The sequence below is a fragment of the Schistocerca americana genome, chromosome 3, assembly GCF_021461395.2.
Source record: "Schistocerca americana isolate TAMUIC-IGC-003095 chromosome 3, iqSchAmer2.1, whole genome shotgun sequence".
NCBI classification, from domain to species: domain Eukaryota; kingdom Metazoa; phylum Arthropoda; class Insecta; order Orthoptera; family Acrididae; genus Schistocerca; species Schistocerca americana.
In genome coordinates, this window is record NC_060121.1 from 957,396,702 (window position 1) to 957,540,880 (window position 144,179).

Below are 144,179 nucleotides of genomic sequence, written 5' to 3' on the forward strand. Positions count from 1 at the left end.
TAAAGCTGATAATGAGGTCGTTTTGCCAGAAGAGGATATTGAGTTAAAATCAAAGCCTGACGAAAATGCAGAGGAAGAACTTAGTGCCTGTCTCAGAAAAGCTTTTATGTTAGAACCTGAAAGCGATCCAGAATGGCCGGATTCTGACGATAGTTCAGATGATGGGTATTTTGGTATTAGTGAAAATAATGGGAATACAGCTAATTGCGATATTGTACCTACTGATGACGAAGTTTCAAAACAAAACCCAGATATTGAGACTGAACACAGAAAAAAGAAGCCACCAGACGACTCAGTGTCCATTTTGCAAAGAGTTCAAGTAAGCAAAGACTTTGAACTCGAGAAACCTAGAAAGCAACCAGATATAAATGGTTCACAGGTCAGGAACGTATCTTGGGACAATGTCACAGTCAACCAAGGTGCGTTGTGGAAAAAACAGGAAGGGGCATGATTTAGAGCCTGGGGAAGATATATATCGGACTTTGAGAATGTCATGAACACCTTACATCATGAACCTACTGGGTTTCCACAGGAAGAAATTTTGTTAGGCAGCAGAAGTAAAAGTTTAATTGAGGAAAAACTAGAGTTTCCACCTTGTACAAGCTTGAGGTTGAGTCAGAAAAAAGAATTAGTCAGAAAAAGGGCAAAGCAAAAAGTTGAATCTAGATCTAAAAGACATGATAAAGACCTGAAAGTTTCAAAATTTAAAATTGGGGATTATGTTCTTTTAAAAACCCACGAAAAATCTAGTGAACTGAACCATGAAATTTCCAAATTTAAATATATTTATAATGGACCATATATAATACAGAAAATTCCACACGATAATGCTTACTACCTGATCTAACCAAAACCCAAGAGACCTTTAGGTGTAAGAAACGTTGTGGACCTGAAACTGTATGTTCCTAGGAGTGAGTAACCTAAGTACAATCAGAAAGCAATCTGCAGTAAATGTGCTGTATCTTATGCTGAAATTCTTTTATTCTAAATGTAACAAGTATTTGTAAATGTTTGTATACCGTTGTCAGTGTGCTAACGTACTTATGTAAGTTTCAGATTACCAAATGTACTACAAATGTAAAGGTGTACGGAAAAAAGGGCTGGAAAGAAAAGCAAATGCTGCAAGCCAAATAAATGAAGGGACTGCCAAAAATCAAAGTGGGCAGTACGTGAGTCGTGATATAAAAAGGACTGCCAAACACCAAAGAAAGCAGATAAATAGTCAAAGGAGAATTGTAAGTGTGGTGCAGGTGATATGATAAAATGATGCGAAATGGACTGCCCAAATCTGAATAATAGGCAGCAAATATATGTAGTGATTTTTCTAAATAGTATTGTGTGCTTATTAGTAAATAAGGAAATGGACTGCCATTCAATGCAAGCAGCAACAAATTGTTTTATAGTGTATATAGGTATTTGTATATGCTTTGTAGTTAAGTGTTAGTGCTTCAAATTTTGATTTATCCGAGAAATTTAATAATGAGAAGTAATTTGCTATTTAAGACATGTTGTGATAGGAGGTTGGACTGTGCCAAAGGCACTTAAGTAAATGATCGGTAAATCTTCTCGATATATTGAAAAGTATAGACCTATATAATGTGAGTGAAAGGAAGTTTTGTGATATAAAATTTTATGATGGCACATTCACACGAAGATTCAGAACCCCTGTATAAATATAAAGTTTTGTTTTACCATCAAACTTGCACTTAGTGAAATTTACTGGAAACAGGGGCATGTGTAACAACAACGACGCTGTGCTATTGTACATATAAGTAACTTTTTCCTTCTGAATTTTCGATAAACTTGTGTAATTGATGTTATGATCTCATTTCTTTTTTTGTTTCATATCATTACGTTAAGAAACCAGTAAATAAGTTTCAATGTGAATATTAATGTTGATGTCAAATGTCAAGCAATATTGTAATAGAATTAAAATGTAACAAACGTTGAGAATGTTGTAAGATGCTTAAAATTGTAACTGTGAGTCTGGTCCATACGTAGGCAATGTGTCAGGATATGTAGAATGCAAAACCTTGGATGAATACCCGGTCTGTCAGGGAGCGGTAAAAGGTGGATGGCAGGCGAGCGCGGGAAAATGCACGCGGGCAGTGCACGGCACAACGGGCTCAGTAGTTGATTGGAGTTTGGCACTGGTTTGAGCAACACCTTCTGGAGCGAGCAGGCTCTCCTGGAAGACGTAGCTTCACTGAGCCTCGGGTATACCGTTCCAACGCCCACACAGCATGGCAAAATTCCATAGGCACTAAATGGAAAAGTATTGCGGCGTTAAGAAGAATTAAAGTGCTGATACGTCAAGAGCCATAGCTGTGGTTGTATGTGTGCTGTGTGTCTCGCCATCTCGCCGCCCGCCAACCGCCGCATCGATACTAGCAGGTTGAAACTTTTAGTATTGTATTCGTATGGATCAGAGAGTGAACTGTGCAATAATAACCTAAATTTTACCAGAACTTTCCCATCATTTAATTATCCTCACAACTAACCTAGACAGGGTCCTTTCCAAATGTTGTGCAATTCGAGTGTCCCGAAATGAAAATTTATAATTTTTGTTAATAATAATTATTTGCAGACCTAGCTATGTTAGAATGGTGTTTAAAGAAAGGTTTTGTTAATGAACCAGTAAATGAATAAAGAAGGTCTAACGAAGCTGAAAGATAACTTTAATATTGATATTGTAGTAGTGAAGTTTATTATTTCGAGACAGATATAAAGGTATTTAAATGAGCAGTAAATAAGATGAACAGAGTAGTAACTTATATACTGGAGCCGGCCGGATTGGCCGTGCGGTTCTAGGCGCTGCAGTCTGGAGCCGAGCGACCGCTACAGTCGCAGGTTCGAATCCTGCCTCGGACATGGATGTGTGTGATGTCCTTAGGTTAGCTAGGTTGAATTAGTTCTAGGCGACTGATGACCTCAGAAGTTAAGTCGCATAGTGCTCAGAGCCATTTGAACCATTATATACTGGAAATCTTGAACGCATAATAAATCCAGTAATCATTTTTTTAACACAGTGATCATAACAGTTTCAGGGTCCCCCCCCCCCCCCCCGCCACCCTTTTTATTCATTTGAATTCTGAAGTGTTCTAAATTGGTTTGACCAGCAAAAGTTAAAGTCAATATCAAAGTCAAAATTTATCAGTGTTTTATCTTTATCAAAATTGACATTTTGTGTGTGTCTCGAAAGTGCTATTTCTAGGGTAACTTAGGCCCGATTTTAATCAGATTAATAGACAGTATAAAGTGTTGTAGTATAAATTATAGTGTAGTGTTATGTATTTATGGTTTTTCCATATCAGTACTGAACACAAAACTATCAGTTCAATTGATTTTTTCTTCAAAAATTCTACTCTATTATGCAGTGTTACTACTTGTTGTTTTGCTTGAATATATATCAACTTGTACAGGAAGAAACTCAGTTAATGCCTAATTAAGCTGGCGACTGTATTATCAACAAATTGGTAGCATCTTCAGAGTTGTTTTTGGTCCATCCTGACGTGTAATTGCATTTCGAACTTTCTTGGCGTATCATTGTTATTACAGAGTGGATGTAAGTCTGATTTGCCACCATTCAGGTACGCGCGGTCGATATCTATACGAAAATCCTTTCTCATAAGGTGAACCCCGCTCACTTACCATAGTACAGGCTTTAACGAGTACTGTGTGTGTCGCAGAGGTTACAAGCATTGTTTCCCAACAGCTGAAGATTATGTGGGGCGGCGAATAATTTGATTGTTTAACTGTTGCATACATGTTTGTTTAAATGTAGAATGTGGAAACACTGCATTTCCCGGCCGATGCACCATATGTGGGGCGGCGAATAAGTTTGTAAAAATAAATCTATTAAATCTGATTGCTGGATAAATTGCTTGCATGTTGAATCAGTTTCTGGCTTTTAGAATGTTGTTAATGCTGTCCTTCGCTGTTCTCAACACTGGCTCTCTATTTACTTTTTGGCACCCAGAAAGTGATTTAATAAAACATGGAACCAGTAATTAGAGATCCTAGTGCCCACTTTATCTGAGAATGTTATTATAGCTGCAGCTTATAGCTCTGAGGAATTAGGAGATTGTCCAGGATTTCTAATCAAAAACGGTTTTCCAAAATAGTTGAGTATATTCTGAAATTCACTGATAAAAAACACAAGTATCCCTACAACCTAACTAACAGAGCAGTTCAGAGTCTAATGCGCTGATGCAACTGTAAATGTCCGAATTAAATGTTAAAAAGAATGCTCGCCATAATTTGATGAAAATATTTCATCAAACGCCACGCTAAATATTTGGTAGAATGTCTGTCCCGCGACGGCACATGAAAACACAACAATACGCAAACTGAAGCTAGATAATGAAAATCATCCCAGAATTAACACTTCACATGAAATGTTTTCATGGTTCCGCGTATCTCTAGTAACTTAATACGGCACCCGAGGCTGTTTGTAGCAGTGACACTGATGCGACGCGGCTCCCGACACAGATGGCGTGTCATTCAGCCTCTGGAGAGAACTGGGGCCTTGCTTCCTCGCGCAGCGTTCTTATATATAAAGCCGCGGTGCGGACGGCTAAGGGAACGCCTGATCAAATCGGCTGTCCCGACTAGCCGCTGGGCTAGTAACGCATCACTTCAAGTTACATAATAATTTATAGCTTCTTTTGCTGATGGCCGAAGAAGCTCTTAATTTAAACGTGCATTCAGCACGCAGGTAAGTATTGATAATAAAATTTTAACGTGGCTAAGTTAAATATTTTGGGCGAGAGAATTAATTAAATTACACTGCACGCAGTATATGAGCTCTGAACTGGCCCTTTTGAGATCCGCTATCGCTATAATTTTATAGGTATTCAAAAGAAACTTTACACATCTTCATAATCATAACGGACCTCCAACCTATTTAAATCTAAACATCCTAGCCTTATTTACTAGCCTACTTAATCTATCTTGCTTCCTTCAGTTTTGAGACGAAAACCACAAAATCATGAATTTCCACTAAAATCTTAATATGTGAAATCCAAAGTACTGTTTTTATTGAATCATTATGAAAGATGAATCTAAATATAAATTTTGAAGTCTCTAGCTCTTTTCTGTTGCGCCAATGATTTTTCCAGAAAAACGTCCAAATTTCGAAAATGGCTGAAGTTATCGAACTGATATTTAACACACATTAATTTAGTATTATTCCTGACATGCTAGAAAAGTTTTAGGTCATTTGCTTGATTTTTAAGGTATTGCGCAACATTTATGACGTCAGAGCTAGTTACAGAGTTACAGCAGACTGGCTGGCACACAATGGAAACTGATGTGAATTTACTACAGCGTGAGTAGGCTGCTTCCCTACAATTAGAAGCTGCAGAAATATGTGGGTGGTCAACCCATTCACTGTATCCAAAAAGCCGAACATTCTATCATAAAATGAATATGTGTTGTTGATAGAAATTGCCACAGACCCTACTTTGAAATCAAGTTTTGACGTTGACGGTTACTCACACTTTTGGATCTATTTGGATAACAAGAAGTACTACCCGTTTGTTGAAAAGGCAAAATGTGTACTTCTTCCGTTTGCCACAACATACATGTGTGAATCTGGATTCTGAATCTATGCTGCCCACAAAACTAAGCTGTCTCTATACGGAAGCAGAGATCCGTCTCCAGTTGTCAAGAATTGAACCCAACTTTTCAAAATTACGTCAGCAGAAGCACCCTCAACCAACACATTAGGATTCCATCATTATTCCTACAGACTCATCTATAGTAAAGAAGAAAGCATTTTTCTTCGTAGATGCTCAGTGAACGTACCTGAACTATAACTCTATAGGAATTTTATTTCCTGTCTTCTGTCATTTACAAAATAATTATTAATTGAATTTTGTTGGCATTGATACTTTTGTTACGAAAATTAAAATGATCTCTAAAGCTAATTTCTTTTCTTTATAATATATTCTGTCCTCTAAGTTAAAAATATGGCCTGCCTATACTTCAGTTACAATTACTTGCTACTACTCTGACACTATATTGTGGCAACTGGCTGCGAGCGTAAACAAATGAGGGCTTTTCACGTGCCACCTTCTAAAAGGTACACCTCCTCTGCCAGAATCGTTTCCTTTGAGAAAAAAAGTCTTACGTTCTGTGAAATGCTTTGTCTTCTTAGATAGAAATAAGAGAGTCTGTTTGTTTGTTTTCCTTATTTGTGTGCAATTGAGGCTGACTGCCACTCGACTATGGACTGACAGCTGCCGTTCAGTAGATAAGCAAAGACGTAAAAGTAACTAGACTTTCCGAGCTGTTTACATGGGCACGAAAATTGATTATGGAACTGGAAAACGGCTTTATAAAAGCAGATTTCCAGAATCGATTCTGAAGTGTTTACCTGACCAACCAAAAGCGGAAATGGGACATCGGCTTACGGAATCCAGTTTTGGAAATGCATATAAACTGGGTGAATGTATTCTCACACATTGCACAACAGATGTCACAATAGTCCTTTAAAGGCAATTCCTTGATGTGTTTGTATCCCTAATCATGGGTCTGCCTCTTTTCTTCACAGCCGCGCGGAATGGCCGCGCAGTGTTAGGCGCCATGTCGTCGTGGATTGCGCGGCCGCTCCCACCGGAGGTTCGAGTCCTCCCTTGGGCGTGTGTGTGTGTGTGTGTGTGTGTGTGTGTGTGTGTGTGTGTGTGTGTGTGTGTTTTGTCCTTAGCGGAAGTTAAAGTTAGGTTAATAGTGTGTAAGACTAGGGACTGATGACCTCAGCAGTTAAGTCCCATAACCTTTACATATATTTGAACGTTGTTCTTCAGATTTCATGAAAAACCACACACACACACACACACACACACACACACACACATACACACGACTGTTACGAAATATGCATGCTCCTTACACAACAGTAGCCAAGCAGTCGAAGTGAACAGACCACAAGTGGCAGCTTGTCAACAGCGAACAGTTTGCACGTGACGTTGATTGCCATTGGAGGAAAGCAGCTCCAACGTGTGAAATGTCAATTACCAAGTAATTTTAATCAAGCTATAGTGTGTTGAAAAAAGGGAGTAAATCCACTAGTAAGTGTCTGGATACAGTGGGAATTCAAATTGGATCGTTAATTTCAAGTTGTTTTCATTCATCTCTAAACCAAACACTCTTGATACTTCGGGGGGGGGGGGAGGGCGGGGGGGGGGGGGGGGGTGAAGAAGGAGACCGCCAGCAGAAAAGGTTGGGAAGCCCTGGTCTAGAGCCATTTTGTTACATAATGCTCTAGCAATTTCTTCTCTTAATGGATACTGTGGGATCCTGCTCACTCGTCTAATATAGGCTGCATAGGAAGCTGTTTTCTCGGATAGCGAGACAACAATTCAAGCAAATCATATTAATGGAATTTATTACAGTAAATTAAATTGACAATACTTAAATTTCCCTTTCTACAAAGAGCTGTCGCAAGCAGTTGGCGACATGTAAATAATCAATGTTCTTCGAAGTATACAGTTTCCATGCAAGCGGTTAATATAGATCACAAGTCACGGCTAAGTCGTTTGGATCACGGTTCGTCTTCTAGTGCGGCTCTTCCAGTGCGACCGCGGCTCTGCGGAGCGGCGCTTATATTCTCTTCGTATAGAAGCCACTCATGTCGTGGTGTCGTCCAAGTCAGCGTTCCATTGCCTGATGTCGTCTCACAGCCTTCTCTGCTATTACGTTCCAGGCCGACACGTCGATGCTTGATGTTAAGCCGGTACAGATATAGTTTTATAAATATAGAAAAAACTCCAACACATCATGTAGTTTAAAAATCTACATTGGACCTCTTTTTGTGGCATTCATCACTTTAGCTTTTTGAGAGATATGGCAGGATGTAACTCTCTGAGCTACCTTCCTTATCAGACAATTAAAAGTGATACACACTAACAATTTTTCTACACACATTTTGACTCCGCAATGGACATATGATAATTGAAAAAAAAATCTGTTACTTCATTCACAAATTGTAAAGGCCAACATACCCACCAGATTCCTGGGTTAACTGTATTTTGTACACACAATACTCCCTTACATATATCTTGTGTGACATTCTAACATTTACAACATCGGCATCGTCAAATTTTATTTACGCTGACTTTATTTCATTCTCTGGGTTCTGACAGTGACTCATATTTTTGCAAGTATCTTATGACATCTTTGCATTCCACATTTTTAGAATAGCTAATCAGGAACATACCATCATTTTCCTCCATATTACCTGCGATATCCGCATTTTCAGGTAATCTAGATAAAGCATCAGGAACATAATTCTCTGTAATCTTAATATATCTGATTTCTATGTCATGCTGTTGCCAAACCAGTGCCCATCTTATTAATCTGTTATGTAGCAGATGAAAATATTTCAAAAAAGTCAATGCCCAGTGATGAGCGTATATTATTGTTTCGTTTTCCCACAAGTACGTCTTAAACTTTTGAAACCGCGAACAATGCCCAATGCTTCCTTTACAAACACGGTGTAATTTCGCTCAAACTTACTGAAGGTTTGGCTGGCAAATACGACTGATTCTTGTTCTACCTTACAATCTATTTTCTCTTCATGAATAAAGTACACTCCCAATCCGTGATTGAAACTGTCCGCTGTCATGTGAAAAGATTTCCTTTAATTTGGGTGACATAATTTAATGTCTGCAGCCAAACTCTCTTTATATTGTTGAAGGCTATGTCACATTCATTAGTCCAAATGAACGCACTATTCCTTTTAAGTAGCCGATTTAAATTTGGATCTAAAAATGCTTGCTCATTTACGTGAACACATACCTAGAAAAGCCTTTGGTTGTTTTCTTGACCTTGGTCTTCAAAAATCTCAGATAGCTTTTACTTTATCAGCATCCTTTTCAATGCCGTTCTCTTTAACAATTCATCCCATAAAATTTATTCGTTTCCTCACAAAATCACACGTTTTAGTTTCAGCGCCATGTTTCAGAGCCATGCTCCTTTTATCAAATCTTTAAACACCTTATACTATTAAGAACTGTAGAACTGTACTCCTGCCAGGTTTTAGTGTCAACAATTAGATTATTAATGCACACTGATATCTCTGAATTTAACTCATTGCCCATTACACTATCTAGTGCTATTATAAACACCGAAACAAAAGTGATCAACATAAAGAGTACAAATTTGTTATGGTAGCCCTTACCAGCAAACAGAAACTCGGTATACCTCCTCGATTTTTTATCTAAGGCTGTCTGCCAATACCCACCTGTCCAATCGAGACTGTTCGTGTAACGTATATCATGAAAGTCCTGGAGCAATTCCTGAAAATCTTCAGGACGATCTGACTCAAGTTTCAGTATTTTGTTTAGTGTTCTTGCATCAATAACTTTTCTTAGACGATCGTCTCTTTTACTCACCAGCACTATGGCGTTGTTGTATTGACTAGTCCCGATTTCTGTTACTCCCCACTCGATCATAATATCTAATCCCTTTTGGACTTCAGGTTTCTTTGATACTTATATAGCATTAGGTGGTATGAAAAAAGGTTCGTGTTCTATTAGACTCAAATGATGTTCGTAATTTACTACCTTTCCTGGTGTATTCGAGAATACGTTTTCATTCTTCGGCAGTATCTTGATTAACTCCTCTTTTTTTCCCAATGATATTTCGACAGCTGATTCCAATATCATCCTAAACTCATTTTCTTTGTGTTCATTTTCGACCACATGACGTACATAATAATTCTCAAAACTATCTCCTAGCCCGTCAGTTACCCCTAATTGATTTACTTACATTCCAGTTAAGTGACTTTCCTCCAATGAGTTGGCAGCTTCGAAATGAGTTCGTAAGGATTTCCCCTCCGCCTGACGGATAATCACTCTCTGTGCACAATCAACTAAAATTCGCTGTTTTATTAGCCTATCTCCACCCAAAATGATTTCCCTAGTCAAGTCATTTACCACTAAGAAAGTGTGAGTAATCCTACCTCAAAATGAAACAATATCTGATATTTAACCAGTTTTCTCAGTTTACCTATGGCTCCTATGAATTTAACTCCTTGCATAGGCGTGTTGCTTTTTGATCATTTCAAAGAAAGCATTGGAAATGGCACTGACCTGTTTCCAGTATCTAACAGTACATACAAACCTTCGCTGCAAATCTCAACTGGTGTGACTTTTTGGGTCCTTGGGTCCTCTTGTCTGTTGTTCTCGCTTTCCCACAACAAATCCTTTTCGATAACCAGGTTTAGTCAAGATACCTGTTCTATGCTTACTTATTGTTGTTCGTGTGTAGGTTTTCTCCTCCTTTTCTATGTTGTTGGCTACTTTTCCCCCTTGATACTTATCTTCTTCCCCTTGATAGTCTTCTTCACTATCCTTGTTCAGTATTAGTTTCGTATCATATGGCGTTTCAGCAACTTCATTAGCAGCTTTTTTCATTAACGCTATCTTTTTCATTTCATCTGGGAGAAAGCTAAAATCATCATCGGTATGACATTTTGGTGCATCTCTTTCTTGAGGATAAACTGTGCTATCTTCTTTGGCTCGACATGCTGCTGGGAATTCTGCAGTTAATCGGTAAATCTCTTTATCATCTTCATCTTCTTCGAACAGTTTCCCATCGGAATCATATATGTAATTTTCTTCTTCATCCTCTACTGGGTGAATCCTCCGAATATTCTAAGATTTCAGAAAAAATACTGTCAGCTTCCCGTTCTTTTTCTTCATCGGTTATGCATCTCATGATCTTACTATCTTCAGACTCGCTTCCGTCATGATGAACATCTGCCTCTATTGAATATACATCAGAATCGATGTGGGTTATTACTAATTTTATTGTAGGTGTCTCTTCACTTTCCTTTTGTGAAGTTATCTTCCTTTTGAATGTCTGCTCTAAACATTGGTCATGTTCGGAGAATGGGTTTATGTCATCAGAATCTAAAAACTTTTGCATCTTTGTGCAAAGCTTTTTCCTTTTCTTCTTCTCTATCCTTGATTTAGAGCCTCTCGTAAATTTCCTGACTTTCCCATTTTTCAGCCTGTCCTATGTCAGAGAAAGTTCCCCAAACCAAAACAACAGTGTCCGAACTGTCTTCTAGGGGTACACCTATGCCTGATTTCTGTACTTCAGATACTCCTTCTCCGTGGTCCACGATCTCTGTCCCTCTTCCTCTCACTACCCCCTATTCCGCTTCATGATTTTCAATACCGTTGAACTCCCTAGTAAATCGTTTATTCTTTATCGCTATGCGTCTGTATACTGACAAACTTGTGTAGCAAGCGAGACAATAAAATGACTCTCTGACAGTCTCTCGACGACAAACTCACGCCACACCTTACCGTGTTCTTTAATGGACCGATACTATTCTAAAAACTTCAGTATGAACTCAGGCAATGTCATATTTGTCGTGTCTTAGCACTATCGGCAGTAGCATCAATTGTAAATTAATTTTTTCCTTTTCTCTCATTTAGCTTGGCAGCACTCGTTCGCACTTCTTTATGAAATCCACAGAGTGCCCCCTTACTCAGAAACTCCGTTTTATGCAGAAACAAAGGACTATTACTAGCTTTGTTTTGCAGTTGTAAGCAAATGACTCCACTTCACTACGAAATTGTGTAGTCACATCTGTTGCGTCACCTAGACTGATTTGTACTTGGGAAAAATAACTTTGTACTTTAGTGAAATTATCTTCGCCTGCCACAACGTCAACCTTCATTTATTCTGCAGTTTCAGTCTTTACCAACGAAAGGAGTGTGTGTAATTTGTTCGCTACCATCGCTTCTGCACCAACTTCTATCCTTTGTAACTCGGTCCTTTCAGTAATACCTACTACTTCCCATTCTACTTCTATTAATTCTCTTCTTACTGAAGAAATCGATGTATTAAATTCACTGCTCAAATAGCTCTGAGCACTGTGGGACTTAACTTATGAGGTCATCAGTCCCCTAGAACTTAGAACTACTTAAACCTAACTAACCTAAGGACATCACACACATTCATGCCCGAGGCAGGATTCGAACCTGCGACCGTAGCGGTCGCGCGTTTCCTGACTGTAGCGCCTAGAACCGCTCTGCAACTCCGGCAGGCTTCAGTAATCCGTTTGCTCTGTAAACTCAGTGTAGCTAAGTTGGCATCAATCTTTTTCGTTAAGTTCGTATCTAGATCAGAGATATTATTGACCAGATCAGAGATATCCTTATCTAGGTCAGAGATTTTTGTATCCAGCTTTTGGGTTCCTGTTTTCATCTGCGCTTCCAAATTCTAGTTACCAGTTTTAATGTCGGTTTGAAGCACGCCTACATTAGGATTCATTGCAGTCATGTTAATCTCACGTTTTTCAAGATTTGCAGGATTTGGGAAGTGGAATATTCCCATCCTTCTTCCATAGTTCGATTCTATTCAGCTTCTCACTGACCGAAAATTGTTGTCTCATTCTCTACGTTGATCACAATTGACGTGGATTCATTTAAAGGTCGCGTAATCTGGAGCACACTGTCCCTTGTTACTGGTGTTACCAACTGTTGGCTAACATATCCACCATCTCCGTTCACGCCAACGCCATTAGCAATTGCTTCACTTTTTCTAACGCTATCTGGCTTTATCTGACTTTTTCGGGCCCCTGATTAATGTTAGGACTCGCCATGTTTCTCAAATTGTTGTAGATGCCTCAATAATAAGTTTATATTATCAAATACGAACTGCGATGTGGTCTTAAACTGCTTTTGACTCAGTACTTTGGAAGTTGTCGCCATTTACTTTTAACAATATTCTGGTGTTTTCCGCTAACAGTACTTAAGTTCTCACCAGAAAAGTCTTAAAAGTCCTGTTACGATCGCCATGTGTAACTGAATCTTCAACTGTAGTGTGTGACAAATTTCCCATAAGTTATTAAAGTACACAAATCCATGTGTAATCGAGCTCCTTGAAATTTTTTGTAGCAGGGAAAGTGTTTCGTTTAAACTACGAAAACCGCAATTTCAGCTGAAAGGGAAGGTGTGCTTGCTCTTGAAATGTTTGATACATGCAGAATAATTGTTTACGTCACTGGATGAAATTTGTCTCGCCGAACTCGGCGTTCCGAGCGTTTCTGGCGCAGGCCGCTCCCTTTCCCAGTGTAAGCGAAAGATTTTACCGCTCAATTGAGCTTCGGCATTTACTCTGCACTACAAAACTGAATTTTTATGCTGCGTAAAAGGATGTTTAACTATTTGAGACCATTCGCAACCTAACAGAATGTAGATTTAAATTTTAGGCTGTTAATCAATTATGGACCTATCTGCAACAAGGCTCGATTTGCACTTACTTAGACACACAGCGAAAGGAGACGCAATGTTCAATCACTTCCCTGCCCAACTTACACTACTGGCCACAAAAATTGCTACACCACGAAGATGACGTGCTACAGATGTGAAATTTAATCGACGGGAAGAAGATGCTGTGATATGCAAATGATTAGCTTTTCAGAGCATTCACTCAAGGTTGGCGCCGATGGCGACACCTACAACGTGCTGAATTGAGGAAAGTCTCGTACCGATTTCTCATACACAAACAGCAGTTGACCGGCGTTGTCTGGTGAAACGTTGTTGTGATGCCTCGTGTAAGGAGGATAAATGCGTGCCATCACGTTTCCGACTTTGATAAAGATCGGATTGTAGCCTATCGCGATTGCGGTTTATCGTATCGTGACATTTCTGCTCGCGTTGGTCGAGATCCAATGACTGTTAGCAGAATATGGAATCGATGGTTTCAGAAGCGTAATACGGAACGCCGTACTGGATCCCAATGGCCTCGTATCACTAGCAGTCGAGATGACAGGTATCTTATCCGCATGGCTGTAAAGGATCGTGCAGCCACGTCTCGATCCCTGAGTCAACAGATGGGGACGTTTGCAAGACAACAACCATCTGCACGAACAATTCGACGACGTTTGCAGCACCATGAACTATCAGCTCGGAGACCATGGCTGTGGTTACCCTTGACGCTGCATCACAAACAGGAGCGCCTGCGATGGTGTACTCAACGACGAACCTGGGTGCACGAATGGCAAAACGTCACTTTTTCGGATGAATCCAGGTTCTGTTTACAGCATCATGATGGCCACATCCGTGTTTGGCGACATCGCGGTGAAAGCACATTGGAAGCGTGTATTCGTCATCGCCATACTGGCGTACCACCCGGCGTGATGGTATGGGGTGCCATTGGTTACACGTCTCGGTCACCTCTTGTTCACATTGACGGCACTTCGAACATTTCAGTAGGATAATGCACGACCGCATGTTGCAGGTCCTGTACGGGCCTTTCTGGATACAGAAAATGTTCGACTGCTGCCCTGACCAGCACATTCTCCAGATCTCTCACCAATGGAAAACGTCTGGTCAATGGTGGCCGAGCAAATGGCTTGTCACTATACGCCAGTCACAACTCTTGATGAACTGTGGTATAGTGTTGAAGCTGCATGGGCAGCTGTACCTGTACACGCAATCCAAGCTCTGTTTGACTCAATGTCCAGGCGTATGTAGACCGTTATTACGGCCAGAGGTGGTTGTTCTGGGTACTGATTTCTCAGGATCTATGCACCCAAATTGCGTGAAAATGTAATCACATGTCAGTTCTAGTATAATATATATATCCAATGAATACCCGTTTATCATCTGCATTTCTTCTTGGAGTAGAAGTTTTAATGGTCAGTACTGTTGTTTTATCAACAACTTAGCGTTGGGTTGTAGAGTGGTTCTTATCTTACCTCATCAGATTTCCACCATAGAGGATGTTATTTCTATGAAGATTCGCGGTCGCCAGCTCTGAAAGAGAATTTAATTTAATGTGATTGAATTTTCTTATTTGGAAGCAAGACTTATCTTGAAATATGACTCTTATTAAGAAATAAGAATTTTATAAATTGAAATATATAATCTAAATCTCAAGAAATGTCTAGTAAATTTTTTTGCAAAGCAACCTTTGTTTTTTTGATTAATATTGATATAACTTTGAAACGGTTTTTACTGGCTTCGCTAACATTCACTAAAATTACGACATCTCAGTATTGTCGTGATTCTGAAACGTTTTCTAACGATTGTTTGATCTTTTTAATTTACACAAAATCAGTTAAAACCATTGACAGAGAAATGAAGATATAGTTTTTGGGAAATGTCACTGTAATGACTTTGAACAGAATTTTTATTGACAGTTTCTATCCACAAAATGAACACGTGAGAAATTGACTGTAATACCCATTTATAATCGTCTCCACTTAGATATAACGAAAACATTCTTCTTTTGTGAATGTAGCGGTGGTGGTGCTGTAGTTGTAGTTTGCAATATGAATACTGGTTGGGCCCTTCTTGTCTCCAGTAAGGCGGAATTATTATATTGCTGTCATGCCACTTGCAGAAGCGATTTTCTCATGTACCAAAATTCCATCATAGATTAACCTTGGGTAATCCTACCTTCCAAGAGTGTGAATTTCCAGAGACGACTTCAGTACACAAATGCCGCTGCCATGCCAACTTTCACACCATGACGACAGTTTTAGAACTTTTTACCACTTAACATCGCCCGACAGCACCACGCCATGGACGCGAGCCAGACTTCCCCACCTGTGGCTTCACCGCATCTCTCTTCCACCTTTCTCTTTTCGGTCTGCGTGCGTGTCGTGTGTGCGCCAAGGCCATCCACTCAACCATGGGATGAAAACTCGCAGTGCATCCTCTTGCTATCTATTTACATTGGCAAATACTTTTACATTATTAAATTTAATCGTGAATACTACACTCTTTACATTCATACAAAATACTCACTGTTTTACACTTAGTTTCATAAACAAATATTCGTTCGGGATTCTTATAACTGTTAGGTACATACTTGTAACATCTCCATACAACTCATACCTGACGAGTCGGTTTTCAAAGCTTTAAAAAAGTATATAAATATTTTATCAAAATTACGTTGTATCATTGCAGTCTCCCAGTAGAAAAACAACCATTTCCAGTCAAAGGCCGTTTCAGCTGGACCAGAAAACCGAATCCACTCCACGCAAACACAGCCCACACAATAACGGAACCTCCACCAGCTCGCAGGGTGCCGGGTAGATAACATGGGTTCTTGGTTTCGTGGGGTGTTCAAATGGCTCTGAGCACTATGGGACTCAACTGCTGAGGTCATTAGTCCCCTAGAATTTAGAACTAGTTAAACCTAACTAACCTAAGGACATCACAAACATCCATGCCCGAGGCAGGATTCGAACCTGCGACCGTAGCGGTCCTGCGGGTCCAGACTGCAGCGCCTTTAACCGCACGGCCACTTCGGCCGGCTTCGTGGGGTGTGCGCCACACTCAAACACTACATCTCTTACCAACTGATATTGAGACTCATCTGGCCAGGTGACGTCGTGTAATTAGCAAAGGCGCTCGCATCGGTCTTCTGATGTCATAGACCACTGATGACAATTTTTGCCGTACTGCTCTAACGGATACTTCGTCATACGTCCTATGTTGATATCTGCGGTTACTTCATGCAGTGTTCCAGAATGAGATTTTCACTCTGCAGTGGAGTGTGCGCTGATATGAAACTTCCTGGCAGATTAAAACTGTGTGCTGGACCGAGACTCGAACTCGGGACTTTTGCCTTTCGCGGGAAAGTGCTCTACCATCTGAGCTATCCAAGCACGACTCACGACCCGTCCTCACAGCTTCAATTCTGCCACTACCTCGTCTCCTACCTTCCAAACTTCGCAGAAGCTGTTCTGCGAACCTAGCAGAACTAGCACTCCTGGAAGAAAGGATACTGCGGAGACATGGCTTAGCGAAATTTGGAAGGCAGGAGACGAGGTACTGGCAGAATTGAGGCTGTGAGGACGGGTCGTGAGTCGTGCTTGGATGGCTCAGATGGTAGAGCACTTGCTCGCGAAAGGCAAAGATACCGAGTTCGAGTCCGGCGCACAGTATTAATCTGCCAGGAAGTTTCATGCAGTGTTGCTTGTCTGTTAGCACTGACAACTCTGCACAAACGCCGCTGCTCTCGGTCGTTAAGGCTGACGGTCATTGCGTTGTCCTTGTTGAGAGATAATGCCTTAAAGCTGGTATCCTTTGCACACTCTTGACCCTGTAGACCTCGGAATATTGAATTCCTTAAAGATCTCCGAAATGGATGGTCTCCTGGGTCTAACTCGAAGCACCATTCCGATTTCAGAGTCTGTTAATTTTCGTCGTGCGACCATAATCAAATCGGAAATCTTTTCACATGAATCATCTGACAGCTTCACCAATGCATTGCCCTTTTATATACCCTGTGTACGCGATACTACCGCTGTCTGCTATGTCAGGGCCGACCAAATGCTGCAGACTACTCAAGAGTGCGGAAGTACAGAACGGGTGCATACATTTCAGCTAGTGGGCTAAGCGAAACAGCGACATCTATGACTAGACATGTATACCAAATGAGTGGGGATGGTTCCGCTTCCTTGTCTGCACCGAATTAGGAGGACCGAAGCAGACCGAGTCTTGCTTCGCTTTGGCGACTGTAGCCTTATGTCGGACGTACTGAGAAATGGCATATGTGGCTCCGAATAATAGACGGCATGTACAAATTCACGACTGAAAGACACTACAAAGACGAGCATAGTGTACTGAAAAGTGAGGAACAGCAAGCAAATTAAGTGCGCTTAGGAAAATTGGTAATGCACATGTACAGGTTTTTAATGTATGTCATAATAATGATATCTCTTTCACGCTTCGTTTGTTGTGTTACATTCGTATCTACACTGAAGACCCAAATAAACTGATATACATGTCTAGTATCGTGTAGAGCCCGCGCGAGCAAGCAGAAGTACGTCTGAAGTAGTGCTGGAGCGAACTGCCACCATGAATCCTGCAGGGCTGTCCATAAATCCGTTAGAGTACGAGGGTGCAGAGATCTCTTCTGAACAACACGTTGCAAGACATTCAAGATATGCTCAATAATGTTCATGACAGGGAGGTTTGGTGGCCAGCGGAGGGGTTTAAACTCAGAAGAGTGTTCCTGGAGCCATTCTGTAGCAATTCTGGACTGGTGGGGTGTCACATCGTCCTGCTGGAATTGCCCAAGTCCGTTGGAATGCACAGACATGGATGGGTGCAGGTGATCAGACAGGATGCGTACGTACGTATCACCTTTCAGAGTCGTATTTAGACCTATCAAGGGTCCCATACCACTCCAACTGGACACGCCCCACATCATTACAGAGCCTCCACCAGCTTGAACAGTCCCCTGCTGACATGCAAGTTCCATGGATTTCTGAGGTTGTCTTCATACCCGTACACGTCCATCGCTCGATACCATTTGAAACGAGACTCCTCTGACCAGGCAATATGTTTCCAGTCATCAATAGTCCAATGTTGGTGGTGACGGGACCAAGCGAGGCGTAAAGCTTTCTGTCGTGCAGTAATCAAGGTTACACGAGTGGGCCTTCGGCTCCGAAAGGTCATATCGATGTTTCGTTGAATGGTTCGCCAACTGACACTTGTTGATGACCCGGTATTAAGATCGGCAGCAATCTGAGGAATGGTTGCACTTCTGTCACCGTGGAACAATTCTCTTCAGTCGTCGTTGGATACGTTCTTCCAGGATTTTTTTCCGCTGTAGCGATGTCGAAGATTTGATGTTTCACCAGATTGCTGACATTCGCGGTCCACTTGTGAAATGGTCGTTCGAGGAGATCCCCACTTCAATGCTACCTCATAGATGCTGTGCCCCATCGTTCGTGCGCCGTGTGTAACACCACGTTCAAACCAACTAAAATCTTGATAACCTGCCATCGTGTAACCACTCTAACAACTGTGCCAGACACTTGTCTCATACAGGCGTTGCCGATCGCATTGCCGTATTCTGCTTGTATACATATCTCTGCATTTGAATACACATGGCTATACCAGTTTCTTTACCGCTTCAGTGTATTTTACTGTACAACGCAATGTTTTCAATTTTCCAGAAGGACGATCCAGCACATCTGCACTGCGAACGAGTTTCAAAACTGCATTAAGAACAACAAGATCCAGAAAACCGTTCTCCGAAGGGGACTTTGTAAAAAACTGTCCCACTGATGCTGCAAAACTTTTGTGTCCTATGAACGTTAGCATGTTTCAAGAAATCAGCATTTCCAAACAACAGTGACACGGCTTATAAGGTTTATAGACGTCGATGTCCACAAGCAGTTAATAAATAAACCTGAGAACTTTGTTGTTTTCTCTGTTGCATTGGATGAAGCAATAAATCTTACAGATGCAGCTCAGGTAGTGATAGATACGAGGTGTCGATAACGGTCTGCCTGTAACAGAAAATGTTTGCTACTAAGAGCCCTTGAAAGGTACTAAGATAAGGCCTTCAGGGAGGACTCAGAGCGCTGATAGGCAAAAAGCTAGGCCGCACAGAAGAAGCGTTCTATGGAATTCGCTGCATTCTACATCGAAAGGTGTTTTGTGTAAAATCAGCAACGTTAGAAGACGCCGAACAGATTTCTGTGCATACTGCAACCTGTCTGAAAACACATGGGCTTACGCATCGGCCGCTCTGATAGTTCTTGGTGGAATTAGAAAAACAGTACGGCGATGTACCTTACTATACCGAAGTAAGCTGGCTCAGTCGAGATTACGTTTCATTTACGTTTGGCCTTAGAACATGTCTAATATAAGAACGGAAAGAGTGAGCTGAAATTAGAAGATCCTTGCTGAATATCAAAGCTTGCACTTCTCGTGGATATTACGTCTCACCTGAACAGCCTGAATGTCAGTTTGCAAGGTGAAAATAATTTAACTTTCGGCATGTTGAAAAAAGTAAATGTTTTGAAACGAAGCTTGCTCTTTGGGAGAGCCACCTATTGTCTGAAAACACTGCACGTTTCCTTACCCTTCATTTGCTCCACGAATGTGCTAGATTTCAAGAATACGTGCCAAACATTGTAAAAATTAAGTGCATGATTTGTAGATGTGACGATTGTGTCTCCTTGCAAGGCCGTTTCCAGCATCAGTTGAAGAGGGTCGGAATACTCTTCAAATGGAACTGACCGACTTGCAATGCAAACACGGCTGAAGGACCAGTTCTTTGAAGTACGAGGTACCAAATAACTTTACGAAAACTCTCCTCAGAAAGAATTTCCACGCCTGCACCACGAAGCTGTAAGAGTTATGTTCAAGTTCGGATCTACTTATGTGTGTGAAAGATCTGAAAATGAACAAACTAGGATTTCGATCGAGTATAAGTGACGAAAATCTTCGCAACTGCTTACGTTTATCTATGAGCCGTGCTTTTGTGCCTGACTTTGTCGTTTCTGGTCAGCTGTGATAAACATGTTTCGGATTTCTTTCTTTTCTAATTCAAAATTGCTATTTAGTAACTGTGCCTCATCCTGCTCCATGTTACATAGGCGAACATTGTTATCTGAAAAATCTAGCGTTAAACCGGTTGCTGAAGTTTTACTTACATGCTTAAAATTATGCTTTAATTATTGAGAGATATATTTCATACCCTTGCCATGAAGGGATGTAGATACCTACCGTGGGCATAAAACCAATCCGGAATATTTATGCACCATTTGTTCTTATATTTTCTTTCATAACCGCGAAGTTCGATAATCTGGCTATGGAATAACACGATATTTTCACATGATTGCGTTGCATGCGATAAAGGGAGCACAAGACCACCCCAGGTACAGTGTATGCCAGCTAGTGGGTGAAGCTCAGCCACAAGCTCTGTGCTCAGAGACATATACTTAATGAGCTGTGACGGTTCCATTTCCCCATTTACACGCGTGCATGCTGTGACCAGGAAGTTGTCAATGTGTAACAGTTCGCACGTTCACAGAATCACTGTCCAGCCATGGTATATGGGCATATTGCTATCCCAAGACCCACAAGGGAAACTTTCCATCGCACCCCCTCACATTTGGTGGTGAAATAGGTTAGTAGATAGCCCGTCAAGAACTGAACACATGTCAAGTGTTGAAAGAGGGGTACTGAACTGTGGAAAAAGAAGCAATATAGAAACAGTTAACGGTCCAAGCTCAAGACATGCAACATAATGAAAATGGCAAGGACAATGGCGTCGTGGTTGTGTGGTCACATTTTTGGACTGTAAAGTGGAAGATCCTTGTTCTAATCGCCCACGCGACCATTTTTCCCATAAAATTACGAACTTTCCGTCCGGTCATTGACGTGTCTGTTCTCCTTCACTAATGTTGGCAATTGTCATGCTGTACGGTGGCTACAGAATATTATTCATGTGATAACAATCTGTTACCGTCGCAAGTAAATGTGATGAACAGCGAGACGAGATGCCACGTAGAACTCTCACAGAAATGAAAACAACAAATAAACAGTTGGAAAGAGCCCCTAAAGGCGGAAGAATCAGCAATGATTAACGGCATGATGATGCAGAAGGCAATGGAAACCACAGCATTAAAGACACGCAACGTGTATCCACAGGACATGTGACCTGTAATTGATGAAGTGTCATGATTATCTCCCCATTGGCAAAAGATTCCGCAGTAGTCCGCCATTCGGATCTGCCAAGGCGGAAGGTACCATGAGAGAAAGATTCAATAATCAACGGAAGTTTAACGTTCTACGAGTCGGGGCGTGGAATGTCAGAAGCGTGAACGTTGTAGGCAAAATAGAAAATCTGAAAAGGGACACGCAAGGGCTCAATCTACATTTAGCAGGGGTTAGTGAAGTGGAAAGAAGACAAGGATTTCTGGTCAGATGAATACAGGGTAATATCAACAGCAGCAGAAAATGGAATAACGGGTGTAGAATTCGTTATGAATATGAAGCTAGGGGTGGGAAACTGCCCCTAAAGGCGAAAGAATCATCAATGATCAACGGCATGAGGATGCAGAAGGCAATGGAAACCACTGTATTAAAGACACTTAACTTGTATCCACAGGCCATGTGGCCTGTAATTGAAGAAGTGTCATGATGATCTCTCCATTGGAAAAAATTTCCGGAATAGTCCCCCTTTCGTATGTCCGGAAGAGGACTGCCAAAGGGGAGATTACCATGAGAAAAAGATTGAATAATCAACGAAGGGATAACGTTCTACGAGTCGAGGCGTGGAATGTCAGAGGCATGAACGTGGTAGGTTCAAATGGTTCAAAAGGCTCTGAGCACTATGGGACTTAACTTCTAAGGACATCAGTCCCCTAGAACTTAGAACTACGTAAACCTAACTAACATAAGGACATCACACACATCCATGCCCGAGGCACGATTCGAACCTGCGACCGTAGCGGTCGCGGTTCCAGACTGTAGTGCCTAGAGCCGCTCGGCCATCCCGGGCGGCGAACGTGGTAGGGAAATTAGAAAATCTGAAAAGGGAAACGCAAAGGCTCAGTGTAGATATATAGGGGTCAGTGAAGTGGAGTGGAAAGAAGATAAGGATTTCTGATCAGATGAGTATAGGGTAATATCAACAGCAGCAGAAAATTGTGTAACGGGAGTAGGATTCGTTATGAATAGGAAGGTAGCGTAAGGAGTGTGTTACTGTGAACAGTTCAGTGATAAGGTCGTTCTTATCAGAATCGACAGCAAACCAACACCGGAAACGATAGTTCAGGTATACATGCCGACGTCGCAAGCTGAAGACGAAGAAGTGTTTGAGGAAATTGAAAGGGTAGTACAGTATGTAAAGGGATCTGAAAATGTAATAGTCATGGGGAACTGGAATGCAGTTGTAGGGGAAGGAATAGAAGAAAAGGTTACAGGTGCATAGAGGTTTGGGACAAGGAATGAGAGAGGAGAAAGACTAATTGAGTTCTGTAACAAGTTTCAGCTAGTAACAGCGGATACCCTGTTCAAGAATCACAGACGGAGGAGGTATACTTGGAAAAGGCCGGGTGATACGGGAAGATTTCAGTTAGATTACATCGTAGTCAGACAGAGATTCCTAAATAAGATAGTGGATTGTAAGGCGTACCTAGGAGCAGAAATGGACTCGGATCACAATACAGTAGTGATGAAGAGTAGGCTAAAGTTTAAAATATTTGTCAGGAAGAATCAATACGCAAAGAAGTGGGTTACGGAAGTACTAAGAAATGACGAGGTACGGTTGAAGTTCTTTGAGGTTATAGATACAGCAATAAGGAATAGCTCAGTAGGTAGTACAGTTGACGAGGATTGGACATCTCCAAAAAGGGCCATCACAGAAGTTGGGAAGGAAAAAGTACGTACAAAGAAGATAACTGCGAAGAAACCATGGATAACAGAAGAAATACTTTATTTGATCGTTGAAAAGAGGAAGTACAAAAATGTTCCAGGAAACTCAGGAATAGAGAAATACAATTCGCTGAGGAATGAAAGAAATAAGAAGTGCAGGGAAGCTAAGACGATACGGCTGCAGGAAAAATTTGAAGATATCGAAAAATAAATGACTGTCGGAAGGACAGACTCAACATACAGGAAAGTCAAAACAACCTTCGTTGACATTAAAAGCAAGGGTGATAAAATTAAGAGTGCAACGGGAATTCCACTGCGGGTAGGTGGAAATAATACATTGAAAGCTTCTGTCAGGGGATTTGTCTGAAGTGATAGAGGAAGAAACAGGAGTCGATTTAGAAGAGGAATCAGAATTTAAAAGAGTTTTGGAGGATTTGAGATCAAATAAGGCAGAAGGGATAGATAACATTCCATCAGAATCATTAAAATCATTGAGTAATGTAGCAACAAAACGACTATTCACGTTGGTGTGCAGAGTGTATTAGTCTGCCGATTTACCATCTGACTTTCGGAAGAGCATCATCCACACAACCCCGAAGACGGCAAGAACTGAGAAGTGCCAGAACTACCGCACAATCAGCTTAACAGCTCATGCGCCCTAGTTGCTAACAAGAATATCATAAATAAGAATGGAAAAGAAAACTGAGGATGCGCTAGATGACGGTTGGTTTGGTTTTAGGAAAGGTACTGCTAGCAAGAATAATATAAATAAGAATGGAAAAGAAAACTGAGGATGCGCTAGATGACGCTTAGTTTGGCTTTAGGAAAGGTAAATGCACGAGAGAGGCAATTCTGATGTTGCTGTTAATATTGGAAGCATGACACTTTCATAGGATTTGTCGACCTGGAAAAAGCGTTCGACAATGTAAAATGGTGTAAGATATTCGAAATTCTGAGAAAAGTAGGGATAAACTATAGGCTTATACAGAATGTGTACAAGAGCCAAGTGGGGATAATAAGACTGGACGACCAAGAACGAAGTGCTCATATTAAAAAGTGAGTAAGACAAGGATGTAGCCTTTCGCCCCTACTGTTCAATCTGTACATCGAGGAAGCAACGATGGAAATAAAAGAAAGGTACAGATGTGAAATTAAAATTCAGGTGAAAGGATATCAATGATACGATTCACTGATGACATTGCTATCCTGAGTGAAAGTCATGAAGAATTACATGGCATGCTGAACGGAATGAGTACAGAGTATGGATTAAGAGTAAATCAAAGAAAGACGAAGGTAATGAGAAGTAGTAGAAATGAGAACAGCGAGAAACTTAACATCAGGATTAATGGTCACGAAGTAGATGAAGTTAAGGAATTTTGCTACCATGGCGGTAAAATAAGCAATGACGGATGGAGCAAGGAGGACACCAAATTTCAGAAAGAGCACTCTTTCCCAAGAGAAGTCTACCAATATGAAATATTGGCCTTGACATGAGGAAGAAATTTCTGGAAATATACGTCTGGAGTACAGCACTGTATGGTAGTGAAAAATGGGCTGTGGGAAAACCAGAATAGAAGTGAATCGAAGCATTTGAAACATTGTGCTACAGACGAACGTTGAAGATTAGGTGGACTGATAAGGTAAGGAATGAGGAGTTTCTGCATAGAATCGGAGAGGAAAGGAATATGTGGAAAACACTGCTAAGGAGAAGGGACAGGATAATAGCACATCTGTTATGACATTAGGGAATTTCTTCCATAGGACTAGAGGGCGATGTAGAGGGCAAAAACTGTAGAGAAAGACAGAGATTGGAATACGTCCAGCAAATAATTGGGGATGTAAGTTGCAAGTGCTGGTCTGAGATGAAGAGGTTAGCAGAGGAGAGGAATTATCGATGGGCCACATCAAATCAGTTAGAAAATCACGACCAAAAAGAAAAAAATGAGAAAGGTACCGCTTTTATATATATTGAGCCTTCCTGGCACCCAAAGGGGAGGACTGGAGCAACCCGAGACGTGGGCACCATGTCCAGTTCCCACCATCCTGGAACCATCGAACCAAGGAAAGCATAGGGAATGTGGAGTAGAGATATAATAAACTTCAATTCTTTTTATTTATTTTACTCTTCTTTAATCAACTTTAAAATCAACCAGAACGGCGTTAAACCGGCGCCGCGAAGACTAGGGCGCAGCACAACGTTAGATTCTTTGAGGCTAACGACGTGTAGTTTTTCGGAGAAGAACGTTCCGATGACGACACAATAGTTCAGTGTGGAACAGGCGGTGATCAACTTTTCATGACAGGAAAGCCCCAGCCCTGGGTTAGGTTAAGGGCGACACTGCAAAGGAAACTGGAGAAAAATTGTCTGTATTTAGGATTACGGACAACTGCATAATGGCGTTCATTAAGGAACTGACAAAAATCAAGTTGTTAGCTGCGAGTCCACAAATCCACTTCACAGAGTTCATCTTCGCTTGCGGGAAGTATCCCGCGCCCTCGAAAAGGAGCAACTGAGTATGTATCTGATGAGAAGTCGTACGGGTAACTAGGGACAAAATCTGTCGCATCAATAACCAAACATCTTCTGCTGATCTGCACACCAGGTGGTGCTCGTCTGTGTCCGAAACATCCCACAACGTGGATGCCTGCGAGATGAATCCCATGAAGATGTGACCAACGTATTTGTTTCCCATTGACAGTAAGGTACTATGCAGACTGGTCATAAGCGTCAAGATAAGGAGCGCACACTGATCGCCAAGCAGCACGCCAGTCTGCGTTGGGATGATTCCCCTAAACCACTTTGGATGACCTGTGCTGCTGAAGAAATCCGTAGATAGCCTTCGTAGATGTCAATTGCGCTGACATTATCGTAGTACGGACGTAGCTGAGATAGAGGAAAAAGTAGGGGAGGATAAGAAGGGCGGCATGATGTCCGAAAGCGGGATAGGTGCTGAGAGAGTATGTGGTGCCTCCAGCAGTAGGCTGGTAGGGCATTTAGGACTACAGAGCCACAACGCCATGTGAGAGCTAACGAAAAGGGCTATTCCTCCGTCAGGCACATGATACAAACCTAAGCCAACCCAGCAGGGGCGGCGTGAGAGTGTCATACCTTATCTTGAACAGCAAGCCTTGGCAAACAAATGAACCCAATCCCGGCAGCCTGCGGTGGGCCATGGATGGCAAAACAAGAAAGATCTGTGCCACGTGGGGGTATTTACGTACCGTCTCCATTGCAGAAGACTGAGTGCAAGTAAACGGTGATTTAAGAGCCCAGCTCCTATTTGGGAGATTAGGTGCCGGCAGCTATGGGCAATCGCGCGCCACGGATCACTTGTGAAATCAATTCCTAAGCATCGGATAGTATCAGCTACAAGCAAAGGAGCGGCGCTGTCCGCCGGAAGCCCCGTAACTATACCCATGGCGCTCTATCTGTGGACGTTAAAGCAGCTACGTGAAGCTTTGGCGTAGGTGGTAGCCTGTGACAGTGACTCCCTGACCACTGCACGACGACAAGATTGTCTGCATAAGCAGTGCAGCTGAATACTTGGTCACCCACAGATGCCCAGAGAGGCGTTGACGGAGGCCACAGAGCAATGGTTCCATGGCGAAAGCACAGAACAGTGCAGAGATTGGTCAGTCTTGATGCACTGATCGACGGATCACACTGCCAACAACACTGGAACAGCTCAGAGACTGAATCACTGCTGCTGTGATGACCTTTGAGAGGATGTTACTACATAAGGTATGGAAAAAATTGATGAATGTGACCAGAGGAACAGTCATAGAACGTTTGTGGAATTCAAAAAATGGCTCTGAGCATTATGGACTTAACATCTGAGGTCATCAGTCACCTAGAACGTAGCACTATTTAAACCTAACTAACCTAAGGACATCACACACATCCATCCCCGAGGCAGGATTCGAACCTGCGACCGTTGCAGTCGCGCGGTTCCAGATGGAAGCACCTAGAACCACTCGGCCACACCGGCCAGCTGTGGAATATCAAATGCAGATATCATGAGTTAAGGCTCTATTCATGCATCAACAATATTTGTATATATAATTATTTGAAAAATATAGAACGCTGAAAACGAATGAATCATTTATAGTAGTCCCGTATTCTATGGGGGAAACCAAGATGTGACAAATATGATTTGCATCATTTCAACCAGGACGATGTGATACACATTCGGTTGTATTTTTTGTCATGCCCAACAGCTGGAATGACACACAAAAGATTAAACTCATTGTGGGATTTATGCACGGAGACTGCCTTGTAGAAGACGAAGGCATCAGAAAAATATTTTAAGAGTAGACATCCTATGCTGTAGACTGACGATGCAAGGAGGCGAGGAACTTTGTTCTATTACTTGTACTTATATGAATGCAACGCTCATCAGCTGTAGTTTATGTGGTCTAATGCTCAATGGTGCGCACCAGTGGTCTCTCAGTCGGGTTTCGGCCGTGGTCCCTTGTGGACCTGCTCCGCGCTCCACTAAAGCAGTCGCGGTATTTGTGATGTATAGCATCCATCAGTATTGTTCTCCAAGGCGCACTCTTACCGGCCAGGGACACTGGAGATTGCATTCTAAGTCGAACGCACTTATCAAATCGAATAATTCATTCACAAAGAGCTAAGCCTGGACCTACAAGAAGTGATAGATATTCACTTCTCTATCACTGGCACCATCATGTTCATTAAAATGACAACGGATGAAGCATACGCTGACGTAGTACGACAACTTGCACACGGATGAAAATTCTGACTAGCATTTCAGGGGGGGGGGGGGGGGGGGAGGTGACGGCAGATGGCGCTGGTTTCGACCTTCGAACAATGCGAGTATTTGAGCTCCCTTTCGAGGTGCCCCAAGGTGTGGTTGATGAAGCCTTCAAGCACTACAGCATCGTTGTTGTGGACCACGTGGCAGACGCTCACGACATACCACGTGTAAAATGGTGTCACTCAGATCAAGACTGAACTATCCAAACAGGTACCATACTGTCTACTGATACGTTGTGTGTGAGCTATCGTCAAACGTGATGCCCAACCACACATGTGCAGATTGAGGACAAGAGGCCCATATTAGGTCCGATCATCTCCATTACTGTTTGCTCCAGACCCCGCAGAGTCGGTGACGCAGATCCCCTAAGCAACGGTCACTTCTTTGCCAGATACCTATGCCTCGTCTGTGCGCAATCCAGATGCTTCACCTTAGGATGGTTCTGTTCTCCTGCCAACACCCACTCTGGAACTACGGTGTGGCTGACACCTCACCGGCACCATTTCCTTTGACGGCGATGAGAGCAGCAACTTTACAGAGTGCGTAAACGGCCCGCCCACCACGATGTACGTCAAACGTGCCTATCTCTGCTTTCCTTCAGATGGGCAAGACGTCGGACGGCGAATGGCCACATTCCGACATGGAAAACCACCTCCAGGAGCAGCAGTCACCCCAAAAAGAAACAAGCGAAGTCGAACGCCCTCCAACGACACCCTCCATCTTATGTCATCATGGGTACTGGACCAGATACCAGACAGTGCTCTTCCTTTGAGCGCCCTGACGGCACGAGCGGCCGCTCCCCATGTTCCAGCCGAGTAGCGTGCTTTCCCCTACTTGCGATATCGACCGACAATGAAGGATCCTAAGAAGGGAGGTTGCCCAGATCCTACCATGGCAGCGTCACCACCACTAGCCCTCGATGGACGTGGCAGTTATTGCCATAAGATTTGATTTCCTGAGCTGACAATGTCACGACAGAGCAGGGAGTGCACCACGGTAGCACCCGACGCAACTTCCAATCATTTCGAGCACAGTGGCTTGTCCATGTGTTCCACTTCATCCTGTTATGCCCAAAGAGCACTCAGTGCCAATAGAGTGGGCACGTAAAGAACACTACTGCATCTCATAGATTAATCTGGACACGATTCTGGCTCCACACAAACTGGCAATGTTCAGAGAGACCATTTACATTGCTGATGTCGACATTGCCGTCCTCCAAGAAGTGATCGTCGCTGATTTCTTCGTTCCCGATGCATTCAAGGTACCCATGTCCCGTATTTCCAACAACAGTAGCAGAATGACCATCCTCCTCTGTGCATGGCTCCCAAGATGCAGTGTACCTTCCTAATGCTAGAAGTATGCCCACTTTTTTAGGAATCCCCTGGATGATATGGTCCTCAGCGAGGACTTCACCCAAGAGCACACTGATCAACTCCCATTGCATTCCCTGCCCTCTCTGTTATCAACGACTGACTACAACTGATCAACACAGGGATGAATTTGCATGACACCCATGCTGTTTTCACATACTACATGGAGCACTTGTCCAGTCATCTTGACCTACTTCACCTCACACGTTCCCTTGCTGGAGACATTCTACATGTCGTAGTTTGGCCTCTGGCCTTCTTCGACCATGGGGCATGCATCTGCAATATCGCTCTCACCAGCAAATGGATATGGCACAGTCGTGGTCTGTGGAAATTAAACGTTGCCCACTTGACTGTACCTGACTGACGACAGATTGTTGAAGACGTTTGGGCTGTCTGGCTTCGACGTTGTCCTGCCTATTCATTCACCCTGTCCTCGTGACTATCATCTGCGAAACTGGCTTTATGCACGGCACTGATGGGATATGGGCAAAGACGCCAAGGCTTGGCATGTGAGCACCATGGACTAAAATTACGAAATCCTGTGGGACTGCACTTTGATAGCACTCTCTCTTGGCCATCAGGTGATACTGCATCACACTAAGATGCAGATCACTCCACTCATACGACAGTAGTTGGAAGGGACTCTTAGGTATCACATCCAGACCACAGACTTCCTCACAGAATCCTGGTGTCGTCGTCGAGCACTCTTACACAACCTCTCCATTGTGAAAGAACGACGATATAATATGCAATGTGCCATTGGTCAGCTTTCCAGTCCCATTTTACCCGGCTGTACACAGCCATCCCATATCACCTGACCTTAGTTGAGGAGTCACTGTAAACAAAGTACTGGAGGACATGTCTCAAGAATTTCAGGAAAATCTGACCACAAATGAATCCTACATGCTATCAAGGCAGGAGCCACCAGTAAGTCCCCTGGTCCTGACGGCCTCCCCCTCGAATTTGTTGGTACCTACTTGGACATCCATCTGTCGTGAACTGATGTCTCCAACAATGACGATCCCAGCCGACTTTCATGATAGAACCATTGCTCCAGTCCCCGAACGGCAAGTGCGATCACAGATCTATGATTATTGGCCCATCACTCTACTCAACAGAGACATGAAAAGTTTCACCAATTTCTTGACATCACAACTGAAGACTGCAGTGCAATACGCCACATCCCTCAATCAAACTTCCTAAAAATGTGACAACAATATTCTACATCTACATCTACATCTATGTGCCACTGTCATTACCTCCCTTTCCTGTTCCAATCACGTATGGTTCGCGGGAAGAGCGACTGCCGACAAATCTCCGTGCTCGCTCGAATCTCTCTAATTTTACATTCGTGATCTCCTCGGGTGGTATAAGTAGGGGGAAGCAATATATTCGATACCTCATCCAGAAACGCACCCTCTCGAAACCTGTACAGCAGGCTAAACCGCGATGCAGAGCGCCTCTCTTGCAGAGTCTGCCACTTGAGTTTGCTAAACATCTCCGTAACGCTATCACGGTTACCAAATAACCCCATGACGAAACGCGTCGCATTTGGATCTTCTCTATCTCCTCCGCCAACCCGACCTGGTACGGATCCCACACTGGTGAGCAATACTCAAGATAGGTCGAACGAGTGTTTTGTAAGCCACCTCCTTTGTTGATGGACTACATTTTCCAAGGACTCTCCCAATGAATCTCAACCTGGCACCTGCCTTATCAACAATTAATTTTATATGATCATTCCACTTCAAATCGTTCCGCACGCATACTCCCAGATATTTTACAGAAGTAACTGCTACCAGCGTTTGTTCCGCTATCATATAATCATACAATAAAGGATCCTTCTTTCTATGTATTCGCAATACATTACATTTGTGTATGTTAAGAGCCAGTTGCCACTCCCTGCACCAAGTGCCTATCCGCTGCAGATCTTCCTGCATTTCGCTACAATTTTCTAATGCTGCAACTTCTCTGTATACTACAGCATCATCCGCGAAAAGCCGCATGGAACTTCCGACGCTATCTACTAGGTCATTTATATATATTGTGAAAAGCAATGGTCCCATAACACTCCCCTGTGGCACGCCAGAGGTTACTTTATCGTCTGTAGACGTCTCTCCATTGAGAACAATATGCTGTGTTCTGTTTGCTAAAAACTCTTCAATCTAGCCACACAGCTGGTCTGACATTCGGTAGGCTCTTACTTTGTTTATCAGGCGACAGTGCGGAACTGTATAGAACGCCTTCCGGAAGTCAAGGAAAATGGCACCTACCTGGGAGCCTGTATCTAATGTTTTCTGGGTCTCATGAACAAATAAAGCGAGTTGGGGCTCACATCATAGCTGTTTCCGGAATCCATGTTGATTCCTACAGAGTAGATTCTGGGTTTCCATACAGCCCTTCGTCTTTACAGGGAAATGACTGCACTCATCAGGTCGCGACATCTACTTGGTGCATTGGCATCACTCGACTTCCATCAGGCTTTTGACCATGTCGATTACAACTTCCTGAACATGGTCCTCCAGCACATGTTTTCTTCCAAGTCATATACAAACAGTGGTAATGCGCCTCTTGAGCGACGTGACTTGGAGAATTACCTGTAGTGGAGCCTCTAGTGAATGAGCGCTCCGTCAGACAGGGTTGCCCACTTTTCACAACATTGTATGTTTTGGCGTTAGAACCCCTACTCCAGGGACTTCGCCAACGCCTGATGAACCTGTCATTGCATGGTTACTACTTGTGTTGTACGGCCTATACTGATGATCTCGTCCTCTACCTACACAGTGAAGACGTGTGGATCTCACCTGGGTGGTGACATATGGTGAAGCATTGGGCGGTTCTCTTAACGTTCCCAAATCGCAGTTTCTGCTCATAGGTAAGGAGAGATGTGTGGTTCGTTTGAGTGTGGCCACCACCGTCCCTTGCTTGGGCATTGATTTTACGAATGGCCTCCGTCGTTCTGTGCCAACAAACCAAACAATTAGTGCTGGCCTCACTGATCATCAGCATAGACCCCTGACACAGTACAGTATGTACGATACGTGAATGTATACATTTCCCATCCCTCACGTGGCCCAAGTGTTGATAGACCCGATTACTGTCACCCATCGTGTGCTGAAGGCGATGGGATCCTTTATCTGTACTGTAAGTTCAATGTGCCTCCCTTGCCCTCCCATGGGAAGATGGTGAGGTTGACTTATATCATGTGTCGGACAGAGCTAAGACGCATTTTGTTAGCTCTGAGCTGAATGTCCGGCGCTGTTGCCCGACGAGCCTCACTGGATTGATTTACATGAATATGTGCCAGTCTCCGAGTGAGCCCTAACCATGTTATCAGACATTCCACCCCCTTTTATTACTTTCGTTTTTTCTTTCTTTAACGGAGTTACATCTTCCAGTCGTTACCACTTCCACGAATACTCCAGACAAAGACCGTACACCACACATTCCAAATACATCGGTGCCACAATTCCATCGAATGCATGTTCCCCAGATCATATGGCGTCATGTGTGGAAAGCGGTGCACTCAAGCTTTCTCGACACCAGCGTCCAAACGGCCTGGTATATCACTGCCAACGGCAAACAGTTAAACCAGTTCAAAGTGGTTCAAATGGCTCTGAGCACTATGGGACTTAACATCTTAGGTCATCAACCCATTAGAACTTAGAAATAGTTAAACCTAACTAACCTAAGGACATCACACAAATCCATGACCGAGGCAGGATTCGAACCTGTGACCATAGCGGTCGCGCGGTTCCAGACTGTAGCACCGAAAACCGCTCAGCCACTCCGGCCGGCCGGTATACCAGTCTCGTTAGCGCCGCAGCCGTCACACTGACGCACCGCTGTGTGTTCACTGTGGTGTGGACGACGCAGATACCCACCGATTCTCATGTCGTCCGTTGGATGACGTCTGAAGGCTCACATTTCGTATCTGGCATTCTTTACCCAACAGACGCCTCCTCATCTTGCTTTCCCGGACGTGATTCATTACCCCGTAAGGAAAAGAAGCTATGTGAATTCTATAATCGCCCATACAGTTATTGGACGTACATTAATGATCGATACTGTGCACTTGTTCGCATAGCCAGATACAATAACTTTTTTTCCAATTCTCTATAGACTGCTTTTCATGAGACGCCTTCCTTCCGGATCGTCCAAGCCACGAGATGGTGATGCTTATTTTGCCGACATGATGCTCCCTACGAATTCCAATGGGGGTCACCATAAAAATTTCGAGGCGACACGCTTGGATGTGCCACCATCCGAAGGCGCAAGCGACTCCCGGAGTTCTGGTACATAAAATTTAAAAAATTTGGAAAGGTAAAAATGAAAAAGGAGTAAAAAGAGGCAAAAATGCCTCTTTCCATTTCCATTACCCCATGTGTATTCTCTTCCGTCACTCTCTTCCTGTCCTACTCCCCTCTTAGTAATATGTTAGTTGTTTTGGGATAGGCATAGATAGGCGCCAAAGCCTGAAGAGGTGCACCCTCGTTTTGGCGATGGCCTCGTCAAGGAGTTTGAAGGAAGGGACAGACGTTCATGGCACTCTCTTTCTCTGGGGCTGGGAATCTATCCCTAAATTGTTAGAATCAGCAGCGACCAACATCGTGAGGATCCAGAAGACAACGGAAACCACAGAATTAAAGACACATAATGTTTATCCACAACACTTGTGGCATACAGTTATATAAGTGTCATGATAATGTCTCTATTGATAACAGATGCCGGATTAGCCTCGCATTCGGATCTCTGGGAGGGGGCTGTCAAGGAGAGGTGATCATGAGGAGAAGATTGAATAACCAACAAAAGGGTAACGTTCTATACATCGGAGTGTGGATTGTCGGGAGTTTAAACATGGTAAGGAAGCTAAATTTTGAAAAATTAAATGCTAACGCTCTGTCTAGATATAGTGGGGGTAAGTGCAGTGAAATGAGAAGAAGAAAATGATTTCTTGTCATATGAGTATAGGGTAAAATCAACAGCAGCAGAAAATGGCTATAAGGGGAATAGGATTCATTTCAAATAGGAAGGTAGGGCAGAAAGTGAGTAACTGTGAACAGATCGCTGATAGAGTTGCTTCCAATGGCTCTAAGCACTATGGGACTTAATATCTGAGATTATCAGTCACCTAGACTTAGAACTACTTAAACCTAGGTAACCTAAGGACATCACACACATCCATGCCCGAGGCAGGATTGGAACCTGCGACCATACCAGCAGAGCGGTTCCGGACTGAAGCGCCTAGAACCGCTAGGCCACAGCGGCCGGCTGATAGAGTTGTTCTCATTAGAATCGACCGGAAAACAACACCGACAATGATGTTTTAGCAAGTTGAAAGTGAAGAGCCACGGTAAATATGAGGATACTAAACGGGTAATTCAGTACATAGAGGGAGATAAGAATCTAATAGTCATGGAGGACTGCAATTCGGATGGGGAATTAAGGGTTACTATGTTCTGAGGCATCAAGGGATCACCAATTTAGTATTGGAGGGCAGCGTTGAGGGTAAAAATCGTAGAGGGAGACCAAGAGATGAATACACTAAGCAGATTCAGAAGGATGTAGGTTGCAGTAGGTACTGGGAGATGAAAAAGCTTGCACAGGATAGAGTAGCATGGAGAGCTGCATCAAACCAGTCACAGGACTGAAGACCACAACAACAACAACAGAGGATATGGGCCTGGTAGAAACCACAGAGGAGGAAGACTAATTGAGTTAAGCAATAAATTTCAGCTAGTAACAGCGAATACTCCGTTCAAGAATCGCTATAGAAAAAGATAAACTTGGAAAACGTTGGGAGATACGGCAAGACTCCAGTTAGATTACATCATAGTTGGACAGAGGTTCCGAAATCATATTTTGGACTGTAAGGCATTCCCAGTAGCAGATATACATTCAGAATACAATGTAGCAATGATGAAAAGTAGCCTGAAGTTTAAGAGACTAATCAGGAAGACTCAGTGCAGAAGGAAGTGGGATACAGAAGTACTAAGGAATGAAGAGACACGCTGGAAGTTGTCTTACGCTGTAGGTACCGTGATAATGAATAACATAGTAGGCAGTTTACTTGAATAATAATGGACATACCGTAGGCAGAAGAAAGGCATCTGCGAAGAAACCATGGATAACAGAAGAAATGCTTCATTTTATCCACGAAAGACAAAAGAGGGACAATGAAATAGGAGTTACTTAGGAATGACATGAATAGGAAAAGCAGGGAAACTAAGGTTCAACGCCAAAAGTAGAGAAAAAGAAATGATTATCGAAAGCACAGCATACAGGAAACTCAAAAGAACCTTCAATTAAATTAAAAGCAAGGGCGCTAACATTAAGAATGCAGTGGTAATTCCACTGTTAAATGCAGAGGAGAGAGCGGATAGGTGGAAAGAGTACACTGAAGATCCGTAAGAGGAGGAGGATTTGTCTGAGGACGTGACAGAAGAAGAAGCAGAAGTTGACAGGGAAGAGATAAGGGATTCAATATTAGAACCAGAATGTAAAAGAGCTTTCAACGAGGTAAGAGCAAATTAGGCAGAAGGAATAGATAACATTCCATCAGAATTTCTGAAGTTCACGTTGGTATGCAGAATGTATGAGACTGTCGATATACCATCAGATTGTCAGGAAAATGTCATCCGCACAATTCTAAAGATGGAAATAGCCGTCAAATGCGACAATTACCGCATAATCAGTAAACAAGGCATATGAAGATAGAAAAGGAAACTGAATGTGTCAGATGATGAGTAGTTTGGCTGCAGGAAAGGTAAAGATATGAGGGAGGCAGTTCTGACATTGCGGTTGATAATGGAAGCAAGACTGAAAGAAAATCAGATCACGTTTCTAGGATGTGACGGACGCGTTAGACAATATAAAATAGTGCAAAATGTTCGAAATTCCGAGGAACATGGAGGCATGTATAGGGAAAGAGGGACAGTATACAGTACGTACAAGAGCCAAACGAGAACAATTAGGTTGGTAGACCAAGATTGAAGTGCTCGGATTAAAAAGAGTGTAAGCTATTGATGTAATCTTTCGTTCATACTGCTCAATCTGCAGAGCGAAGAAGCAATGACGAAACTGAAAATTTCCTGAGCGGGATTAAAATTCTAGGTGAAAGGGTATCACTGATATGACATTCTTATGATAATGCTATCCTGAGTGAAAGTGAAGATGAATTACAGACTCTGTTGAAAGGAATGAGCGATGTAATGAGTACAGATTATGGATTGAAGAAGTTTACTAGTATCAAACATAGGCATTAATTCGAGGAAGAAATTTCTGAGAACGTACGTTTGGAGCATAGCTTTTATGGTAGTGAAAAGAAAAATTGCGGGCAATCCATAACAGAAGAGAATCGAAGCATTTGAGATGTGGTGCACACGATCTGGATGGACTGATAAGGTATAGAATGAGGAGGTTCTCTGCAGAATCGGCGAGGAAAGGATTATATGGAAACCACCGAAAGGAAAAAAGAACAGGTTGACAGGATATCTGTTAAGGCATCAGGGAATACCTTCCATGGTACTACAGGGAGCTTCTGGAGGTAAAAGCTCTAACGAAGACGTATATTGGAATAACTTGAGCAAATATTTGAGGATGTAGGTTGCAGTTCCTATTCTGAGATGAGAAGGTTGCCACAGGAGAGAATTTCGTGGTAGGCCACGTTAAACCAGTCATAAGACTGAGGTCTAAAAGAAGGGAAAAGGATAAAGCTCCAGATGTGCAGTCAACTGTGGGGTCCCGCCGACTCGTCTCGTTTGCGGTGGCTAAAGGATGTTGCATTCCGGGAATGCAGCAATTCAAGCAAATCACATTAATAGTTTTTACTACAACAAAAAAGATAGGCAAGACTTCGTATCACAAGAACGTGTCGCAAGCGATAGGCGACAGGCAGCCATTGTCTTTCTCTATATACTATTTCCATACTAGCAATGAATATGGATTGCTAATAACTGCTGTCGTAGTGCTCCTTAGTACTGTGAGCCCGAGGCTGGCAGGAGCTGCGCTTATATTCTCTTCTTGTAGAGGCCGGCCCTGTCGTGGTGCGATCCTAGTCAGTGGGCTATTGGCTGACGTCGTCTCACAGCCTTCTCTACTCTTGCGTTCTTCATCTTCATGCCGGCGCTTGTCGATAGGCTGGAACAGCAACGTTCACCTTTTACTTTAAACGTAGTTTATGGAAAAATCTTGATATGAGTGAGGTACACAAAATAACATTCACTGCAAGTACTGGTGGAAAGGGGTCAGATGTTGGAGCGCCCACAAAACTCAATTTTAAATGGATATTTACTGTATTAAAGGACAGGAAAACTTGTTTATGAACATCCAATCCCATGCGAATCAGCTTAAAAAGCATGGTTACATTTTGTCTAAATGTGGTCGACAGGTATTGTTCACCTTGCGTCAGAAGAGACACTTGCAGATGGAATAACTTAATTTAATGGGCTTTTGTTTGCAAGAGCTACAAACTGTAGTTTAATACGGAAATTTCGCAACAAATGGGGGTGGAAAAGCTGCCAACGTGCACCGAGGTAGATGTTGAATATCTTAATAGTAGTGTAATGCAGGAAATAAGAAAAAATACTAAATCTCAGGAACACTCTTATCTACTGTAATTCCAAAAGGGAACAGAAGACATAAATGAGTTATTTTATACGAAAAAAGTAGATCTGTATTAAAAGTAGAACGTGGATCGACTTCCTGTTTGTCAGATTAATGGTTGGAGAAGAAATTAGCTGAATTGGATGTAGATTTAAATTGTAAGTTAAAAGTAAGCTGTAAACTACACCAAGCTAACATAAAGAGAAAGTTGTTTTATTTGTGTAAATGTATGTATAAAAACCAATAAGGCTTCTGTATCTCAATTTTGTTTTTTTATTCACCATGTAACAAAAAAGTCCTAAAAAGTCTCCCATTTCCGATTATCTACATGTGTGTTTTGAATTATCGTTGTAAGACGTGTATATTTCTATTGTCTACTGTCAAATCACAATTTATGAAAGATGTTTATATTATTAATAGAATTAAGTAGGAATAATTAATATTTGTCATTTTGGAAATAATTGTGGTAGCAGGGTAAGTCTGGTTAAAATGGCTCTGAGCACTATGGGACTTAAAATCTGAGGTAATCAGTCCCCTAGAACTTAGAACTACTTAAACCTAACTAACCTAAAGACATCACACACATCCATGCCCGAGGCAGGATTCGAACCTGCGCCAATAGCGGTCGCGCGGTTCCAGACTGAAGCGCTTAGAACCGCTTGGTCACGCCTGCTGGCAGGGAATGTCTGCACCAAAGTATTGTTGGCGGGAGAGACCGCAAATTGATATAATTTTAAAAAAGGGCTGGAGTGACCGCGTATGGATACATTTTAAGAAAAGAGGTGGAAAGACCACGCATTGATACATTTTGCAATGGAAGCAGCGATTGTCTGCACCAGAAAGCATTGTTGGCGGGAGAGATCGCACTTTAGCGTTCGTAGGAAGTCAGTAGTAAGCGAGATGTGAACCGAGTCGTAGTTGGTCTGAAGCGAGAGGTTGAGAGGAGCGGTGTGCCTGCCACCCACCAGCTATGATTTACAAGAGATTAAGAACGGATGTACAGAGACATCAGCTAACTATTATCATAAGAGGAACTAATATTATTGAATTATTATTATTATTATTATTTTGATAAACTCAAGACTACTGAAGGTATATTTGCGCAATGCTAGTTGTAAGATTATTGTAAAAAGGAAGTCGCATTTGAACGTTTGTAAAATCAGTTCATTACCAACAGTAAATGTTTGAAGAATCGTTTTCAGAATATAATTAATTTTTGCCAGCAAAATTGCATTACTGATTATAATACATCCCAAAAACCATTGTTGTCAAGATAAATTTTAACTATGAATTAAGTAACTTCAGTCAAATTAATTAAAGAATAACGTCAAATTTGCTATTAAAGAATAACGTCAGCTTTGGTAACAAATGCACCCACTTATTATGACAGCCCACCAGCAGCTAATAGAGTATATTAAAACAGAGTAAGTATATTCATGTCGCAGTTCGATGTAGCAGTCAGATGGCGATCCAGTAACAATAAAAAGGTAAGGAATAGTTTTGGGTTATTGCAGGTAACGACTGAGGGCCACGACAACGAAACATTCTATGTTTCGTGGAAATAATCAGCAAATCACTTTTAATAAGCAGCATTTAAATTTGTGTGCGAAGATTGCACTTATTATTATTGAGAAAGAGAATTAATTTCAAAGGGAAGATTTCATTTGTTATTATTAAGCAAGAGATAGAAATCCTAAGGAAAGGTTTGATACATTATTGTAGAAGGGAAGGTTGCGCAACAAAAGAGATATAGAGGAGTCGGGAAGGTTTCATCGTGTTGCAAAGTAGTGGAATGTCACTTCTCAGAGTCAAAGGCAATTGTTGGACTCACCCTGCGAAACAGGATGCTGCAGTGAAAACATCGTTTTGCCTGTATTTAAAGGACAAAGTGTGACAATGTGAGGAACAATGTATTAAAGGTGCAATACTAATTTGATTAATGCTCTATATGGCAATTTAATCTACTTTTCATGTATTCTCAACACTAAAAACTATTTTCTTTAAGATATTGAAGTGAGGTTTGTCTTCCTAATTTTGAAATACAATTTTCTTATCGTCAACAGCTCTTCTATTTCTATTGTTACTACCTCACAATAAGACAATCACCCAACAGTATACACATCCTGTACATATTGGAGGGTACGTGCTACCCCGACACTCCAGCCAAAGTACCTGAGTAACTACGTCACCAAGCACAAAGAAGGAGTACAGGGGACACTGTACAAGTTGGGTGAAACTGGGAATCTTTAATGGTAGAAATGTATGGAAAAGCAGTTTTAATGGCCTGGATAGCATCTGCAATACATATCCAAACTGATTTGATACTTTGCTGCCATGGATAGATTATTGGTGTGTTGTCATGCTGTAGTGCTGGCTATTACGTATTATTATTGCCAATCTCGCAAAGGTGGTGGCTATGTCCGTCAATTGTGAATCGGCTATAGGGGTGACTGGGAATGTGCAATTTGGCCGATGGTGGCCATAGTTTAGACTAGTGTAAACGTAACTAAGACCACAAATGACCAGTTTAATTCCGTTAAGGGTCAACAATTACGCTGGTCTGTTAACATAAGGTCACTAGGCCAAGTTGTCGATTGTTTGCACAAGGAAAAACAGGACCCTTTGTTCCATCATTCTTAACGACTAACTACAACAGTTGCCCTCATTGTTTCCAAAGGTAATTTTTGTTCGACTTTCACATAAGTTCTTTATCTTAAACCTTGAATAATGATTATCTCTTCCATCATTCATTAGACAAACAAGAAAAACAGACATGTGACAGACAAACAAGAAAAACAGAAATGTCAGTTAATTTCTTTACTCGAAACCACATAACGATCGGTGGCTAGTGATATAAAGACATTAATTTAGACATTCACGCACCTGTAATTCCCAATTTAGTGGAGTGACTTTCCTTTACTAAATTCGTTTTCTACGTAAACCTCCTACCCGCTCCAAGACCACTGATCTGGTGCTCAGCTTGCGTACAAAGAAACCGCTTGAGGAAATGAGAAAATTTGCTTCATTGTTTGTTAATTTCTATGGCACATATGTCCATAATGCTGTTCTAGTTTGAATAATTTACCAGCAGTAGTTCGTTTCAGCGTAGAGTAAACGCTTGATCGGCAGTACGACGCAAACGTATTGGTACTAACGCAATCACAGACCAGAGGTATTTGGTTAAAGCGGCTGCTCCACGGACTTTTAATTCCCGCTTTCATGAGGGAAATTCGACAACAAATAATTATTGAAAGTCAGACTATTGTTCACTAAAGCAAGATCTTCATCTGCTTAGAACGCTCACGCAACTTAAAACAGAACTAAACTAACCTCCTCCCAATAGGCCATGAAGGCCCAACGGTACCGACCGGCCATCGTGTCTTCATCAGCCCACAGACGTCACTGCATGCGGAGATACAAGGGAATGTGATCAACACACCGCTCTCCCGGCTTTACGTCAGTTTAGGAGACTGGAGCCGTTACTTCTCAATCAAGTACTGTGCAGAGTTGCTATTTTAGGGGCGACTAGACACTTCAGCAATAACAACAAACAGCAGGATTAGCGTTGCCACAACTTAGCAAATAGCTTCTAGTTCCCTAATGTTGCGTCAATGCCCGTACCAAACTGGCCATGGTTTATTGTCTAATGGAGATAGGTGCCTTCAATAACTGCTTACACAACATTACTAATTTACTTACTTTACTAGTAATAGTTCACCAACAACAACAACAAGTCTTAAAACACTTCATAAAAGACTGATTAAATAACTGTTCCTTTGGGTAATAAATTCTCAACCAATAACAGTTGCAAACAACATCACTTCCAAATAAAAACTTACAGAATAGTAATGGTAGAAAGGTACCTTTCAAGCTTCAAAATTAACTTTCATTTAACATGCCGATATAAAAACGTATACTAAACTCACAGTTAGTGGATATATTAAATTCCAGTATTTCTAACCCGCTGAACTACAGCGCAGAACTGAATTTCAAATCTATTGTAAGACGTCATGGTCTCCTGACCTTCATCGCTTACATATTCTGCCCTCACAATCATATTCCGCACATCAAGACGCTTCATTCGAACCCAAACGCAATAAGATAAATTCAATGTTGTATGAATTCATGTAAACGATGTGCAAATAACAAGTAAGCGCACTGTGGTTGAAATGCTGGAGGCTGGCGTACACACATACATTCGAGACATGACGGTCACAGGAGCCTTTAGCTCAAGAGAGGCAGACTGCACGCCAGGGGGCCGGTCCCTTCAGAGGACGACCCAGCCTATCTACAGGGTGTTTCAAAAATGACCGGTATATTTGAAACGGTAATAAAAACTAAACGAGCAGCGATAGAAATACACCGTTTGTTGCAATATGCTTGGGACAACAGTACATTTTCAGGCGGACAAACTTTAGAAATTACAGTAGATACAATTTTCAACAACAGATGGCGCTGCAAGTGATGTGAAAGATATAGAAGACAACGCAGTCTGTGGGTGCGCCATTCTGTACGTCGTCTTTCTGCTGTAAGCGTGTGCTGTTCACAACGTGCAAGTGTGCTGTGGACAACATGGTTTATTCCTTAGAACAGAGGATTTTTCTGGTGTTGGAATTCCACCACCTAGAACACAGTGTTGTTGCAACAAGACGAAGTTTTCAACGGAGGTTTAATGTAACCAAAGGACCGAAAAGCGATACAATAAAGGATCTGTTTGAAAAATTTCAACGGACGGGGCACATGACGGATGAACGTGCTGGAAAGGTAGGGCGACCGCTTACGGCAACCACAGAGGGCAACGCGCAGCTAGTGCAGCAGGTGATCCAACAGCGGCCTCAGGTTTCCATTCGCCGTGTTGCAGCTGCGGTCGAAATGACGCCAATGTCCACGTATCGTCTCATACGCAAGAGTTTACACCTCTATCCATACAAAATTCAAACGCGGCAACCGCTCAGCGCCGCTACCATTGCTGCATGAGAGACATTCGCTAACGATATAGTGCACAGGATTGATGACAGCGATATGCATGTGGGCAGCATTTGGTTTACTGACAAAGCTTATTTTTACCTGGACGGCTTCATCAATAAACAGAACTGGCGCATATGGGGAACCGAAAAGCGCCATGTTGCAGTCCCATCGTCCCTGCATCCTCAAAAATTACTGGTCTGGGCCGCCATTTCTTCCAAAGGAATCATTGGCCCATATTTCAGATCCGAAACGATTACTGCATCACGCTATCTGGACATTCTTCATGAATTTGTGGCGGTACAAACTGCCTTAGACGACAATGTGAACACCTCATGGTTTATGCAAGATGGTGCCCGGCCACATCGCACAGCCGACGTCTTTAATTTCCTGAATGAATACTTTGATGATCGTGTGATTGCTTTGGGCTATCCGAAACATACGGGAGGCGGCGTGGATTGGCCTCCCTATTCGCCAGACATGAACCCCTGTGACTTCTTTCTGTGGGGACACTTGAAAGACCAGGTGTACCGCCAGAATCCAGAAACAATTGAACAGCTGAAGCAGTACATCTGATCTGCATGTGAAGCCATTCCACCAGACACATTGTCAAAGGTTTCGGGTAATTTCATTCAGAGACTACGCCATATTATTGCTACGCATGGTGGATATGTGGAAAATATCGTACTAATGAGTTTCCCAGACCGCAGCGCCATCTGTTGTTGACAATTGTAACTACTGTAATTTCGAAAGTTTGTCTGCCTGAAAATGTACTGTTGTCCCAAGCATATTGCATCAAACGGTGTATTTCTATCGCTGCTCGTTTAGTTTTTATTACCGTTTCAAATATACCGGTCATTTTTGAAACACCCTGTATGTCGGCCAGTGACCGCCCATAGAGTAGACAGCGGTTGCCCGAGTAAAAGGAGGAACGACCCCATGTTCAGCGTAAAAGCAAATTCCGCTACATTGTATGGGAGCAGCCAGCCTGCGCATTCTTTACACATAGCACGCAGTTTCAGAGATTTTCACAGGGAGACAGCAAACTCCAAACACCTACGCTACAGATTTCCGTATTGGTCGCCTTAAACAAAACGTCATTATCCCGTTTTAGGAGAGGAGGAGGAGATTAGTGTTTAATGTCCCGTCGACAACGAGGTCATTAGAGATGGAGTGCAAGCTCAGGTGAGGGAAGGATGGGGAAGGAAATCGGACGTGCCCTTTCAAAGGAACCATCCCGGCATTTGCCTGAAGTGATTTAGGGAAATCACGGAAAACCTAAATCAGGATGGCCGGAGACAGGATTGAACCATCGTCCTCCCGAATGCGAGTCCAGTGTGCTAACCACTGCGCGTTTTAGGAGAGCAACGCTGATTGGCAGACGATATTCTGACGCCTTGAGCTGAAGGAGTAATGGAAGAGACTGAAAGATGTACCCCTTCACATCTGGCATGGAGAGGGGCCGTTCCGTTGTCACTCTTGGAGCGAGAACACATAAAGAGCGTGTGCACTCGTACGTGTACTCAAAGAGCGAGGAACAAGTCTCTCCTCAGTACTTCACTGGGAAAGCACCTCTGTCGAGAGCGAATCGAAATGCGACTCTATATTGAGTCCTTGCAATTAAGCGTTGTTCACTGTGTTGGCCGACACACTTATTGTGCAGTGTGAACGGACAGAGTTATAGTTAAATGCCTGCAAGCGAATTTTGAGTGACATCGCGGTGGACTGGTTATCTGACCAGTGTACCACGCCAATAGTTAGACTAGGGGCGAATAGGAGTCCTTGACTTCATCAAGGCATAGGGAGAGTTTGATTGGCAAAGGTCAATCCAGATAGAACGAGAGTTATCTTATTTGTCAGCAGTGAGCAGCGCAGACAGCAGTCATCGCTGTTTACGGTATTGTGTGCTACAGCTATTGCGAGCCCCATATTTCCTCCACAACAGTACCCTTCACTGCATTTCACAGGCGACAGCGTCGACCGTACCTAGCAACATTCTAAAGGATGATTATTCAAGTTGAGTAGGTGCGGCTCTCAGCCATTCTGCCAAGTCAATAACAATCTTACACTTTGTATAGAAATTTTATTAGCGAATCTTATCCTTGAGAGGTAACTTCACAGTCCGAAAAGAACCAGGATATAACTTGTTCAATTCATAATTAAAAGTGCCATTGTGATTTCTTAGAATTTTTGCAAAATAAATAATAATTTTCATTAGATTCATGTTTTTCTTACACTAAGTATCACTACTCCAGTACCCCAGTATCCCACTAATTACGTAAGAAATTTTGTGATTTTTTGTGTCATTTCCTTACAGCAGACGACTCCAGGAGATATTTATTGCTGAAAGTTTTTCAGGCATTTCTCTTTAGAACGTTAGGAGCCTCTGTCTGACTTCTGTAGTAGCCTTGCAGGAGCCACAGGGTAAAGGGTACATCTCAGATTAATCCATTGCGCAGAATGACAGAATAGCAACCTACACACTCACACTATCCAATGAGTAGTCCTGATAAAATTATGTTCACAAATAAGAAATATAATAACTTTATGACAACGCCCATGCGGTATTGGCCACACTTTTACACAATCGTCAGTTCCTTTGAAAACTGACAGTTACTGCTCAATCTCCACACAGTTAAGCAAACTAACACTGCAGAAGTCACTGAAGGTTAATACACGTACCGTATTCCACTATTTTCTTCTCAAATATCGTGACATTCTTGTTGTGGGCGAACCTGCTACAGCACAGCGTGTTAAGGTTGGGCCCACGCTGCCTTGTTTATCTGCCATGGCAAAACACCCACAAACGACATCGGCCACAGCTGGCCGTAATTGCGTGCATACAATTACAGAGCCCACGGATTATCGTTCCACAGCAGCGTTGAATTCCCAAGCGTCTCGGTTCACCATCAGTCCACAACCACAGAGTGCTAAAATTATTAAATGCACAGTTAGGACCATGCGGACCCCAACACTCTGCCGTTCTGTCCTTCTCGCTCGGTACTGTCTAATCCTCCACTCCTCGCCGCCAGAGGGCCAATAGCCGCCAACTCGGAGCACCATTAACTCTGGCGAGGCCATTATCGACCTTAACACTCGCGGCTGGAACATAATCGAAAATCGGCACAGTAGCTCATCACTTTCCCTCACGAGGGCTGCGTGCGCCAGCAGTAAAATAGGCGCCTATAAAATCTTTTATCTGGGATCCTTGGAGTAAAGTAACGCTGACGCTGAAACAGAAAAGATAGAAAGAGATAGATAGTAGTATGATGCCACTGTCTGGGATATCACGAGGAATAGCTTCAGCAGCCTGACTGCACAATGGACAACTCCGTGTGGTATGCGAGAGTATTGTCGTAAGAGCTTTGTATGGAGTGTAAGTGGTTGTGTGGCTGTTTGTTTATAGTGTAGTGTCATGTTACTTTTGTATTATTATTATGAGAGAAAGGAGACGATGAAATCTGATGGTAGTAAGTAGGCTATTCCTCTCTAATAGCATCCAGGGTGTCGCCGAGTTTAATATTCACATAGGACTAACGACTGCTCACAGGAATAACATACACAATAATGGAAAAGAAAATCGAAGATCTGTTAGATGGTGACCGGTTTGTCTTTAGAAACATAAACGCACCATGGAGGCTATAACGCTAGCTTGATATACGTAACTCATCCCTAACAACCGAACCTTTAGTCCTGTCACTGGAAAAGCCATGTATAACTCTAACTTGCCGTGAAACAAGCTAACGCTACTCTCTGAGAGGATTTCGAATTTTGACCGAGCGTGTGGATAAAGATATCGGACTACAATTTTGAATATGGTGAAATTAACCGAACAGCTAAACGGACTTTAACCTTGGGAGTTAATGAAAATGGTAAAAATGAATGAAAAAACGAACGATCGCCAGCCCAATAAGACATATTAATTTGGATATACATGTTTAAAAAAATTGAACATGGATTTTTGAAGTTACTTTCATTGATATTTCTCTTTGAATAACGCACAGGATACAAACTGACGCATGGCACTCTGAGCTGTGTGCAGCAGCAGTTATCAGTAACGCACACACCAGTAATTATGGAAAGCAAATTTGCACCAAGCTCATGCTAATAACAGCTACACTCACGATCATTACTTAAACCAATACTGTATGAAATGCAGAATTAAATTTGGACATGAGGACATGTAAATACACAAATAAAGGTAAATAATATCATAAACACACTGTTTATACTGCTCTACATATATCAGTTTTCCTTAGCAGCAGTAAGAGTTCAATTATTCTTTTAATATGTGGTGAATATGATGAGGACCCACAAACTATTACAGTGTTACTAGTCAAGCTCTATGATTATTTCAGTAGAAAAGACTAATTCAGACAAAGCTAATCCTTCACATCACTTGGAGTAGTTCATAATTTACTTTGAAAGACAAAAAAAATTCAATACTGAGTTCAATTAACTTCAAAAAAGGAACCATTCATGATAAAAATCAAAACATCACTATTTTTAAAATTAGGTTAATTTATTTGTCTTTTTTTCCACCGGTGAAGCAGGTATTTTAGACAATAACATTTACACAATCTAGCACTGTATTCCTGCAAAATTCTACTTTTCAATAAATTAAGAGAACTTTAGCAAAATCCTGTCTAAATTCACTATTTGGGTTTTAACTTCATGTTTTGCTACTCCTTTTACACTTGACAAACAAAAAAAAATCACTTTTGAACACATGAATATAAGAACTGTTCATTGAAAACAGGTTTTAGTAGCACTTATGTGAGGAGCCTGCATAGGTTCCGTATCAGGATAGAGATTTATAGCATTTAGATTATTATTAAAACCGCACTCACAAATTAACTGGTCAATGCCCCTGTACATAGCTGGGTGTATGAAGTTTGTAAAGCAGTGGCGAAGTTTTGGTGACAAGCGACATGGTGGCTAACTGTACTCACGGCTCTTGATGTTCGAATGCTCTACAAAATTTCTTCTTGGGGTTGAGTTTTCAATATATTAGAGCCATTCCTTTTTGCCGAGAATACCAAATAATAGTCAGATCCGAGGCAGAATCCTTTGCAAAGCCGTTTCCAATTGCCTGTCTTAGCACCGTCGAAGTTTATCATGCTACGGCTAGCCACATACTGCGTACCGTTCACCCCAAGGAGCCGCCCAGTTCGACCGCCAAAACCACCTTTTACATTGCACCATGCCACTTCCGTTGCGGAGGGGCTTCACTACGTCTTTTATATATAACAATACAAATGCTCCAAGCATGAACCAGATTTGCAAGATGATCTAAATTCCGAGAAAAGTAAGAGTAGTCTATAGAAAAAACAGATAATATACAACATGTACAAGAATGATAATATACAACCTGTAGAAGAACCTATAGGAAACAATTAGACTGGAAGACGAAGGACGAAACGCTCCTACTTAAAATGGTGTATGAATGGGATGTAGTCTTCCACCCCTACTGTTCAATGTGTACATTGAAGAAACAGTGACTGGAATCGAAGGAAGGTTGACGTACAGGACTAAATTCAACATGGAAGGATATCAGTGAAAAAGTCACAGTTCACATATGATCAATGAAAATGAAGAATTACGGGATATCTTGAACAGAATGAACAGACTAATGAGTACAGAGTGTGGATTGAGAATAAATAGAAGAAAGATGAAAGTGAGAACAGTGAAAAGTTTAACATCAAAATTAGGATCACGAAGTAAACGTAGGTAAGTAATTCTGCTACCTGTCAGAAAAATGACCGATGACGGATGCAGCAAGCAGGACATAAAAGTAAAGTAGTACTGAAAAAAACGGCATTCCTGGCCAATAGGAGTCTGTTAGTATTCACGTAGTCCTTAATTTGAAGAACAGAATTTCTCAAAAACGTTTGGAGGACAGCATCGTGTGGTAGTGAAGCATGGACTGTGAGAAAACCAGAATCAAAGCGTTTGAGATGTTATGTTACGGAAGAATGTTCAAATTCGTTGGGGGTTGGCGCACGAGGCTAATTCTGGCGGGCAGCATCAAATCAGTCAGATGACTGAGGTCTAAAAAAAGTCACATGCCCTTACTCCATGAGACATTGCAGAGGGATTTGGAATATAATTCAGGATAGGTGTGGCGATTAAGAACTTTGCACCAAGACCTCTCGTCCCCTTACCCCCAAATATAGGCAGTGAAGATTTCTTTGAGCACCAGCATTCGAAGCAACTACCTTCCGAATTCAGCGCCGCTGAAGAGGCGAGCCCCAGCCAACTGTTTCTTCTGATACCTGTTAGGGCTTCCGCTTCACCCTCACAGCCTGCCTTATACTCGCCGTGTTTGTTTTTTCGGCACGAGCATTTGCCTCTACAGTGCATCTTCTCTCACATCTGTCCTGAGTGGCTTAGCCTACTGAATACGAAAGTCTTTGTTGGAATTAAAATTCCTTCGTGTCAACAAAATTCTTCTGCGCTGTTGACTACATTGTCAAAACACAGAACTGTCCGACGTTTCTACATCTACATGGATACTCTGCAAATCACATTTAAGTGCTTAGTAGAGGATTCATCGAACCACCTTCACAATTCTCTATTATTCCAATCTCCTACAGCGCGCGGAAAGAATGAACACCTATTTCTTTCCGTACGAGCTATGATTTCCTTTCTTTTATCGTGGTGATCGTTCCACCCTACGTTTCGGCCACTAGTGCATGTGTTCTTCCTCTGTGCTTTGTGCTGAGTTGTCTTTGGAAAATTTTATATATGACAATGTCTTCAACAACCGAGAAGAATTTTATCGCCAGTAATAACGGCCGCAGAGGCCTACGCCAACAAAATTCCTTCTTGTTTAGACTGAAAACTGCAAAAGTGGCTCACTTCCTCCAGAGATTAATTAAGTACCCGTTTTTTCCTAAGATTCTCATTTAAGCTTAAAAAAGAGAGAGAAAGAAACTAGGATCGCGCAGGGTCACTAGTTAAACAATAAATCTTTTCGCGCCAGTAGTACACTCGAGATCAAACTTAAAGGCTGCTCTTCTATGGCTAAAAGTAATCCATTGACGAAATGAAACTGGAAATAAAGGTTCATCTCAAGGTATGGAAGAATCTCTCAAACTGTATAGAATTTTACGAACTTGTTTTTATGTAAAAGAAAATACGTAATTAAAAGTAATTATTCTTAAGCTTACTCCATGGTTAAAAATCTGGACTTCAAGATATTTAAGCCTGGGGTCTTGTGACAGAATTGTGTTTTCCATCTTCCTTTACTCTTGCATCGAAGTTACGAGGATACGTAGGTATCAATGGAATTGTAAAGTCGAGTTGCCTCCAGATTTTTGCTAAATTATGTAATGCTGAGATGGTATTTAGGACAACATTATATAGAGTACAAAATGCCCTAACAAAGAATTATTAATTATATGTTTGGACGGGGAAAATAGTGCACAATCCAGATGTAAGGCCTCCTATAAGCATGTTATCGTAAGCAGTTTGCCGTATATCTGTATTTGCTTGCCTTTTTTCTTATCCAATTCCTGATTTTCCTTTTATGTGAGCAAATCAGACTGTGTGCAGTTGTCACACAGGTCACGCAGCTATCAGGAAATGTAGTTTGCGTCTGATACCCTGTGTATTTCGTAAAGCCTTTCAAGTGCGGCCACCGTATTTGTTTTTACGTCATAATAAGTGCCACTTACAACGCACTGAAGCCAATGGAAATTTATATTGTTCCTAATCATTTCGCAGCGTTTGTTCGGAAATCAGTTGGCCTGGTGCCCATTTCAGTATTGCAATTAATTTTCTGCTCTCTAGTCTTGGTCATAGTAAAATAATAATGATTTAACAATCCTACTGCGGTTTTTATGTATGTGTTGGAAGGTTAAATCTTGACGGCTTAAAAATCTTAAAATAATCTCTTCGTTACTCAATCGGTTGTAAATGTAAAGATCTTATAACTAATTGTAAGGAAAATCAAGTTATAAGTTAATTTTTGTAATGTGTGGAGGGAGTGGCATGATTCTATTAGTTACCTGAATTGGTAGTGATCGTGCGATGTGAAATTCATGGCGTGGAAGATACACGACTGTACAAGTATCACTATCTGATTCTGTTAAAATTACTTATGTTCCTGTTACTGGTGTTTTTACTGTCCACTTCCTGACTGTCAGATTGCTGTCATATGGCCACCATTCATGTTCGTTCAATATCGCTGTGCTATACGTTTCGTATTCCTTCATAATTTGTCGCCTTTTTCCTAAGTCTCCCTCTTCTCGTACTACTACACTACCGTCAAACACTTGATGATATTTCCGTGATTTTGACTTATCCTGTGTTGAGTTCCTTCAGTTTCCATAAAATGTGTTCCCAAACGAATGCGTAGAGGAATGCATAAAGGAGGTTACTCTGGCCTAGGCCTCTCTTAAAAGCTGTAGTTCTTGGAGTTATTCTATTAATCTGAATGCTAATGGTGACATTTGGTGTACATTTTTCTAATGAAGATGTGATATGCATTAAAGTTCCAAAATTTTGCTGTATTTTTCTGGTACATTTGAGCTGTGGCTGGCTCGCATCATGCCTTGTTTTTCTATCATTGGTTGCAGTCCAGTGGTGTCTTATTTCTTCTTCGGTTACCACCATAACGTTGCTGTCTTCTCTCCATGAGTGGCAGCAGCAGTGTATATCGATACTAGTACTGCCGTACTATCTTTGGTGCGGCGGATATATTTTCCAGATGTGCTGTGTGTGGCAGTCGGTCGGTTGGGGCAGAGCAGCGAGGAAGTCTCCATGGCGCATGGTCAGGCTGGAGCCGCAGGCGGTGTGCACGCACGGTTGGAGTTGTGAGGTGCTTCTTGCGAGGGTTACGAAGTTCGTCGCCCAACGATCGTGGACGCTAAAGCTGAGTGCTCACTTAATCTACTATCAAGCCTCAGTTGCTATCACTTCTCTTCATTTGATCCTGGTTGTCGCTTTCTGGGAGATTCTTGCCAACAACAACGTGTGTGCATTGAAGTCGGCTAGAGCTGCAGCCGTCTTCCTATGTGGTGTTTAACTTAATTTAATTCATTCTTCCATTAATGAAATGTACCAGCGGTATCTTCTGCCTTATGGCCGTTGACGTTCCGGTGACCTGCCCTGGTCGATGACGTAGTTCTTGACAGTGTATTTTCCTCGTTGTGTTGATGCTGTCCAGCACAGCGTGTAGTTCGACAGCTAAGGTTTTGTTGGTAGTTTTTGGTGTTTATTCTGACTTGGCTGGATTGGGCACCAGTATCCAGAACGTTGTGCTATTGACATCTTATTGTCGTCTTGCTGGTCGTGTGGAGCAGAACTGATGTTGTTGATTGGTTTGTCGGCTGGCTTGTGGTTGGGCTGCCTTCCGATTAAGAGGTTGTCGGTTTGGCTGCCTGTCTCACCTTAAGCCGTAAGAAATATTTACTATTTTTTATGTGGCCTTCATCCGAGTTTCCTGCTTAAATTAAAAATTGGTCTGGGCTTTAAGCCGTGAGATTGTTTGGGTTTCGTATGTAGCCTTCAGCAGAGAGTTATGTGAAGCATTTTAGGATAAAGCCTTTAGCCTACTTTAGTTGAAATTTAGAAGCTCTTCCCTCTAGGCCTTAAGCTGTAAACATTTCTTCTACATGGTGTGTGGCCTTCAGCAGAGTTTTCATCTGTCTTAAAAATGCAAAATCCTTGTCTTGCCCTTAAGTCACAAGATTTTTATTCTTTAGTATGAGGTCTTCAGCCGAGTTTTTCACGAAATATTTTAAGATAAGGCCTTCAGCCTTTTCAAATTACAGGCTCCTCTTACTAAGCCTTAAGCTGTTAAATTGTTTGTTGATACGCGGCCTTCAGCCAAGTTTTCAGCCTATTTAGATTAAACTTGAGAATCTTTGTCTCGGCCTTAAGCCGTAACACTGTTCTTGATTAATGTGAGGCCTTCAGCCGAGTTCTATGGGAAAAATTTAAGCCAAGGCTTTCAATCTATACTGAAGATAAAAAAATTTTTTTTAAAGAAGTTAAACCTCCAGAAGAACTCCTGTACCTCAATTCCTTGCTTAGGCCTTGTGCCTTGGATTTTCGATGTGGCCTTCAGCCGATGTAAATTAAATCAAAGGACGTCTTTCGTTAAAACCTTGAGAGTTTTGATTATTGCTTGTGTAATTGTGTGTTTTAAGAAATAAAGTTTATATGTTGAGTGCCACTGATAGTTACTTATTTTGGCCCCTTTCCACAAATATAACCGCATACGCTCTGTCCTGCTAGCCCAGGGATTTCAATATTTGTTCTCTTTCAGAGGTGTTTCCAAAATCCAAAACAGTTTATTGGTGTGCCATCAGAGTTTTCATTTTAAGCAAACCTTCGGATGTGGTACCCGTTTTATTAAGATTCCTCCGATCATCGTATCCACTGTAGTTCGAAAATTCTGAGAGGATGTGCATTTCACAGAATAGCAGTGAGTTCTCAGAAAAACGAGTAAGTATCAAAGGGTGCAGTGTGCACCGGCCTCGAACTCACCTATAAATAGCGGTGTGTCACCGACAACAGGTTTTTTCTTGCCTTGGCACTTTTTTTCCTCTGCCCTTCAAACCGCTACCCTTCGTTCGAATTCGACCCAATCTATCTCCAGATGAGCGTGTATTAATGGTTAACTTTAACCAGACGTACGCAGATATCGCAGTACCCACATCCTGCGACACCTCATTTTAGTGAATATTAACCCTTATGCAGAGATGGCAGTAAACCTATTGTGTTGGCCATCATGCCGGTGTGGGCGTTGATGGGCTCCACCTCTATTTTTTTGACAACACGTCACATTGTATTTGGGGTGCCGGTGGCTCTCAGTACCCGAAAGAAGTCTGCCTCGGTCGTTGAATATCGTGACAAAAAAACGGGAGAAACGCGAGCCGGAATCGCGCTTCGAGGGTTACACACACACTGAATTATGTATGTAGATAGTTCATCTATAGGATTTGATCAGTGAGTTCGAGAGCAACAATGTGATTCATTTATTTAGAAGCCTAAATTTCTTACGTCTTCAAAGAACCGTAGAGCGTAGTACTTGATACGAATTTCAACTTGATACCTCTATTCGTACCTGAGACAAAGATGTCTGTAGAGACGGGCAACAAATGGCCAAATAAAAATATGTGATATAGTACAAATTACTTTTCTGATTTTTTTTCCTTTATTTGAACTGTGAACTCTTGCTTCTTGCCAAATTTCATGATTCTAGGTCAAAGGAAAATATCCTGTAGGTTTTAATGAGTAAGTTTCGAAATACGTGGCAATAATGAACGTAAAATTTGATTCGATTACCTTGGAGGCTGAAGTATTTTCACACCGCCAAGCTACTGTAGACCTTAGTATTTGAGACTAATTTTCGCTTTATGCCTCTACCCATTCATGAGAAAAAGAGGTCTTAACAGACGGACGAAATGCAAAGTGCTCCTAAAAGTGTTCTGTTTTTACAGCTAGAAGCACTGACTCTAAAAATGGAATCAACAACTCATATGAATACACAAAAAGCTGAGAGACCACTCCAAGAAAACTACTAACAGAAATTCTGACTCACTCCAAAATAAATCAGTAACATCATACAAAGAGGCCTGTGATGATTCCATTGTCATTGGGGAACGGCATACTTTCGATTTTCGCCTCAGAATGCTGGTGCGACTTCTTTTAGTCAGTGGTTCGAATCCCTTGTATAAATTTTTAAGTCATTACATAAATACAGTACCGGTCGGTGATATTCTGCCGCCGAAGTGCGTTACTTCATCAGAATTAGTGCAGTATTTCCTTCTCAAAAGCTGTCGGGGTAAATACTTACCCCTAAGCGGCCATTGAAGGTATTAATTAATTGTAGTGCTACATATGCCATGATTTGATACATGAGTAGTGACATATGCCATAGGATAAGGCATTACCGCCCCTCCAGAGGCGGGTCACGTAAGCCCGGTCGCTTGCACCAAGCAGCTAGGCAAGCGGCCATGGGTCAGACTTACTAATACACTGTATGACTAACTACAATTCACGCTTAGCTGCTGTTGGATACCAACCTTGTTTTTGGAAATTTCCAGTTCACTGGATTTTTTATTCATTTATTTATTTATTGTTACATTGGTATGTAATAAGTTAGTGATGCTGAGCTTGGCACAAATAAACCATCGCTTTACAGCGGTTTTAAACTTTGTGTCGTTTAGCAATTAACTCACAAGTCGACTACTTCAAATTTTTTTTTCGTAAGTTTGCAAATTTCTTGTGTTAAGTCGCTGTTGGCCACGCATCGGGTATTTAAACGATATGTGACACGCTGCATGATGCAAAAATGAAGCTGCTACTATGTTCTTCGGCAAAGTATCCTGTTCATAAAATCTTTAGAGTCTATTTGCAGTTTTGGTTCAAATGGTTCAATTGACCTTAAGCACTATGGGACTTAACATCTGAGGTCATCAGTCCCCTAGACTTAGAACTACATAAACCTAACAAACCCAAGGACATCACACACACCCATGCTCGAGGCAGGATTCGAACCTGCGACCGTAGCAGCCGCATGGTTCGGGACTGGAGCGCCTAGAACCGCTCGGCCACAGCAGCCGGCTTGCAGTTTTGTTTAGTACGTATATTTTGAAAATGTTTCATACTTCATCCATCTCGAAAATACAATGTTGTATCAAAGCGCCTAAGTTTGAGTAATAACTGGAGTTTGGAATTTGCTCTCACTAATATTAAAGATTGAAATCAAGACTTCATATCGTATACTTTTTCAGTTCTCTACCACGAACGAGTTACACTCGGGATTCCAATACGTGCCCGATATGGCACAAATGTTTATCAAACATATGTCGACTGCTGTGCCTAGGACGGAAGACAGCTTTGACCTTGCGGTAAATGAATTTCCTTTATTGAACTAAATCGTTTTTCTCAACTTCTTCTAAGTTTAAAACACATTCATGTCCTGGGAGATGCTTATCTGTTAATGTGACCACTTCCTGCAAGCACGGTATGTGTACACATTCGTACAGTTTTGACCCCTTGATTTCTATTTTTGATAGGTGTTTGCATTATATTAGTATTTATAGTTGGTGACCCCCAACTGTTGTTCTCGTTGTATGACTTGTTCTCTCCAACTGTCCAGTGTTGGCTGCAATCTTATGGGGCATTTCGAGGGAGGAAATGTTTTTCGTGGCATTAACCGCAAACTTATTGTCTGGTTTAATCAAACTGTGTAGAGTGAGTGCATTTCATCATGTAGGGATCTTGATCTTTCAATGTTTTAGTGGCGTGACTTATTTGTTAAGGGTTGCTTTGATCCATTGCTGCTACGGTAATTCCGGTTTGTTCAGGGGGATTGTGTAAAATCTGACATTTTGGAACTGGTGATCGAGCGTGAGGACGTACGTATTCTTTGAATAGGTTTGTGTTGGACACTTTGCAAGTTTATTTTTTGGTCTCAGGCTACGTTTCTACTTATCGTGAAGTTTCTCTTAAGGATTCTGTCATAGTTGTTCATTTGTTAATTGCTTGTGCTAAGATTGTATTATGGACTAGGGTCACAGTACAGAACGCGACGTTTATGTGGGCGGTTGTAATGTTAGATAGACTAGGCATATTGGTTTATGCAAATACAGCTGCCATCTTGTAGTCAAAAATCTTTAATAAAAATAGCTGCTGCATTAATCACGTTATTCGCATTATTAATCTGGGTGGTCGGGACCATGTGAAATGCTCCCTGAAATCAATTATATCTGAAATGTGAAAATATGGCCTCTTAATTAGGTCAGGAAGGAAAACGAGGAAGGGCTAGCTGGACCAATGGGGATTTGGCATAGTTCATTCACTGGTACAATATACAAATTTGTTTAGCACAGACTGAATTACATTAAACCCCATTAGGAATTTAGTTCAACTACAATTAATTTGAATACTGAACAACAGTCAGTGATTGCAGAAAATGTCAATAATAATTCACATGCAGTCCCTGTTTGCCAGACCATAACAGGAAAGAATAATGATAAACTTCAAGCCAGATTTAAAGAGCCATAAAGATTACCGAAACTTCATGAGCAAAAGACACCAGTAAAAAAAAGAAAATGAAACTGAACCAGACATATAACAGGTCACTGCTAAAAGAATGCTTATACTAAAATAGTGACCAAAGAAGCAGAACAAAAGATTTAAAACCTCATACAACCGACATGGTAGCATGGCTTACAGAGTTCTATAAAAATATTCAAATAATTAAAATTTACTTTAAATGAGAATGACCGTTGAGGTCTCAATCACTAGTAAAATGTTTAAATAACTTAAAGAAGCAAAAAGGTTATAAAAAGGACTCTTTTCCACATTATTAATAGAATGACCCAGAATTGCTCTAAAATTTCAACTTCAGTTTAAGCGTAGCATTGAAGGCCACGGCTGAGCATGGAAGAAATAACATTGCATAAAACGGACAGCGCAAGCTTCCGCTGCCAAAGGTCTGTGCACGGAATAGCATGAACAGGCTGCAGTGTAAGCCGACTGGGCGCAGAATGAGTGGGCCCGACAATGATCGGTAAACAGCACCGACGCCAGAGAACAAGCAGTCTTAACAAAATTCCCTTTCCAACACACAAGTTCTTACACAGCTCAGCCTGAAAATCCCATAGCAGCGCGGACTTCAGTACCAATAAACGGAACCGGAGCATTCATGAATTCCGGTTAACACACCTCTGACAGCTCGGCGTTTTTTTTTTCAATAATCCACTCCTGAGGTTCCTCAGCATTGCAAGCCCAACACAGGCCAACGTGACACCTGCATATCCTTCCCAGTTTACACCAAAAGCACAAAGGCACAAAGGCCTCATTTCCTCTCGATTTCTCCACTGATACTCCAATCATCATACCAACTCTCACAATGCCCTTGCGGGCCCTGCAAGCCGGTCCTCCAGACCACGCCAGAGGGAGCTGCACTCGCTGGGCAACATCTTAGAGCCAAAGATATCTATACGGCACAGCAAGCCACCACCTCTCAATGTCACCTCATGGTGCGCAAGTTTAATGTTGACACTCATCAACAATTCTGGCTTTTGTTCTATGTAAGACGGAACCCGATACTCTTTCAGTTCCTTCATCTGTTATACTGCAAGTACTACCAGGTGCCCTTGATAACTGAGGCGATTAATAGCCAATAAGAGATTTCTATTTTAAAAATACTAAATTCCTGGTTAAAACTGACCGATTCACTGAAACGTTTTAATGTTATGAGCACTTAAAAACTTGAAAATAGTGTTAATTTATAGTAAACGCGGGCAAGACATTCCTGTTGAAAGCGAAAACTAAACGTAGCAGGACATTTTGGTTACAATATACACCGCAGTAACTGCAAATCACAAACTTTGATCTACCATGGTCATATACTGTGCGAAGGGGTTTCCTCAATTTTACACTTTCAGCCAAAGCCTCGCTCAGTGCTCGGTTCCATATCTAGCGGATGAAGCAGTTCTGAAGCTTCCTAACTTAACTACGTAGGGCAACCTAAGCCCCACGCTACCGAGGAGCAGTATTACCGCCCATCACTAGGAACAAAGCGCGTGGGCGTCAAGCTGCGGTAGTACAATCCTATTGACGGCAGAGGGCCCTCAAGGCTACATTGAGGGCAATGAGAGGGCCTTACTGGCAGCAGGCACTGAAGCTGGCTGTTAGCTGACAGAGATACAGTCAGGAGACGAGGTACTGGCAGAAGTGAGGCTGAGAGGACGGGGCGTGAGTCGTGCTTGGGTAGCTCAGTTGGTAGAGCACTTGCCCGCGAAAGGCAAAGGTCCCGATTACGAGTCTCGGTCCGGCACACAGTTTTAATCTGCCAGGAAGTTTCAGAGATACATAGTGTTAGAGAGCGCAGCCATAGTCCTTTTATCCATATAGCATGAAGCCGTTTATCCATATAGCACATGTATCCTACGCAAAGGACACTGTCAGAGTCCCAGCAACGTAGTGCCAATTTATTTCGGAGGAAAATCATCTACGGCCAGTATTGAAATGAAGATAATGATATAGTGCAATTAAGTGTATCTTTAAAAATAATGGAACAGCAACTTAAGATAATTATTTTCAAAAGTTTGTAGAATATACCAGAAATAATTTTATTAGTGTTTAATTTCATCTCTATTTTGCTGCTGCGAAGTTGACCGAATTCATTACATTGGAATTATGAATGAAAACGACTTCAGAAACAATTTTTTCGTTTCTTATTAACTTATACGATGCATTAGTGAATCTGTAGGACCATTGTCAAGTGCAAATCACCTAATCCATAATTTACATTGCTTGAATTATTGACAGTACAGATGATGATGATGATAGTTGCCCTGTAATTAATAGCGAATTGAAATGCTCTTGAGTGGTTTAAATGCATGTTCCTGTCGTGAGAAGGTTAAATATTTGGTTTTGTATTTCGTGAATCAAGTGCGGAAAATATGTGAGAAACAGTGGAAAGAAATTTGAAAAAGTGTCCAAGAAAAGAGCGAAGAACGTTTTAAACCTCTTATGATCAGGCTGAGCTTATCTCAGTTTAGTTTATTCATTCCATCATCGAACATCATGCTACTTAAACGAAGTCCCACACATGTTTGAATATTTTAAAAGCACTTCACGGATGTAAAATAGCGCACCTTTACTTGGCCTCCCTCTGATTGGTGGAAGTTGGCTGACTTCCTGCCACTCCGAGATGTTTACGGTCGCTGCCAACATTAGCAACGTAACAGTACTGTGCGCTGTAACAATAAGCAGCCGTTGTGAATATAGTGTCGATCCGTGTGCGGTGTCATGTATAGTGATTGTTAATACTCGTACAATACCTGGTCGTTGCAGCGATTCGCTACCAACTTTCGTGCCACTTGCGCGGCGCTTTAACGTATTGCACGTTCATTATTTTTTAGAAGCTTTAAGGTGGCTGCTCTGGGAGAAGGAGGTGGAGCTTATCTTAGGAGCTAGTGTGCTACGTGCCCATTGCAAGCTTCCACTCGCAGCATTCTCCGCTCAGGGGCCTAACAAAGGTGTGGGATCAGTAGTTTAACACATGATCAGAGATTTGAGTATTAAGAAATTGATATGTGCAACGTATATACGTAAAAGACGTCTTTAAAATTAATGAAATAACTACGACTCGCAACTGTTGAATTGGTTCCCCGTATTTTGAATAGCTTGGCAATTTTTTGTGAGATAGTATCTAGGTATCGGATGATGGCTAATAGTTCCTTCCTTTCTGAGTATGTCAGTTTGCTGTCCTAATTTTATGCATTTGTGTGTCTAAATTATCAATTGTTTTGGCTGTGTAACACTTAAAATAGATTTTTTCATTTTATAGAAGTGGCTTTCCAGCTGTTGTTACCATTGGCCTACCAAATGTTTCCGTTCTGTTGATAATTTGTCTAGCATACGCCATGCAATAACTGACTTTTGAAAGTGATTTAGTCTGAAGGCATTTGTGTGTTCTTGGAAATTTTTGCCTGTTTTACCTAGGTAGTAGGTAAGGTATCTTGCGGATGATACTTCACACACTCCACTGTTGCTGACTTCTTTGTTATCAGCTTGTGAGTTAGCAATTATCCTGTCTTATTATTAGTGGAGAATGTAATAAATTACCATACCTAGGTACGGGATGCTGGCCAATACTTTTTCTTCTTTCTTAGTGTAACAATTTGCCGTCTTACTTCTGTTTATTTGTGTGAACTATAAGCTGTTTCGGCTGTGTAGCCATTGCTCGTGGAAATACTTTCTGTAACGACCAATTATGCCTCACGGCAGTTTTCTTCTAAGCCAACTGAGTCTGTTATGTGTAGCATGAACATAAGTGCACCGTGTTTGTGTCCAGTGGCATAGCATGGTAAGTTGTCGATTGCTATGCGAAGAGGGTCTCGCCTTGGGCAGTAGTAAATGAAGTGGCTTTTCTGAATAAAACAAATCAAGTTGCAGCCTTGTAAGTGAATTCTAAGTGTGTTTTTTATTGCTGCAGAGTTGACGCGCCGCGTAAACGGTTGTAACGACTTGGTGTGCCTCCTCTGACGGCGCCGCTCGCTGGCTGCAAGCGGAGTATCTTTGCGGAATTAGACAGTGTTTTGTTTTCCAACGTTGTATGGCATTATCTCTGTGACAAGTGACTGTTCATATCGGTAAGCATAAACGTTATACCGTGTGCGTTGTGTTGTGGAGTTCGCTTTGTATTGTTTAACTGTTCAATTTTGCGTATTTGACGAATTTTGCTCGTACCGGTTTTACATATTTGGTTTGTGGAAATCAGAATGCCCCGTATCAGCAATCAAGTGTTTAAGAAAAGCCACAATGGGTGGAAGAAGAAATCTTTTGTTGTTTCGAAGGGAGATGCCGCTCAGACTGATTCACCGACTACTCCAAATGAATGTGATAGAACTTCCTCCAGCAAGAAACTTTGTGACAGCAAAGAAAAATTTGAAAACTATGAAAGTGACAGTAATGATGTGAATGAAATAATTAACATTTCCTTGGTCTCTTAGATTTTGAAACATAGCATATTATGCCAAGTTTGCAAAGAACGAAAACTGAAATTGAAAATAACTTCACACATTGGTTTGGCATGCAATATGTTATTGAAGTGTAACAAATGTGCTCCAGAAGTTTCGTTTTCTAATTCTAACAGTATTCCTCGTAGTGGTAATAGTGGAAAGAAGAGGTATCATATAAATGTTAGGCTAGTGTATGGCTTGCTTTGCATTGGCAAGAGCAGTGCTGTAGGGACAATGTTATGTGGATTTATGAACTTGCCAAAACCACCAACCCAGTTAGGATTTTGTAATGAATTGGTGGGATCTCCTGCTGAAGATATTGCTCAATCAACAATGAAGAAAGCACTTGAAGAAGCTGTGACAGATAATGGGAATTGTAGAGGTTTAACTGTTGCTTTGGAGGGAGGTCATAAATCTCTAAATGGAGTTGTGACAGCTACTAGTGGAGACAGTTGCAACGTAATTGATGTTGCTATTCTCTCAAAACATTGTAGATGTAAGGGCAATACCAAGGATGAACATAGTGAAAGCCGTGAAGCAAATTTTCACGGCACGTGTGGAGCGACGAAAGTAGAGGGAGTGAAAGCAACTTTTCCAGATCACAGGAGTCGTATAATGTACGATACACTATCTAGAAGATGGTGATTCTAATGGATATAAAGCTATAGAGGAATTCAGACCTTATGTCAATGAAATTCACATTAAAAAACAGGAGTGAATTGGACATGTGCAGAAGCACATGGGGGCTCGCTTGCGCCAACTAAAACAGACATTCGGATCCCTAGAAGCTTAGTGATGGGGAGACCCTTGGAGGAGGAGGAAGACTGACAGATGAAGAAATTGATAGATTGCAGAGGTATTATGGGTGTCCAATTACGCAAAATACAAGAAGCATTGAGCATATGAGGAGAGCAGCAGGGGCATTATTTTTTCATGTTGCATCAACAAATGAGCACCCACAACATGCACTGTGCCACACATGTGATGACTCATGGTGTATGTACCAATCAGGAAAGGAATATGTCCATAAAAACAGTTTGCCAAATGCTGTAATTGATGTAATGAAGCCCATATTGAGAGCTGTATCAAACCAGTCTTAGGACTGAAGACCACAACAACAACAACAAGCCCATATTCAGAGTTTTATCATAGCCAAGTTTATTGGAAAAGTATTTACATGGGAAAACACAAAATCCAAATGAAAGTGTAAATAATTTAAATTGGATTAGGATTCTCAAAAGATAAAAACATTGCATTTTGGAGTGTATGATGTAGTGGAAACATACAATGAAGGAAACATTATCAAATGTGATGTGCTGAAACGTTTAGGTTTCCAACCAGGACACAACACCATTTCCACAATGCACCTAATTGATGAAGAAAGACTAAGAGGTGATGGAAAAAGAGACAAAAGCGTAAAACATGCAGCAAAAGGGAAGAAAAGACCAGCGGAAAGGAAACTAACACTGGAAAAAGAAGAGGATGCCGATAATCCATCATACAGGGAAGGACTGCATTAAGAAACTCGGAAGCCATTTCCCTTAACTTCAAAATTTTCATCACCGAGGAACATTTTCTCAAAAATTTCTAATAGTATATCAATGAAATTTATGCACAATATTGTTTACTTCTTTTCCTTCATTTTTATAACAAATTTTTTAAAAATATATTGTATAATTCACGAGTTATAGAAGAAAAAGTGCAAAATTTTAGGGAAAAAATAAGCATCTGTTTAAAAAAGTGATAAAACAAAAAGGAATAAATATTTCTTAACATTGCATTATAACTTTGTAGAACATTCGCTGAACATTTAGTCCAAATTTCAGAGCAATATGTTTAATGGTTTTAGAAAAAATGTTCCTTCTATTTGCTAAAATTAACATGAAGAAAATGGATCGTTACAGCTCCCCTTAAAATAATAGAAACCAATTCAGCAACTGCATTCTCCACTAATAACAAGTTCATCATCATCAAAATTTGTATGGTACACGCATGCAGTACATTTATAACATGTAATGACTGTCGTAGCATAAAAAAAAATTAGTCGACTAAATGTTAATATTCAGATTTCTAATCCGCTTCAGCGTTGTGGCATTGGCATGCACAAAATCATTTCACGTGTCCTTGTAGCGTTCTAACACGCATTCGTCTCTTATACATCTGCGCCGTAGTCACAACTCGGAGATGCACAATACCCAACTTATAATGTGAGTCAGAGCACCGAACACATCCAGTGCGAATTCTATTTAATCTGACTCACTGTTTGCTGTCCAGTTCAACACCCACAGCATCACAGTTATATTTCTCGAACCATTCCCATTCTTGGTAATTTACGATGTGTTGGCAGCTTTTGTTCCAGAGCTCTCTTAATTTGGTGTTGCTTGAGGCTAGCTGTTCAGCGTACAGTAGTGGCAGGTTTCTGTTTCTCCGTAAAACAGGTATGACATGATGAATGGGTAGTTCCTTATTCTCTTGTATGTTGTGGTTACCTCTAAGCAGGGTAGATGCTGCTTAGCAGGGAAAGTCAGTAGACAGAAGTAGGTCTGATTGTACCAATAATAATGTGCATCTTCTTGTTGTGCTGCTCATCGATGAGGCTGGTATGGCAACTATTAACCACACTAAAGCTTAATACTCCGCGGCCGAAACAGCAAGTGCAGGAGTTGATGTTCGCAAAGCCTCCATTAAAGCCCCCTTCCCCCCCCCCCCCCCCAAATTGTGGCGTACAGGTTCTCAATGATATTGTGAGAATTTATCTTAGCTGATCTGCTTTCCAAATAGTTTTTACGGGTGGAGAATTCTGCCTTCAGACTGTAGCTGCAGCTCAGTGCTAGTCTGTTCGTTATTAAGCTGAAACACACAGAAAACAATTTGGTAGTGCTAATAATTAAGCCAATGGTAAGAGCCTAGGTATGTTGAAACAGCTGGAAATGTACATTCGTAAAAATCAAAAGCCCTGAATGTTTGTTATATGAATAGACAGATTTCGCTAACCATAGCTATTCTAGTAGTTTTAAAGACTTATTTTGAATTTTTTTCTTGTATATGTCAATTTATCGACACTCAGGTCTCTGAGGCTAAGTGACTATCTTCATCTTTGATAATATAGAGCTAAACTATATCTCTGACGTGGCTTTAAAACGTGTAGCCGAAACTGCGCGTTGAGTGACGTGATGTGAGATGACTGAATGAATAAACCAACGTGTGCTGACCTTTAGGGCTTGAAATGTTCTTCCCCATTAGCTCAGCAAATTTTTCACTGCTTTTTCAATTTTTTGTCCCATATTTTTCGCACTGGATTCACGAGGTGCAAAACCTAACATCCAGCCTTCTCGTAGTAGGACAATCCGTTTCGGCTCATTCAAAGTCAAATCTAAATTATCTGTCCAGGATTTACACCTGATAATCCGAAACGCCTAGTGTAACTTAATAAAAAGACAGAGGTAACAATAAGCAAACCCCAAAAGCAGTTTATGAAGAGAGAAATCTTGTAAACAGTATAAACACGAAACTCAATAATAATAATATTAATAGTAATAATAATGCCATGACTAATAAAGCTGAAAAAACCAATTCCTTAGTAATTACAAACAAAGGTGAGTGCATCACTACTACAGTATCGAACAATTTAAAAAAGCGGTAATAACTGAGCCTAAACTAGATACGAGAGTAGAATTTCAAAGTAAAGTCAGAAAAGTGGTTAATGCAAGTATAATCGAATATGTTTCTTTATTTTTTAAAAAAGTAAAGAAAAGAACATTACATACTATTTACCATGTTGAAAAAGAAAAGAACATTACATACTATTTACCATGTTGAAATAAGTACATTGACATTGTATAATGCTTCAGTTATTCCTCTACATAGTCGCCGTGCTTTTCCAAATATTTCTGACAGCGCGAAAGATGTCATTCCAAACCGTAGTTATACCACGTCATTTCCTATGCTGTTCACTGTTGATGTTACTTCACTATTGGTGTGGATGTGTTCACCTGCAAGATGACGTTTCAGTTGAATACCACTGGGGATAAGGATGAAGGATACGGGAACACTACACAGTTGAATCTTCCGGGCTCCGCCTGGGCCATTCGAGCTGTATGAGCCCGAACATTGTCATGAAAGAAAACTTTGCGAGACTAATGTCCAGAATGTTTTCCTTTGATGGCAGCTCGCAGATTCTTCAAGACATTGCAGTAGCTCTCTGCATTCATATTGATGTTGGAAGGCAGGTAGTGAATGATCAGACCCCCAGGTAGTCCCAAAAGATGGTTGCCATAACTTTCCCTACCGTATATGTAACCTTGACCTTTTTGGGGCACTTTCGCCGGGTTTCTTCCATACGCTGTGCTGATGTATTGTCTCAGGAGTCGAATGATTAACGCAGGTCTCATCCCAAGTGACAAGTGATTTGAAGAGAAGATATTGATCTAAATCATTCATTTCCAAAATCATTCTGGCGGAATCCATCCGTTGCTGCAAGTGGACATCAGTCAGCAAACGTGGCACCCACTCTGTACAGACTTTGCGGTTATGAAGATGATCTGTCAGGATCTATGCGACGAATGAGTATCCATTTGCTGCCCCGGGATGTAGCAGCATGAGGACGTTGTCAGTGGTAACGCAACGATCTTCTTCGACAGTACTGCGAATTGCGATAAAGGGGTCATCACATATCCCAGTAGTGGAATTGTTTTTCAGGCACATTTTCTCGCCCTTCCACAAAATGCACCCACCAGTGTCGAACCATTAGAATGCTCATACAACCTTCCCCACAGAACCTACTTCCCGATGGATATTTACAGTGAATAGTTGTTTTACTGTAAAAAATGAGTGACAGAGCGCAGGTGCCAAGTGTCCGCACTTAAAAGGTGTAACTCTATGCTAGCTGCAGCTTACTGACAAGACATTGCAGTGTGCATCGTAAGCCGGGGTGAGCGTTGTCAGTAAATACAAGTCAAACTTGTCACTCTCTCGCGTCTTTCGAACTGTTTATTTTGCATAGAAATAAAATAGGGAACTTACCCGCCAGACGACCCTCGTAACACCATTTCCTGATCACAAAACAACGAACAAGGGCATACATTATGATGCATACCGTATACCTACTGTTTCAAGACGGAGCTCAGCCTAAAACCCATAGGCCTACTGTTGTCGCACAATGGCACGAAAGAGCAGTTTATGGAAGTAATTCTGTTATTAAATTCTCCAAACGAAAATGTAAAATTAACAGTCGAACACGAAGACAAAAAAAGGTTAAATTTCCGGGGTCTTAAAATCACCAACCTCCAACAAAAACGTAAGTTCAGCATACACAGACAACTCACCAAGCCATTCTACTGCACACAGACCTCTTGCCTTTAAGTCCATGATACGGAGAGCACATTTACTTGACGTAGAAGAACACAGCTGCAGAACAGAATTGAACACAATAAAAGGCATTGCCGTAAATAGCTACACAACCAAATCAATTGATAATTTAGGGCAGACAAATACACAAAAATGAGACAACAATTAGCGACTCTTAAGAAAAAGGAGGAAATATTGGCGGCATCACATACCTAGGTCAAACATCACAATTAATTACTAACCTATTAAAAGTAACCAATGTAATAATTGCATTCTCCATTAAAAATAAGTTTTGACATTCATTAGTCCACAACACAGAAACAGATAACCAATAAAGCAACTGCAGTAGGGTGCATTAAGTATCATCTCCGAGTTTCCTCATCTGCTATGTAAGAAAATAGGCAGAAATTTCGAAACCCGTTTTCAGGAGCACAAATATTCTTTGAAACTTAACCGCTTCGAAATATCCTTTATTGCACTGCAAAAGCAGAAACCCAAACACATTATCAACATGATACCAAAAAAAATTTGTAGTACTACACAATGAAGCCAATTGTAAGATCCTAAATCTGTTAAAGCACCTGCTTAAATACCACCATAAAATCAAACACCCGAATCTGTGTTAAACGGACAGACAGATGTAGCTCAACATAGTTACTCCATTAATTTTAAAGACTGACTTAACTCCTTCCGTATAACAACTTCTTAATACTTAGATCTCCGATACTGCGTGATGAACTTCATTTTGTAACATATTGTGTTCAACCATATATGTGAAGTGCTTTGAAAATGTGATTTGATGTGGGATAGGAGAATAAATTAACCAACGTATGCTCACCTTCAAACGTTAAAAACGTGCTTCCCTGTTTCTTCGATAAGTTTTCAACGTATTTCCATTGCTACCCACACATTTTCCGCACTTGGTCACGAAACGCAAAACCTAACCTCTAACCTTCCCATAACAGGAACATGCATTTCACATCACTCAAAAACATATTCCGAAATTCATCGTATAATTTTATAAAACACAAAAATTTGTAGCGGACGGCCTTTTTATTCATATTTCATGTGTGATATTATCTTATTAAATCACATTACATTTCAAAAATTTCACTGCTCTGCGGTATTTAAGTACGAGGTAGATAAATTAGCGTAACATGTTAACGACTCGTGGAAGAAAGAATCTGCGGGAGCACGGAAGAGTCGTACACAGAAAGACGTCACACACCTAGAAACCAGCGTGATTTTTGTGCCAAATGTGGTTGGCCCGCTGTATGAGGCAGATGAAGTCCCCTATGACTTACATTTTCAAGCACTGTATGTACTGAACTACCCTTTCAGTATCCTCATATACTTTATCTCTTCATCTTCGGCTTGCGACATCAGCATGTACAAATGGTTCAAATCCTAGCTGGTGGGGCGATTGAGCGCTCCACTACAACACCACGAGAACTCTGATCAGCTTTGTGGCCAGCATGGGAGAATGTTACACGGCGGACTTCGCTGTCCGTCACGATCGCACATGTCGTTAAGAGTCATGTCCCGCCATTTTTAATACCCAGAAGACCATGACAGATAGAAGTGACATCCGTGTAGTTATTGTCTGTTCGTGTCTTTGTGCATTTCCTTCAGTTACCTTCTGCAGTGCGCCGTAGTGTTTCTTGGTATGGTCCAACTTTCAACGATCTCTGTTACTTGGCACTGTTGTTGTTGTCGTAGTCTTCAGTCCTGAGACTGGTTTGATGCAGCTCTCCATGCTACTCTATCCTGTGCAAGCTGCTTCATCTCCCAGAACGTACGGCAACCTACATCCTTCTCAATCTGTTTAGTGTATTCATCTTTCGGTTCCCTCTACGATTTTTATCCTCCACGCTGCCCTCCAATACTAAATTGGTGATCCCTTGATGCCTCAGAACATCTCCTACCAACCGACCTTTCTGATAGTCAAGGTGTGACACAAATTTCTCTTCTCCCTAATTCTATTCAATACCTCCTCATTAGTTATGTGATCTACTCATCTACTTTTCAGCATTCTTCTGTTGCACTACATTTCGAAAGCTTCTATTCTCTTCTTGTCCAAACTACTTATCGTCCACGTTTCACTTCCATACATGGCCACACTCCATACAAACACTTTCAGAAAAGACTTACTGACACTTAAATCTATACACAATTTTAACAAATTTCTCTTCTTCAGAAACGCTTTCCTTGCCATTGCCAGTCTACATTTTATATCCTCTCTACTTCGACCATCATCAGTTATTTTGCTCCCCAAGTAGCCAAACTCATTTACTACTTTAAGTGTCTCATTCCCTAATTCAATACCCTCAGTATCACCCGATTTAATTCGACTACATTCCATTATCCTCGTTTTGCTTTTGTTGATGTTCATCTTACGTCCTACTTTCAAGACACTGCTCATTGCGTTCAGCTGCTCTTCAAGGTCCTATGCTGCCTCCGACACAATTACAATGTCATCGGCGAACTTCAAAGATTTTATTTCTTTTCCATGGATTACAATTCCTACTCCGAATTTTTCTTTTGTTTCCTTTACTGCTTTCTCAATATACAGATTGAATAACATCAGGGATAGGCTACAACCCTATCTCACTCCTTCCCAACCACTGCTTCCCTTTCATGCCCCTCGACTCTTATAACTGCCATCTGGTTTAGTACAAACTGTAAATGGCCTTTCACTCCTTGTATTTTGCCACTGCCACCTTCAGAATTTGAAAGAGACTATTCCAGCAACATTGTCAAAAGCTTTCTCCAAGTATACAAATGCTAGAAACGTAGGCTTGCCTTTTCTTAATCTATTTTCTAAGATACCTCTGTAAAGTTCTCATATACGCGTTAATGTTTAACTTCGTTGTCATTTGCTGCCACCGAACGTCCAGTTTCGCTACCAACAAAAACGTAAATAATGCCGGCCGCGGTGGCCGAGCGGTTCTAGGCGCTTCTGCTCGGAACCGCGCGACTGCTACGGTCGCAGGTTCGAATCCTGCCTAGGGCATGGATGTGTGTGATGTCCTTAGGTTAGTTAGGTTTAAGTAGTTCTAAGTTCTAGGGGACTGATGACCTCAGATGTTAAGTCCCATAGTGCTCAGAGCCATTTGAACCTTTTTGAACCAAAACGTAAATAAGCCTTTCTCGACGAGGTGTCGTGACCAAGGAGAACACGTCTTTCCATAGGTCCTAGCCGTACGGTGTAGCGCAGTGGTTAAGGGAGTTGAGTTACAGACGACTGTTCAAACCCCAGTCTCATCCGTCCCTAACCCGTGTCAGGGCTCCGGTCTAGTGGTCCCGTTGTCGATGGGACGTCAAACATTAAACTTCTTTTTTTCCGTCCTCCCTTTCAGAGCTCTAAAGTTTATGTTTACATTACGACGCATTTTTCTTGTTAACTCGGGCTATATCCATGTTATCAGCTTCTAGTCAGTCTCCGCAAGTAAGCGCTTGATTTAGTCCTTCTTGTCGTAACACTAGCTAAGTTAAATATATAGAACACTGCTTACATTACTGTTTCCGCTTGCATTTTGGTGCATACAGTGCCTAAATGCCCAGTGGTCCGACCACTTTGTTTCAGGTCTATGATGAAGACACTTCTTATTCGTAAACATTTAATTTTCTTTCCTATGTGAACGGAACTAATAATACTCAGCAGTGCCGGGTAGCTTTAGTACTTCGGATTCAGCTGATTACATTACGTTTCAAAAATGGGGCTGCACACCATCTGCCTAAACTAATGAAATGACATTTCATTATAGTCTGCCTTCGTATATTATATGCAAGTTAGTTAGTTCCATGTTCCATGGATCGTTTGCACGATAAATCGTAATGATCTGGAATGAGCCATTTTACATTCACATCGTAAATTAATTGTTAAATGTGGCTACATGCTGAACATTTATAAAGTTAGTTCTTTTCAGATACCTACACATGTGGGCTAGTAATTCCTACCCTCCACCCTTTACACATTACGGTAATAGAAGTTCTTATACAGAGTAGAAAGAGGCGTCAAAGAGACACTTTTCAGTTGTTTTTTTTTCAAATTTCATTTCACTGTCTGTCAGGGATTCTATATCCCCGGGTATGTTATCAAAAATTTTTGTTACAGCATTGTGTGCCCCTTTTAGTGCTAAATACAACATTAATGTGGAGTAGGGTTCTTCCGGTGTTGTGATTATGTATATCATTCATCCTTTTGAACTGCAGTGGATAATTTACAACAGACCTCGTGTCGGAATAAATATACCGTGTAACACTAGCCATAATGACCCACTCTTGGAACAGATGTCTACAAGATGATCATGGGGATGTACCACATATTACTATTACAGTACGTTTTTGACCAATCAAGATTTTATTTCTTAAAGATGAGTTCTCCCAGATCATTATTCCATATGACATTATGAACGAAAATATGCAAAGTATATCACCTTATTGATTCGTTTCTCCTCAAGATTTTCAATGATTCTAAGTGCAAATATGGCTGAACTAAGTTGTTTTAGGAGTTCTAAAATGTGCTGTTCCAGGTTAAATTTTCATCAAAATAAACACCTCAGAATTTTGGAGTTTCCATCCTATTTACTATTTCCTCACCATGTGTTGCATTTATCGTTGGTGTACTACGCCTAGACATGCGGAAAAATAAAACATTAGAAACTGAGTATATACCGCCGTACAGGGAATCCAAAGTTCAGTGCTACGCGTCGCCCTTCCCAGATTGCAACAGACTAATGTTTCTGCGATACACTTCGAATTAATGTAACTATATTACGATAAGAAATATGAGAACGGAAAGTATACTACCCAATAAACATAACAATACATGAAAAGTAACTTGAGATAACGAAATTCTTAACTTAGAAATAAGGATGACGTATTGTATGGAATCATTTGTAGCAGTCTACGGTTAACTGACAAAAAGAGCACTAGAAACAGAAATTGATTTTTTGGAATGTAGTTATATATGTCTCAAAACTTGGACTTTGTGGGACAAAGATGGGAAATATTTTGAATTTTCCAAATTGGTCCATGGAGGAGAATGTGGGAAATGAAATGGTAGACTCAATAATAGATGATGAAGTGTTAGAAAGGCTGAATGAACCGAGAACACCTCAGTAATACAACAAAAAAAGAAGCGAACTTGGTCGGAGACATTGAAGGGAAAAACATTTTTAAATATTGAATAAAAAGTATAAGGAAAAAGAAGCAGAGTAAAAAGCCGACATGGCATGTCTACACATGTGGGGAAGAATATATCCTACAGAAGGGTTGAAGAAGGGATCAAAGTTGGGAATCACAGAAGATAGAGTCAAACAATCTACAAGAGGGTTACACTATATGACAACATATTGCTTGAATTTGATTCGTAATTAATAACCTACAATATGGTGTGACTATCTCGAGGTATATTGTATTCGTTCATTGTGCTTTCGGTATTTAACTGTAGTTTTCAATCTCATGAGAGTTTACTAAGAATTGTAATGTAATGGTTTTTCCATTCACGGTAAACGATATATTTTACTAAGATTATTTCATTGAAGATTATCTAATAACTATACCTTAATTTCCGCTTCTTACTTATGGCGCTTTTTTGTGGTGTAGTTTGAACTGACTTGGGTTGTCTTATCCCCAGTACCATTTGCAGTATTTTTCAGTTACTAAGGATTCATGTCTATGAGACGTAGGAGTTTAATATAATTTGTTAACTTTGTGCACTACCGAACCTAAAGGACACCATAAAATATATAGCAGTGACGTGGACGTGAGAGAGTAGCACCCTTTGATGAAATGTCAATATGTGCGTGGCTTTCTAATGCTTATTTCATTCTGAAAGCTAAGTACCTCATTACGAAAATAAAGAATACACGTATGACTATTTGATACCAACACACAACTCTTTAGTGCTATAACAGATACTTTGTGCATTACATAGTTAGCATGGCAGGACGTCCAGTACTTGTGCATGTTGTTGTTGTGGTCTTCAGTCCAAGGACTGGTTTGATGCAGGTGTCCATGCTACTCTATCCTGTGCAAGCTTCTTCATCTCCCAGTACCTACTGAAATCTACTGCCTTCTGAATCTGTTTAGTGTATTCATCCCTTGTCTCCCTCTACGATTTTTACCCTCCACGCTACCCTCCAATACTAAATTGGTGAGCCCTTCATACCTCAGAACATGTCCCTTCTTCTTGTCAAGTTGTGCCACAAATTTCTCTTCTCTCCAATTCTATTCAATTCCTCCTCATTAGTTATGTGATCTACCCATCTAATCTTCAGCAATATTCTGTAGCTCCACATTTCCAAAGTTTCAATTCTCTTCTTGTCTAAACTGTTTATCATCCACGTTTCACTTCCATATAATAGGTAAGATAGGCAATTACATCTCTATCATTAAAACTTTCAAGTCCAGGTACACTAGACACTCCGCTACCACCTCTCACAATTGCGACAGTGAACCATCCATTTCCATGTGAGAATGTGTCGTTAATATCCAAGTTAAAATTAAGAGAACATCCAAGAAATACAGAAGGTCCATCGATGAGGGCGTGGGCTGCAACACTCGATGTTAACAAATTTCTCTTCTTGAAAAACGCTTTCCTTGTCATTGCCTGTCTACATTTTATATCAGCTCTACTTACCATCATCAGTTATTTTTCTCCCAAATAACAAAACTCCTTTACTACTTTAAGCGTCTCATTTCCTAACCTAATTCCTGCAGCATCACCTGACTTAATTCGACTACATTGCATTATCCTCGTTTTGCTTTTGTTGATGTTCATCTTGTATCCTCCTTTAAAGACACTGTCCATTCCGTTCAGCAGCTCTTCCAGGTCCTTTGCTGTCTCAGACAGAATTACAGTCATCGGCGAACCTCAAAGTTTTTATTTCTTCTCCATAGATTTTAATTCCTATTCCAGTTTTTTCTTCTGTTGCCTTTACTACTTGCTCAATATAGAGACTGAATAACGTCAGGGATAGGCTACAACCCTGTCTCACTCCCTTTCCAACCACTTCTACGGTTTCATGTCCCTCTACTCTTGTAACTGCCATCTGATTTCGGTACAAGTTGTAAATAGCCTTTCGCTCCCTGTATTTTACCCCTACCACATTCATAATTTGAAAGAGAGTATTCCTGTCAACATTTTCAAAAGCTTTCTCTAAGTCTACAAATGCTAGAAACGTATGTTTGCCTTTCCTTAATCTTTCTTCTAAGATAAGTCGTAGGGTCAGTATTGCCTCACGTGTTCCAACATTTCTATGGAATCCAAGCTGATCTCCCATGAAGTCACCTCCTACCAGTTTTTCCATTCGTCTGTAAATAATTCGTGTTAGTATTTTGCAGTCGTGGCTTATTAAACTGATAGTTCGGTAATTTTCATACCTGTCAGCACCTGCTTTCTTTGGGATTGGAATTATTATATTCTTCTTGAAGTTTGAGGTATTTCGCCTGTCTCATACATCTTGCTCACTGGATGGTAGAGTTTTGTTGGGCCTGGCTCTGCCAAGGCTGTCAGTAGTTCTAATGGAATGTTGTCTACTTCGGAGGGCTTGTTTCGACTTAGGTCTTTCAGTGCTCTGTCAAACTCTTCAAGCAGTATCACATCTCCTATATCATCTTTATCTACATTCTCTTCCATTTCCATAATATTGTCCTCAAGAACATCGCCCTTGTGTAGACCTTCTATACACTCCTTGCACCTTTCTGCTTCCCCTTCTTTGCTTAGAACTGGGTTTCCATCTGAGGTCTTGATATTCATGCAAGTGGTTCTCTTTTCTCCAAAGGTCTCTTTAATTTTCCTGTAGGTAGCATCTATCTTACCCCTAGTGATATGCGCCTCTACATCCTTACATTTGTCCTCTAGCCATCCCTGATTAGCCATTTTGCACTTCCTGTTGATATCATTTTTGAGACGTTTGTATTCTTTTTGCCTCCTTTATTTATTCCAATTTTATAATTATTTTCTCCTTTCATCAATTTAATTCAATATCTCGTCTGTTACCCAAGGATTTCTACTAGCCCTCGTCTTTTTACCTACTAGATCCTCTCCTGCCTTCACTACTACTGACTACTACATCCATCAAAGCTACCCATTCTTCTTCTACTGCAGAGGTTCCCAAACTTTTGTTTGTCACGCCTCCCTTCTGCCGAAAAGAAAGCTTTCGTGCCCCCCCCCCTAAAAAAATATGGAGAGTTTTATTAATTATCATGAGACTATTGAAAAATTTGTTATTGTGACGTCATGTAACGTGGTGGGTTGTTAATGTATCGAGTCGCAGTTATTACGTCATCAGTCTAGTCTTGTGATTATAAGCCACTCCGAAAGTAAAGAAAATCCTTGGTAAACAAGGAAAAATATTTGCGACCTTTGCAGCTTAGTGGATGTGGGCTATATTTTAAGTTGAGTGCAGCTTATTACTTTCACTCATTATGAAAAATAGTCACTCAGTCACGGTGGTAACGAACAAACGAACATCACTGATTTGTACGCCTATAGCGCTCCCCATTGTCATTGGGCATAGGTTGGCATTTATGTCAACGACGGAAGCTACCGAAGAGCGACAAAGGCCCGGTTCCCAGAACCAGACCAAAAAAAAAAAAAAAAAAAAAAAAAAAAAAAAAATTTGTTTTACGCAATAATCGTGCAGACTACACAGAACTTTAAAAAATATGAATAAAACAACTTCCTTATCTTGATTACATGCCCTTGCTGCACACCATTTCTTCACCCGTATACGATTTTAGGACTACACTTCGCTTGCCATATCTAGGATAAACTTTCGCTCTGTCTTCATCCAGAAGAAATACTGTTATTAGTTGAAATAACATACCACACGTAACATTAGAATCCATAAGGATCACACGCAATATTTATATTTAAATCAGATTCACTATGTTTATTTTATATTGTTTCTTCGAAATAGTTTTTTATAATTTTACAGTATTACCTACATGTAAGGATAGTTAATAGGAAAATAACAAGTTCTCTTAATATGTGACTTATTTATTATAAAAATATTATTTCCACACACATACGGCAAGAAACAAACAAATAAATCAATGTGAAGGACGAGCTTTCATATCACATGGGGATCCGTGGGTTGACAGGGTTATAAAACGGCATTTTTGCAGTTACGCGGTATAAGTGGTTATTGCTCTGATGAACATAGCCTACTATGGCTAAAAGTTATAACATGTTTACGTTCAGTTCATGTGTACAAATGTACGGAATAGTTAATACCTGACTTTTCTGTTTTCCAATTGCCAGAAGTAAGTTGTTTACAAATCTGATCTATTAGATTTAACGCATATCGCCTTCGTAATTTTGAGAGTTTCTGTGTGTGACATTCTAAACGTGACATTCTAAACGTGACACTCTAAACGTGATCTTCAAAAGCTGTATGTTCTAGGATAGGTTATTGAGACAGGATTGCGGGAAGTGGGACGCCAAACGATTGCATTTAGCACCATAATCTATCATTAATACCCGCACACTCATTTTTATTAAAATATCGATATTAAAAAGGAATATTAGGTTCATACCACTAACTCCACCCGCGCCCCCCTTGCAGCATCATCACGCCCCCCCCCCCCCCAAGGGGGGCGTCCCCCCCAGTTTGGGAACCTCTGTTCTACTGTATTTCTTTCCCCCATTCCTGTCAATGGTTCCCTTACGCTCTCCCTGAAACTCTCTACAACCTCTGGTTCTTTCAGTTTATCCAGGTCCCATCTCCTTAATTTCCCACCTTTTTGCAGTTTCTTCAGTTTTGATCTACAGTTCATAACCACTAGATCGTGGTCAGAGTCCATATCTGTCCCTGGAAATGTCTTACAATTTAAAACCTGGTTCCTAAATCTCTGTCTTACCATTATGTAATCTATCTGATACCTTCTAGTATCTCCAGTCTTCTTCCATGTATACAGCCTTCCTTCATGATTCTTGAACCAAGTGTTAGCTATGATTAAGTTATGCTCTGTGCAAAATTCTGCCAGGCGGCTTCCTCTTTCATTTCTTCCCCCCAGTCCATATTCACCTACTACGTTTCCTGCTCTCCCTTTTCCTACTATCGAGTTCAGTCACACATGACAACTAAATTTTCGTCTCCATTCACTATCTGAATAATTTCTTTTATCTCTTCACACATTTCATCAATCTCTTCGTCATCTGCAGAGCTAGTTGGCACATAAACTTGTACCACTGTAGTAGGCGTGGGCTTCGTGTCTATCTTGGTCACAATAATGCGTTCACTATGCTGTTTGTAGTAGCTAACCCACACTCCTATTTTTTATTCATTATGAAATCTACTCCTGCATTACCCCTATTTGATTTTGTACTTATAACCCTGTACTCACCTGACCTGAAGTCTTGTTCCTCCTGCCACTGAACTTCAATAATTCCCACTATATCGAACTTTAACCTATCCATTTCCCATTTTAAATTTTCTAACCTACCGGCCCTATTAAGGGATCTGACATTCCACGCTCCGATCCGTAGAACGCCAGTTTTCTTTCTCCTGATAACAACGTCCTCTTGAGTAGTCCCCGCCCGGGGATCAGAATGGGGGACTGTTTTACCTCTGGAATATTTTACCCAAGAGGACGCCGTCATCTTTTAACCATACAGTAAAGCTGCCTAGCTTGTATTAAATTACAAACATAACGAAATAATCCAGTAGCCGTTTTGGGTAGCCTATCTTGTTTACATATCTGTTCTTGGATGTAGCTAGTTCGAACCATTCGAACAAGTATTATCAAAAATCCATTGTGTATCTTTATTAATTAGTGTTGTACCCTGAATAGAGATCTGCTAGGCGGAGCAGACCTATCGTATCCTAGTGTGGAAAGCCGTCGAAAGGAGAAGTTACTATATCAAGGGGTGATAACTTGCAATGCACCTTCTCCAGAAGACGTTTCTCATCACGCGAACTTATAAACACTACACACTACCACAGTGTGATCCCAATAGGCAATTACAGGTATTTTCAAACATACAGACATCATATTTTTTTTATGTACACCAATATTACTGTAACGGTACACAAGAAAGCGCTACAAATACAACAAAAATACCTTTGTAGATTCGTATCACTTGACCTAAACATTTGTTTAGTATCTATGTTTTTCGGAAGATAAAACACTTTTTCATATCTGAGTTCTTCAGAAGAAAAAGGCAACACGTTTTTCATATCGCGAACGAATGAAAAGTAGTACGGCCACAGATTGATTCGTATTAATCCCTTAGTTGCATTGTCGAAAAAACAAAAATCCGGATTATTTTTGTACGTCAATATTATGCAACGACAGTCAGGAACGCATCACAAATACAACAAAAATATCTTTATAGAATCGTTCTGGAGGTATAAACTTAAGCGTAGGGAACTCTAATAATATTTCTCCGAAATATAGTTTTACATGGAACTGAAATGTGGACGATATACAGTATAAACTGAAAGGGAAGATTTTTAAATGTAGTGGCACATAAGACGCTGAAAACTTTATGGATACCAGTAGACCAGTTTACAACCAAAGAGGTTGTGAACTGAGTCGAGAGGGAAAGCCTCAGGCAAAAGCCACTAAGAGAAGGGATAGGTTGACAGAACTCATTCTCAGCACCAAGTAATAGTAAATTCTGAAACAGAGGGAAGACTGTCTCTCTTGTAGGAGGTCACGGTTTAAATAAAGTAAGTTCTATTACGTGTTGGTTGCAGTGATGAGTTTTGCACAGGACAGAACTGCATAAAAAACTGAACACAACAACACAAGACATCAGCAATGACATCTCATTTACAATGAATTTTGCCATAGAAAGTGGATTCATATAAGTCCGAATCCTAGTTGTGAAGTTATTTCAATGTGTTAGGAAGTTTCTTTGGAGGAAACAGGTAGCTTCATCTCAGAAGATCCATTCTGTAAACGTTCCCTGTTTATTTATGTTTAAGAAGATGTTCGCGGTTGTTCCAGTCAGAGGCGTGACTTACTATTTATAAATGAGCTGATGGTTGTAGGGCCAAAGAGTAAAATTTGTTAGACAAGTTTTGACTGTTCGCTATAGTGGAGAAAGACGCTTCACGTACGTAAGCTCTGCCTGCAATTCAGGCCAGTAATTTGCCATTTCATCAGGAGTTCCTTCTTTCGCCGTCAGATATTTCACTCCACAGGCGTAGTCAGAGCGATGTGTAGGCCTATTTATAATGGTCCAATCCTCTTGCATTTATAAGCCGACTCCACCTACGCAGACGAGTGTAATCCGTTGAGATTCGCCATGCGTTAAGCCTCTTCACTTTCCACCGAGTGCACCGTCAGTCCGCAGTTGATAAGCTTACCGTTCAGCATAGCAGGCTTCGGAACTCCCACCGCGTCCTATGGAGATGTTCTGTGCGTTCCTGTAGCAACGACGCAACTCTGCTGCCGACAAAGGGCTGAGTAATTGCGCTGGACTGGAAATCAAGTCGAGGGAACTCTCCATACAATCTGAATCTGACAAGTACTGAAACATCTGGATGCTTTATTTTACGTCGACCTGTCAGTTGTTAGTTCGATACTTTTATTTATTTCTCTCTCTCTCTCTCTCTCTCTTTCTTTTTTTCTTTTGCTTGTGCCTGTTTTCCCGCGGAGACGCAGGGTCGGCATGGTTAATCGGACGTGGCAATGTTAGTTGAAGGGGTGGCCAGATGCCCTCCCTGCCGCCACCCCGTACCCCTGGGAAGGAATTAGTGTACCCCAGCTGTCTGCAACTAGTGTAATCCATGGAATAGTGCAAAAGTGTTAAGATGTCTGTGAGCCGTGTAACTGAGGCGGAACGTGGGGACCAGCCCGGTATTCACCTAGGTGGATGTGGAAAACCGCCTAAAAACCACATCAAGACTGGCCGGCACACCGGCCCTCGTTGTTAATCCGCTGGGCGGATTCCATCTTGGGCGGGCGGGCCTACCCGAGTCCAGGAAGCAGCGGTTTTACGCTCTCGGCTAACCTGGCTGGTCTCTCTTTCTCTTTCTATCTCTCTTTCTCTCTGCCTTATATTTTCCATTGGCCACAGATGTTATGCACTTACGGGGAAAAAATCGCAACACTGAAAAATAGTGTAGAGTAATGTACGTTCGGTGATACATATGTCTAAGTAACCTATTTAAATGATTAACATTTCAAGGTCATAGATTAATGTATGCGACATATAAGTCACTGCAAATATGAAGTACTGGTTGATTAATAACCGGTATAACCAATGGAATGTTGAATGCAAGCATGCCAACGTGCGCGCATTTTATTGTACAGGTGCCGGATGTCAGTTTGTGGGATGGAGTTCCACGCCTGTTGCACTTGATCGATTAAAACAGCGACGGTTAATATTTGTGATATGCACTCGGCTGGAGACAGATCTGGTGATCGAGCGTCCCAGGGCAACATGTCGCCACTGTATACAGAAGTGGTTCCAAACCTGGGGGAAATTATCCCCCTGAGGGGTAAAAGGAAATTCTCTGAGGGCTAAAAGCTAAACTATTCGATTCTGTTTCAGTCACGAAACTAAATTATTTTCAAAAGATCATTACAATTATCACAATTTTGTAAGACTATTATACCGATTATGTAACTTACCAATAATTACTTTTCCCCAATTAGCAACATTAATGCGGTGGAGGTTCCTCACACAGTCCAACCACTATACACATATGTTCTGCTTTTTCCTGCACGTCGTTGATAACAGATGTGAGACATATACGTAATAAATGATAAATGTCTCAAGAAAATGTCTTCTCCAGGCTGTCAATAGTACCTGCAGTAGTCCACAAGTTGTTCCATCACTTGCTTCGAAACAGATAAATGCACTGTACGAAACAGCAGTAACTACGTAAGGTCTACTATAGTGACCTACACAGTATTATTATTTCTTTACTTTCTCAGACGTTAAGTCTGGTTAAAAATGCAAAGTGACGCGGACCTTGATCAAGCGTCACTTTCTTTCAACTGTACGGTATATGTTATATTGCATTTAGGAACTTTCGGGTAATTGAACATGTATCAATAATTACGGATTTCTGTAGTTGTATATATAAGTTTGGATGTAGCTGTATTGCATTGATGTACTGGTGGATATTGTGTGGTATGACTCCTGTAATTGATAGTATAATTGGTATTACGTCAACTTTATCCTGATGCCACATGTCCTTGACTTCCTCAGCCACTTGGATGTATTTTTCAATTTTTTCTCCTGTTTTCTTTTGTATATTTGTTGTACTGGGTATGGATATTTCGATTAGTTGTGTTAATTTCTTCTTTTTATTGGTAAGTATGATGTCAGGTTTGTTATGTGGTGTTGTTTTATCTGTTATAATGGTTCTGTTCCAGTATAATTTGTATTCATCATTCTCCAGTACATTTTGTGGTGCATACTTGTATGTGGGAACGTGTTGTTTTATTAGTTTATATTCTATGGCAAGTTGTTGGTGAATTATTTTTGCTACATTGTCATGTCTTCTGGGGTATTCTGTATTTGCTAATATTGTACATCCGCTTGTGATGTGATCTACTGTTTCTATTTGTTGTTTGCAAAGTCTGCATTTATCTGTTGTGGTATTGGGATCTTTAATAATATGCTTGCTGTAATATCTGGTGTTTATTGTTTGATCCTGTAATGCAATCATGAATCCTTCCGTCTCACTGTATATATTGCCTTTTCTTAGCCATGTGTTGGCTGCGTCTTGATCGATGTGTGGCTGTGTTAGATGATACAGGTGCTTGCCATGTAGTGTTTTCTTTTTCCAATTTACTTTCTTCGTATCTGTTGATGTTATGTGATCTAAAGGGTTGTAGAAGTGGTTATGAAGTTGCAGTGGTATAGCCGATGTATTTATATGAGTGATTGTTTTGTGTATTTTGCTAGTTTCTGCTCGTTCTAGAAAGAATTTTCTTAAATTGTCTACCTGTCCATAATGTAGGTTTCTTATGTTGATGAATCCCTTTCCTCCTTCCTTTCTGCTTAATGTGAATCTTTCTGTTGCTGAATGTATATGATGTATTCTATATTTGTGGCATTGTGATCGTGTAAGTGTATTGAGTGCTTCTAGGTCTGTGTTACTCCACTTCGCTACTCCAAATGAGTAGGTCAATATTGGTATAGCATAAGTATTTATAGCTTTTGTCTTGTTTCTTGCTGTCAATTGTGTTTTCAGTACTTTTGTTAGTCTTTGACTATATTTTTCTTTTAGTTCTTCTTTAATATTTGTATTATCTATTCCTATTTTTTGTCTGTATCCTAGATATTTATAGGCATCTATTTTTTTCCATCGCTCCTAAGCAGTCGCTGTGGTTATCCAATATGTAATCTTCTTGTTTAGTGTGTTTTCCCTTGACTATGCTATTTTCCTTACATTTGTCTGTTCCAAAAGCCATATTTATATCATTGCTGAATACTTCTGTTATCTTTAGTAATTGGTTGAGTTGTTGATTTGTTGCTGCCAGTAGTTTTAGATCATCCATGTATAGCAAATGTGTGATTTTGTGTGGGTATGTTCCAGTAATATTGTATCCATAATTTGTATTATTTAGCATGTTGGATAGTGGGTTCAGAGCAAGACAGAACCAGAAAGGACTTAATGAGTCTCCTTGGTATATTCCACGCTTAATCTGTATCGGCTGTGATGTGATATTATTTGAATTTGTTTGGATATTGAGTGTGGTTTTCGAAATGTCTTACCGCACAGGTGGGCCTTCAGACGACCAAAGAGGTAAAAATGAGATGGAGCCAAGTGCGGAATGTAGGGATTGTGAGGAACAATTTTCCAATCCAGTTTCCTGAATGTCTCCTGCGTCATAATAGCTATATGGGGTTTGGCATTGTCATGGCGTAGTCTGATGAACTGACCCTAAACCTGTAGTCTGTGGGTCTTGATGGCACGTCACACCTTGTCCAATGAAAAACAGTAGCGGTCCCTGTCAATCGTGGAGCCAGGTTCCAAAATGTCGGTGGTCTCCTTACTCACATCACTCACTGCCATCGATAGTCTACTGCATCGTGGATTCTTCGATAGAGAGAAATCACCTTCTTTAAACCTCTGCAACCACTGTTGGATACTGTTGCGATCCACTGTGTCCCACCCATAAACAGGGAGCAACTTCCTCTGAATCGATGTGGCAGAGTCATCGCCGGTCTTGAAGAGGAAGTCCATCACCGACCGTTGTCGCAACTTGACATCTACTTCAAGGTCCATTATGGCTCACCTGTAAATAAAAGAAAATACTTTTATATACCAACTTACAGCTAAATGTTCCAGGTCTGTTCACAAAAAATTTCGTTCTGCTCCTGCAAAAAATTAAAAAAATTAGAGACGACTGTGCAAAACTTTTTGAACGCCGTTTGTAATTTTCATCTAAACAAAGCAGAATTCGACACAGTAAAGATAGGCATTTCAGATCATGAGAGACTAAGGCTCGGAAAAACTCGTAACAGTATAGTACCTGAAATTTTAGCAGCCTGTAGCAAAATTATAAGACCAATTAATGAATCAAAGCTAAGCAATTTCATAAGTAAATTGAATTTAATAAAATGCAACAAAATAATAACCACTGCAGGTGCAAATGAATGTACCAAAAATTTTTTTGGAACTGTTAACTGAAAATTTTGAAGCATGTTGTCCTAAACGCTGAAAAAAATATCGAAACAAAATCGTCACACCAAATCACAAAATCTAAAAAGCTGGTACACCCCACATCGTACACGACACATCTAAGTGGAATAAGAGTCACAATGCTACTCTATCATGATAGGTATAAGCACAATAATGCTGACAAGGAAATGTAAATAAAAGCGAAAAAGATTTACAGGTCTGAAACCAAAGCAGTTAAGTGCAAAGCAAATTATACATATATACTCAACTCCGTGAATAAATGCAAAGCTGCATGGAAAATTATTAAAACAGAAATAAAATGTTATGATGAAGTATACGAGACATTAATTCCACTTCATATTCTAAAAGCACTTTTGTCAGTCATCAGTCAGATACCAGTACCATGGAGAGTTGAGTAAGGCATTGGAATTGCTATCAGAAATCGACTGTAAGCAGACAGACAGCTTTCACTGGACTCTTGTAACTGAAAGATGGTCAATGAATCAATAGAGAAGCTCAGTAATTCTAGAGCAGAGGATTACTATGACCTCTCAAATTATGTTATTAAATGTATCAGAAATCAAATTGTAACGCCACTGACTAAAATTGTCAACTAAATTTTAAATGAAAGTAATTATCTGGAATATTTAAAAATATCTGTAACTAAACCAACCTATATCACTTACACCCATAATATCAAGAATTATACAATACTGCATGCATAAACAGATGAGTCAATATTTTGAAAACGAGGTATTTACCTAACAGTATGGTTTCAGACCCAGCCTTTCTGCAGTCAAACCATTTGAGAGTACAGTAGCAAAAATTTAAAAGATGTTCTGAAAATAAAGATATTGTCTGTGCAATACTGTTGGACCTCAGGAAAGCTTTTGGGATGGTCTCCCACAATATTCTCATAAGGAAGCTCTACTACTATGAAGTGAGACAGAATGCTCTTCGCCTATTGAAGTCTTACTTGGACAATAGGAAACAGTTAGTTAAAGTAAATAATGAAATATCAGAACGTCTCCCACTTGTAAAGGGTGTACTTCAAGGATCTGTTCATTGGCCTTTGCTTTTCATTAGTTATATAAACGATTTATCTGCAGTTGTACTATGTGATGCAGTGCTGTATGTTGATGACACAACACTCATCACATGTGATACCAACGTTGGAAATGAGCAACACATCATGGCAGTGGCAGTGGAGAGATGCACTACTTGGTTTGAGGCAAATGTACTGTAGAATAATGATAGTAAAACTGATGCTGTTGTATTCAGTCTGAATGCTCTCAGTCATGAAAATAAAACAGTAAAATTATTAGAAATTCATATAGATCAAAAGCTCGGCTGGGATACTCACACAGGGAAGTTACATGGCAAATTGGAGTGTGTCACCAATGTGCTGCACAAGCTAAGGAGCGCTGTCAGAAAAGAACTTCTGTTATATTCATATTTTGCATTCTTTCATACCCACCTGAGTTACAGAATAGTATTATGGTGCAATTCTGTAGGCTCAAAATTAGTACTTAAATGGCAAAAGAAATCCATAAGTTGCATTGCAGAACTTAGCCCATATGAATCATGTCGAGATTATCTTAAGAAACTAAATATAATGACAGAGCCTGGCCTGTCTTCCTTAAACGGAATCTGAGTAAAATTTAATTAAGGAGGATAGTTCATGACCATGACATAAGAAGTGGACACACAAGTAATATACCATATGCTAGGCTTGCGAAGACACATAACAGTTACAAAGATCTTGGTGCTGTCTACTTCAACAAATTACCTGAAAAAGCCTACACAGTACCAGTAAATAAATTTAAAACTAGTCTTTCGAGGTAGATGAAAAGAAAAGTAATTTACTCTGCTCAAGAATTCCTTGAGCATGTGACAAATGACCCACTTTCCTTATGGGAATCAACAATAAATTTACTGCAAACTGTACATATGCCACACTGTGCAACTGTTTTATTACTTTTTCTTGTTTGATTATTTATTTTTCATCCACTGAACTATGTTGTTCATTTATCTTGTAACTGATCTGTTAGGAAACTTTTTGTTGCTATTGACATTAGCATAAATATATTTTGTATCCATTTTGGATTAATAGTTTTAGTTAATGACATTTGTCCTAGTTTCTATTATTATTATTATTATCATTACTGTGTTAACACTGACGACAACAGTTGCATGTAAGTATGCTCAAAAGTGGAATAAAACATTTCTATTTGTATTTGTATTTGCATTCAGGTTTCGGAGCATCTCCGTGACGCTCTACCATGATGTCCATTATAATTATCCGGGCTATTATGTCGTGGTCGGTTGACGAATTCTGTGTCGATTCCCAACGTTTCGTCTCCGACTCTGCTCAAGAATTCCTTGAGCATGTGACAAATGATCGACTTTCCTTATGGGAATCAACAATAAATTTACTGCAAACTATACATATGCCACACTGTGCAACTGTTTTATTACTTTTTCTTGTTTGAGCCAGTGGGTGTGTTGGACCTTCCATTGAGCTACGGACCCCCTTGAAGATGTCTCCCGCAGTCGGAGACGAAACGTTGGGAATCGGCACAGAATTCGTCAACCGACCACGGCATAACAGCCCGGATAATTATAATGGACATGATATTTCCGGCCGTGAAAGTCTACATTTTTGCTCTACCATGAGTCGAATAAACTTGTGACTGTTCTTCGTACCATTTGCTGTATACTTTTGCTTCCCCGATGATAAGGGGTATAAAACTGATTGAAACATTGCAACAGAACGATGCCACCACTCGACCTATCACCCGAGAAGATTTTATCACTGTAATACGCCGAGAAATCCTGCAATCACATACCCAACACTTGAGAAAAATTGTGAGGTGGGACACGTGAGTGCTTTCTAAGCAGTTTTCTTTGCAGGCAGACTGCATTTCCCCAGTATCACAAGAATGAACCGAATTCGGCAACTGGTTTTCCTACGATCGTCATTGAATTTTGAATCTCCCAAAACTGCAATAGTCAAGTACTTTTACGATGTTACTGTTGTCTATATGACATAAAGCCTTTAATAATTAAATGTAAAAGCGAGGAACCTTAGTTTTTGCCAAACTATGTGCCAAGAAACCAATAAAAAACCCAAAATAAAATTTAAAGTATCTTCTCTAAGATTCCTGGAGGGGTTGTCAGGCCGTCAAAAATTCTTTTGCCAGCTCTTGACGGGTGTCAGCACTCACACACGCGTCGCTGATGTCTTTCCGTTTAGTGGCCTTAGCCCCACAACGGTGCATTTCAAACCCACAGTTACCTGACAAGTCTCACACAGTTCTGCGTACGAAAAGTGATTTGATCTTATCGTTTCTTTTTTGCGCCTTGTTTTTTGACCTTGCCTCTTTCCCGTCACGGACCCACTTCAATCGCAACAGGGACATTTAAAACACGGCGGACTAAATACCTACAGCGCAGACCAGTGCAGGTGCTTGGCAGCCAATTAGCTACAGGGTCTCTACTCGGATGCACGAGAAAACTTACCGCCCACTTCCCACGGCTAGCGGAAACTCTCTCTGCACCGTTCCTTTCACAGGCTTCGACTTGCCGTTTGAAAGGCCGGCACCGTCTCATTTGCTGTGTGCCTCTGAAATCCAGCAGGAGAGCAGCTAATGAGCGTCAGGGAAAGACACGGAGCTAATTACCTAGTCTGCTTCACGTCCCCTCTATCGCGTGTCGCTGTGACAGGACGCCAATTAAACTCTGTCCACGGCTTAACCTGCGTCACTTCATCACAGGGCAGAGAAACCTTTATGGACACTTATCATTTTTAGTATTCGTACGACAAGAGCTAAGCAATGGGATCAACGTTATACGTGTGAGTTCGTGTGGTGGCGCTGGAGTCTTAGTAAACGAGGGCCTTTCTGATCACGACAGAGTCCACTGGCATATTGCACGGTGTTCATCCCCAAAGTCATCTGAAACAACCCAATCCGAGATGGAGGATAACTGGAGCCCCCGGCAGAATTAAAATGTGAGGTTCAGCAAAACGTTGCCTCAACAGTCACTTGACCAATACGGAGAGGAATATGACCCAAGCGAGTACTTTCTTTGAAAGGCAAGGAACTTCTAGGGGAGATGCCAGAGGTGTCATGTCACGCAAGGCAGTCACTAGAATCAGTGTTTCCTTTTGGGCCACCATGTTGCCTGTTAACAGACCGCACAATCGTTGCGCAAGCACTGTCGGGCTCTACACTATTCCTGATCGTATGTACCTAGGGCCTCGCTATGCGGCAATGTGTTGCTCGTCCAGCGTGCCGAGAGAAATTACACACCAACAGCGTGTTAATGCGTTCGTGGGGACGTTTCTAAGAGTTTGGGGGAACTTGGGAAAAACTTGGATAAACTCTGGAGAGCCAGATGGAACCTAGGCTCGAAAGCACATAGCTCTGGCTACTCACGCTCTGCAGTCTTCTGTGGGCTACGGCTGAAAGAGCTATTCACTGTGTGGATGCCAGAACTGAGTTACACCGATGCATGGCACAGTGCGACCAGCTGAAATGGCGCCCCCTCCATGTTGGTTCCCTGTGCGCAATGACCATGGCCACAAGTTCGGCGGTCGTTGACTAAGTATAATGGAAGGTTCGTCTGTTTTTATAAAACACAGTTGAAGCTGGGCAATGCTGATGGCGTATATAATAAGGACCAATGCAGGCAATCATCGAGAGTGCATAGTCTGTTAGTACTAAAAGATGTCAATACAGGGTCTGTTGTGCAAGTAATAGAGTCGCACACGCCAAACAATGCCATATGTACACTACTGGCCATTAAAATTGCTACACCACGAAGATGACGTGCTACAGACGCGAATGTAATCGACAGGAAGAAAAGGCTGTGATATACAAATGATTAGCTTTTCAGAGCATTCATACAAAGTTGGCGCCGGTGGCGACACCTACAACGTGCTGACATGAGGAAAGTTTCCAACCGATTTCTCATACACAAAAAGCAGTTGACCAGCGTTGCCTGGTGAAACGTTGTTATGATGGCTCGTGTTGTTGTTGTTGTTGTTGTGGTCTTCAGTCCTGAGACTGGTTTGATGCAGCTCTCCATGCTACTCTACCCTGTGCAAGCTTCTTCATCCCCCAGTACCTACTGCAACCTACATCCTTCTGAATCTGCTTAGTGTATTGATCTCTTGGTCTCCCTCTACGATTTTTACCCTCCACGCTGCCCTCCAATGCTAAATTTGTGATCCCTTGATGCCTCAAAACATGTCCTACCAACCGATCCCTTCTTCTAGTCAAGTTGTGCCACAAACTTCTCCCCAATCCTATTCTATACCTCCTCATTAGTTGCGTGATCTACCCACCTTATCTTCAGCATTCTTCTGTAGCACCGCATTTCGAAAGCTTCTATTCTCTTCTTGTCCAAACTGGTTATCGTCCATGTTTCACTTCCATACATGGCTACACTCCATACAAATACTTTCAGAAACGACTTCCTGACAATTACATCTATACTCGATGTTAACAAATTTCTCTTCTTCAGAAACGATTTCCTTGCCATTGCTAGTCTACATTTTATATCCTCTCTACATCGACCATCATCAGTTATTTTACTCCCTAAATAGCAAAACTCCTTTACTACTTTAAGTGTCTCATTACCTAATCTAATCCCCTCAGCATCACCCGATTTAATTTGACTACATTCCATTATCCTCGTTTTGCTTTTGTTGATGTTCATCTTATATCCTCCTTTCAAGACACTGTCCATTCCATTCAACTGCTCTTCCAAGTCCTTTGCTGTCTCTGACAGAATTACTATGTCATCGGCGAACCTCAAAGTTTTTACTTCTTCTCCATGAATTTTAATACCTACTCCGAATTTTTCTTTTGTTTCCTTTACTGCTTGCTCAATATACAGATTGAATAACATCGGGGAGAGGCTACAACCCTGTCTCACTCCTTTCCCAACCACTGCTTCCCTTTCATGCCCCTCGACTCTTATAACTGCCATCTGGTTTCTGTACAAATTGTAAATAGCCTTTCGCTCCCTGTGTTTTACCCCCTGCCACCTTCAGAATTTGAAAGAGAGTATTCCAGTTAACGTTGTCAAAAGCTTTCTCTAAGTCTACAAATGCTAGAAACGTACGTTTGCCTTTTCTTAATCTTTCTTCTAAGATAAGTCGTAGGGTCAGTATTGCCTCACGTGTTCCAACATTTCGTCTGTAAAGAATTCACGGTAGTATTTTGCAGCTGTGACTTATTAAACTGATAGTTCGGTAATTTTCACATCTGTCAACACCTGCTTTCTTTGGGATTGGAATTATTATATTCTTCTTGAAGTCTGTGGGTATTTCACCTGTCTCATACATCTTGCTCACCAGATGGTAGAGTTTTGTCATGACTGGCTCTCCCAAGGCCATCAGTAGTTCTAATGGAATGTTGTCTACTCCCGGGGCCTTGTTTCGACTCAGGTCTTTCAGTGCTCTGTCAAACTCTTCACGCACTATCTTATCTCCCATTTCATCTTCATCTACATCCTCTTCCATTTCCATAATATTGTCCTCAAGTACATCGCCCCTGTATAAACCCTCTATATACTCCTTCCACCTTTCTGCCTTCCCTTCTTTGCTTAGAACTGGGTTGCCATCTGAGCTCTTGATATACATAAAAGTGGTTCTCTTCTCTCCAAAGGTCTCTTTAATTTTCCTGTAGGCAGTATCTATCTTACCTCTAGTGAGACAAGCCTCTACATCCTTACATTTGTCCTCTAGCCATCCCTGCTTAGCCGTTTTGCACTTCCTGTCGATCTCATTTTTGAGACGTTTGTATTCCTTTTTGCCTGTTTCATTTACTGCATTTTTATATTTTCTCCTTTCATCAATTAAATTCAATATTTCTTCTGTTACCCAAGGATTTCTATTAGCCCTCGTCTTTTTACCTACTTGATCCTCTGCTGCCTTCACTACTTCATCCCTCAGACATACCCATTCTTCTTCTACTGTGTTTCTTTCCCCCATTCCTGTCAATTGTTCCCTTATGCTCTCCCTGAAACTCTCTACAACCTCTGGTTCTTTCAGTTTATCCAGGTCCCATCTCCTTAAATTCCCACCTTTTTGCAGTTTCTTCAGTTTCAAACTGCAGTTCATAACCAATATATTGTGGTCAGAATCCACATCTGCCCCTGGAAATGTCTTACAGTTTAAAACCTGGTTCCTAAATCTCTGTCTTACCATTATATAATCTATCTGATACCTTTTACTATCTCCAGGATTCTTCCAGGTATACAACCTTCTTTTATGATTCTTGAACCAGGTGTTAGCTATGATTAAGTTATGCTCTGTGCAAAATTCTACAAGGCGGCTTCCTCTTTCATTTCTTCCCCCCAATCCATATTCACCTACTATGTTTCCTTCTCTCCCTTTTCCTACTGACGAATTCCAGTCACCCATGACTATTAAATTTTCGTCTCCCTTCACTACCTGAATAATTTCTTTTATCTCGTCATACATTTAATCAATTTCTTCATCATCTGCAGAGCTAGTTGGCATATAAACTTGTACTACTGTAGTAGGCATGGGCTTTGTGTCTATCTTGGCCACAATAATGCGTTCACTATGCTGTTTGTAGTAGCTAACCCGCACTCCTATTTTTTTATTCATTATTAAACCTACTCCTGCATTACCCCTATTTGATTTTATATTTATAACCCTGTAATCACCTGACCAAAAGTCTTGTTCCTCCTGCCACCGAACTTCACTAATTCCCACTATATCTAACTTTAACCTATCCATTTCCCTTTTTAAATTTTCTAACCTACCTGCCCGATTAAGGGATCTGACATTCCACGCTCCGATCCGTAGAACACCAGTTTTCTTTCTCCTGATAACGACGTCCTCTTGAGTAGTCCCCGCCCAGAGATTCGAATGGGGGACTATTTTACCTCCGGAATATTTTACCCAAGAGGACGCCATCATAATTTAATCATACAGTAAAGCTGCATGTCCTCGGGAAAAATTACGGCTGTAGTTTCCCCTTGCTTTCAGCCGTTCGCAGTACCAGCACAGCAAGGCCGTTTTGGTTAATGTTACAAGGCCAGATCAGTCAATCATCCAGACTGTTGCCCCTGCAACTACTGAAAAGGCTGCTGCCCCTCTTCAGGAACCACATGTTTGTCTGGCCTCTCAACAGATACCCCTCCGTTGTGGTTGCACCTACGGTACGGCCATCTGTATCGCTGAGGCACGCAAGCCTCCCCACCAACGGCAAGGTCCATGGTTCATGGGGGGGAGAAATGCGTACCATCACGATTCCGACTTTGATAAAGGTCGGATTGTAGCCTATCGCGATTGCGTTTTATCATATCGCGACGTTGCTGCTCGCATTGGTCGAGATCCAATGACTGTTAGCAGAATATGGAATCGGTGGGTTCAGGAGGGTAATACGGAACGCCGTGCTGGACCCCAACGGCCTCATATCACTAGCAGTCGAGATGACAGGCATCTTATCCGCATGGCTGTAACGGATCGTGCAGCCACGTCTCGATCCCTGAGTCAACAGATGGGGACGTTTGTAAGACGACAACCATCTGCACGGACAGTTCGACGACGTTTGTAGCGACATGGACTATCAGCTGCGAGACCGTGGCTGCGGTTACCCTAGACGCAGCATCACAGACATGAGCGCCTGCGATGGTGTACTCAACGGCGAACCTGGGTGCACGAATGGCAAAACGTCATTTTTTCGGATGGATCCAGGTTCTGTTTACAGCATCATGGTGGTCGCATCCGTGTTTGGCGACATCGCAGTGAATGCACATTGGAATCGTGTATTCGTCATCGCCATACTGTCCTATCACCCGGCGTGATGGTATGGAGTGCCATTGGTTACACGTCTCGGTCACCTCTTGTTCGCGTTGACGGCACTTTGAACAGTGGACGTTACATTTTAGATGTGTTGCTACCCGTGATTCTACCCTTCATTCGATCGCTGCGAAACCCTCCATTTCAGCAGGATAATGCACGACCGCATGATGCAGGTCCTGTACCGGCCTTTCTGGATACAGAAAATATTCGACTGCTGCCATGGCGAACACATTCTCTAGATCTCTCACCAATTGAAAACGTCTGGCCAATGGTGGCTCAGCAACTGGCTCGTCACAATATGCCAGTCACTAGTCTTGATGAACTGTGGTATCGTGTTGAAGCTGCATGGGCAGCTGTACCTGTACACTCCATCCAAGCTCTGTTTGACTCAATGCCCAGGCGTATCAAGGCCGTTATTACGGCCAGAGGTGGTTGTTCTGGGTACTGATTTCTCAGGATCTATGAACCCAAACTGCGTGAAAATGTAATCGTATGTCAGTTCTAGTATATTTGTCCACTGAATACCCGTTTATCATCTGCATGTCTTCTCGGTGTAGCAATTTCAACGGCCAGTAGTGTATATATCCACATGCATTCGTCTGGTTTGAATTGAACTTCCAAGTCAGTTCCTCAGTGTTAATCGATCCTGCAGGCAAGCCTCGTGTCTGCACAGTCCTGACAGCTAATTCACAGTCGCATGGTGGCGAAACGAGTCCAATCGTCTCGGTAACTGTGAGACATGAAGCGGTATTTCAGCCGCCGAGATGAAAAGGGTTTTAATCCTGTACAAAACCAAAGCACAAGTGCTGAATATCTTTTCCAAACGTATTTTACGAAGGTCAATCAACGAATACTGCTCATGCGCCACGAGACAGATGATACTACGTAGTATTAGCGTCTTTCAGAGCTGAAATCGACAAAACTGAGCAAGTCCTTCGGATCCTATGGAATCCCTGTCACATTATAAACTGAATTTGTGGTTGAGTTAGCCACTCTTATCAACAATACACCGCAGATCCCACTAACGAAAAGGTGTCCCAGTAGAAGGGTGACAAATGATCCACAAAGCTGGCATCCAGTATCCCTGACATCTATCTTTTGCAGAATCTCACAATCTAAGCTCAAACACAATTAGGTATCTCTAACATAACTTCAGAGAGCATGAAAGTAGTACATCTACGGGACCTTCAGCACACCTTGTCGAAAATTTGTAATTTCTTTAAATTTGTGACCTCACAAGTCATTGCCTTATCCTAAAGTCACCATAACGACGTCACAAGCCACGTCACTTTTGCAATGACACAAAAATGGTATACCGGAGATTAAATATTCCAAGATGTAGAGTGGCAGGAAATTCAAAAAAATTAAGAATGGAAGGTAATTTAAAAATTTAGTTTTCTTTTAAATTTACCACCACCGCCATTTTGCAATTTGTTAAGTTGCCGTCAACCACCATCTTAAATTTTATGGATTTACTGCCGTTCTACTACTTCAGTTTTAAGTTTCCCGTCTATCAGCTTGATGACGTCGTTCAAAAAATGGCTGGTTGAAAATATTTTTCAAGCAATCACAGTGCAAGATGGCGCTGGCAGGAAAATTTTCCGTTAAAATAACACAATGAGAGCACGTATTTTTTCGTTATATTCAGTTACACTACAGTATATCACCATAATGAGGTAAGCTTCTTCACCTAAAATGACGTCATATTAAAAAAATTCTGTCAGTACTACAACATTTCCAGAAAAAGTTCTTCACCTTCATTGCGTAAATTGAAAATGTGCAGTACGCACACACACGCACACACACACACACACACACACACACACACACACACACACACACACACACACACGCACACACACATACACACACGGACTTTTATGTCAAATACTGTAGCCTCATCAGTAAATTTCATTGCTTTTATGCTTTCCTTGCTTTCATACTTAATGTTTATGCCAGTACCATATTACAAAAGAAATTGGAGGGAAAACTTGTATACAAAAGTATTAAAGATGCAAGTTTTAATTATGCTGTAAATAACGTTTTATGGATTATAGAAATTTGAAGTAAAAATATTCTAAATATTTTCTCACATTTCTTCATCTGCAGTTCCATCCAACGTGAGCTCAATACCGGTTACGAAAGAAACAGCAAGAGATAATGTATTTACAATTAGTATAAATAATCAGAAAGTCATTGAGTAAAATAGAAGCGATAACCAACTTTACCCTCCTCCAAAGGAAGTGTTATAGAGCCACTGCTGATGCTAATCGAAGCAGCTGTCTCAGGTTCTTTTAAGATGATACTGTTGCTTACCTCCTAGAAAAGTCAGCAAAACAGTTGCAAAATGATTTAGGCCAGATACATGTTTGGTCGACAGAGTGAGAACAATGAAAAGCGTTAGTTCATCCTTATGAGATACAAGATAAACCGCACAAGTCTGTTAGTTGCCAATTCAACGAAAAGACGGATTTTTGACAGAACACTTGATGAATCAACAGATTTACTAAAGAGATTGCTTTTCATTGACAGAATACTTGGAAGATGCAAGAATATTTGGAAGATGCAACAGATCTGCTCAAGACAGTGCGAATGCTACACTCCTAAGTAGATGCTACGTGGTACGGGATCCTTACCAAGTATGACTGACGGAGGACAGCGAAGAGGGCTTCTGTATTTTAGTGTCATGGATATAGTACTCCAGTTGGTGTGGTAGTCATTACAATAAATATTTCTCCGACGAATGCGATTTTTTTTTTTTTTTTTTTCGTCAGCCTGCATAGGAAGAAATGTTCATCGCAGTCAATAAGAGAAAGCAGAGCTTGCACGGAAAAGTTTAAGTATTCGGTTTTATCCTCGTGGTATTCGAGATTCGAACGGGAGAAACAGAAATTATCCGAAATTCTTTCGGTGAACTTTCTGCGCCAAGAACTTAAGTGCGAATTGCAGAATAGTTATCTAGACGTAAATTATGATCCCAGTTCGAATCAAAACTGTGAAATAAAATGTACTCACTTTCAAGGTTTGTTCCGTCCACTTTCGTACTGTGTCGTCAAAGTGTTTCCTTCATCGTCATATTCATCATCCTCATCCATCATGAGGACAATAACTGTTAAAGAACAAAAATTCATGATGTGAGCTCTTAAATTTCAATAAAGATGTACTTGTTGTTGTTCTTGTGGTCTTCAGTCCTGAGACTGGTTTGATGCAGCTCTCCATGCTTCTCCATCCTGTGCAAAGCTCCTTCATCTCCCAGTGCCTACTGCAACCTACATCCTTCTGAATCTGATTAATGTATTCATCTCTTGGTCTGTCTCTACGATTTTTACCCTCTAATACTAAATTGGTTATCCCTTGATGCCTCACAACATGTCCTACCAACCGATCCCTTCTTCTAGTCAAGTTGTGCCACAAACTCCTCTTCTCCCCTATTTATATTCAATACCTTCACATCAGTTACGTGATCTACCCATCTAATCTTCAGCATTCTTCTGTAGCACCGCATTTCGAAAGCTTCTATTCTCTTCTTGTCCAAACTATTTATCGTCCATGTTTCACTTCCATACATGGCTACACTCCATACAAATACTTTCATAAACGACTTCCTGACACTTAAATCTATACTCGATGTTAACAAATTTCTATTCTTCAGAAACGCTTTCCTTACCATTGTCAGTCTACATTTTATATCCTGTCTACTTCGACTATCATCAGTTATTTTGCTCCCCAAATAGCAAAACTCCTTTACTACTTTAAGTGTCTCATTTCCTAATCTAATTCCCTCAGCATCACCCGAATTAATTCTATTACATTTCACTATTCTCGTTTTGCTATTGTTGATGTTCATCTTATATCCTCCTTCCAAGACACTATCCATTCTGCTCAACTGCTCTTCCGAGTCCTTTGCTGTCTCTGACAGAATTACAATGTCATCGGCGGATCTCAAAGTTTTTATTTCTTCTCCATGGATTTTAATACCTACTCCGAATTTTTCTTTTGTTTCCTTTACTGCTTGCTGAATATAAAAATTGAATAACATTGGGAAGAGGCTACAACCCTGTCTCACTCCCTTCCCAACCACTGCTTCTCTTTCGTGTCCCTCGACCCTTGTAAGATATACTTACACAAGATGTTTCTTCCTTAGCTTAGATTTCACAAGAGCATGTAAATTCGTTCTTAGAGCTCCCCAAGTTGTCATATAACACAGCAACACATAAAATACGCATTAACAGTGAAGTAAATGTTTGCTGTTTTAAAAAAAAGTTAACTCGTGCAGATGTAATCCTGTGTTGCTTATAAGATCGAAGTATTCTTGGCTGCATCGCAGGACTCATGGTATATGGGGCATGCCTTTGATGTTGTGACTACTGCTTATTTGATCGAAAAATTCTCATCTTCACTGCGGATACGGCACGCAGCACGTCTTTTTTCATACCGAGCTGTGAGGGCGGTCTGCTTCACAAACTGCGCTTTACTCGAAATTTCTGCTGGTAGCTGACCTTTGAAGCCAGCCGACCTGCATGGCACCCAGCGCACGTGTCTGCAGGTTCACATCCGTGAGAGGTTTCTGCTGGCAAAGGAATAAGCTGTTAGCTTCTTCATGTGTGATTGGAAGCCTGCAAGCAAACAGGCGTAGGTCTATTAACGCACAAGCGCTGCGGGGCAAAAATGGAGAGTCTCTCGCATAGCAGTAACTCAGCATAAATCAACAAAAACTATGCAAAATCTACTATTTGCATTATGCAAATTACTGCTCAGTTTTGCGCTATGATTAGTTTACAAGATACCCACTGCCTTTGAATGCATGATAATGAATGCAAATTTTACTCGTATTATTTGTCACATAGAAATTAACATTAGTTTACAGGGTGAGGCAATGGTGTTCAATTGAGGAGGTACTGTAAAGATTTGTTGGATGTAAGAAATGCGCATTAAATTATATTACATCTATGAAATATATTTCTATGTATGATGTAATGTCAAATATAGCATATCATAACTTAGAATACATTTTCGACAACACTTTGCTTTGACGAAATACAACGCCATTTCGCGATGTTACTACCGCACAGTTTCGCACGGAGAATCGACAAAAAAAAATAAAGTCTAGTAGGACACCTATAATATGAATTACATCATCTGAGATGTGCCACTTACGTCAACTAGTCTTTGTATTTACCTACATCTACATGATACTCCGTAAGCCACCTAATGGTGTGCGGCGGAGAGTACTTTCGGTACCACTATCTGATTCCTCCAACGATGTTCCACTCGCGAATAGTGTGTGGGAAGAATGATTGTCGGTAAGCCTCTGTATTGGCTCTGACTTCTCGAATTTTCTCCTCGTGGTCAGTACGCGAGATTTATGTGGGGGAAGTAATATGTTGTTTGACTTCTCCTGAAAAGTGCTGTCCCGAAATTTCAATAGTAAATATCTCCGTGATGCACAACGTCTCTCTTGTAACATCTGCCAGTGGAGTTTGTTTAGCATTTCCGTAACGCTCTCTCGTCAGCTAAACGATCTCGTGAAGAAACGAACCACTCTTCTTTGGATCTTCTCTATCTCCTCCATCAGCCCTACCTGATAGGGACCCCATATAGATGAACAGTACTCAAGAATCGGGCGAACAAACGCCTTATAAGCCACTCTTAAAGGTATACGTTGAGGGTTAGTCATTTGACGCTGCAGGAAGTATTTTCTATTTTTCGTTATTTCCTGACGCCATTCCAAATTTTTATAAGGCTCACGTAGTTTTCGCAAATGAATCTGATTGGAGGCTCAGCAAAAGACGACACTATTCCTTAGGGCAGGTATTTACAAGATTGAAATTGCTGACTTTGTATTTTGCTTTTTTGAACAATTCGTGTTTTACTGACATCCAACCAGCGTACTATGAAACTCATACGCTCATACTGATTCGGCATCGGCAAGCCTGAACCAGCTGACAGAGCGCTTTTGCATCTGGAACAAGCCTGAACATGTCTAGTCGAGTCGGTGAAATACGGTATGCTGGGAAGCTCCTCAACTTTCATGCAGAGGCAACAACAATTGCTGACACAATTGAAAGGGGGTTCTAAATTGCGGACAGTCACTTATGGCGAATTATTGATGCTGAAGCTTCGCAGCTGTGTTTCAGCTCTTTCTTATTCTTGGAACACACGTGCAACTTAATACACACATTACACAGGGTAAAGCGAAATTCGCGCACTCGGACTTCGCAGCGTGACTCCTCTCATGCCAGCAACAAAAAAATGTATTTCACAAAATTTCGTCCGGCGAGTACATCTGGCAGAAAAATGATGTTAAAGAGTGGCAATCTGACAACACTGAAACCAAATGTATGGTAACTACCTCTGTCGGTGCAAACTACTCGTGCTGCACAGCTGGTGCAGTGGGTAGCATTTTGGGTTAGCATGTAGCAGGTCGATGGTTCGATCCCGGGATGAGGCATATGTTTTATTATTCGATAAAGGTAGTCCAGGTGGTGCGGTATCTTGCATCTCAATAGTCAAAGGCGATTGCAACTGGTCCTATAGAAAACATTAGCACTTACGTACTACAATCGTAGAAATGGAAGATTGGTCAGCTTTGAAAGAAGCCCTTTTCTCGTCGTGTGCGTGAATTTATTCGCACCTCTACATCTACTAGATGTGAAACCTGTTATCTTTGTACCCTCCTCCAGTGGTCTCAGAGATTAGTACTAACTATTATTCTTGCCTCGTTCAGGTCCATTACATTTCATTACGGCCTTACATTACCGGCAGAACTAGCAACGGGCTTTGCGAATAATGTCCAAACTCGGTTACTATTTGTATGTGTTATAAGCATGGTCCCACTAATTATGCCTTTCAACACTGACTCTAGTGATTAAACATACTGTTTAGTACGTATCTCAATGCATTATTATTATTATTATTATTATATCGTTGGGATTGTGGAAATATCACATCTGTTACCGATAGGGAAACAGTGCAATTCGAAACCGAACATTTCATAATTAGCGGTGTCGGGCTGAGTCATACAGAACAATATCTGTCAGAGGGGTAACGCGCGTCAGATGAAACAGGGCGCTGGACTGACGGCGTGTTTATACTGTATGCGCTGTCCACCAGACGGGGACTAGTTGCGAGAGGACAAAAGCGCAGGTGAGACTCCAATGTACTATCATTCCCAAAAGTATCCGAACGACCTGAATTGTGATCCGCCTGATTTGCATGCAACCAACATAACGTAGCTGTCTAGTGGGTCCTCTACTCACTTTACGGTACAGTCGTTCGACTATATGAAATGGATACCTCGAGAGACCACTAGACAACACTGTTCTTTAAGGCAGTCATTGTGATGTAACATCACACCATGATATCGCAAAAACTAGAAAAACACGTAATTAGAGATGAGTTAGTGCGTAACGCTTGTATGGGTTACAATGATTTTCAAAAGCGTTACCATCTCATTACAATATGAAACAACTATGGCACATAAACTATGCAGCAATCCTTCAACACAGTAAATGTCTGCATGAACAAGATATTCTGACACTAATAAAGGTCTATGACAGTTAAAAGTTTTTTTCCTCTGTTTAAGGTTTTCCAACACCTGCTAAACGCCCCAGTGACGATTGGTTTTTGCATAAACTGGTAGTTAAAGGAACTAGTTAAAGAAAACGCGATAAACAGCGGTAAACGCTCTATAGAAACCACAATATTATTGTAGTATAGTCAGTAACGTCACTGTACTAATTATTCATGAAGAATTATTTGCCCACATGTTTGAACTATAAATGACATGACGACATTTTTTGTTCTGGATCTGGACAGAAACCCAGCAGACGTAGCCACTACTAACTAAAATACACTTTCGCACCTGCCGTGACTTGATCAAGGAAACGATCATTAATGCTGACTAGCCGTAAAGAGACGTGAAATATAAAGGTTTTCACCACTATGTTAACACATCTGAACTTGAAACGAAATGACGAAATTATTTCTACTACATCAAAACCATTATCGCCGTGTTAACTAACCACGAAAGACGTTTAATGTACTCTCCTTCACAAGTAAAAAAGTATGCATGTGCTGAAAATTGGAATGCTATGATTTAACTAAGTAAAATCAGCTGTTAAAAATCGAATTTATTTACCAGCAGGTAGCTGCATCAATATGAGATGAGGGTACAATTTGTTTTGCTTGCCCAGGAATAGAACCCAGCGCGTATTGTCGCTGTTTCCCATCCATAAATAGATGTTAGGTATCAACTGCTTGCTCACCAATAGTGAGATGCTCGCATGTTTCACTAGAAATAACGGTACCTATCGTTATTGTTGACTATTCATGAACAGACATTAAATATGAAATTTTTTTTTTTCGTTGGTAGGTCAGTCTGCACGTGCTAGGGCGTAAAATGAAATTATGAATATGTTTGTGCTGGACCAGGATTGCAACCCAGATACGTTCCATTCCTGTAGATCAGAATCGGAATTACAGTTGAGGACCAAAAACTGCTACGTCTCAAGTTCAAATCAAATATGAACACTGTGAACTAAATAACCATTCCTGAATTAAATGAAATAAACTTTTTAGTGCTAGTTTACTGGCAACAGAGTTTGTGCCATCGGCGGCTGCCGCCTTTTTTATGGCGCCATTTAGCAGGCTCTGACGCTGTTGGTAGTGAAGAGGTATTGTGTTTAATGCGGATTCTGAACCACTGTGCGATATAACATTCTGGACTTGACGTTACCATAGGTGAATTAAATCTTTTCGTGAATGTTGAAAATGGACGCCATGAGTGAAAATCGACCCTGTACCCCGCAATTATCAAACTACGATCAACCCAGCAGATCACTGCAACTCACAATTGGCAACGTCCTGATTGTATTGTTTTGGCCGACGATGTTCATAGAAGCTGTGAAAAAATCCGGCTATCTCGATTAACTGGTTAATTACCTGCTAGTTTCTAATGCGGTTATTATTCTAATCTCATGACTGCTTGATATAAAGACCATTCTAGTCTTCATAGCTCCGATTTGACGCCAATATGGAATTTTTTCCAATGACAACTGTTTTAGTTTGAGGAATACAACTGCAGCGTGTGAGGTTACCAGATAATTCGATGATTACTGTATGATTGCTATTATTATCTTCATTATGCTGCTACTACACATGTTATTGAAGGAAAGGTATATGCTGTTTGATCATTTTAGAACCATCTGCCCAAATATACTAATTATGCTTTCCACATGCGGTGCCTGAGATCCATCCTCGGAGTAACGTGGAAGGACAAAGTGACCAATGAAGCAGTGCTATCTAAAACTAACTGCAACAGTATTTCAGCTATCTTGAAGCAGAGACGTCTCCGCTGGCTGGGACACGTCCACCGTATGGATCCTGGAGAGATCTCTATAGCCAAAAGACCTGTAGGACGTCCTGTATTGAGGTTCAAGGACTCCTGTAAACGAGATATGGAGAGCTTTGGAATCGACACAAACAGATGGGAGGCACAGGCTAGCATGAGACAAGAGTGGCGTCATGATATCTGGAATATCGAAGCATGATGAAGGCTTGTTAGACAGATTAAGGCAGAAAAAGCTTCGCAATGATACCACTGCCCCTGCCTCAGCAGTCAGATACATTTGTGACAATTGCGGCAAGAGATGCCGTGCTACCATTGGCTTGACAAATCATATGAAAAATGCAACCCATATACACACACACACTGCAACAATCATCTACCAAGATGTCGTGGCCAATATATATATATATATATATATATATATATATATATATATATATATATATATATATAGGGTGTTACAGAAAGGTACGGTCAAACTTTCACAGCACGCACCAGCGTGACTTCAAGCACTTTGTTACAGGAAGTGTTCAAAATGTCCTCCGTTGGCGGGGTTACATGCATCCACCCTCCGTCGCATGGAATCCCTGATGCGCTGATGCAGCCCTGAAGAATGGCGCATTGTATCACAGCCGTCCACAATATGAGCACGAAGAGTCTCTGCATTTGGTACCGGGGTTGCGCAGACAAGAACTTTCAAATGCCCCCATAAATGAAAGTCAAGAGGGTTGAGGTCAGGAGAGCGTTGAGAGCATGGAATTGGTCCGCCTCTACCAGTCCATCGGTCACCGAATCTGTTGTTCAGAAGCGTAGGAACAGTTCGACTGAAACGTGCAGGAGCTCCATCGTGCTTGAATCACATGTTGTCTCGTACTTGTAAAGGCACATGTTCTAGCAGCACAGGTAGAGTATCAATTATGAAATCATGATAACGTGCTCCATTGAGCGTAGGTGGAAGAACATGGGGCCCAATCAAGACATCACCAACAATGCCTGCCCAAACGTTCACAGAAAATCTGTGTTGATGACGTGATTGCACAATTGCGTGCGGATTCTCGTCAGCCCACACATGTTGATTGCGAAAATCTACAATTTGATCCCGTTGGAATGAAGCCTCATCCGTAAAGAGAACATTTGCACTGAAATGAGGATTGACACATTGTTGGATGAACCATTCGCAGAAGTGTACTCGTGGAGGCCAATCAGCTGCTGATAGTGCCTGCACACGCTGTACATGGTACGGAAACAACTGGTTCTCCCGTAGCACTCTCCATACTGTGACGTGGTCAACGTTACCTTGTACAGCAGCAACTTCTCTGACGCTGACATTATGGTTATCGTCAACTGCACGAAGAATTGCCTCGTCCATTGCAGGTGTCCTCGTCGTTCTAGGTCTTCCCCAGTCGCGAGTCAAAGGCTGGAATGGTCCGTGCTCCCTAAGACGCAGATCAATTGCTTCAAACGTCTTCCTGTCGGGACACCTTCGTTCTGGAAATCTATCTCGATACAAACGTACCGCGCCACGGTTATTTCCTCGTGCTAATCCATACATCAATTGGGCATCTGCCCACTCCGTATTTGTAAACATTGCACTGACTACAAAACCACGTTCGTGATGAACACTAAGCTGTTGATGCTACGTACTGATGTGCTTGATGCTAGTACTGTAGAGCAATGAGTCGCATGTCAACACAAGCACCGAAGTCAACATTACCTTCCTTCAATTGGGCCAACTGGCGGTGAATCGAGGAAGTACAGTACATACTGACGAAACTAAAATGAGCTCTAACATGGAAATTATGCGTTTCCGGACACATGTCCACATAACATCTTTTCTTTATTTGTGTGTAAGGAATGTTTCCTGAAAGTTTGGCCTTACCTTTTTGTAACACCTTGTATATAGGGAATATTTTTCGCTTTAATGTCGGATATCTCCATTTCTTCGTTAATCACATTAAAATTAAATTAATTGCTAAAACTTTTATTTGAGAGCAGACATCGTGTTGCTTTTCTTTACTTATTTGCGTCTAGAACCACTCGGCCACGGCGGCCGGCTACAGTGCCTATGAAATCTACCACGTCACTTAGAACCATTCAAGCGTTGTGCGCCACGTTTTGCCAGAAGTACTTGCGTCGGACAACGGCCACAATACACTTCACGTTATTCTGAATAGTTTCATGAACAAAATGGCGTTTGTCATTTAAGTGCCCCGTTTTTCCTGCAGTCCAACGGAGGAGCAGAAGGCTTCGTACGCACTATCAAGGAAGAGATGGTCAAGCTTCGAGAACAGGCGCTGCAGCTCTTTCTCGCTTCCTGTCGCTCCCGCCTGCGAGACAGACCATCACCGGCGGAACTTCTGGTGACCGCCTCCATCGGACGCTGCTACACTTGCTACACCCACCGCAGCATCCGGCGCCGCCAATGGTCCGCAAGTATCGCTTTGCGCCGCACCATCTTGTTCTTTTCAGGATTTATGTCAACAGTGGATGCTGGGAAAGAGGTCTAATCCAGGAACGCATTGGCTTACCTATGTATTTGATTGCAGGTCCCAGTACTATGCAGTGCCGCCACCAAAACCCAATTCGTATCATTTTCCCCTTGATTCTGCTGGTTTTCTTCGCCCAGATTCATTGCCTCAGTGGACCGCATGCCCTTCGCAGCCACCCGTTGGTCCGACCAGGCAACACAGGAGGAGCGAGTGGACGATACGCCCTCACCCTAGCCATACCCGCTCGCCGAGTCCTTGGACCTGGACCCGCCATCGCAGTCGCTGTCATCACCCACATGACGCGCTCTCAGACCTGGCCGTGTGCCCTGGCAGCAGTTTTCCGCGTGATGTACCTCTTGTCTCGCGAGGCAGATGGTGGGGTACGGTCGGGAGTACACCAATCTCCACAGCTAAGGCTCCCGGCTCTTCTCTACCTCCAGCATCCAGGCTCCCTCACCGTTGCCCGTTGTCGTTCGCAACCTCACTACACGACAGAAGTGCGGCATTTTATTTATTTATTTATTTCTGAGGGGGGGGGGGGATGAAGGTGCTGGCATAAACTGTCGTCAGCATACCGGGCGGCACAGAGGTTCCAAGAAGATCGATAGCAGGTGCAAGCAACGCGCCTATCAGGAGAGAGGCCAAATACAAACTCTCAAGCAACGCGCCGCTATGCCCTCTCGGCCGCCAGTACTTAGATCGCCGCCGCGTATGGGAGGTTCCCGGTCAGTCATCCTGTGAGTCGCAGACCGTGTCGAGTCATTAGCCGCAGCCCAGTCACTTGCAGTGGCAGATAGTCGCAGTTAGCTTGACCTCTAGCTCAGAGTCAGTCAGTACCTAGCAAAAACCGTAGGATAATATAGCAGGACTTGTACTTCACCAACAGTGAGGCTAACGTGGACTATTACGGGAGAGCTTGTACCACAACCCCTGGACTATATCAAGTAGCTCTCTGTTTATGTTAATAAGGAACCCTGTTAATAAACGCATGCAGTTGTTTTGTAGAAAGAGGATAGCGGCCACTAAACGACATCCTCTCATTGCTTCCCATGCTACAAGCCTGCAGTGATAACGAGATGACATAAACTATCAAACTCTCTTTCACTAGTCGTTAGAACCGCACCGGTCGTAGAGACATGGAAGAATTTGGCATCGTGAGGAAACAAGAACATGATGGTACAGTATCATGTCGAAGGACGTAACTCCAGAGAAAAATTGTAATCGGATTTCGAGCCCAACTCCAGTGCCAATATTTGTAAAATCTCAAGGTCTCCAAAAACAAGAAATGAACGATCTATGATCTTATAGGACGTCTGGTTCGCGAAATAAAATAACAGCACTAGTGTAAGGAAGCAGCGACTTCCACCTCTGGCAGACAAAACTAATCCAACTATGTTGGAATCAGTAGGAAATGGACATGTTTGATGTTACTTTGGAACCACGACACAGTGCTGCGTCCTTTAATCGTCGTTACTGGAGGCGAAGAGGGTATGTTTGTGGCTGTTAAAACGTAGCACCCCCATCTGGAATCGAACGTATACTTTAAATATTACGAACTAGCTTCAGTCCATCCAACCACCGAATTTCACATGTGTTAGTATCATGTTTTTGTCATAATTGGACACACATCACGCAATATGAGAAGTGCTGACCTCCACTTGGGCTGCTGTTGTGAATAACCTAGTCCTGATTCAGTGGTCAACGTCATGCAGTGCGAACACAAAGAAGTCATATCAAATCAATTCTTTTCCCTTATTTTTTAAGCCATATTCTGTCTACTAAGGGAATCAATCTGAAGGTCAGACAGTTTCGTTCACTTGTTTGCGAGCCATTAATAGAAAAATGCTGCGGAAACATGTTTGTGAATGGGCTGATTTCAGCGCCATCAGCCAGCAGCCACCTTCCCTTAAGCCAAACTGATGGGCATCTAGCAGATTCTCAATTTTCTTTTACCTTATTCTGTATATTACTCATGTTAGCATCTTGGATACATAAGGCTTTAAGTTGAATGCGACATTTTACACATTTGTGGGCTTTCAGTATCTTAGGAAATGTATCGATAATGTTTTTCCGAATGGCAAATGGTACATCGGTAGATTCATACATTCTACTCACCAACGTGAATAGTCGTTTTGTTGCCACCTCTCCCAAAGATTTTAGAAATTGTAATCGAATGTTATTTATCACTTTTGCCTTATTTGTTTTTTTAAATCTTCCAAAGCTCTTTTCAATTCTGATTCTAATACTGGATCCCTGTCTCTTTTGTACGCACTCCTGCTTCTCCTACCACGTCGTCAGATAATCCTCCCTCTCACAGAGGCCTTCAATGTGTTCTTTCCACCCATCCGCTCGCTCAGATTAATTTAACAGTGCAATTGCCATTGCACTCCTAATGTTATCGCTGTTGCTTTTAGTTTCACGGAAGGTTGTTTTCACTTTTCTATATGCTGTGTCTGTCCTTCCGACCATCATTTCCTTTTCGATATTTTCACATTTTTCATACAACCATTTCGCCTTAGCTTTCCTACACTTCGAATGTACACACATCAGAAAAAGTTTTGCATCACCTCGGTTCTGAGAGTTCCGGAACCCGTACAGAAAATTGGAATGGACATCAATATAAACACCATTTCCGCCCTTTTTATTGTTCATGAAAACCACACATTGCACACATTGCATGTTGTAGCTCCATAGAATGAGACCTTAAGGGGTAGTGGTCCAGACTGCTCTACACACCGGTACCTCCAAAGCCCAGTAGCACGTCCTATTGCATTGATGGATGCCTATATTGGTCATGGCATGCTATTTACAAGTTCATCAAGGCACTGTTGGTCCAGATTGTCTCACTCCTCCATGACGATTCGGCGTAGATCCCTCAGAGTCGTTGGTGGATGACGTCATCTGTAAACGGCACTTTTCAATCTATTCCAGGCATCCCCGATAGGGTTCATGTCTGGACAACATGCTGGCCACTCTGGTCGAGCGATGTCGTTATCATGAAGGAAGTCATTCACGATGGGGGCGCGAGTTGTCCATGAAGACGAATGCATCGCCAATATGCTGCCGATATGGTAGCACTATCGGTAAGAGAATGGCATTCATGAATCGTACAGCCGTTACGGCGCCTTCCATGACCATTAGCGGCGTACGTCAGCCCTACATAATGCCACCCCAAAACCGCAGGGAAGCTCCACCTTGCTGCACTCACTGGACAGTGTGTCTAAGGCGTTCAATTTGACCGGGTAGCCTCCAAACACGTCTCCGAAGGTTGAAGGCATATGCGACACTCATCGGTGAAGAGAACGTGATGCCAATCCTGAACGGTCCATTCGGCATGTTGTTGGCACCATCTGTACCGCGATCCATGGTGTCGTGTGTGGCGTTTGCTGTGTTATTCAGTGGTTTGGTATTTAACTAATTTGTAAATGAAAATGATAATCTTATTTTATTACATTGAGTAATTACTAAATAACTTTTCTCCCGGCTAAAGATTTGGTCAAGTTGCTAAACAACTCCAAGTTAACGTTGTGTTAAAGTGTTGTCTGTAAGTTGTGTAAGTGTCACTAAATCACAGTTCTTATAACAGATTCTATACAACTGTGGATTATGATGGAAACAGTTATCTTCAGCAAAATGGTCATTAAAACCACTGAATATCGTCCGCGCACAAAACTGAGATTTGTTACCTGAAACAATATTCTTCGCAACTCGAACGTAATTAATTTCGGCTCCATATATCAGCAAGAAAAGTTTGTTATATGGATCTTGCTATGAGCACTGTTTTTAATGAACCAATCTGATTCGAATTATTTTCATTAAAATGAGTTCGGGACCACCGGTGCACATTTATTTTTACACAATTTTATTACCTTCGGCATTTATGTCTGCAGAGTTGCGTAATTTGAATTTGCCACTGAGATAATTGTTAAGATGGTAGCAGGCAATTGATAGAGACTTTCTATTGTTAGAGTAAATTTTCTTTCTAATAGGATAAGTATTTAAAATGCTTATTAAACTTTATTTTCATATTGTGCACTACTTAGACTAATTTTCATCAAGCAAACACAGATAAAAACGCGATATAAATCGCTATCATCAATGGCTGCTCTCCTTGCAGCGGAAAGAAATAAGTAACACATATAAAGCTTATTGAGAGAGGAATTAAAGTTACAAATAATTATTCACTCATATTTAGAATAATAATGAACTCTATTGTCAAGTAATAATTAACAAACAATTACAATTTCTTAACAGACCTCCGTTTGATATACGTCTTGCGTCCGCAACCTACAAAAGCCAACCAACAAAAGGTAAAAACAAAGGAAGACAAACGCAGATCATAAAAGGAATTTACAATTATCATTGTCTTTGTATGATACACATCCATATGTCCAATTACATCATAAAATATTATATAAATAATTAATATTTATCATCGTTTTCACTGTTTTTTTCATATGTCGAATAGATAATGTTTATAACTGTTAGAGGCATAAATTCCTCTCGTCGCACTGTAGCTACAATTTATCTTGCGGATGTTACACGTGGTTGCAAAGATAGACCTCGCCATGGACGTCGAGAGTGAAGTTGCGCATCATGCAGCCTATTGCTCACAGTTTGAGTCGTAACACGACGTCCTGTGGCTGCACGAATAGCGTTATTCAACATGGTGGCGTTGCTGTCAGGGTTCCACTGCAGCCCTTGGGCAGCCTGAGCGAGACATGTCGTCGACAGTTCCTGTCTCTCTATATCTCCTCCATCTCCGAACAACATCGCTTTGATTCAGTCCGAGACGCCTGGACACTTCCATTGTTGAGAGCCATTCCTGGCACAAAGTAACAACACGGACGCGATCGAATGCGGTATTGATCGTCTAGGCATGGTTGAACTACAAACAACGGGAGCCGTGTACCTCCTTCCTGGTGGAATGGCTTGAACTGATCGGCTGTCGGAACCCCTCCGTCGACCAAGCGCTGCTCATGGCATGGTTGTTTACATCTTGTGGCGGATTTAGTGACGTCTCTGAACAGTCAAAGGGACTGTGATACAATATACACAGTCAACGTCTATCGTCAAGAGTTCTGGGAAACGGGGTGATGCAAACCTTTTTTTGATGTGTGTATTTCACTCCCAAGTGACTTGTATTTCTTTACTCTTGAATTTATCTGAAAATTTTTGTACGTTATTCTTTCATCTATCAACTGGAGTATTTTCTCTGTTACCCAAGGGATTTTCTCATTTACCTTCTTTGTACCTAGGCTTTCCTTCCAACTTCTGTAACGTTTTAGAAATGGGCATTCTTCTTCAACTGAAGGGCCTACTGAACTATTCCTTACATCAGTAGCTACAGTCTCAGGGAACTTCCAGCATACCTCTTCATTTCTTAGTACTTCCATGTCCCACTTCTTTGCGCATCGATTATTCCTGACTATTCTCTTAAACCACAGTCTGCTCTCCATCATTACTAAATCGTGATCTGAGTCTATATTTGCTCCTGGGTATGCTTTACACTCCGCCCCTTGTGATTCTTAAACAGAGTATTCGCTATTACCGGCTCAAAGTTACTGCAGAACTAAATTAATCTTTCGCCTCTCTCATTGCTAGTACCAAGACCCTGTTTTCCCGTAATACTTTTTGTACTTCGTCAACTACAACCCCCTTCCAATCACCCATGACTGTTAGATTTTCATCGCCCTTTATAAACAGAGTTACCCATTCAGTGGTGATTCCGATGAGAAAAACCCTATAACTGAACTGTTCACAGTAACTCACTCTTTGTCTCTGCATTTCCCTTTTCAGATTATCTAGCTTACTTATCATTTTCAAGCTTCTGAAATTCCAATCCCAGAGTCGTAGAACGTTATCCTTTCATTGATTATCCAGTTTTTTTCTCATGGTCACCACCCCCTCGGCAGTCCCCTCCTTGAGATCCGAGTGGGTGACCATTCCGCAATCTTTTCTCAATGGGGTGGTCATCAGAACACTTTTTCAATTACAGGCGACATGTCCTGTGGATATACATTCTGTGTCTTTAATGCAGCGGTTTACATTGCCATCTGCATCCTCATGCCTTTGATCATTGCTGGTTCTTCTTCGTTTAGAGGCAGTTTCCCTCACCAAGGACAAGTGAGTGACCTGAATTTCCGTCTGCCTTTTTTGACGGGCCAAAAAATTACATCCACTGACCACCGTCTGTTGACTATGCGGGCACTTGACGCTGTAACAACAGTATGTAAGCGGAACAGACACTCACAGGCTGCGAATGGCGAAATTCATTAACATAAGCGAGTTTAACAAAAGAGTAGATTATTATTACGATGAGTTGTTGTTGTTGTTGTGGTCTTCATTCCTGAGACTGGTTTGATGCAGCTCTCCATGCTACTCTATCCTGTGCAAGCTTCTTCATCTCCCAGTACCTACTGAAATCTACAGCCTTCTGAATCTGTTTAGTGTATTCATCTCTTGGTCTCCCTCTACGATTTTTACCCTCCACGCTACTCTCCAATACTAAATTGGTGATCCCTTGATACCTGAGAACATGTCCTACCAACCGGCCCCTTCTTCTTGTCAAGTTGTGCCACAAATTTCTTTTCTCTCCAATTCTATTCAATTCCTCCTCATTAGTTATGTGATCTACCCATCTAATCTTCAACATTCTTCTGTAGCACCACATTTCGAAAGCTTCTATTCTCTTTTTGTCCAAACTATTCATCGTCCATGTTTCACTTCCATACATGGCTACACTTCATACAAATACTTTCATAAACGACTTCCTGACACTTAAATCCATACTCGATGGTAACAAATTTCCCTTCTTCATAAACCCTTTCCTTGCCATTGACAGTCTACATTCGATACTTCGACCATCATCAGTTATTTTGCTCCCCAAATAGCAAGACTCCTTTACTACTTTGTCTCATTCCCTAATCTAATTTCCTCAGCATCACCCGAGTTAACTCGACTACATTCCATTATCCTCGTTTTGCTTTTGTTGATGTTCATCTTATTTCCTCCTTTCAAGACACTGACCAATCCGTTCAACTGTCCATTGCTGTCTCTGACAGAATTACAATGTCATTGGCAAACCTTAAAGTTTTTATTTATTCTCCATGGATTTGAATACCTACTCCGAATTTCTCTTTTGTTTCCTTTACTGCTTGCTGAATATACAGATAGGATAGCATCGGAGAGAGGCTACACCTGCCTCACTCCCTTCCCAACCACTGCTTCCCTTTCATGTCCCTCGACTCTTATAACTGCCATCTAGTTTCTGTACAAATTGTAAATAGCCTTTCGGTCCCTCTATTTTACTTACCCCTGCCACCTTTAGAATTTGAAAGAGAGTATTCCAGTCAACATTGTCAAAAGCTTTCTCTGAGTCTACAAATGATAGAAAGGTTTGCCTATTCTTAATCTAGCTTCTAAGATAAGTCGTATGGTCAGTATTGCCTCACGTGTTCCAATATTTCTACGGAATCCAAACTGATCTTCCCCGATGTCGGCTTCAACCAGTTTTTCAATTCGTCTGTAAAGAATTCGCGTTATTATTTTGCTGCCGTGACTTATTAAACTGACAGCTCGGTAATTTTCACATTTGTCTACACCTGCTTTCTTTGGAATTATTATATTCGCCTTGAAGTCTGAAGGTACACTCCTGGAAATTGAAATAAGAACACCGTGAATTCATTGTCCCAGGAAGGGGAAACTTTATTGACACATTCCTGGGGTCAGATACATCACATGATCACACTGCCAGAACCACAGGCACATAGACACAGGCAACAGAGCATGCACAATGTCGGCACTAGTACAGTGTATATCCACCTTTCGCAGCAATGCAGGCTGCTATTCTCCCATGGAGACGATCGTAGAGATGCTGGATGTAGTCCTGTGGAACGGTTTGCCATGCCATTTCCACCTGGCGCCTCAGTTGGACCAGCGTTCGTGCTGGACGTGCAGAACGCGTGAGACGACGCTTCATCCAGTCCCAAACATGCTCAATGGGGAACAGATCCGGAGATCTTGCTGGCCAGGGTAGTTGACTTACACCTTCTAGAGCACGTTGGGTGGCACGGGATACATGCAGACGTGCACTGTCCTGTTTTAACAGCAAGTTCCCTTGCCGGTCTAGGAATGGTAGAACGATGGGTTCGATGACGGTTTGGATGTACCGTGCACTATTCAATGTCCCCTCGACGAACACCAGTGGTGTACGGCCAGTGTAGGAGATCGCTCCCCACACCATGATGCCGGGTGTTGGCCCTGTGTGCCTCGGTCGTATGCAGTCCTGATTGTGGCGCTCACCTGCTGTGGAGACCTCACGCCCCACGTGTTGAGCAATTCGGCGGTACGTCCACCCGGCCTCCCGCATGCCCACTATACGCCCTCGCTCAAAGTCCGTCAACTGCACATACGGTTCACGTCCACGCTGTCGCGGCATGCTACCAGTGTTAAAGACTGCGATGGAGCTCCGTATGCCACGGCAAACTGGCTGACACTGACGGCGGCGGTGCACAAATGCTGCGCAGCTAGCGCCATTCGACGGCCAACACCGCGGTTCCCGGTGTGTCCGCTGTGCCGTGCGTGTGATCATTGCTTGTACAGCCCTCTCGCAGTGTCCGGAGCAAGTATGGTGGGTCTGACACACCGATGTCAATGTGTTCTTTTTTCCATTTCCAGGAGTGTATTTCGCCTGTCTCATACATTTTGCTCGCCAGATGTAGAGTTTTGTCAGGACTGGCTCTCCCAAGGCTGTCAGTAGTTCTAATAGAATGTTGTTTACTCCCGGAGCTTTGTTTCGACTTAGGTCTTTCAGTGCTCTGTCAAACTCTTCACGCAGTATCATATCTCCCATTTCATCTTCATCTACATTCTCTTCCATTTCCATAATTTTGCCTTCAAGTACATCGCCCTTGTATAGACTCTCTATATACTCCTTCCATCTTTCTGCTTTCCCTTCTTTACGAAGAGTATGTGAACGAATATCTCGGAAACGGCGAAGTTCGTCTAATGTTCACCTGCTACTGTCGTGAGCATCTACGGAAAGGGTTAGAAGGTCAGTGGAACTACCACTGGGAGCGATTGTTCACAGAAAGTGGGCTTCGGAGACTTATCTGCTCTGTAAAGTACATGTTCCAGAGCACACCATTTATGGTACGGTGCTGAACACGGATCTCTGTAGCAAACCACCGATACGTGTTCACATAAACTCCCAACGATATCGTCAATTACGATTTCAGTAGGCACGGGACTATAGGGTTTCAACCCTTACTATCAGTGGGAATGTGTCGCCTCTTTGGGTAAATCAAACTTTCCCTACACTAGGTCGATGGTTTCCCCACAAACGCCGTCATCGAGGTGACCGGAAGATCGAAAGGTGCAGCGCGCCACGGACGCAAGCTGCGGGAGCAGTGTTATGCTATGTGAGATTTTCTCCTGGGCTTGCATGGGACCTGTGGTAGTAATCGAAGCCACGCTGACAGCTGCTAACCACCTTCATCCCTTCATACTTGTCTTCCCCGACGGCGAAGTCATCTTTCAGCAAGCATAATTGTCCATGTGTCTGAGTGTTTACTGTGCTACAGTGGTTTGAGGAGCGTTATATGGTGATGTCTCGGCCACCATATTCGCCTGATTTAATTTCTATGGAACCTATATGGGTCGCTAACGGGCGCCATCACCTCGTTCGCATCCCTGATGCGCAAAATCAGTGACGTATTTCGTTCCAAAAACGGACAAACTAGCTATTAAGCAGGTAGTTATAATGTTTTGGCTCATCAATGTATCATCGCAGCTGTATTTTAGTCACGTTTATTACTCCACAACCGGTTTTGTTCTAAATAAATATCTACAAGTGAGCGAAGGTGCACCAACGGTCTTCTTAACTAATTCTCACAAAGTGGCAGAAGTGTGGATACCTCACTATTCAAAAATGTGTCACCGTTAGACATGTTTAAGTCTCCAACTCTGGAATCGTGACGTCGGAAGTGAAATGGTGATTGTTGTATGGTGGCTGACTGCTGACTAGCATGTGATAAGAATGGTAAACACTGTTGTTGTACCCTCCATGAGCAATGCGCCCTTCATGGGCAGGTTACCGTATGGGACATTCCAACAGGATAAAGGATTCGACAAATGCCTTCGACAATGTAGGGATAAATCTCTCCCTGCCTTTGGATATGACACAGAAAATGCCTGGGCCGCGGTGGGAAACCGTACACTGTTATGCCAGCCTGTAGCCCGCTGTAGACACGACATGAGAAAGTATGTGTTCTAGGGATAGCAAGAAACTTCTCAAGACGACGTTTGGAGGCTGTTTGCTTCCGTGTCACCACGTATGTATTCATGACCGTGGGAGTGACACCCTATATTAACGATACGCTGGGCATAAGTTCGGACGGTATGAAAATTTAATTTTGTAATCCCTCTTAAGAGATGAACTTGTACAAAAAATTTCACCAGTATCGGTCTGGTATTTCATGCTATAACATTTAGAATTTCTGTAGGTCTAATATTGCTTCGTTTTCCAATTTAGGTCCGCAATATTTTAACTGTATAGCAGCTGTTAAAGGTACCAGTTACATTACTAAAGCTGGCCTACACATCTTAAGAACAGTAAAATACTGGCGGAACTATAACTATACAAAGTAATTTAATACTGACTTTCATTTAGTTGCAAGCGTACGAAATATAGTCGCAGAAACGCAACGTTTCAAACCTGGTAGTCTAAGGAAACACGATTTCAGGAACTAAAGTCATATTTCACCTCATTATTATTTGTTGAATTGGAATCAGGGAATCCACTGTTTTAGAGAGAAATGAAGCTAAGTAGCTATAGTAACCGTAAAATCTTAATAGGAAGCCACTTATTGCTAGTCGCTCCTGACAACCATCGGCTGTTATGAGAACACCCTGTGCGAACAAACGTAATTTGAATATAATGTATCATACACAAGGAGTCGACAGGAGCTATACATATGCTAATATTCATCAGATACTACGATTTTCCAGCACTTTTGCTTCGATACGCACGAAATTAAGAGTTCCTGTTTATAGCTTCCTCACACGTTGGAATGTGCGCCTCACCGCAATAACAATAGTTCACGTGACGAATATCCCCACAAAGTTTGATAAATAGTGGACTTCTGCTCCACGGTCTAATATTTTCCATTTCCATCAGTGTACTACAAACGTGGAATTTGCCTCTGATTTGTTTCGGACCAAGGCCGAAAATTATTTCGAATTCACGTGTTCATTAATGGATGATCAAAAAAAGTGCGCTGAACACTTAATGCAATTAACGATGATCACTTTATAATTGTGGCGATATTGGTTAATCACAATCAAGTGCTGTCAAAATGTGTCCAAGTGTACTTCTGGACTATGTCGAACGTTATTTGAAAACTCGGCTTGCTACGTTAGCAACTATGATCTGCTACATTGCAGAAACTGGTAGCGGCATCCGAAGCGTCAAAGGCTGTGGAAAACATCAACTGTCTGCTATCTTACGGTTAGGCATTAAAAATGTGTGATATAATAGGACATTCAAAAATCAAGAAAAATGAATCCAAAGCCTCCCAAGATCTCAGATGCTATAGACGTCATAATCTGTGTGATGGTCTCGTTAAGTTTTTGTCTTAACACTTCGATAAGATGAACACAATTTTTCTTGCTTTACGTACTGTAAATATTGTATTTCGATTTCCTTGTAGACCTTAAAAGATATTTGTACGTGTAAAGAATATTTATTCATCTGTGTAAATATTAATGTATACTTGGCAGCAAGAAAAGTGGGCCACTGACGAATGCAACCAATCTAAGGCAGCTGTGTCGCAGGTCCTCTAAGCAGGGAGACCCTGTGGGATACAGTCGTTTGACTATACACAAAGGTTACCACAAGAGACCATTAGAGAACACTGCTGTCTATGGCAGTCAATCCAGATGTAAAGAAATACCGTCATATAAAAAATATTAAAAAACACGTTATTAGAGATGAGACAGTCCCTAACGCTTGTAAATTAAATTTCATTACAATAAGTGAAATTTCAGAAATTTTATCATATTCATTAAATGACATGACATGACGAGATGTTGTTCGTGATCAGAATGTGAATCTACTGTTAACCAGACAAAGCTTGCGTGTCTAATGGAGACTCTACTAGGCACAAAGAGACAAAAATATTGAAGTATTCATCAGTATCAGTTTACAAACCCGGAAATCCAAACCTGGAAATAAATGACGATACATTTAGCATTGCACCGGGAGCCCCATGAAGTTGATATTGTCCATGAGAAGTAGTGTGAAAGGTATGTAATAAAGTGCAATGCACAAGTGTGATGGATGGGGAGTAGAACCCAGTACCTACATGAATTGTTAACTAAACATGATTAGGTGTCAGATATTACATATGTTCATCAATAGCGTGATACTGGAACCTGAACCGACGATACAAATAATTACGGCCTGGAAGGGATTCGAACAAGCACCTTTAGCTATTGTCTTATACCTACGAATATACATTTTCATTGTTTCCTCACCAGTAGCGAGATGCGCACATGTTTGGCTAGAGGTCACGCAAAGAGCTGCCGAGGCTTCCACTCCCGCACATTTCGTCGTTATTGAACCCACACGAAAAGGTATCTACTATCAAAATCTCTTTCACTAGTAGTTAGGATCAGGCCGTTAGTAGAGACCTGGAGGAGTTTGGCATTATGAGGAAACAAGGAAATGACGGGACAGTATCATCTCGAAGAGTTCAACTCCAGAGAAGAAATGGAATCGGATTTCGAATCACAGTCCAGTGCCAATATTTTCTAAATCACAAGGTCTCTTAAAATAAGAAATGAAGATCGTATGACGTTACATGACGATTGGCTTGTGAACTAAAATAACTATACTAGTCAAAGGAAGCTTACTAGATAGTTTGTGCAAGTAGCTACATTAACATCCGGCAGCAAAAATAATCCGACTCTGTGCCAGTCTGCTCTCGAATTAGCAAGTATAAGATTATGTCATGTTGGGCATGATATAATACTACGTTTCATCACCGTCAGGGGCGACATTGTATGGTATGTTGGTATAAGTGTATTTAACTATGGCCTCTTATTGTTCAAGGTTGTAGTTTAGCTCTTGCGTTGACAGTTTGAATATTTCTCAACTATGACGTTATGAGGAGCGTTGTTTATCCACTGCAAAACGGCGTATAAAACAGAGTACAGTCTAACATTTGTCGTATTGTGTTCTGTATGTGTTTAATAAAAGGGTGAAAGCAGCGGAGGCAGTTCGAAACACATGTGCCTTGTATGGAGCGAGTGCTATCGAGAAAATCAACTTTGTATCGTTTCAAGTACGATCGTTTTGACATAAATTAATCGCCACATTCAGGAAGACAAACATAAGTTGATGGAGGATATTTCTGTGGTTTACTATAATGGTCAAAGACAGTGTGTCACCGTAATCCTAAATCAGTGCGGCCTGATGGCGATATGAAGTGGTAACTTCATAAGGAGGAAACGGTGGGTAAGTCATAAATAATCTCAAACGATGGCCTGTATACGTCCACAAACTGTATTGTTATTGATGTACATCTGGTGGAGAACGTGTTTTGTGTTACGAACTACTACCCAGGGAAATGTCCTTTGCAGCTGACGTTAGGTGGCCACAAATGAGATGCCTTGCAGTCGCAGAGTAACAAATGCGATCTGGAAGACAGCACCAGGAAATTTGGTTCTCGAACACGCCTATTCCACCTCTTCTAATCTGGCACCCGCATATGTTTTCTTTTCTCGACACATATCGATCAACCACCAAGTAAGTTAGTTTTAGTTTTCTTTGTTTTTTTTTCGCGATTCCTCTTTAACCATAGCTTGACTCTGAATCAGCAAGTCGCTGCATGCTTGGGATCAGAAAACTACCTGCACATTATCAGACGGTTTCCGATTAACAAGGTGAAATATATTGTTCACAATTTCTCTGATATTTGTGTCTATTTTGTTCAATGACTTATCGGGAGACGCTATTAATATTCACTTCCCTAACAAAACTGGTGTCTCATCATAATACCATACAACAAATGGCTGTCTTAGTTAAACATGAAGTCTTTTATCATACTCAGGTAGCTTTACCATACTACATGGTAAATACGATAATGTAGCTGTGATACGTGTTGCTCATTGACACACAGTTAACACTGCATTCAGTGATATGATTTTATTAACAGCTATATGTATTTTCAGTAACATTTACGCAGTACGAGTATTTTACGTTTCTTATCTCCACATTTATTGGTTACTGGACGTAGCAAGATGTCTTCCGATGACAAAATTTTCAAACATTTGGTTCTGAGCTCTATACACCTTTTATTGCTCTGTCACAGAAAAGGTAAAATGTTACTCTCGCGTCACTTTTGAATTGAGAGCTCCTACCTCTTACTCTTTACAGCGCATCGACATTTTCATTGAGCAAGCGACCAACTGCTGCGCTCACCATCTCCTCACTGCCCTTGTGATGGCCGATACAGATAATTCGCCATGAAAACAACGAGATTAGTTGTAGTTTTTGCTTGAAAGTAATCTCCCCTGCCTGTTAACACACATTTGATAAGTCGATGGCATACAAAGGTGGAATTCATTTTGATTGGTATACCTAGAATATATCAGGCGAATCTTGCAAGATAATTCTCTGTCATTCCAGGAAATAACAAAACTATCACACCGTCCCTAGACATGTTCCACTAAGTTGTCACTAGCCTATCATAGTCAATAGCAGGACGATTGTGTTTCCATAGCCAATGTCTTTCTCGAGTGGCTAACGATTTAGGAGTGCAGCTTGTGCATCAGCGGTGCAGCTCCTTAGTTACTTTTCCTTCCACGTCTTGAGAAATATTCTAGTATTTGTGCTGAGAGAAAAGAATCGAAAGTTGCACAGACCACAGCAATGCATGCGAAAGAAAATCAATGTAATCCACAGAGTTACAAATCCATATCATACATTCGACGTATAGCAGGGTGTGTGAGCGAATACTTTGTTCCAACGTTATGCAACACCCAGAAATATATTACCTTGGGTCATGCATTACTCATGTGAAACACTGTTGACACTTTATTCGCATGACAACTGCTTGCAGGGAAAGTATTTATAGAGTTCCAAAAAAGACATTTAATATGATTCCTCATAAACTGCTTCCAACCACATTGCTTTCCTATGGAACATCATGCCAGTTGTGGGACTAGATTCATGGTTTCCTGTCTGGAAGCTCATAGTTTGCAATAACTGACGGAACGTTACCTAGTGAAATGAAAGTCATGAGTGTGATTCCACAAGTAAAATGATGTATACCTGCCATGAGCATGACACAATAAGAACATTATATTTGTGGCAGGTAATGCTTCCGTACAATAAACTCCCCAGAAGAGCAAATCGAATAGCAAAATAATGTCAAAAATATATCTTCCTGGCGCAAAACGTAACGATTGACACAAAATAATAGAAATTGTGAGCTTCTCCACATGAATACCGAAACAATTCTGTTTAAGTCCGCTTCCGCCGTAAGTCAGTCACATTTAAAGGTTTTTGATTCATCTAAATATCTAGAAACTACGATCACGAAGAACGTAAATTGAAACAGTCGTATGGCAATTATTGCGAGGAAGTAAACCCAAAGAGCGCGTTTTCTTAATAGAATACACAGAAGGTGCAACAAATCAATGGAAGCGACCACCTTGTGAAGGATCCGTGATCCCACGAACATAGATGCTAGTATCCGACGCTCAGGTCGATAGTAGACAGGAGTCGATTGTCAAGCGCTGCAGGAGGCAGTGAGACGAGTGTCGAGTGCGGAGTAGTAATGGAGTGTGTCGAGCGAGCTTTAGTACTGGACAGACGGGCTAGAATGGTGGTCGAGTAAATTCACCGGAGTGTGATTTATAGTTGACTTAAAATAAGGATAAGTAGTTACTGTTGATGTGGAGTGTGAGATGTCAAAGAATCAATAAGTTAAAAATCAGTTTAGTGTCAGTAAATTACAAAATTAATAGTGCCAGAAGTAATAAAAGGAGAATCAGATCAGAAATTAAATGTTTATAAAATGTGGTGGGAAGCTAATTGGTCAAACAAGAGTTTGTGTAGTCTTATAGAGTTGTTTTATGAGGCATAAAAAGGTCAAGCAATTGTAAGAGGATTGAAGTAATGTATCAGCTTGTAAGTAGATGAACATATAAAGAAACAAATACTTGAGGAGATAGTTGTTCGAATAAATGATGTGAAATATGATGAACGGAGAGGCCAAGGAGCCTGGAGTAGTATTTTTATGTAGCTATTGCAGCGAATATAGAGGGTTGATGTAGTTTGAAGATGTATATTTATTTGCAGTTGAAGTTGCTGTTAAGTTGAGGGAGTTATGTGTAATGAAGTGTACTGAGTATGAGATGTTTGAAGTATTGAAGTATATGGAGGATTGATGTAGGTTGAAGATATATATTTATTTGCAGTTGAAGTTGCTGTTGAGGGAGTTATGTGTAACGAAATGTATGGAGTATGAGATGTTTGAAGTATTGAAGTATGTCATTTAGCACATGAGCAACATCTGTTTGCAAGTTATTTGTAGGTAAACATGTTTATCTGAAGTATGCTGAATAAAACAGAAAGTGTTACTCGTGAGTAATGAGTAATTCATGTATCCAATTAGCTATCAAAGTCAAGTATGGTTGTGCTTACATCAAGCTTTAGAAGCAGAATTCTGGCACTGTGTAATGAATAATAAATATCCATATAGCAGATTTGGATTAATGTCAGTATAATAGAAAATATTATAATTTTCATCTGAGCGTTAGCGATGGCAGTAAATGTTTGGCAAAATGAAATGATCAGTAATTTAAAATTTTCAATGGGTGACCACATTAGTTATGGCGATGCAAATAGTTATGTAAGATATATTTAGTGGTATAATGGAGAATTTAATATTATTGAATCTGTAGAGGTATGAGGAATTGTAAAATAACTGCATAAGTCAAGGCGTAAATGCTATATTTTGTTTTGACGTTCAATTTTGCTTGTGTTCAAGACTCAAATGAATAAGTTGTGAATTTCTTCCTTAAGTTTGATGTGTGTTGGCCAAGTGAGTTATAAGTTAGAGTGATAGTAGTATATGTGTGTTGGCCAAGTGAGTTATAAGTTAGAGTGATAGTAGTATGGACGGCAGGAACCCCACTGACAGGACGGCATACCAAAGGGGTAGCTGGCATTCAAATAGCTTGTTTTCTTGTCTTTGCTGTAGTAAGTTATAAAAGATTAACCAGTAACAAATATGTAGTTAACGCCCATGCAAACCTTTAAAAGTGAAGATTTTTGGTAACTGAATGTAAGATAAGTTTGAAAAAATATTTACCATGCCATAATAATTAAGATAGATTGATATTGTATAATGTTTCTGAAGGGGCAGTTTCTACCGGGGCCAATAGGGTATTATTTGTGATATTATGTGACTTTTCAGTATTTCAACCAGAACTTACGTTCCTCATCTTCATTTATATACTATGTGATAATTTTTTCCTATTATTCTTTTTCGCCTGTGGCTACAAAGAAGGTTTTTAGGGCGGGGATGTAAGGGATCCGTGATCCCACGAACATAGATGCTAGTATCCGACGCTCAGGTCGATAGTAGACACGAGTCGATTGTCAAGCGCTGAATGAGGCAGTAAGACGAGTGTCGAGTGCGGAGTGCAGAGTAGTAATGGAGTGTGTCGAGCAGTAGTACTGGACAGGCGGGCAAGAATGGTGGTCGAGTAAATTCACCGGAGTGTGAAGAATGAGCGCGTCCCCCTAATCGTCGTGGGGTGGACCCTCATCGATACCAATTCACGAGTGATATGGCACCAAAAGTGACAAGTGCCGAATTTCGTGTTCCGCGTCATCCGCGTCGGCCAGCAACAACCATGGATTGCAGTGAGGATTGCTGTGGATGTTAACCATCATCATTGCGTGTGACGAAATACCTAAAATCAGCAACCAGTAAGAGATATAACCGTAATTAGATGTTTAAGGCGAAGGTAGCAACTGCCTCAGAATTTGTGTGTTAGTAGGAAATATATATCAGTTTGTACATCGCAACCTTTGTGGTCCTTAATAATAGACAAACTTTCAATCATTAGCTATTCCGTCTCAGAACAGCCGCATTCGGTTGAAATACTCCCGAAACCACAGCAGAAAAACAGATAGGCTTTCATCCATTAAGCACACGGTCATATAATCATAATAATTAACTGTTTGGCGGCTTCAATAAATTACACAAAATCCAGTAAAGGAATTAAACGGGGGTGTTTTAACCTGCAACACACTTGTCCGTCATCTGCATGAGTTTTCCTACGCGCTATGGTATCCCTTGAAGGACTGAGGGGGAAACTGAAAAAGTTCAAAGAAGGGCAGATGGTTTTGTATTATCACGAAATGTGAGAGATTATGTCATAGATATGCTAAACGAATTAGGCATTTTAAATTGCGACGACGTGTTTTCACTAAATTCCAATCGCCAACCTGCGCTGAATAACATTATATTTTGTGTGCCTCTATGTGCGTAGGAGACGTAACGACTGATAGGAAACATCAGTCCTTGCAGAGTAAGGTTTACATGTTCATTATTTCCACGCACTTTTTCAGAGTGGAACGGTAGAGAAATAATGTGACAGTGGTTCAAAGAACATCCTGCCAAGCACTTAATTGTGAACAGTAGAGTATTCAAATAAATGAGGATGCAAATGTCAAGGTGGGGTAGCAGGGAGGAGGGAGGGATCTGGAAATGGATAGTAGTCCAAAAGTGCAAAAAAAAAAAAAAAAAAGAGTTAAAAGCTTGTAAAGTATTCATTACTTAGACGTATGCCACAGTTCGTTTTATCTTCAGACAGAGAAAAAAGGAAAGAATGTTTTCGGAAAAAAGATGTATTATAGATAAGGGAATATAAAAGAATACGGTTTGACAGGTCAGGTGAGTACAGGGTTATAAATACAAAATCAGATAGGAGTAAAGCAGGAGTAGGTTTTATAACGAACAGGAAAATAGGAATGCGGGTAAGATACTACAAAGAGCACAGTGAACGCATTATTGTGACCAAGATAGATGCGAAACCCACGTCTACCACAGTAATACAAGCTTCGATGCCAACTAGCTCCGTAGATGGCGAAAAGATTGATGAAATGAGTGATGAGTTAAAAGAAATTATTCGGATAGTGAAGGGAGACGAAAATTTAATAGTCATGAGTGGCTGGAACTCGATAGTAGGAAAAGGAAAAGAATGAAAGGTAGTAGGTGAATATGTAATGGGAGTAAGGAATGAAAGAGAAAGCCACCTGGTAGAATTTTGCACACCGCACAACTTAATCGTAGCTAACACTTGGTTCGAGAATCTTAAAAGATGGTTGTATACATGGAAGAAGCCTGGAGATACTGACAGGTTTCAGATAGAATATATAACGGTCAGACAGAGATTTAGGAACAAGGTTTTTAAATTGTAAGACATTTCCAGGGGCAGATATGGACTCTGACCACAATCTATTGGTTATGAACTGTAAATTAAAACTGAAGAAACTGCGAAAAGGTGGGAATTTTAGGAGATGGGACCTGGATAAACTGTAAGAAGCAGTGGTTGTAGAGAGTTTCAGGGAGAGAGGGAACGATCGACAAGGATGGGGGAAATAACTACAGTAGAAGAAGAATGGGTAGCTTTGAGAGATGAAATAGGGAAGGCAGCAGAGGATCAAGTAGGTAAAAAACGAGGACCAATAGAAATCCTTGGGTAACAAAAGAGATATTGAATTTAATTGATGAAAGTAGAAAATACAAGAATGCAGTAAATGAATCAGGCAAAAAGAAATACAGTGTCTAAAAAATAAGATCGACAGGAAGTGCAAAATGGCTAAGCAGGGATGGCTAGAGGACAAACGTAAGGATGTATGGGCGCATATTACAAGGGGTAAGGTAGATACTGCCTACAGGACAATTAAAGAGACCTTTGGAAAAAAGAGAACCACTTTCATGAATATCAAGAACTCAGATGGAAACCCAGTTCTAAGCAAAGAAGGGAAAGCAGAAAGGTGGATGGAGTATATAGAGGGTTTATACAAGGGCCATGTTATTCAGGACAATATTATGGAAATGGAAGAGAATGTAGATGAAGGTGAAATAGGAGATATGCGTGAAGAGTTTGACAGACCTTAGTCGAAACAAGGCCCCGGGAGTAGACAACATTCCATTAGAACTACTGACAGCCTTGAGAGAGCCAGGCCTAACAAAACTCTAACATCTAGTTAGCAAGATGAATGAGACAGGCGAAATACCCTCAGACTTCAAGGCGAATATAATAATTCCAATCCCAAAGAAAGAAGGTCTTGACAGATGTGAAAATTACCGAACTATCAGTTTAATAAGCCACGGCTGCAAAATACTAACACGAATTCTTTACAGACGAATGGAAAAACTGGTAGACGCCGACCTCGGGAAAGATCAGTTTGGATTCCGTAGAAATGTTGGAACACGTGAGGCAATACTGACCCTAAGACTTATCTTAGAAAATAGATTAAAGAAAGGCAAACCTACGTTTCTAGTATTTGTAGACTTAGAGAAAACTTTTGACAATATTGACTGGAATACTCTCTTTCAAATTCTGAAGGTGACAGGGGTAAAATAAAGGGAGCGAAAGGCTATTTACAATTTGTACAGAAACCAGATGGCAGTTATAAGAGTCGAGGAACACGAAAGGGAGCAGTGGTTGGGAAGGGAGTATGACAGGGTTGTAGCCTCTCCCCGATGTTATTCAATCTGTATATTGAGCAAGCAGTAAAGGAAACAAAAGAAAAATTCGGAGTAGGAATTAAAATCCATGGAGAGGAAATAAAAACTTTGAGGTTCGCCGACGACATTGTAATTCTGTCAGAGACAGAAAAGGACGTGGAAGAGCAGATGAACGGAATGGACAGTGTCTTGAATGGAGGATATAAGATGAAGATCAACAAAAGCAAAATGAGGATAATGGAAAGTAGTCGAATTAAATCGGGTGATGCTGTGGGAATTTGATTAGGAAATGAGACGCTTAAAGCAGTAAATTATTTTTGCCATTTGGGGAGCAAAATAACTGATGATGATCGAAGTAGAGAGGATATAAAATGTAGACTGTCCTGCCGCTGCCAAATTTCAGAAAGGGGAAGAAGCAGGAAGCGATTTTGACTTGGACAGTATTGAGGCAGATGTCACTTAAAAGCAATTTTCACCCAATTTAATTTCGTAGAACTTTTTGTCGCTGTCTTAACTAAGAAACAACTTCCGCCAATTCTATAATTTTATAAAATGTTATCGATGTTGTACTACAACGCAATTTGGAATTTATTCTATTTTCTTCGATATTTTATGACATAGAAATCACGATGGGAAAGATACCAATCTTTATAAAGAAGAATTTAATGTTGAACATTCATATCTGTTCACTTCTTGAGATTAAATAAGTTACTTTTTCCTGGTAAAATAATGTTGCCTTAGTACTTTTATATGGCAATTTAGTACAACTTCAGACTTCTATTTGAAATAAAACGTTTCCTGTTTACATTGGAAATAATTAAATTCCATCATTCTGTCGTGCCTAACATATCATCAAATAGCGCGTTTTGCAACCGAATGTGTGTTTCTCAATCGGACCGCTACGTTTGCGAAATCTGCTAAGCGCATAATTCGGATCGAAAAACTGCTAAGCCAATATTTCACTTACGATTTTAGCATATAATACTTAGCCTCAGATTTCACCCCTTCATAACGAGTAATTAACTATCTTTTTACTTATTTTTGAATAGAAATGAAGTCTTTATTAGTTTTGAAAGGACACGTTTTTCGCGATTATCTCAGTTTCACTTATCACGCAGTTATCGGCTTTTGCACAGGGCTATTCAAATAGGGGAGTATTAGTAATATGTTTATTGAATATGGCGGTATTTCATGTAACTAAGGTTCGGCATATATAATTATTATTTTAATTAACATTAGTCGTCCACACTGAACATGGTGGATTCATACTGATTACCCATTTCCTCAGTATGTTCGGCATTTATCACCAGTGCGACGTCAAAGGAAAGGGGTGTGATAACACAAATTGCAAGTGACGTCAAAAATGTATACAATGTTCATCAGAAGGAACATAGCCCTTCTAATCACGTATATTTACAAGGAAAAAGCATTTGGCATGGTAAGAAGAACCAAATTATTTCCATTCTTACTGTAGTCTTTAGAAAGAAGGCTACAATGTATGTATGTCGAAAAACATAGGAACATTTTAAGTGGGTTGATGCAGGTTGAAACATCCAAGGACCTGCGCATAAAGATGCCATAAAAGGAAACACTTTAGAGTAAGTAACGGTCTCTAAGGACAATGCTGTTTGTTGACGAGCAAGTGATTTTAACTGAAGTAGAACATGAACAACAATATAGCTTGTAGCTTCTGTAACATGTAACACACGAAAATCGATTAAATATCCCCACATCAAAGAAAATAATTACAGCACGCTTAAAATGTGAGCTAGTGACGGACAAAAAAATTATCAGCGAAACAGTACTGGATATTAACAATCTTCTTTACCTTAGACGTGGTTCTGAATTTACATATCAAATTATCAGAGTTGAAAGAAGTGGCTGGTGACAGAAAAGATACAGAAGATTGATCTCGGAGATTTTTAAATCCTGGTTTGACAATTGCCCATTATGAGACAGGCGACAACACGACACAATTACTTTTGTTATGACCTGCGTTTCAAACAGGGATTGGAAAGTGACAGTGCTGTCCGTCTGTTACTGTTGTTTCCGAGCTATGCATTTGACAGCAGCAAATAGCTTCAAACTTCCATCAAGGGCATCTCATTCGTGTATTCGAGCATTATAAAGCAATTACTGTGTTTTAATACCGTAATTATCGTGTATAACGCAGCGTGAGGTGCTGACATTATTGATGGCATGCGTCCAGTAGAATAATCGGCGGCTAACATTTGCGGCAATTGACTGATAGCCAGAGCAGATTGGCCGTATTTTGGCTGAGACGGGTGTGATATTGCTGACGTCGTTACTGCGGGGTGGTCATCATGGCGCACATAATAGGAAAGCGATGACTGAATAGGATGTGCAAATTAGCAAAGCTTACAGTCGAGGTAATGGAAAGTGAAGTGTGGACAGCGGTTTCCATAAAGGAAATGAAAACTATACTGAATGCAGCACATCGTTTCTCATCAAATGACCGAGCTCAGTCATGCCACAATTACGATTTTCTTCTTCCTCTCTCCTCCTTTCACGCTGTCAACAGACATCACTTCGCTATCACCCTGAAAGAGGGTATTTCCTGGATATATGAAGAGGTAACTGCTGTTATATAAGATCACCGATTACAGACATTTGTTAATGTAATGCAGTATCAAGCTTTGTTGCAAAAGAAGAGGAAAATTTCATGAAACTACTTTGATATGTAATTGGTCTTTTCCGTTTCTTGCACATATAACAAAGGGTCATTCTTTTTTGTTTATTTTGCTTCTGTTTTCTGTTAGAGCAACTCTGTACATTAATACTTGCCGGAATTAAGAGTGAAAGATTTTGTGGCTCAAGAACTTTTTATACGTAAATAACAGAAGATTAAGTGCTCATGTGTAAGTAGTAATTTTGACCTTTCGAATGTAATACAGACACAGTTTGGAGTTAAATGAAAATCTGAACACAGCTCTACCGTATAACAGTCGTTAAATAAAAATTAAAAAAAACGAGAAAAAATACCTAACATCTTCTGAAACAAATATCACCTGATTTTTGTAAGACATATTAGAGAACAAGACTGAATCTTGCTTATAATGAACAAAAACATCCTAACCAAATTGCATCCTTTCTCAGATTATTTTTAATTTTATAAATGAGCATTATCAGGCACGAGCAAATACTGTTGTAATTTGGCGTTTTGTTTTGCTATGTAATCTAGCGTATACATGAAAATGCTTTGTTTGCTAACTGTGCTCTAAACTGTAAAAACTGAAGTGATTTTCACGCAGAAAATTTTCATTTTAGCATGCTATGTAATCTACATTATTCATATAAATATACACAGAGGGATTTGCTTTGAAAACTTGTTACTGCTCTGCTTAAAATTTAGGTGATGTAAGCACATTGTAAAACTAGTAGATTATAGAGAAAGTTGTAGGATGCCGCTAGCTTCCCTGAGTGTCAGCACCGTAACGGACTTTGATGTAGCCAGATGTATGCATGAATTTGTACGATGTGGTGACGCTGCATAAGTGAATCTGAACTGTAGGGTAACATGTGTCGGAACGCGTATTACGGTAATAATCTACCAAAACAATAAGTGAACATGAAGTATTGGTCATTTCCTCCAAACCCAACACGCAAGATGTTAATTTCCTATCTTTGTAAATCAGGAAGACTTCAAGAAGACGGACGGTCATCATGAATTGAAGGGTAAAGAAGGATTTCTGAGTATATCATTTACAGATCTATGACTCATTGAAAGCTACATTTTCGAGATGTTGTTTAATGAATCATTTGAGATTATCTTGGGAAAGGTTAACTGTGTCTGTTCATATGATATGTGTGGATCCATGATAACAACACCGAGTTGCTATATACAACGATGCACGTGCTAACAAGCGCTCAGTCATTACTCAGCTGTGTAAGTGTATACGAGGTCCAACTGAGGTTCAAAGACTCATTTTACTCTGAAGACTAGTGATTGTTGTTTCATTGTTTATGGAATGGGGAGCAAGTTGCTTGCCAATTATTTCTCATACTCAGTGAAAACTTAAAAATGAGTGCCACAGAGTATAAACTCAACATTGAGTTTCATTCAAAAACTAGCTGAGAAACTCATCGTCGCCCAGGTTTTCATTTTGCCAATTTTCTGTTAGAAAGGAAAACAAAAAGTGAACTCTTGTAATCAAACCCTGGAAAAATTTCGTTAACTGGTTTTCGTCTAACCATCCTTGAGATAATGAAAGAGTCGTACAAATAAATATGCACAAGGTACAAACGTGTACGTACAGGATCCAAAGGAAGAAACAGTTCAGTACTTTCTGTACACTAGGCTCAGCTGCTTTGTGTGTCTGTAGCGCGATTTTGTAAACGACTCTATGGTAACGCCTCTTCATAGCTCTACAGACGGTTGCCGATTTTCCCTACATCCGCCTGCGCTTAGCAGTTAAAAGCTGTCAAAAACACTGCCAGGTGTGAGGGTTTTCCTTACGCTTACTCGGCTGTAGGTGTGTCGGAGCAGGAAATAATAAATGTATTAAAACTATGCATGATTCGGCATTTTTTCACGTATCTCTGTTTATATGACGTCATATCTCCCGAACTACATGTAGCACCATGATATATTTTCGTAGGTGCGCTTAACGACACATGTGGATTAACAACATAGAAGTAAAACTTTCAGGATGCATGATGCAGCAATTTTTCACGCATTTAATCGTTCGTTACATATTTTCTGAACTATGATAGGTGGTTCTTATATCCATAGTGATTGTTCCCTGACAGTCCTGCGTATGTGCATCACGTTTGGTTGAAATCGGTCCAGTGGTTTAGGAGGAGACGTGGAAATCACACGAACACACACACACACACACACACACACACACACACACACACACACTCCCCACGATCCTATGCAGAAAGATGGAGAGCCGCAAGCAAGGTGTTTCGCGTACAGGGGAATCCCCCTGGCGCCTCGTCCTGTTCATTTGACTTACGAGGCTTCGTTCTTCACGCACTAGCTAAGAGCTCTTCGCTCGCTATACAAGTTGAATATTAACTGTTGAGTGTTTATTGATAAGGTCTCTTCAAACGGTTGTTATGTTAAGTCGTTTTCAGTGCCAATACTTAATTCTCTTTCAAATAGATAACTACAATCACAAGCGTACTATATATGTTATATGTTTCATAAAATACAGGTTGAGAAAGTGTAATTAAAGAAATTCAGTTTTAATTTTTAATTTTGCTGTTTTAACACATTAACTGTTGTTAGCAAAACCTATACAGTCCATTATCCTTCTACATATCAAACCTCTGCCGGGTGCATTGCGTGTCGTAACACGCTTGGGTGCAATTCATGTGGGAGATTAAAAATTAAGGTTTGCTTAAGCTTAAGGGAAACCTTATTTCAATCGATTCACCACTCTAAAAATGTTATACTTTCTTTTATTATTACTTTCTCGCCATTACAATATCTTTAAAATCGGCGCTAGTTGGGATACATCATTTACGCCCCAATAAGTCACGGTTTCGTCGAAATTATTTATACGTCAGCAACACAGCTAATTTTTAAATTGAGGTAGCCATCTTGATCTCATTTTAAAGGAGAAGTACGAACGTTTCTGTTAGTGTACACCCGATATCCGTGGTAAATTAACATCATGAAATTCGCAGTGAGAAATATAACGGAGGAATACCGATTTTTAGAATTTGACGTCTGCTCATAAATAGGAAAACATATCCAATTTGATCCGATTACACCAAGAGTTAGCGTGAAGATGGGTATTGCATACATGATTATTGAAACAAAAGAAAGTGTTTCAAGATGAAGAACAAGACGTATTGTGATAAATATTTTGTTCACTGTCTTTATCGGACGCAATTCATCTCACAGATTTTAAGTTCAGGAATTCCATTCGTCTCATATGTTATATATAAAAATAATGTTCATGCGTTGGAGAGGGAGGGGTATAAGGACTGAGAGAGGAAAGTGACGGACAGAGGTACAGGTTGGAGGAGATAGAGAGAGGGGGGAGGAAGACATGCTCACAGAGACGGGGAGGACAAAAAGGACAGAGAAAGGGAAGGTGAAGTTATGGGCAGGGGAAGGGGAAGAGAAGATGGACAGAGAAAGGGGAAGGACAGAGAGGGGGAAGATTAGGACGTGGACAGGAAGAGGGGGCAGGAAGAGATGGACAGAGGGAGAGGAGGACATGGACAAAGCCCATGGGGCAGAAGGAGCTTCACAGACAGGAGAGGAGGATATGGACAGATGGATTAAGAAGGAGATAAGGGGCGGGGGAGATCCACTTAGAGGGAGAGGATGGGAGCCAGAGGAAAAAGGAATAGATGGAGAGAAAGGAAGGAGCACAATTAATGACAGAAAGAGGAGGAGTAGACGGACAGAGAGGGGGGAGGATCACATGGTTAGACAGAGTGTCAGAAGGAGACAGACAGAGAGTGGGGCTGGAGGAGGTAGAGAGAGCGGGTTGGAAAGAGGAGCCGACTAATAGAAGATTGGAATAAATACGTACCAGGAAAATGCAGGGTTCTCAGCTAATATGGTTTACAAGTTCTGTGATGTTATTCCAACAGGCGCGGACAGATTTGGTGCTTTCTGACGCCAAGAATGCTACACTACTGGCCGTTAAAATTGCTACACCGGGAAGAAATGTAGATGATAAACGGGTATGCATTGGACAAATATATTATACTAGAACTGACATGTGATTACATTTTCACGCAATGTGGGTGCATAGATCCTGAGAAATCAGTACCCAGAACAACCACCTCTGGCCGTAATAACGGCCTTGATACGCCTGGGCATAGAGTCAAACAGAGCTTGGATGGCGTGTACAGGTACAGTTGCCTATGCAGCTTCAACACGATACCACTGTTCATCAAGAGTAGTGACTGGCGTATTGTGATGAGCCAGTTGCTCGGCCACCATTGAAAAGACGTTTTCAATTGGTGAGAGATCTGGAGAATGTGCTGGACAGGGCAGCAGTCGAACATTTTCTGTGTCCATAAAGGCCAGTAAAGGACCTGCAACATGCGGTCGTGCATTATCCTGCTGAAATGTAGGGTTTCGCAGGGTTCGAATGAAGGGTAGAGCCACGGATGGTAACACATCTGAAATGTAACGTCCACTGTTCAAAGTGCCGTCAATGCGAACAAGACGTGACCGAGACGTGTAACCAATGGCACCCCATACAACCACGCCGGGTGTTACGCCAGTATGGCGATGACGAATACACGCTTCCAATGTGCGTTCACTGCGATGTCGCCAAACACGGCTGCGACCATCATGATGCTGTAAACAGAACCTGGATTCATCCGAAAAAAATGATTTTCCATTCGTGCACCCAGGTTCGTCGTTGAGTACATCATCGCAGGCGCTCCTGTCTGTGACGCAGCGTCAAGGGTAAACGCAGCCATGTTCACCAAGTTGATAGTCCATGCTGCTGCAAATGTCATCGAACTGTTCGTGCAGATGGTTGTTGTCTTACAAACGTCCCCATGTGTTGACTCAGGGATCGAGACGTGGTTGCACGATCCGTTCCAGCCATGCGGATAAGATGCCTGTCATCTCGACTGCTAGTGATACGAGGCCGTTGGAATCCAGCACGGCGTTCGGTATTACCCACCTGAACACACCGATTCCATATTTTGCTAACAGTCATTGGATCTCGACCACCGCGAGCAGCAATGTCGCGATACGATAAACCGCAATCGCGATAGGCTACAATCCGACCTTCATCTAAGTCGGAAACGTGATGATACGCATTTCTCCTTCTTACACGAGGCATCACAACAACATTTCACCAGGCAAGGCCGGTCAACTGCTGTTTGTGTATGAGAAATCGGTTGGTAACTTTCCTTACGTTGTAGGTGTCGCCACCGGCGCCAACCTTGTGTGACTGTTCTGAAAAGCTAATCATTTGCATATCACAGCATCTTCTTCCTGTCGATTAAATTTCGCGTCTGTAGCACGTCATCTTTGTGGTGTAGCAATTTTAATCGCCAGTAGTGTATCACGTCTATTCGAAATGTTCTGGTTGCTGTCTATCAGGATACGAACACACAATTACTGCCAAAGCCTCAGCAATTTCGATGTGTAACGTTCCCAGACATGACTTGCTAACTTCAGTTTGCATCTCAAGATGCCCTCTATAGTCCCTCGAAGTTTGTCAGTATCGTCTTCTAACGACCTGTATGCTGGAATCTCTTACTGCTTCTCTGAGTTGATAAATGAAAGTCTCTGAACCACATGGAGCCACGTAGAGCCACATGTTGCCACATAGAGCCACATGGAGCCTTGAAATTAAAAGAGACCCGAAATATCTTTACATAGTAGCAGTGAGTGCTAGAGAACAGACAAATGCGGGCTTGTGTGCTTTTGATTGCCCATTTAAAGACATTGTCCCACCAATGAATAACTTTCTGTCGTGGCTAACACTGTTTTCCACTTCCACCATCAAACGATGTTCCTATTACAAGGGAATTCTGATGAGACTCCACAAATCCATGAGACTGTCATTACCTGGGTGATTATAATCAACCAGGACTCCCTTTACACGTACTCCTGGCTTATAGTGTCACTCTCCATACAAAGAACCTTTCTAATGGTCACCGCTGTCTTAGAAAAAAATCAATAATTGTAAATTAAAAATACTTGCATCAAACCTGGAACTTTAACAAAATTGCTTCCTCAGCAAACAAATTACATGATCTAACTTCCTTCTCCTTTTCTCGTACCAGGAACACATGAAAAATTATTATTATTTGAACTTCATCACTTACAAAATATTAACGTAATTGCTAAACAAAATATCACACTTAAATTAAATTAACGGTTAATGATCTTCTACACTGTTTCTAAAGAAAATTTTATCGCAACTCCATAATCGACAAAATGTTTCATTTCAGAAAATCACTCTTCAGAAATAATGTAGTTGCGCGAGAATTATTCCCTAATTTAAAAAAAAAACCTTTAATTGTTCCTACATTTTCGGTATTTTGTTAAAGTTTGCTTTCTTTTGGTGGTGTCGCACTATTAGCGCATATGAAACAGAATCGAAAGGATGATGCTGTATCTGTGTAGTCCACCTTAAAACCCTCTTTCAGGGATCGCCAAAACTGTAATGTCGTGGCTTGAGTGCGACCATACACACAAAGATGGCGTGAAACTGGATTCAAGATTTCTTCTTAGTGGGGGCTATACAGCATGTTATCTTCGATGGATAGTCGTCCACAGATATGGAAGTTAATTCGGATGTGCCTCAGGGAGGTGTGTTGGGAACACTGCTTATTAGTGATCTTGAGGCAATATCAATTTAACCTCAGAATTTTCGCATAAGATGCAGTTACGTATATTTGCCTGAAAAAAATGCGCAAATATGTAGTCTGATCTGGATAAGATATTAGAGTGGTGCAAAAATTAGAAACTTCCTTTGAATATTCGAAAAAGCTAAATTTTGCACTTCGCAAAACGGAGAAACACAGAATGCTATGACTAAAATATCAGTGAATCATAGGTGGAATCGGACAAGTCATATAAATATCTGGACGTAAAAACTTGTACGGATATGAGTTTTTGAGACCTGCTCAAGTGTGTGCGCTACCTGTGCCAAATAGCATTAACAAAAGACATTCATTGGATACAAAGGATTCCAGAACGAATGTTTATAGGTTTGTCTGACCCATGGGACAGAGTCTCGGAAATGCAGAAGGAACTGAACTGACAAACTCTTGAAGACAGACGCATACTACCCAATGAAAGCTTACTTATAAAGTTTCTAGAAACAACTGTAATTAATGTATCTATGGATATACTACGATCGTCTTATGATCAGTCCCATGGAGATCACGGATACAATATTAGACTAATTATAGCTCGGATGGAGACATTTAGCAAACACTTTTCCCGTGCTGCATATGTGAACAGAAAGGAGAAAACGCCTAATGACTGGTGCAATGGGAAATACCCTCTGCCATGCCATTCATTGTGCTTTACAGAGTATAGATGTATAGATGGTCCAAAGGCCCGCCGCTTAACTTGCCCTTATTCTGGAAGACCACTTTTGATTGCAAGACATTCTGCTCTTCTCGTCAATCACAAGTTTGAAGGTTTTAAAAAGTGAAATATGTGTGTATTGAATTGAAGTTAACAGTAAAATGCTAGCTGCAATTTTATTTTTTTAATTAACTTATACACTTATAGATTCACACATTCTATATCATCTCTACACTACAGTAAAGTGTCGGTAATGATTCGCATATTTTAGATTACATTATATCACATGGCATTAGAATACGTCGGCTTTTATGCATTCTCCACACACTGAATGCCTTTTCAAAATCAATCATTGAGAGATGACCCTTCAATATTAATCATAAGAAATCGAACTGCACTTTCCACAGAAAGTGGATTTCTGTTTTCTGTTCATGCAACTAAACCCTTACTCCCAATCAACTATGTGCAGGGCCGGCCGGAGTGGCCGTGCGGTTCTAGGCGGTACAGTCTGGAACCGCGAGACCACTACGGTCGCAGGTTCGCATCCTACCTCGGGCATGGATGTGTGTGATATCCTTAGGTTAGTTAGGTTTGTTCTAAGTGACTGATGACCATAGAAGTTGAGTCCCATAGTGCTCAGAGCCATTTGAACCATTTTTGAACTATGTGCAGAGGAATACTAGTAGTTTATTCTGTAAACAGGAGGAGGAGATTAGCGTTTAACGTCCCGTCGACAACGAGGCCATTTGAGACGGAGCACCAGCTCGGATTAGTGAACGATGGGGAAGCAAATCGGCCGTGCCCTTTCAAAGGGACCATCCCGGCATTTGCCTGAAGCGATTTAGGGAAATCACGGAAAACATAGATCTGGATGGCCGGACGCGGGTTTGAACCGCCATCCTCCCGAATGCGAGTCCAGTGTGCTAACCACTGCCCCACCTCGCCGCGGTATATTCTGTAAATCAATTAACAACAGGGAATTGTTCACGCATCCTATTAACATAAATGAACTGTACCAACCCCTTGAAATACATTCCATTGTATTTACTGTTTAACACCTTCTTACACAATGCCCATTACAGTAATAGATCATTCAAATTTATGAATGTGGCTGAATTAACTAGGGCACATATTTCTATGTTTTAGTGCCATACTCATCAGCATTTCTGTAATTTTTAGAATAGAATATATTAAATACTCCGATATCTTATGTAGACCACTACTCTAATATTTAAATTTGTAAGCAAGTTGAATAAGAATTTGTACATTGTGTACTTCATAGCACTTCTAGGCGGCAATGAATATTACGTTTGCACGAAACTGGAACTTACATTGTTAAAATTCTGGAGTAATTTTTAGTCATGAAAAAACTGTAATTTAGACCAGGTTCCAATGTAAGGTCTTCGAGCCCTTGTATACATGAGGTTACGAAAGTTTGCTGGCACTTGGGTTCTAAATCTTTGTTTTGAAAAATTAAACACAATTTGTTAACAAACGACATGACATTTTTCATAAAAATTAAACACACTTTACATTTTTTAGGTAGCCAGTAGCTTATCTGCGAAACGAGGAGTGTGACGGTTCTTTCTCGTCCCAGCGCTTTGCCTCCGTACAATTGGTCGCGATCGCCTATGTAGGTACGCGCTCCAGCGAGGTTGCAGGGAGTTACGGGCTCGTCCGGGAGAGGGCGGTAACCTGGAGTCCCGATTATGCCACGGCGGTCGCAGCGGGCAGTCAGCCATGAAGCAGTGCAGGGCCGCAGTTTGGCGTGAAGCGGAGGAGCGACGAGGCCACGTTGGCGTAGCGGAACTGGGGTTGTCGGCGTGCGCAGTGGAAGCCGTCGCTGTACGTTGGTGTGGCTGTGCCAGGTGCTGTGGGCTCACCCAGTATCTTCAACACTGGTGCTGCTTCTATTGAAGGCGTCCTTTCTAGTGGGTGAGCACCTTCAAGTTCTGGGTTTCGGAATGCAAAAGTTGTTGGCGCATATTTTTCTGTTGGAGACCGTACCGCATTGTGATTGCATTGCTTTCCTTTCTGGGCCATCAACGCCCGAGTTCGGCATCTTCTAAATAGCTATTCATATTCAAATCAGTTTGTTGTGTTCATCTATCTACATCTACATTTATACTCCGCGAACCACCTAACGGCGTGTGGCGGAGGGCACCTTACGTGCCACTGTCATTACCTCCCTTTCCGGTTCCAGTCGCGTATGGTTCGCGGGAGAACGACTGCCGGAAAGCCTCCGCGTGTTTGTTGCGTGTGTTAAGGGTTGTCCCTTAGAAATTTGTTTCTATGGTTGTGCCAGGGACGTAACGTGAAAAAATGTTTTAATGTGAAGTCAGTGAATAAACACGAAGCACCTGTAGTTCTGTGATTCTTAAACTACAATTTGTGTCTTGATATTAGAAACACAGAGATTTTCAAATCTTTCTGCTAAACGTTATTGATATTAGGTTAGTTACGCCTCGTAATCAGTCAGTGCTTCTGTGACTTGTCTTTTTGTAATTAAATACTAATATGCTGTCAGGTTTCACTGTGGTTAACTAAAGTGGAAATGTAGACTCCGATTAGCCATCATTAATTTTCATTTCCGTCTGAAGCCCCAATACGACTTCTGTGTTATTTACCGAATAATCGATTCCTCTGATAGGTTACTTCAGTGACTGATACCTTAATTTAGTGCTATGTAAAAGGCTCTCAGCCTCACAAGAATCACAACGCTGGGCTGTAAATGTATCGGTTTTTCCATATGTTGCAGGGTGCAGCTTGTTTGTCTGTGTCATGCCGGAGGCTGCCGTCCATACGGCCGCCGTCGGTCGCAGTCAGTGGGGCCTAAGCTCTCTCGGCGGTGCCGTACTCCAACAACACAATGTTGATCAAACATTACTTTCATTGAAAAAATATTTTTATTTATAAATCATGCTGTCTTTAACTGAGAAGTAGAAGGTATTGATTGTAATGGTCCCAACAGGCTGTAGAATAGACAAACATAAAATTTATGTTTAAAAGATTGTTTTCTACTTTCGTCTAAAACATACTTAAATGCTGTAAAATTGTGTTGCTTAAAGTCCCCTTGTTAAGGAATTAGTTGTGGTCTTGTGATTACTTTTTTATGGAACTGCGATATTTGTATCTGAAGTTTAAATTCAGTTGAGATATAATTGAACTAGTCGTGCTTAGCATAGATTTTGTTTTGCACTGAAACATTCGTAGAAAAACGTTCTAAATTTTCCTTAGTAATTTAATTACTGTGTTTTTCAAAAAAACATTACACAACAGTTGTGATTAACTCTTGAGAACAGCATTCAGTGACGGTCTGATCCACAGAATTTTGGAGATGCTGTTTCACACACGCAGTCAATGTACACATTTACATCACCAGAAGCTGCAGATACACATCTGCATTAATTTCTCACAGTAATTCATGACAAACAGAAGTAACAGAACAATTCCTGTTACAGTTTATTACGAACAGTAAGTTGTGCAGTTCATTTCTTAATACCACACACAAAATTATAGCAGTCTCATTTGGCACTAACACGTGTAACAAAACTCAATTATAAAAATGCTTGCTTTATTAACATTTCACTGGATAATCGTCACTCAATCCAGTCTATAATTTATACTCTTCTAGTTTTTCATTTTATAGTTAAATTCAATTTAAATTAAGGTTACTGCTTAAGAACCCGTTCTTGTTGTCTGAATATGTGTTGATACCACTGTGCCATACTGTTTTGTTGTGGTAAATAAACTTTGTTCTCGAGAATCCTCTATAGACTTCGTCCTTTCACTCCCCACAGCCTTGTTACCAGCTAACATATCGAGTACCTTCTTCAAACGCAGAAACCGAAGACTTTCAGTTTACATGTTGTGAAATTACTGAGTCTTCCAATGACTGCCACCGAATGGCAGAAGTTTCAACGTTTTTTTCCGTTGGTTCGTTAAGTATTTCTTGTGAATTTTTTAATGCCTTAAAATTCTTCGGAGACTGTTAAAGGTAGCTATAAAGAACGTTTGGAATGTCTTGAAACTTTAAAGTTCGTATAGTATTGAACTGCGTGACTATTAGAACTACACAATGGGCCTCACAGTGCACAGATAATATAGGAGGGTAACTGTTATTAAATAGAGCTGCCACCACAGATCGAACAGCTGTCATAAAAGATGCACCGCTAATAGAAAATGAGTTTCCTCTTAACATAGCTATGATTACCTAAAATTCCCACAACACATGGTTATATATATATATATATATATATATATATATATATAGATCCCTTGCAGTAAATCCTGTTTGCGGACAGTGTATAAAATGCCATTTCTGCACTTTTACGCATATTAGTTTTTCAGTGACTGTTACTAGACTCGGCTGTCGCAATTATTATCTAAGGTTATTTTCAATAAAATATTGCTAGTAATTTTACACATTGCATCCTCCTTATCAAGAATACTACCGTAATTTTCATAATTTGATCAAACAAACAAATCCTACATATCTAGATAATTCTCTTGATAGAGAAATCTTTCTTGTAGCAATACTTTCCTCCAATATTGTGTAGATGAATTTCATAGCTGCTGCTACAGTGTCTCCGGATTTTCATAGGATCCACTCGGGGCTTGTACAAAATTGTGGTCCATCTAACGATTATCAAATAGGATTCTTATGGTTGAAAAAAGAAAACATTGTGGTCCGGATTTACTTTTATCTGGCTTCGAAGTCAGAAATAGAAGTAAACTGTAATATATGAAATTCGAATCATTTGTTAATGCTGCAATAATTAGAAACTACATTAATGAGATCGAAACTTCCCTTCTCCGCGTCCTCACGCAAACAACGGAATTTCAACAGAATACCGAACTTATCACAACTTACGCAACATGTTCTACTTTTCCACTAATTATTTGGTACAGCTATGTTACAATCAGGTTTAGTTTATTTTGTATGGCCATTTCTGGTTTCACTGAGACTAGAACTTCGTTCCATTTTCCTCTTCAAAACAATTTTCTCCATCGGTTCTTAAAATCCGCGAACATGCACAATCTGCATTTAACAAGTATAAGTGAACCACGCAGACCATGTCCGTAATGAGATCCACAAACTGGGAGGGAAAGCTGCATATCGTTTGAGCGACATACTGCTACGGCCTGTAGAAGCCAGAAACTGTTTTCAGCCTCTGTTTGGTTCTGGAAGATAGCTGTCGCACTTTTGGAGGATAGGCGGCATTTCTTTGTTTCTGCGATACATTGTTTAGGCTTGTTTGAGTTTATATCCTAATTGGGATCCTCTGCGCGAGTATGAGCTTTCGCAAGGATCAAAAGGGCAAAGTTCTACACACGTATACTCACTTCCCTTGGAGAGGGAGTGAAAGGCCAGGTTAAGAAGAAAACAGTGGCAGAACGTTGTTGTCATTTTGCTAATGCATTCATCGATCTTGAGTAGCAAAAAGCGACAAAACCGACTGTGACTTTAAACTCTGCTTTGAACCCTTAACTGTCGATATCCATCGCTACATCATTGGAGGCGGACAGCTGGTAATGAGATTTGAGTAGTGCGCTTTTGGGCTTTCCACCACCCCTACAGCGGATGTTACTTTCTACTTAGAGGAATATCGCACTACGGAACACCAGGCATATCATGCTTCGTGCTCTATGTTCCTTTGCATTCTCAGGAACGTTGATATTACTCCAATAACGTTCATTTACTACTGAACCGTTAGTAAACCGTTAAGACTTCTTTTTTTGCATAAGTTCTGTGACTGGGTAGATGCGATCCGCCTCGCGTTCTGGCCCTGTGCCAGCCTTTTCACCCAGAGCAGCATTTGCAACGTAAGTCCTCTATCTGCTTTATGTACACCAACGCTGTCTTATCTACAACTCTCTCGTACCATGGAAGTTATTCCCTAATGTCTAACACATGTCCTGTCAACTTGCCCCTCCATCTTGCCAGTGTTTTCTATTTATTCCTGTCCTCGCCGATTCTCCAGAAGGCAGCCTTATTCCTCACTTTAAGCCCAACTAATAATAAACGTTCTTATGTAGCACCACATCCTCTTCTGCAGCGGTTTTCCCACGGTCCATGTTTCTCTAGCATACAATGCTGTGCTGCATACATACATACATGCATGCATGCATACATGCATGCATGCATACATACATGCATGCATGCATACATACATGCATGCATACATACATACATACATACATACATACATTCGCAGAACTTTTCCTCCCAAATTAAGGCTTATGTTTGACATTAGTAGACTTCTCTTGGCCAGGAATTCCCTTTTTGCTGGTGCTAGTTTGCTTCTTAAGACCCCCTTGCCCCGTCCATCGCGGCTTATTTTGCGGCATAGGTAGCAGATTTCCTTAACTTCATCTACTTCGCGATCAACTGAGGCATTGCTTCTGTTACCCGTGGTCCCTTCAGTTACCTTCGTTGTACCTGTTTTCCTTTCCAGCATTTCTGATTGCCCATTTTAGTAATGGCTATTCTTCTTCAACTGTGTTGCCTACTGAGCTATTCCCTTTGCTGTATCTTTAGCCTTAAGAGAACTTCATACGTATCTCGTCATTCCTTAGTACTTCTATATCCCACTTCTTTACGTATTGATTCATAGTGACTAATATCTTAAACTTCAGTCTACTCCTCATAACTAATAAATCATGATCTGAGTCTACGTTCCAGTCCCCCATGATCATTGATTTTCATCTCCCTCTTCGTACTGTATTACCCGTCCAATCCTCATAAACTTTCTGTCTCTCTTCATTTTCAGCTTGCGACATCGGCATGTATACTTGAACTAGGGTTGTCGGTGTTGCTTTGCTGTCGATTCTGATAAGAACTATCCTGTTACTGAACAGTTTAGAGACATACACTCTGCCCTAACTTCCTATTCCTAACAAATACTATCCTGTTACACCATTTTCTGCTGCTGTTAATGTTATCCTATACTCAGCTGACGACAAATCCTTGTCCTCTTTCCATTTCACTTCACTGATCCCTACTATGTCTAGATTGAGTCTTTGCATTTCCATTTTCACATTTTCTTGCTTTCCCACCACTTTCAGGCTTCTGACATTCCACGCCCCAACTCGTAGAACATTATCGTTTCGTTCGTTATACAATATCTTTTATCACCTCCCCCTTGGGAGTCCCCTCCAGAGATCCGAATGGGGGAAAATTCCGAGATATTTGCCAATGGAGAGATCCTCATGACACTTTTTAATTACGGGCTACATGTCCTGTGGATACTCGTTATAAGCTCCCCCCAGTTTCGCACCCAGCTTTATTATTTGCATACACTGAAGGTCAAGTTATATTCGATTAATTTAGCATGATCAGTAATAGCTCCTTTGCATCAAACTCATTGTCGTGCCCTTCCGTTATTGTGAAATCTAAGGAAGACAACTAAATGACAAGATGTCCTTTCTCAAGTACTGGATGTTATTAACAAAAACAGCCTTTTGCACACCATATTTTATACACTCAACAGAAATCAGATACCGTGTGCCATTACAAGTGTATTCTTCCACTCACGGACTCTTAACAGTCGACTCCCGCACCACCCACTCGCACACTGTTGACTGCACTTCAGTCTTTGCTTCAGTTTGTCGCTGCATACACCGCATGATAGATGAAATGTAAGGGTACTGTGCGTTTGCTACTTTGTGTGTCTTTAATGCAGTATTTTCCATTGCCTTCTGCATCCTCATGCCGTTGATTGTTCTTGATTCTTCCACCTGTAGGGGCAGTTCGACAAGAGAGTGCCCTCAGCCACTGACCGCTACTTCGGCATCTTTGACAAGGCCGCTGGCAGAAGGAGGGTGACTTCTTATATCGAACGACTTCGGCCTCTAATGCTGATTATTAATCAAAATTTAAGCGGTGGCAATTTTTGATCCCAGATCCAAAGGCTTCTTCATTATTAATTATAGACGCTACCGCTAAACTACCCTGTTAAGGATATGAGGTCCTAAATATTTAGGTGCTTAAAACTCTGCTTCCGCTGTGGCCGAGCGGTTCTAGGCGCTTCAGTTTGAAACCGCGCGTCCGCTAAGTTCCCAGGTTCGAATCCTGCCTCGGGCATGGATGTGTGTGATGTCCTTAGGATAATTAGGTTTCAGTAGTTCTAAGTTCTAGGGGACTGATGACCCCAGATGTTAAGTTCCAGAGTGCTGAGAGCCATTTGAACCATTTCCTCTTAAAACGGAGCTCAAATTGCCCAGACTATTCTCATCTAATGTTTCATAATGAAAGCATTTATCAACTTTCAATAAACTTTAAATGTGCTGTTTCGCATATGGGTGTTTGACTCTATCTATAATCTCTTGTGCTGCTAAACAAAAGCCGCTCGCATATCACCCCTGTCAACAAAAGGGATAAAAGATGTGTGTGTGTGTGTGTGTGTGTGTGTGTGTGTGTGTGTGTGTGTGGGTGTCGTCCTTAGCGTAAGATTGATTTAGATTAAGTAGTCGGTAAGGTTAGGGACCGATGACCTCCGCAGTTTGGTCCCATAAGACCTTACCACAAATTTCCAAAACAAATACGAAAACTGACATTCACACACCACAGTTCAGAATCAAAGTGAAACCAACTCACCAATGCTCCTTGTAGAACAAACAACACATTTACTTCTTTGAAGTGAGGCTTAATGCTAACGTAGACACACATTTCCATTTATCCTATGCTTTATGCTCTACGATTTGTCGACAGCGTAAACCAGGTTATGAGAACATGTTTTATGCTTAGCGGTTAGAGCTGCTGCAGTAGTTAGTCCGAAGTCAGGCATTGAGTTTCGAACACACGTTTTGATTAGGTTCAGTTCAGAAAATGATTTTTCTGCTGTAGCGGAAGTAACTGACAGAGCCAAGTACAGCTGAAAAGCAGTGGAAACATCAGGGAGACTACTTGCAAGAAAAATATTCTGAACAAACAAAACTTCTGCGAAATGTTTAATTGCCAACACGTTCCCTTTCCTTCCAAATAAGAAATTTTGGGCCAATAAGTTAGTGTTGGAGTTTTATGGTTACATATGATTCCCAATTCCTAAATTGCTGTTCTGCTGCTTTGTGAATACTTCCATTTTCTAATTTAAAAGATGAACAGGATGTAAAAAAAGATAAATAACCATTAACTTTCTGTAGGCTGTTGAAACGTTTATTTGGTTGTTGAATTAAATGGAAACTTTGATGCCAAAAGATTCTGGCCAATCTACTATTCTCTGATCTGCAGAAAACTAATTAAAATTTTTCTTTAATCTATGGGTATGTTTTGAGGTAAACTCTGGAATAATCCTCCCAACTATCGTTAGTACCTTTGCTTCTTCTACTAAAACCTCAAGTGTTTCTTAACGTGGGTAAATTATTTCTTGCAGTTTGTGG